Source organism: Telopea speciosissima, chromosome 1 (genome assembly GCF_018873765.1).
Source record: "Telopea speciosissima isolate NSW1024214 ecotype Mountain lineage chromosome 1, Tspe_v1, whole genome shotgun sequence".
Lineage (NCBI taxonomy): Eukaryota > Viridiplantae > Streptophyta > Magnoliopsida > Proteales > Proteaceae > Telopea > Telopea speciosissima.
The window spans coordinates 14,284,861-14,406,037 of NC_057916.1; the positions used below are offsets into that span (position 1 = coordinate 14,284,861).

The window sequence follows — 121,177 nt, forward strand, 5'->3', positions numbered from 1 at the left end:
AAGTATCTTGTTTGATTTCATGGTGTTAGAAGTGAGGGGAGGAGTCGTGAATAGGGAGCTAGAGTCAGCTCCTATTCACGATTCCTCTATTAGGGGTATTTTTGTCTTTGGCTTTTATTTGTTTACCTTATTTAATATAATGTTTTTGGGTGCAGTCAAAACTAACGACTGCAGCCCCTATTCTGCAGAATCTCTCCTTCCTCCTCCTCTCTTCTTATTTCTTCTTCTTCTTCACTTATCTTACAGATGGCAATGACACTGGAGAAGCTTCCATCTATGGGTTCTGTTGCGAAGGCAACTGTTGGGTCATTGTTGATTCTGGCTCATGTAATTTCTTTAGCATCTGTGACCTTGCATTCACAACAGGTATGAATTTGATCACCTTTTTAATTTTCATCTTAATTTGGTGTGCTTCATTTCTGCTGACTCAAAATGAATTTCTCTTTGATAACAATATTTTTTAAAACTGAACTGGGTGCTGGACCATTTTGTTCTGGTAGTTTGCAGTCCTGGTCAATTAAGAAGGGATAGAATTTTGCTACATACAAGAGTCCTTATGAACAATATTTTATAAGCAAATTATCTCTTAGATCTAATGATATTTGAGGAACCAAGTTGGTTGCAATCTTTTGCAACCAATAAATTATTATATTCTATAACTCATCAAAATTTGGGGATTTTCTTCTGAAATATATGCTATAAGAGAGAATTTCTGCGTGTGTTGAGGGGGGGGCATGGTTGCTCATATCTTGTGTCTAGGGCTGGCATTCCAAGACTTCACACTCTTGTTAGATTTTTGACATGTTTACTCATATTGATGCACGTTTGACATAGTGTGGGTGTGTCTGCAGACTGCATTTAGTTCTAGGAGATCATTGAGTTTGATATGTATCCATCTAACATTATCTGCATCCAACGCTAACACATGTAATGGTAGTTACATAGGATCAACAGTTTGTAAACCCTTAGCAAGTTATGATTAAAGCATGCGCATTCATTTATAAATGCGAGTCTGATAATCAAGTCTCTCTACTTGTGAATATACTTCCAATTTAAGCTTCTGTTTGTACATGTCAAAATTTTGACTATATTAAATTTAATTGGGTTCCTCAATCACGAATTTCTTTTGATTGAAGGATTTATACTTTGCACAGATTGTGCATGCCACACTGGATAACTGCGAACCAGATATAAATCTTGTAGATGATGTCGAAAGGGGGGAGCCAGATCACAATTGGGTTGATGAAGTAGTTAGAAGTGAAGCAAGAGGTGGGGTGGGTGTTGGCAGTGATCTTAGCTGAGCTACCTTAGGCCAAGATTAGAAAAAAAAGATTGCACTCTATTGATTCAATAATAATGAGCAACCATACATGTTTAACTCCAAAAATGCGGTCCTTCAGTATCATATTCTTGATTCATTATGCATTTTTCTGATGGAAATTTAAATCAGAAATTTAAGGCAAAAGTGTAAAGGTTGAAAGTTTAGTGTGCTTATCCTCCAAAATATTGGAACTAATGATAGGTTTTTCCTTGTCATGGACAACGTAACCTGAATGGAAATTTATGCTTTTTTTGAATGGGAAGTGGCTAGCACATGAGTGTCTCTCTGTATCTAAGAGGAGAATGTGATTAAAAGATGGTTGATCGTGGAGCTTTTGAAGGTGATTCTGATTCCAGATTCTTGGAGGCTCAGGGAGGGGCTCCGGTGGCCACGGTAGAGAAGTCTCTGAACCAGAACTCAGTTGCTGGTGTAGTTGAGGAATCACTGCAGGGGGCTAATAAACCAATCTCGTATGCGACAGCGGTGGGGGGGTCTGTTTTGCCTAACATTGAGGCACTTCCAGATCCTATTCATGCTGGGAGCATTACTAGAATCATCATTCCACAGGAGGACTATGAGAAAAATCTAGAAAAATTCAAGTTTGCTCTGATCGGACGTGTAAACTTCAGGTTTGGCTCCTTAGATGACTTAAGGAAATCGGCTTTGGAGCATTGGAATCTGAAGGGGAGGGTGTTCATGACCCCCTTGGGGAAAGGATTTGTGGTCTTCCAATTTGAATCAGAAGGTGATATGGCTTCAATTTGGTGGAGAAGTCCTGTGAGATTTGGAAAGCAGTTCATTCGTTTCCAGTGCTGGAAACCAGATTTTAACATCCATCAGAAACATCTTGGGATGAAGCTTGTTTGGGTTAGATTTCCGGATCTCCCATTCGAGTATTGGCATGAGAACGTGCTGCTCTCTATGGCGAAGGCAGTTGGCCGGCCAGTGGCCTTGGATCGTCGCACTCGTAGTGAGATGATGGGGCATTTTGCTAGAGTATTAGTGGAGGTGGAGGACTCTGCGTCCTTTGTTAGAGTTAATGAAATCCAAGTAGAGCGTCGTCAACCAGGTACTGATATTTTTTATTGCTTTAAGCAAGTGGTGGAGTTTGAAGATGAGTTAGGGAGATGTGGTTATTGCAACAAGATCGGTCACTCTTTGAGTGGTTGCCGAACCAGGAAAGATGATGAAGCTGTGAGCGTTCCTAAGGATGCTGCAGCTATTCCGGGTGCAGACTATGTGGAAGAAGTTAGAGGTTTTCAGCCAGCTAGGGCGGCTCCTCCTTCTCAGTCGAACCAAGTTAGGAGTGTAGCTTGCTCATTTCCTGATTTGGTAAGCAATCAATCAAGGGATGGCAATATTTCCCCTTGCCATATTGAATCACGATCTGAGATTCCCCCAGCAAGGCCGTTACGTTCTGGAGAGCAATCAAGGAGAGATTCTCCCTCTCTTTCCAATCAAGAGGGATCTCAATTGGTAGGTAACGTCCCACTCAATATTCATGCTGATTTTGGCAAGTCAACTTTTAATGAGAAACAGCCATCTCATTCAAATTTCTTAGTGGTGTGTACGGACTTAACAAATGGGCTGGGCGGGTCGAATTCTGGAGCTCCAATTAGTGCCAGTTCTCAGTCTGGGTTGGTTCATAGTGATGGTGCTTCTTCTGAGTCAGAGGATCAGGGCAGTGAAGGTGGTTCTAGGTCGGATGGTAGTGCTTCTTCTTCTGAAGATGATTTGAAAGAAGGGGAGGTGCAGGTTGAAACGGGGCATCAAAGTAAATTTGTGGTGCCGAAGCAAAGAGGGAGGGAGTTCAAATGTACATAATTCCCACTTTCAAGATGGGGCTATCGTTTTAAATATTCCTAATGAGATGGAATCAGTTCAAACATCGGATTCTCGTGGGTCGGGTTATGACCAATCTGATCAAGAGGAGGTGTAAGGCGGGTGGACTCAAGTGTCGGGTCAAAAAAATAGTGTTGGATGTAGGAACGCTCTTCGAGGTGGTCATGTGGGTTCCCATATGGCAACCCCAGTTATTGGCAGAACTCGAAGTCAAAGGAATGCAAATCTTGGTGTTAAGGCGGTGGACGCGGCGGTAGAAAAACATCAGGTTGAAAAGGAGTTAGGAGTGGGGTTGCAAAAAATTCTATCTCCCTTTTCGCTAGAGGAGGAGGCTCTTTTGGCCCGTGTGGCTCTTGATCGGCCTGGTTTATATGCTGAGATCCACCGACGATCGAATAGGATAAGGACCCCCTCGATGCGCCTCACAGATCCCCCGTAGCCTTATTTTATTATTTCTCTTGGGTGAGCGAGTGGCTTGTTGCCCTCGCCAATATGTTTTAGGACTGAGTCCCCTTTTTAAGCTTTAGCTTTCTTTGCCTTTAGTCTATCTTTAGGATTGTTTGCCTCATTTTTAATAATAATTAAAAAAAAATAAAATATATATATATATATATATTTACCCGAATATTACCTGGGACCCGGGCCAGCCCCTAGAATTTTATTAATTCCCAAAATGAATCAAAGAATACACGGGGGGGACATTCCGCCTTACCCCAGCCCCTGAAATTGAACTCTCACGGCTCTGCCTCCACTCAAGCCCTTACAACAGTAAGCCAAGCAAAAAGCCAAAAATCTTAGCTCCTAAGCATCGGCAGGCCTGCCTTATCTTCCCTAAGAATTACCTTGAACCTACCAAAGGGGATATCGTCCTGAAGGAAAGTGGTAAACGAACCCAAGTCACAGGCCAAGTTAGCTAACCAATCAGCCGCTCTAATGCTCTATTACTCTCCCGGTATGCAAAGTCCACTGTAGCCCGGCCTTCAGAAACCAAAGACATGATCTCCTGGAACCAATACCATCCCTGCCACAAATTACACCTTCCCTTGTTGACCATTCTAACTGTATTAGCAGAGTCTGAGTTAACCACTACATCCCTATAGCCTAGAGCCTGGCAAAGGGCTAATCCATCCCTCAGAGCTCTCAATTCCACAATCGAATTCGTACAGATACCATAGAAGTTGGAGAAGGCAGCCAACACTTCTCCCCTCGTGTCTCTAACAACACCCCCACCCCCTCCTAACCCGGGGTTTCCTCTGCAGGCGCCATCCACATTAAGCTTCACCGACACTCTAGGGGGACACCAATACACCAGCACAGGCCTGCCCCGTCTGACCGGGGGAGTCCCTAGACCCAAACATTGCAGAATCAAGCCATTCCTGACTGAACCATGGCCACCAATCTTAGCAGGGAGCTGAAGCTCCCTAATCCAGCGTTTAATGCACTCTATCACCGAGTTAGCTGTGCGCCGCTTTTCCCCATGCCTTCTAGCATTCCTCTCCTTCCAAAGCTCCCACACAATCAGTGAAGGGATTATGCCAGTAATAAAACCACAGGCACTACTGCTGCTGGCCGATCCTTGCCAAAGAAGGATCCTACTACAGATATCCTGAGCAGGGATGACAGGAACATCAAAGAGCCTTAAGAAGAATCCCTAAACCTTGGACGCAGTTCCACCCGAGACCAAGCAATGACTAGTGGTCTCACACCGAGGGCTACCACAACAAACGCATCTAGGGGAATGCCAACCGACGTTAAGGACTCATCAATGGGGATCTTCCCGTTAAGGAGCTGCCACCTGAAGAACGCCACCTTAAGGGGCACTGTCTGAGTCCAGAGCCACCTCGCATAATGTACCTCCACACTAGGACTCCTCACTTCCTGCCAAACCGATTTGGTTGAGAAGTTCCCATCAGCAGAAAGGGTCCAGACAAGCACATCATCCCTCCCAGACGGAGTAAAGTGAAGAAACACAACGCTATCTCTGGCAGCCTCTGAGTCAATCGCATCCAACACTTCCTGCCTCCACCCTCCGTCGCCATCCAAGGTGTCCCTGACCATTAGGTTCAGATCAATTTGCAGCGGGTTGTCTACATGATCAAACAGAGGACCAGCACCCGTCCAGTTATCCAGCTAGAAGAAAATATTGCCAGACCCAAACAACCATCTTGACCTGTTCAGCAAAAACTCTTTGAAGAGCAGAGTGTTTCGCCAGACTTTCGAGCCCCCGCCCTGCGTCCCGGCCAACACCGCATGTGAGTGTCTGAAATATTTTGCCTTGAAAAACCCACTCCACAGAGTGTCCTCAGAAAGCACCCTCCAAAGCCCTTTCAGCCTAAGAGAAAGCCCTACATCTTCCAACAACCGAACCCCCAAGCCCCCTTCCAAGAGGGGCCTACAAACCTTGCGCCAACACACCCAGTGCCTCCTCTTCCCCCATTTAGAACAACCCCAAAGAAAGTCAGCAAAAATCCCATACAGCCTTCTGATGACCGCCTTAGGAGGAGCCAGTGTAGCAAGCACATGAATAGGAATAGAGGAGAGGACATGCTTAAGCAAAGTAACACGACCCCCAAAAGAGAGCAGCCTTCCTTTCCAACCCGCCACTTTGTTCTTATTTTTCCAACCAGCTCGTCAAAGAAACAAATCTTGAGTCTGCCCGCATAAAGAGGAGCTCCCAAATAAGTAATTGGCAGGGCCTTTCTAGTAAAACCAGTCACCACGCCTATCATGTGAACCCTCGCCACGGAGGCCCTCCTGCTCACCACAAAGCAGCTTTTTTGCCTGTTAACCAGCTGCCTTGAGAAACCTTCATACCTGCCAATGAACCCCATAATCTGCTTAAGAGAACTCTTCAGGCCCCTGGTAAAGATAATAGTGTCGTCCGCAAAGAGGCTGTGCGATACTCCAGGGCATCCCCTAGGCAACCTATAGTAAGCAGCATGGCCCTCTACAAAAAGGTTTCTAATTCCCCTACTTAGCACCTCCTCGGCCAAAATAAACAGGGTTGGGGACAGAGGATCCCCCTGACGCACTCCCCTAGTGGACTTGAAAAAACCAGATTGGCAGCAACCCAGCACAATAGAGAACCAACAATTCTCCACCACCTTCCTGAGCAAGTCAATCCATGTCTCACTAAAACCAAACTTGGAGAGCACGAGCCAAAGAAACTGCCATTCAAGCCGGTCATAAGCCTTGGCCATATCAAGCTTCAAGATCACATTTCCCCCACGCGCTTTCCTATTAAGGTCCTGAGCAACCTCCTAGACAATGGAGATATTGTCGTGGATGCACCTGCCCTGCACAAAAGCCCCCTATTCCTCTTCCACAAGAGACGGAAGCAAGCCCGCCAACCTCAGGGTTCTCCTTCTATATATATATATATATATATATATATTGGGGGGGGTTTGGATTGGTTTACAATTTTTATAAAGGGATCCTCTTCAATCACTTGATCTGAAAGTGGAGCATTCATTTGAGCATCTGATTAGATTTGGGATGTTGCTTGGATTGTGGATTTGTGCCAACAGTTTGTGAAGTGCTTGCTTACTTGGACCAGATGCCATCAAGTTATGGATTTAGTTTTTGTCCTTAACAAAGTTTCTGAATTTTGTTTTACATCTCTCATTTGATGTGTATTTGGCATTGCTTTCCTCTTTTTTTCCCCAACAATAAACTTTATTTTAGTAATTTATGTCTCATTTTTTGAGTGTTGATTCCATCTTTCATGCTTACTTTTTTCTAATAAATGAACAATAAACAGGCTTCTTTTATGATTTTACTCTCATCTTTACTTTTACGGTTACTTCTCCATATGTTTTATGCTGGTTCTGTTCTTACCTTTGTGCATGAACAGGTAGATGGAAGTTATACTCCAAATATTGAGAAATTGGTTCCTAGAGTATGCATGCTTGCACGTGTGCCTGGGGAGGAATATAGCAAGTGCTGTTTGAGGGCATCAAGTTTGCAATGCCTTTCAGCCATGGTAGTTGGTGGGTTTTTTTTTTTTTTGGTTGTAATGTTTTCTTGTTAGCGCAACATGAGCACAATCATTTTTTAAATTTACTTCCATCTAATTCCTCAATGAGTCAAATTGATTTTTCACATTTTAGGTGTGGTTTATGGCAGTTTTTTCACATGTTCTTGATGGTTTTGATGAGGTGAGTGGTTTTCTAATGCTTTAGTATGTGTTGGCCATTGGACCAGTGTGTTTTATGACTTGTTTCCTGGCACAATATGAAGAAATTGAGCTTTGGAGCTAGTAGCTGCACAAGGAAAACAGGTTAAAGTTAGAAGCAACAATGTGGAAATGTTTTAATAGACAAATGATTAGGGGCTGTGGTAGGTACTTTCCACAACGAGAGTAGTTTCTTCTGAAATTACTGTAGGTGTAGTTCATATCTTGTGTCTAGGGCTGGCATTCCAAGATTTCACTCTTGTTAGTTATTTTACATGTTTACTCATATTGATGCACACTTGACATAGTATGGGTATGTCTGCAGACTGCATTAGTTCTAGGAGACATCTAACATTATCTGCGTCTGACGCTAACACATGTAATGGTTGTTACATAGGATACAACAGTTTGTAAACCCGTAGCAAGTTATGATTAAAGCATGCGTATTCATGTATATATGGGAGTCTGATAATCAAGTCTCTCTACTTGTGAATATACTTCCAATTTAAGCTTCTGTTTGTACATCTCAAAATTTTGGCTATATTAAGTTTAATTGGGTTCCTCAATCATGAATTTCTTTTGATTTAAGGATTTATACTTTGCGCAGATTGTGCATGCCACACTGGATAACTACGAACCAGATGTAAATCTTGTAGATGATGGTGAAAGGGGGGAGCCAGATCACAATTGGGTTGATGAAGTAGTTAGATGTGAAGCAAGGGGTGGTGTGGGTGTTGGTAGTGATCTCAGCCTGAGCTACCTTAGGCCAAGACGAGAAAAAAAAGATTGCACTCTATTGACTCGGTAATTTCTGGCTCATGTAATTTCTTTAGCATCTGTGACCATTCATTCACAGCATGTATGAATTTGATCACCTTTTTTATTTTCATCTTAATTTGGTGTGCTTCATTTCTGCTGACTCAAAAAGAATTTCTCTTTGATAACAATATTTTTTAAAACTGAACTGGGTCCTAGACCATTTTATTCTGGTAGTTTGCAGTCCTGATCAATTAAGAAGGGATAGAATTTTGCTACATACAAGAGTCCTTTTGAACAATATTTTATAAGCAAATTATCTCTTAGATCTAATGATATTTTGAGGAACCAAGTTGGTTGCATCTTTTGTAACCAATAAATTATTATATTCTATAACTCATCAAATTTTGGGGATTTTCTTTTGTAATATATGCTATAAGAGAGAATTTCTGCATGTGTTGGGGGGGGTGGCATGCTTGCATCATCCCTTATCCCTTTCTCTATTGATATCTGTGAAAATCAGAGAAGAGAAGAGAAAGTCAAGAAGAAGAGGAGAAAAGAAGAAAGAAGAGTTGCAGCCGTAAGGTTTCAGTATATTCAATAGAGAGACAAAAGAATATATATACATGGGTATAGGGGAAGGGTAAAAAGGCAAAAAAGGGCCTCATAATTGGGGCTTAAGGAATCTCGTGATTAGCGCCAGATCCTGTTTGGACCCCACAACAAGCACTCTAACACTCCCCCTCAAGCTGAAGCATATATATCAATCATGCCCAGATTGTTACAAATATACTCTATCCTCCCATTACTCAATGACTTAGTAAATACATCTGCAAGCTGTTCTCCAGTTCTGATATGGCTTGGAAGAATCACTCCACTCTGCATCTTTTCCCGAACAAATGGCAATCAATTTTAATGTGCTTCGTCCTCTCGTGGAACACAGGATTGGAAGCAATATGAATTGATGCCTGATTATCACAACATAATTGCATGGGAGTTGGAACCTTGAACCCCAACTCAGACAATAGCTGTTGTATCCACATAATTCACATGTTACTTGCGCCATAGCTCTGTATTCTAACTCAGCATTGGAACGAGCCACAACACTCTGCTTCTTGCTCTTCCATGAAACCAGATTTCCTCCAACAAATGTGCAGTACCCAGTAGTCGACCTCCTGTCAGTTGGAGATCCTGCCCAATCAACATCTAAAAGCCCCTCAACTCTACTATGTCCATGATCTTGATACACAATTCCTCTACCTGGAGCCTTTTTGAGATACCTTAAGATGCGTACAACTGCATCCCAATGAGATGTCTGAGGAGAGGAAAGAAACTGACTCACCACACTCACTGGAAAAGCAATGCCAGGTCGAGTAACTATTAAGTAATTCAACTTACCCACCAATCTTCTATATTTCTCAGTATCATCAAGGGCATCTCCCCCTTCGGCCACAAGTTTGACATTCTGGTCCATGGGTGTGTCAATAGGCTTAGATCCAAGCATACCTGTCTCAGTAAGTAAGTCCAACACATACTTTCGCTGTGATAGAAAAACTCCTTTCTGAGACTGTGCCACTTTAATTCCCAAGAAATATTTTAACTTCCCCAAGTCTTTGGTCTGAAATTTCTGTTGAAGGTATGACTTCAACTCTGCTATACCAACTGAATCATCACCAGTGATGATAATATCATCAACGTACATAATCAGAAAAATCCTCCCTGCATCTGATTGTCTATAAAAGAATGAGTGATCACTTCCACACCTGGACATGCTAAAGGCTAGAACAACTTCATTAAATCTGCCAAACCATGCACGAGGAGACTGTTTCAGCCCATATAATGATTTTTTTAATTTACACACCATTCCAAACTCCCCCTGAGCAACAAACCCTGGTGGTTGCTCCATACAAACCTCCTCCTGTGGAGTCCCATGTAAGAACGCATTCTTAACATCAAGCTGGAATAAAGGCCAGTGATATGAGAATACGAACAGAAGCAAGTTTGGCCACCGGGGAAAAGGTATCTAAGTAGTCTTTACCATACACCTGTGCATACCCCTTAGCTATAAGCCTCGCCTTCAAGCGAGCAAGAGAACCATCAGGATTAACCTTCACTACATATACCCATCGACAACCGATGGCTGTTTTCCCTTGGGGCAGCGGTACAATATCCCAAGTATCATTCACCTTTAATGCCAATAACTCTTCCTCCACAGCTGTCCTCCAGCCAGGATTAGATAATGCCTCTGTCACAGACTTAGGAAGGGGATGGGCCTCAACAGTAATAAAAAGGAACGAAATGGAGAAGACAAAGAAGAATAAGAAACAAATCTGGAAATAGGATGTTGAGTACAGTGACGGGTACTTTTCCGTTTAGCAATCGGAATGTCAAGGTCAGAGACAACAGGTTCAACCAAAGGGGTAGTAGTGGTAGGATCTGCAGCAGAAGAAGACGTGACAGAGTCAGCGAGAACAGGAGGGGCAGCAGCTACTTGTAGGCGGCCAACATAAACTTTGGTTGGCGACAATCCCTGTGCAGAAGCTGGTGGTGTTGGTGTAGGAGTTTGAATGACATATACCGGGAAGTCATCATCTAACTCAGAGACATTTACTAGATCAGCATGGTATGGCGTCGATTCAAAGAAGGAGACATCAACTGTAATAAAATACTTCTGCAAAGATGGAGAAAAACAGCGGTACCCCTTTTGGGTACAAGAATAGCCAAGAAACATACACTTAATTGCTTTAGGATCCAACTTAGACAGTCCATGTGTATGATTACGAATAAAGCATGTACAACCAAAAATACGAGTCGGCAAAACAAACAATGGTTCAGTTGGAAACAATAAGGAATGAGGGATTTCGCCTCGCAAGACGGATGAAGGCATACGATTCATAAGGTAGCACGCAGTTAATACAACATCAGCCCAAAAATGTTTGGGAACCTTCATCTCAAACAATAGGGAACGAGTTACCTCCATTAGGTGACGATTTTTCCTTTATGCCACACCGTTTTGTTGTGGTGTGTCAGAACAGGAAGACTGGTGGACCATACCATGTTGTTTCATAAATGTAGAAAAGGGAACAGAAAAGTACTTTTGGCATTATCACAAACTACGAAGAATTTTCACAGTCACACCAAACTGAGTCCGAATTTCAGAAACAAACGTCCAAAAGACAGAAAATAATTCAGATCTATTTTTCCTTAAATATAACCAAGTCATCCTTGAATAGTCATCAACAAAGGTAACAAAGTATTTTAAACCCAAATTTGATACGACAGGACACAGACCCCACACATCAGAATGGACCAAAGAAAAGGGAGAAACAGACCACTTATTGACTCTAGGGGGATAACTCACACGGTGGAGTTTCCCAAACTGACAAGACTCACACTCAAGACGAGAAAGAGAACGAAAACTAGAATCTAACTTCTTATGGCTTTCCAAGGACGGATGACCAAGTCGACAATGAATCTGATGATGTGAAGCAACACTGGAACAAGCAACAAACTGAGAACCATCAAGCAGATACAGCCCCCCTGACTCACGTCCTCTACCAACCGTCTTCTTCGTAGCAAGATCTTGAAAAACACAAGAATCGGGATAAAATGTCACTGAACAATTAAAAGTATTGGTTAATTTACTTACTGACATAAGATTGAATGGAAAATTCAGAAGGTAGAGAATTGAAGACAAGGACAACGAAGCGTTAGGACGAATAGTACCAGTGCCCTTAACCTTGGCTAAAGACCATCGGCTAATGTAACACTGGATGATGATGGAGACAAATAGGAAAAGATACCTGACATTCCTGACATGTGGTCCGATGCCCTTGAATCAATGATCCAGGGACGAGAAGCAGCGGAAAGGCATGCAGTGGCATTACCTGTCTTAACCAAAGTAGCAGTGAAAGAAGTTGGCTATGAAATCTGAAACTGGTTGTACAGTTAATACTCTTCGTCAGACATAACAATCACCTTACCCTCAGAAGGTTGAGACCGAGGGGCTGAATCACTACTAGCAGCTGAATTAGCAAATTGTTGCTGTCCAGGCTTCCAACAAAATCTCTGGATATGGCCAGGTTGACCACAATGGTGTCATGTCCGGACAGCAGCCGATCCATCAGAAGAGGCATTAGACTGCCCATAACCTTGGTTGTTACCTGGCTGAAATGAACCACGGCCTGTACCACGACCAGCCCCACGTCCACGACTTCCCCCATGGTAACTACCATCTCCACGGCTACCTCCACTGGCTGCATTTTGTGAAACCAAAGCTGAACTATCAACTGTTGGTGTGGAGTCACGAGAACTCTCACGAGATACTCGAGGAACACGAGCAAATGTATCTGTGAGTGAGGCAATGTTTTCACTTCCAAGGATTTGTGATCGGACAGATTCATACTCCGGCCCGAGTCCTCCCAAAAAGCCCATAACGGCCAATTGTTCTCTTTGGACTTGCATCTGCTTCACATCCGAAGAAATGGGAAGAAGGGCATTCAATTCTTCATACAGTCGCTTAAAATCAGCGAAATATTGGGTGATAGAACGCCCCTTTCTCTCAGTTCTGTAAAACTCCTGTGACAATTCATAAATCCTTGACAAATTATTTTGACCAGAGTAAAGAACTCCCAAGTAGTCCCATAAATCTTTCAGTGTCAATATGAGTAACCAAATCCACAACATGATTCTCCATCGAGTTTAACATCTGTCCAAGAATTCTGGCATCGACAGTCTCCCAAGTTGCATCATCCGCTGGTTTGGGTCCTGTCAAGTGTAGTTGCTGATTTCGCCCAGTCAAAACAAGCTTCACAATTTTTCTCCATTGCTGGAAATTTTTAATACCTTCAAGCTTCTTCTCTGTGATTCGATTGGAAGAAGAGGACACTACCTCAGTAACCACTGCACTACTTTTATCTTCGTCACCCATGTTGTCTTTTCACAATAAAATTTCAGAAATCAACAAATACCAAACACACCTTCAACAGATGCTACCACCAATCGAATCAACAAAAATCACCCACGGCTTCAAGAACTACTGCTCCAATAGGTACTGCCACCAATCAAGTCCACAAACATCACCCACGGCTTCAAGAACTGCTGCTCAAACACAAATCGAGCCTCCCAAAGACATCAGTCCACCAATATGGCACTCAAACAACCACAAACATCATCACGAACAAACCAGAATCTGCTTTTAATTATGAAATAGCAGATTTACATCATATGCACCCAAATAACAGTCAACCAATACCCAAAAACTAATCGCAGGGGTGAAAAATCACCCCCCTTCTGAGATCGAGAGCCTCTGGTGGTGTTAACCAGGTATCGCAGAGGAGAAAAGGAAAGAAAACGAGAGAAAAAAGAGAAGAAGGGGCTTGCGCAGATCTGTACCAGGCCTAGGAACCTGGCTCTGATACCATGATATCTGTGAAAATCAGAGAAGAGAAGAGAAAGTAAAGAAGAAGACGAGAAAAGAAGAAAGAAGAGTTGCAGCTGTAAGATTTCAGTATATTCAATAGAGAGACAAAAGAATATATATACATGGGTATAGGGTAAGGGTAAAAAGACAAAAAAGGACCTCATAATTGGGGCTTAAGGAATCTCGTGATTAGCACTAGGCGCTAATCACGAGATCCTGTTTGGACCCCACAACAAGCACTCTAACATCTATCATTGTTGAGAAGGGCATATCAAGTATCCTTTTTAGTATGTTAATTTCGCATGCTTTTTTTCATTGCATCAGCCTAACCTTCTTTTTCTTGAATGGGTGACCCAAAATAGTTGAGAAAATGGATATTCCATGGAAGAAATTTATGGTATGAAATATTTTGTAGCCATTACTTATAAAAAATACTCCATTATTGGTTTTCTTTCCACCATGTTATTAGTTATAACATATAAGGAGGTCCTATAATGGAAGGTTCTATCAAAACTGCAGCAGCATTTTACATGGTAATTTTGATGCTGGCTTGCAAACTGCGTGGTTCTGTGTCAAGTTTTTCCTTTAGCAACTATAATAAATATCTTAATGGGAATGATTATGACAGTAAAAGTCTTATGACTGGTCCTCTGACTGTTCCTAACAGTTTGCGTGATCTGATCTTTTGGGCTTGATAATCAGTTGAGTAGGCAACTGTTTTTCAAGTACTATTTCCCTTGGACCAGTACAGACCCGTCTTGGTTTGGCATCAACAGTCCAGCCCCGTAGTCTGTGAAAACATTGCATGATTCAGTAAATTAATATTTAGGTTACTGTACTTATCTACTCTTCCTAACTTTTCTTTTTTGTTTCTGTAGATCTTCCCAGAACTACTTTTCGTCCAACTTTTGAAAACAATGATGCATCCAGATGTTGAAGCTTGTATTGGAGCGCACCAGATATTTGCTATAATCCTTGTTCCATCATCTAACAATCCCCAACATGACTTGCATCTTCTGGATCTGGGAGTCTGTATGAACCAAGGAAGTTGAAGTCCAAAACTGCATCAGCGTTTCCCTCCAGTGCTGCTCTACTTGAAAAGCTTCGCAAGGAGAAGGGCAATGCAATAGTAGAAAAGCATGGGAATAATACTGAAGATGATTCTAAGGATAGAGAATCTGGTGATGAGAAACAGGGCTGGGCCCGTAAAAACTCACCTAACTTCTACAAAATAAGTTGTTCTATAATTGATAGGACAACTGGACCAGCCTGCTTAACAGAGGCAGTAAGTGCTGGAAATCATGCATTTTCTAATTATAATTTCAAGGAGTGCATAGTGATAATTGGGATGTAGCGCACTTGTTGCTTTCTGCTTTATGGATACAAGCCAATATTCCTGATATGCCTTCAAATTTTGAAGCTATAGCTCATTCTTTCAGCTTAACTCTTATTGCTTCACGCTTTAAGGTGAGAGCTCAATTGAATGTAAAAGTGCGACATGTATGCTGAAATTTGTCTTGAAGTATTTAACAAGATTAATTCATTTTTTCAGTACTCATTACTGTAATGAAAACCATTGCATTGCATTCTAATGTTTTCTAAGTATCTACAACTGAGCACTTTCCTCTATACCAGGTTTTCTTACTTAAACTTGTGGTGTTGCAGAACACCAATCAAAACATTGTTGGATTCTTTCAGCTTCCAATTTCTCTCAGAAATATATCTCTGGATCCTTTTAATGGTAATTGAAATTTTTTTTAAAACACGAAAGAATGACCTCTTGAACTTGAAAGAGTTGGATTTACATGTTCTTTAACTTCTTTCTGTGATCTAATTGACAGGAACGTTGCTACTTCATGCCAGAGGTCACTTTTTGTGTTAGCAATGACAATGCTGATGTTTGCAGCAAAGATGTATAATGTTCCGGATCCTAATGATTTGCTTATGCCGGTGGTTTCTAATCTTGTAAGTTTTCTTGTCCTGGTTGGCTTTACTATAAATGTAATTTAACAGGGAGCATGATGTAACACATTCCTTATACACCTAAAGTAAAATTTTCTCATTGGGAATAGAAGGATTTTATTAATTGAAGCCAAAAAAGTACTAGTATAGCAAAATTTAAAAGATGTGATGGGGGGCATGTTGGCCACAGTAAAACCATTCAAGTATACCCACCACTAAATCAAGGGGTGAGGACCACTATACAAGGCTGTCTATGGGTAACTTTGTTTGGCTAAATCATCCACATGAGATTTTGCCTAGGCGTTAGACTTCCTTAAAGATGTTCCATGAGACAGTTATTGAACAGTTATGAATAAACAATCTTGGATTTGTTGGAAATCTGATTTATATTGAAGGAGTTTTGTTCTGGTCAAACCTTATTTGATACCATGTCCAAGAACAATATGCACTCTCAAACTTGGGTCAAAACCAAAAGTATTATTTTGAATGTTTTCTATGTGAAGCTAATGCGTGGATTAGGTTCAAAATGTTTAAAATAGACAGCACAACAAGAATCAAGGCAAAAAAATAACTTCTGGGCCTCGAAACCAAGGTTTGAGTTGGCCTGGAGAAAGTACCTGGTTTCGACCAAGATATGGTCGAAACCGAGACAATCTCGGTTTTTGGCTGGTCGAAACCAGTGTCGGCACCGAGTTCTCGATCCTTGGTTGAATTTCTTCCTTCTTCCTCTGTTCTCTTCGTTGCTTACTTGTTTAGGTTGTTTTCTGATGTTTTTTTGTTGAATTTTTAACAGGTGCACTTCACCTTATTCAACCAATCAAAGCTCAAACCTGCAGCCCTGCACTGCAAAAAAAAATTCAGACGGAGAAGCCATCATCGTTGTTGTCAAAATGCTGAGGTTTTCTAGTTGAGATTCTCCACTTCACTTGGACCTGCATCTCTAGCCACCACCATTTTCATTTCATTCAAGATTGCTTCGCTGTAACTCGAACTCATCACTATTTTCTTATTTGTTTTTAATTTTTTTGTACGTTTTATTTCCTGTTCGACGCTTGGCACCTCATACCGCTGCTCAAATTTTCTCTTATCTTCCAGGACATAACTATGATATCTAGGTTTGGCAGCTCAAATTATTGGCATCTTCGTCCTTGTCTACACTATTTTCTCTGCTACTGATCCCAAGAGAAGTGTCAGAGACTCCCATGTCCCTGTAAGTTCACCTGTTTTACTTGAAAAATAGAGTGTTATTAGATGAGATATAGAAATCATTCTCAATTCTCTTGTTAACCCACATGGAAAACATTCTAATTGAGAACTTTTGCTTTGGATTTACAGGTATTGGCACCACTTCCAATTGGGTTTGCAGTTTTGCTCCCCCCCCTTTGGTGGGTGGGACAACCAGGTTTTTTGATCGCCTCTACAATTGAATTTCTTCCTTCTTCCTCTTTTCTCTTCTTTATTTATTAGTCATTCCCTCGCAGTGCACATTATAATTTGTGCTATTTTGAAGTGAAGATCATAACCTAATCTTTACGCATTTCGTTATATGTGTGAAACCTGATGGGGTTTTTAGAACCAATTCAAGGTTAAAGTCCTTAGTTGGCCGGGCAAGATGTATGAAAAATTGTGCGTGGTGATTATGCAGCTTACGTACATGAGTCATACTAAACGACAATTGGCTTGTATCTTTGATGGCACCTCCTCTATATAAATATTTTCCATTGACCGTTTTCGGTTTGCTCCCTTACAAATCAACTCTATTTTCTCTTCTCCCTCTCTTTCTTTGTTCATCAGAAGCAATATAGGAAGGATCAGATTTTTTAAATATCATTTTTGAAGGTGTAGAAAGGGCTGAAAAAAATGAGAGTTCTTTATAGTCATTACTCTTTTCCAAGGCAAATGTGACCAAAATAAGGCTGGAGCTGTGTCTATATAACAATGATTAACTTCTATTTAGCTAGAATAATGAAGAAGCTTAATTCTATTCATGTGGTAAGCTAGGGTGATTCTAACAGTGTTTTAGGCTGGAGGTCATGGGTAAGAGATTCTTTGACAATATGTGACATGTTAGAGAAACAAGGGGGGTAGACGGCTGCATCAAGTGCATCGTTCTTGGGTTTTGCAACTTCCACTAATGATTCGGTGGACTCCCTAGGCAAGGATGGATTTTTTATATTATTATTATTGTTATGATCCGAATTTTTTCATCATTATTCCTATCGGAAAAACTGCTGTTATCAGCCTGTTTCCTCTTCTTTAATAAACTCACTAGTACTTTAATGCAACAGCCGATCACTGGTTTACTCAGTATTCTTTTTCTTATTAAAATAATTATATGCCTTATGTTTGCCTATTATATTAGGTCTCAATAGCAGCTCTACGTGAAATTTTATTTTCCAACGCTCTCTATTAGCTCTGAAGCATGATGGAACTGTTCAATTCTTTCTTTCTAATATTAATTCTGTGTTATAGTTCTCTTTATGTATGTTTCATTTGAGGGCAAGTTAAGTGCAAATTGTTCTATGTTATCTTGACAGGTTGAAACAACTGCGTCTGAAAGGGAGCAGTTATTGCTTGTGAAAATTTTAGAGCTTGAAGTCAGGTAGATCATATCGTGAATCAAGTAACTGTTGAACCTTCTGTAGGACTTCGTGTTTGCTTGGCCAAATGGACCAAGAATCTGAATTAATACAAGACATAAAAGTGACTTTGACATCCTTTTACAAAAGAAAAAGGAATCTCTGTTTCCTCTTATATTTTTTACTTTCCTTTTCCTTTGATGTAGGATGATTAATCCAACTGATGAGGTAGCTGAGGCAAGGTTGAAATATCTGCAGGTAAGTGGCTGTTAGCTATATGGCCAGAATACCGTGGGGGTATTCTGGTCCTCTTTCTTTTGTTATTTTATTTATTTCGTACATGTGGTTTAGTCCCACATTGCTAATGTACAATTGTTTCATTCTTCATTATGATTATAAATAAAGATGTGCTTGGGATGACTAAATCATTCAAGCCTTTCCCTAATTTAAGTCTCTCTACATGGTATCAGAGCCAACTTCGAATTAGGGACCACCCCCCCCCCCCCCCTTCGATTTCTTTTCCCTTTTTTTCCTTCCATCATTTTTTTCTCTTTGTTTCTGCATTTTCCTCCTTGGTTCTCCCTCTTCCATAAGGGCAGCACTACATGAGGTGATCGTATGATCTAGTGGCTGCCCCTCCCTACCTCTTTTTCCTTTTTTTCCTCATGAATTAATACCTGCTCGACAGCTGCTGGACATCACTTGCCGTATTGAAGCCTTCAAGTTTTTTGGAGATCAACCGCTGCCATTATTGCTGGCTGTTTCTCACCTATTGGAGCTTCTTCAGCACCCTTTCCATCATCTGTCCAGCCTTTTTTCCCATTGATTGAAGACCCCCACTCCTAATCGATCTCCATCTTCAGGGTTTTTTTCAAAACCCTGATAATTGTCGACTTTGGGTGTGGGGCTGCTTGTTGCTGCCGTTTGGTTCTGTTTTTTTGAAGGGTGTTTCTTCTATCATAGAGGGTCCCTCGACCTCAGTTGCAGCCACTTCTCTGCAGATTTTTGACACCTTATTCCCTTCATCGATTTCAGCATTACAGGGTTTTTTCAAAACCCTGACAATATCGATATAGGGTTTCTATCATATAGGGTTTTGGACCTGAATTTTTGCAGAATATTTTCTACATTATACAGTGTTATTCAACTACAGTTACAGCCAATCATCTGCAAGTTCTGTCCCTCACTTGTCCCTTTATCGATTTCCACAATTCAGGTTTTTTCAAAACCCTAACACTATCGATATAGGGGTCTTCTTGTGCTGCTGGTTCTGATTTTTTATGAGGTGATTCAACCTTTACTTTGAACTTATTATTGGCCATATTTGTTGTCAGTATGGGTGATTCGACCAATTCTTCATCTACTTCAGATCAGGCACTTAATGATGGCCACAGCAAGACAGAGTACCATAGCTTCCCACCAAATCCTATTAAACTAGATGGCTCGAATTATCTTCTCTGGTCCAGATCTGCCTCTTTTGCCATTATAGGCCGTGGTCTCACCAGTCATATTAATGGCACTTGTGTTATGCCTACTGCACCAGGACCTGCTCAGGACAAATGGCTTGCCAATAATGGTGTTCTGATGTCTTATCTGATAGGCTCTATGACTTCAGATTTACAGCATGACTTTCTTCTTCTGGACACTGCCTCTCAGATTTGGGCTGCATGCAAGGAAACATATGGGCAGCTTGGCAATGATGCCCAAGTATATGAAATCCGAAAGAAGGTCCTTCACACCACTCAGGGAGAACTTTCAGTGTCCAAATATTATGCTACTTTGCGCAACCTTTGGTAGCAACTGGACCACTTTTCTGACTTTCACCCAAGTACAGCTGCTGATATTACTTCTTACGAACAACATATGGACAAGATCAGAGTCTATGATTTTTTGGCAGGTTTGAATGTCGAGTATGATCAGATTTGGGTTCAGGTGTTGGGTCATAAGCCATTTCCCACACTTGAACAGTCCTATGCCCTGGTCTCCTCTGAAGAAAACCGTAGGGCTGCCATGTTGCACCCTCCTATTACTGACAGATCGGCACTCCAAGCTGCTGCCCCTGCCACTCCTGCACCTAGTGGCACTGCTTCTCGTGGTGATTCTACTACTGGGTCTGTTGTTTGTGGGTACTATCACAAACCTTACCACACCAAGGAGAAGTGCTGGAAACTTCGTGGGAAACTGGCTGACTTTGAAGCTAAAAGGCTGCTAAGACCAAGACAAAGACTAAGACCAAGGCCCATCAGACTGAGACTGTTATTGCGGCCCCTACTATTGACCCTGGTCTATCCCAGGATGATCTACAAGCACTCCTTCGTATACTGAGGTCTTTCGCTGCTGCTGCCTCTACTACATCAGCTACTGCCAATTCTTCTGCTACTTCAGGTTCCCACTTTGCTCGGTCAGGTATTCCATTTGGGGGTCATTGTGCTTCTGTAGCTTCACATCCTTGGATCATAGATTCTGGGGCTACAGATCATATGACCGGTTCCTCTGGTTTGTTTCATAGATATTCTCCCACTTCTGGGAAAGACAAGGTCAAGGTAGCTGATGGTTCCCTTTTTTCTATATCTGGAAAAGGAATCATCAACTGCATTTCCTCTCTTCCATTAACTTCTGTTTTGCATATTCCTAATTTTACTACTAACCTTCTTTCCATTAGTAGTATTACTCGTAATCTTAACTGCAAAGTCACTTTCTTTCCTTCTCATTGTGTGTTTCAAGATCTGGACTCTGGGAGGACGATTGGATTGGGTAAAGTGCACGGTGGGCTGTACCTGCTTGATGATGGTCGCTTCTCTCCATCACCATTGCTTTCTCCACTACACCAGAACTCCATGGTCTCTTCTGAACTCTACCAGTGGCACTCTAGGTTAGGTCACCCCCCTTTAGGAATTTTAGCACATTTATTTCCTAGTTTGGTCACCCTTCATACTAAGGATGACTTTTTTTGTGAGGCGTGTGTTCTGACCAAACAAACACGTTCAAATTATCCTATTTTAAATAAAAGGAGTTCTTCTTGCTTTCAATTAGTGCACTCTGATGTTTGGGGCCCTAATCGTAAACCCTCTATTTCTGGTCATCGGTGGTTTATCTCTTTCATTGATTGTCATTCTAGGCACACATGGGTGTATCTTTTGCACACAAAAAATCAGTTTTTTTTCATGTTTTCAGCACTTTCATAAAATGGTCCAAACTCAGTTCCAAGCTACTCTCAAAATATTGAGAAGTGAAAATGGGACAGAGTATAAAGAATCACAATTTCAAAAATATTTGGCTGACCATGGGATCATTCATCAAACTAGTTGTGTTGATACCCCTGCCCAGAATGGTGTGGCAGAAAGGAAAAACCGCCACTTGTTAGAAATGGCCAGAGCTTTGATGTTTGCGAAAAATGTCCCGTCTCAATATTGGGGGGATGCGGTTCTTACGGCAGCCTATCTCATCAATAGGCTGCCCTTTAGGGTACTCAACTCCCGTCTTAATATCAGGAGACCTTTGCATTAGTGGCAAAGCTCAACACCATCAGGGTGTTATTATCTTGTGTTGTGAATCTTGGGTGGGATCTTCAGCAGTTAGATGTCAAAAATGCCTTCCTCCATGGAGAGCTTAAGGAGGAGGTATATATGGACATTCCACCAGGTTTTTCTGATGACAGGACTAAGGGCAGGGTTTGTAAATTGAAGCGTGCCCTTTATGGTTTGAACCAATCCCCTAGGGCCTGGTTTGGCAGATTTCATAAGGCTATGATTTCAGCAGGTTACAAGCAGAGCAATGTTGATCACACTTTGTTTATCAGACGACTTGGTAATGAGGTTACTCTTCTCATAGTCTATGTGGATGATATTGTGGTCACGGGTAATGATGATGCTGCAATCAGGGATTTGAAAATTCTTCTTGGCCGTGAGTTTGAGGTCAAAGATCTTGGTCCCCTAAAATATTTTCTAGGGATAGAAGTTGCTCGATCTTCAAAGGGCATCTTTCTTTCTTAAAGAAAATATGTCCTTGATCTATTGACTGAGACAGGGCTATTTGGCTGTCATCCTTCAGATACTCCTATGGAAGCTACTACAAAACTAAGGGAGAAAGAGGGTGAGCTTGTTGACAAGGGTGCTTATCAGCGGTTAGTGGGCAAACTAATCTACCTTTCTCACACACGCCCTGACATTGCAGTTGTTATAAGTTTGGTGAGTCAATTCATGCATGATCACTATTCCTCTCATATGGATGCAGTCCGTCGTATTTTGAGGTATTTGAAGTCTGCTCCGGGAAAGGGAATCCTTCTATCTCCCAATAGTCACTTGAAGATTGAAGCCTATATTGATGCCGATTGGGCTGGTTCTCTTGACAGGAAATCTATCTCTAGCTACTGTTCCTTTGTGGGTGGGAACCTTGTCACATGGCGTAGCAAAAAGCAGAATGTTGTGGCAAGGTCTAGTGCTGAAGCCGAGTTCCGCGCAATGGCACAAGGAATTTGTGAACTTCTGTGGCTTAGAGGATTATTGCAGGATATTGGTGTTGTTGTCCATCTTCCTATGATGTTTTATTGTGACAATAAAGCCACCATTAGCATTGCTCATAACCCTGTCCAGCATGATCGTACTAAATACGTGGAGGTTGACCGTCATTTCATCAAGGAGAAGCTTGAAGTCGGCCTCATTTGTGTTCCCTTTGTGAAGTCCACTGATCAACTGGCTGATGTGTTCACTAAGGGGTTGAGTAGCAAGCTGTTTCATCCTATCTTAGTCAAGTTGGGCATGCATCATATATATGCACCAACTTGAGGGGGAGTATTAGCTATATGGCCAGAATACCGTGGGGGTATTCTGATCCTCTTTCTTTTGATATTTTATTTATTTCGTACATGTGGTTTAGTCCCACATTGCTAATGTACAATTGTTTCATTCTTCATTATGATTATAAATAAAGATGTGCTTGGGATGACTAAATCATCCAAGCCTTTCCCTAATTTAAGTCTGTCTACAGTGGCTGAGGAAAGTTCCTTCTGAGCTCTTTTGAATTGAAACGTACCACATGATTTTGTGATAGAAACACTGACCTTCCCAGATAAGAGAGAGAGAGAGAGAAAGTACATATACAGATGTGTTTTCCTATCTAGTTTGTAGGGTAGTCATGTTGGATGTCTTGTAACCTTGTTTGAGATAGACACATCTATCTTCTTTTTACATGGTGTTATAAAAACAGAGTAGTCCTACTTATCTTTTTAAAATCCAGGATAATGATGTCTAGCTGTGTAATTTTGTCGAAGGGTGCTCCAAATGAACGGAAAACTGTTAAATTGTGTGAATATGCTGCCAAGAACCCCCTCCGAATTCCAAAGGTACTCCCTTCTTTCAACATAAGTTAACCTCCTTTCATTATTTGCGTATCAATGGCTTCTACCTGGAGGTTATTTTGGTCTCCTTTTCTTTGCTGTAGATTGCCAAGTATCTTAAACAAAGGTGCTCAAAAGAATTGAGGTCTGAGCATATCAAATATATCAGTCTTATCACAGAGGCATACCATAAACTGCTTTGCATATGCAAGGAGCAGATGTAAGTGTAATGGTTTTCTTTTCCCCTCTTATCTTTCTTGATTTTTTATTTTAATTTTAGTTGTGGAATACAGTTTTTTTTTTAATTAAAAAAAGAAAAAAAAAAAGTTTATTTAGGACTTAATGTTCTAATGAAACTAGTCTCATTTCCTATTTTCTTAGAACTTCCAACTACTGTTATTTCCGTTTCTGGCACAAGGCAACTCAAGAAGTGACTTCAGACTCATTAGCTTGACCCGGATTTGGTGTCATTAAAATATTCCCCTCATTTTGACTTATGGAGTAGTTTTCAATTTTTATTTCTTTCCTTTTTGTTCTTACTACTTTATTTAGGGAAAATTTTGTCCATAAATTCTTGATACTGTATCTATTTTAGTAGTCGGAAGGTGGGTCTGTTTGCATTCTTTTGCTACTAGGCCATATATGGCAGTTCTTTGGCATTATCTCAAATATATTTCTCATGTATGCATTTTGTTCTATAGGGCAAACTTCGCTCTCAGTCTACTGATTGTTGTAATTGAACTCTTGGACTTTGGGACTCCACAAAGCAAGACCATGTTCGTATTTTAGGATGCAAAACCTTGACCGGATTCATTCATTGTCAGGTGATTTTAGGATGTAATTGGCATCATTATCTAATAAGTTACTTATATATCTTGCTACTTTTTCTTTGCATCATACAAACTGGTTAATCCCTTCAAGACTTCAATATAAGTGTTGTGTTTGCTCTTAACAATCTGTTGTTGCGAAATCAGTAGATTTTTCTGCTTGGTGAAACATCCATTCAGTGCAGAAACTGATCTTAAATTACATATTTCCCCCATTGTTGGTATACTATTGACTTTTTTCTTCTTCTTATTGGTTGTGGTGGAAAACATAGATTTTCCTCATATCGAAGGGAAGTGCAAAGATCAAACAATTGGAAGAAAAAGATATAAACTTTGAACATTTAACAGCTTGATAGGCATTCTGCACTTATAGATGCACTCATTTATTTTTCTTTTTCTTCCTTTCTTTGAATTTTTGTAACTGGAAAGTTAATCAGAAATTTAAGGCAAAAGTGTAAAGGTTGAAAGGTTATTGAGCTTATCCTCCAAAATATTGGAACTAGTGATAGGTTTTTCCTTGTCATGGACAACGAACCTGAATGGAAAAGGAGGCTCTTGATCCCTATATATATATATTGGAGGGGGGGTTGGATTGGTTTACAATTGTTATAAAGGGATCCTCTTCAATCATTTGATCTGAAAGTGGAGCATTCATTTGAGCATCTGATTAGATTTGGGATGATGCTTAGATTGTGGATTTGTGCCAACAGTTTGTGAAGTGCTTGCTTACTTGGACCAGATGCCATCAAGTTATGGATTTGGTTTTTGTCCTTAACAAAGTTTCTGAATTTTGTTTTACTTCTACCTTTCATGCTTACTTTTTTCTAATCAATGAACAATGAACAGGCTTCTTTTATGATTTTACTCTCATCTTTACTTTTACGGTTACTTCTCCATATGTTTTATGCTGGTTCTGTTCTTGCCTTTGTGCATGAACAGGCAGATGGAAGTTATGCTCCCAATATTGAGAAATTGGTTCCTAGAGTATGCATGCTTGCTTGCACGTGAGCCTGGGAAGGAATATAGCAAGTGCTTTTTGACGGTATCAAGTTTGCAATGCCTTTCAGCTATGGTAGTTGGTGGGTTTTTTTTTTTTTTTTTTCCGGTTGTAATGTTTTCTTGTTAACGCAACATGAGCACAATCTTTTTTTAAATTTACCTCCATCTAATTCCTCATTGAGTCAAATTGATTTTTCACATTTCAGGTGTGGTTTATGGCAGATTTTTCACATGTTCTTGATGGTTTTGATGAGGTGACTGGTTTTCTAATGCTTTAGTATGTGTTGGCAATTGGACCCAGTGTTTAATTTTTATGACTTATTTCCTGGCACAGTGTGAATAAATTGAGCTTTGGAGCTAGTAGCTGCACAAGGAAAACAGTTTAAAGTTAGAAACAACAATGTGGAAATGTTTTAAAAGAGGAATGATTAGGGGCTGTGGTAGGTACTTTCCACAATGAGAGTAGTTTCTTCTGAAATAACTTTAGGTGTAGCTCATATATTGTGTCTAGGGCTGGCATTCCAAGACTTCACACCCTTGTTAGATTTTTGACATGTTTACTCATATTGATGCATGTTTGACATAGTCTGGATGTGTCTGCAGACTGCATTTAGTTCTAGGAGATCATTGAGTTTGATATGTATCCATCTAACATTATCTGCGTCTGACGCTAACACAGGTAATGGTAGTTACATAGGTTCAACGGTTTGTAAACCTGTAGCAAGTTATAATTAAAGCATGCGCATTCATGTATATATGCGAGTCTGATAATCAAGTCTCTCTACTTGTGAATATACTTCCAATTTAAGCTTCTGTTTGTACATCTTGAAATCTTGGCTATATTAAGTTTAATTGGGTTCTTCAATCATGAATTTCTTTTGATTTAAGGATTTATACTTTGCGCAGATTGTGCATGCCACACTGGATAACTGCGAACCAGATATAAATCTTGTAGATGATGTCGAAAGGGGGGAGCCAGATCACAATTGGGTTGATGAAGTAGTTAGAAGTGAAGCAAGGGGTGGTGTGGGTGTTGGCAGTGATCTCAGCCTGAGCTACCTTAGGCCAAGACGAGAAAAAAAAAAGATTGCACTCTATTGACTCGGTAATAATGAGCAAAAGCTTTCCAAGGAGCTCGCTTCTCTCTCCCTCCTCGAAGAAAGTTTTCTGCACCAAAAATCCAGAATCAAGTGACTTGAGTTGGGAGATTCGAACACTGCCTTCTTCCATCGCTCCTTGCGAGCCAGGCTTAGTTCCAACTCTATCACCCAACTCATCTCTTCTGATGGAACCCCTATTTCCTCAGTCTCCGGGATCAAGGCCGAAGCTGCCTCCTTCTTCTCTTCTCTTTTCAATCCCTCTTCACAACCCCGTCTCCACCCTTCCCCCTAATCTCATCAACAAATTTGTTCCCCCTTCTCTATCTGATTTCCTTCTGTCTATCCCCTCGGATGACGAAATCTCCAATGCCATTCTCTCCCATAAAGCCAACAAAGCCCCTGGTCCTGATGGCTTTAGTATAGGTTTCTTTCTCAGTTGCTGGGACTCGATCAAAGGAGAACTCTTCAAAGCCATCCGCAGTTTCTTCTTCAAACCCAGTCAACTTGCCCAGATCAATCAAACTTTCCTTTGTCTCATTCCCAAGCTGGATGGAGCCTCCTCCTTGTCTAATTTCAGACCCATCTCATTGTGTAACCTCCTTTACAAGTTCATCGCAAAGATCCTTGCCAATAGGATCCAGCGAGTCATCCCTGATCTGGTCAACCCTAATCAATCCGCGTTCATCTCAGGCCGGAGCATTGCGGACAATATCATCATCTGCTCTGAGATTGTTCGTGGTTTTGATCGCAAATCCCATTCCCCTACTGCTCTCTTGAAGATTGATCTCCATAAAGCTTTTGATTCCATCCGATGGGACTTCATCTGCAACGTGCTCACCCATATGGGCTTCCCTAGTGCTTTTGTGCGCTGGATTCATGCCTGCATCTCCTCCCCCTCCTACTCTGTTCTTGTCAATAGCTCTCCTGCCGGGTTTTTCAAGTCCTCGGTAGGCATTCGCCAAGGATGCCCCCTCTCCCCCTTCCTTTTTTCCCTCTCCCTTGAAGTCCTCTCTAGGAGCCTCCAATCCAAAACTAATCTCCATCTCATTTCCCCCATTCCCAAATGCAAGCACATCAACCTTACTCACCTGGCCTTCGTTGATGATCTGATGATTTTCTCCAAGGCCACCCCCTCCTCTATTGCTGCCATCATGGCCTCTCTCCGCCTTTTTGAGGACCTTTCTGGGCTCCGTATCAACCTCCTTAAATCCAAACTCTTCCTCGCTGGGATCCCCGAGTCTGATAGAGAAACCCTTCTCCGTCTCACTGGCTTCTCTCTCGGCTCCCTTCCTGTCAAATACCTTGGCCTGCCGCTCATACCCGCCAGGCTCTCCAGCCATCATTGCACCCCCATGCTTGATAATATCCACAAGCGCCTCCAGCTCTGGAAAGGCAGACTCTTATCCTATGCGGGTAGGCTTGAATGTAACAGATCGGTCCTCCAATCTTCCTACATTTACTGGTGTGGCATCTTCGCCATCCCTAAAGCCACCATCAAAGCTATTGAGAGCCTCTTCTGTGCTTTCCTTTGGAAAGGGAAAGAAACCTCTAAATTCTTACATCCAATCAGCTGGAAATCCGTCTGTCTTCCCAAAGCAGAAGGAGGCCTAGACATTCGCCGCATTTAGGACTCCAACATTGCCGGAATCCTCAAACTCATCTGGAAAATCTCATCCAAGCAAGATTCCATCTGGGTCCACTGGGTCTACTCCCATCTTCTTAAGAACGAGTCCATTTGGACTGCTCCTCTTCGCCTTGATGCGTTTTGGGTTTGGCGTAAGATCCTCCTTCTCCAGCCTCTTGCCCTTTCAGCCACCTCCACTGTTAATGGCTCCTCTACCTCTCTTTGGCTTGACCCTTGGCATCCCTTAGGCATCCTTTACAATGTCTTTGGCCCTAGAGCTGTCTACTCTTCTGGCATCCCCAAATCTGCCCCTGTCCCTCATCATATCGTTTGGTTCCTAGTCCCCTCCCTCTCCCCTTCCCTCTATCCTATCCCAAATTTGGCCTATCCTCCCCCCCATTAACCTCCCCTCTCCTGCCATTAGGGACAAGGCAATTTGGCTCCCCTCCCCCTCTAGTCGCTTTACCACTAGATCATCTTGGAACCTTGTCCGTAACCCTTCCGCCCCCGTCCCCTAGCACAACCTAGCCTGGTTCAAAGACTCAATCCCTCGCCATAGCTTTACAGCCTAGAGATCGCTTCACCTTTGCCTTCTTACACAAGCCTTTCTCCTGCACCGTCACATCCTTGTCCATCCCTCTTGTACCTTTTGCTGGAACGGTTTTGAGGACACTGCTCATCTCTTCTTTGCTAGCCCATTTTCTTCTACCATCTGGAAAAAAGCCCTTTCTTCCATCTGGTACCGAAGCAAGAGACACCTTCCATTTGATCGAGAATGCATCTGGTTGACCAAAGCTTTTAAAGGCAGCACCATCTGTGACAGTATTGGCAAACTTGTTTTTGGCTCTGTTGTCCGTCACATTTGGATGGAGAGGAATCTTAGGAGATGGACTTCTAAATCTAGATCTTTCGACTTGATTTGGAAAGACATCTCCTTTGAAGTTTCCTCTAAGATCAGCACTATCCCTCACTGTTCCTTCTTGGATACCCCAAGGAACAGGCACATTGTTGTTACCTGGGGTCTGGATAGCAGTTTGTTGCGGTCCCCTTCTAGTTTAAAGAGGACTTGACTCTTTTCTCTCCCCCCCCCCCCCTTTTCTCCTTGTACATTCCCCCCCCCCTTCTCTTTTCCTCCAGCCCCCTTATGGGGTTTGGTAATATATACTTACTCACCCAAAAAAAATAATGAGCAACCATACATGTTTAACTCCAAAAATGAGGTCCTTCATTATCATATTCTTGATTCATTATGTATTTTTCTGATGGAACTTTTTTCTTTCCATTCCTCTAAAGGTAAAAAAAAAATAATGTAGTGGACTGTGGTTAATACATTAGTTTACTTGCACAACAGAGAAGAGATTGAAAATCTAAAAATATGGGCTCAAATTTGTGTCCAGAAAATAGAAGAATTGGCCAAGGAGAGTACGACAATGCACCAGGTTTGAGATCCAATGTTTGCTTACTTTTTTTTTTTGGGTGAATAAATATATATTACCAAACCCCAGGAGGGGGCAGGAAAAGAGGAAGGGATATACAAGGGAAAGAGGGTGGGGAGAAACAACAAGCCAACCTACGTAGAGGTAGAAGGGAATAAACTAGACAGATCAAGGTTGTTCCTAGGGGAGTCCCAGACCGCACGAAGACAGGTATGGCTGAGTTTGGAAGAGACTTCAAAGGAGATGGCTTTCCAAATCAGATCATAAGATCGAGAGTTGGAAGTCCATCTCCTAAGGTTCTGCTTCATCCAAATGTGGTAAATAGTAGCTCCAAAAATCAGCTTTCTAATGGCGTCGTATATCGAGGACCCAGAGAAGGACTTAACCATCCAAAGCCATTCTCTCTCAAAGTGAAGCTGTCTCCTGTTGCGGGGCCAGATCGAGGAAAGGGCTTTTTTCCAGATGGTAGAGGTAAAAGGGAAGCAAAGAAGAGGTGGGGGATGTCCTTAAGACCATTCCAACAAAGGGAGCAGGCAGAGGAAACATGGATGTGACGGTGTATCAGGAAGGCTTGGGTTGGAAGGCAAAGGCAAAGGGATCTCCAGGCTGTGATACTATGGCGAGGGATATAGCCTTTGAACCAAACTAGGTTGTTGTGCCAGGGGATGGTGGGGGCAGTGTCTCGAACAAAGTTCCAAGCCGAACTGGTGCTAAAGACTCCATTGGGGGAGGGCAGCCAAAGGGTTATGTTCGCATGTGGGGGGGGGGGGAAGGGGGAGGGGAGGGATTGTAGGCCAAATTCGAGAGACAATGGAGGGATTGAGGTGAGGGGGGGAACCAGGATCCAGAGGAAATGAGACAGGAGAGGGAGGCATTTTTAGGGAGACCAAAAGAGTAGATCACCCTGGGGCCAAGGACACAGTAGAGGACTCTAAGGGGGTACCAAGGGTCAAGCCAGAGGGAAGTAGAGGAGCCATTTACGATAGAGGAAGAGATGCCTCGAAGGGCAATGGGGCGAAGGGCAAGGATCTTGCGCCAGATCCAGGAGGAGTCAGAGGGGGTGGGAATAGTCCAGATGGAGTCAGACTTGAGAAGATGAGAGTAGACCCAATTGACCTAGATGGAATCATGACGGGAGGAGACTTTCCAGATCAGTTTAAGAATGCCTATAGTGTTGGAGTCCCGGATACGTCGTATCCCAAGACCACCCTCGGATTTGGGAAGGCAAATAGACTTCCAGCTAACAGGATGGAGGAATCTTGAAGCGTCAATCCCTTTCCAAAGGAAAGCACATAATAGGCATTCCATGGCCTGGATGGTGCTTTGGGTAAGTCGAAAATCCCACTCCAGTAAATGTAGGAAGCTTGGAGGACAGAGCGGATACAAATAAGGCGGCCAGCGTAGGAAAGGAGCTTACTTTTCCAAAGCTGGAGGCGCTTGCGGTTGTTATCTAACATAGGAGCACAGTGGTGATTGGAAAGCTTGGCCGGGATGAGAGGAAGACCAAGGTATTTAACCGGGAGGGAACCGATGGAGAATCCAGTCAGATGTAGAAGGGAGTCTCTATCAGAATCGGAAATACCAGAAAGGAAGATTTTGGATTTATTGAGATTAATGCGAAGGCCCAAGAGGGTCTCAAAAAGGTGGAGGGAATCCATGATAGCAAAGATGGAAGAGTGAGAGGCCTTGGAGAAGATCATCAGATCATCTACAAAAACCAGATGGGTAAGGTTGATGTGCTTACATTTAGGAATGGGAGAGATGAGATGGAGATCAGTCTTGGATTGAAGACTCCGAGAGAGGACTTCCAGAGCGAGGGAGAACAGGAAGGGGGAAAGGTGGCAGCCTTGGCGAATGCCCACTTTAGAGTGGAAGAACCTGGCCGGAGAGCCATTGACTAGAGCGGAGAAGGAGGGGGAGGAAATGCAAGCATAAATGAACGAAGGCTGGGGGGAAGCCCATTTGAGAGAGCACTCCACAAATGAAGTCCCAACGAAGGGAGTCAAAAGCTTTGTGAAGATCAATTTTCAGAATGGCTGTCGGAGAGTGGGATTTGCAATCAAATCCACGCACAATTTCAGAACAAAGGATAATGCTGTCCGCAATGCTTCTCCCAGAAATGAAGGCGGACTGGTTGGGGCTGACCAGGGAGGGGATCACAGCCTTAATTCTGTTGGCAAGGATTTTGGCAATGAACTTGTAGATGAGATTGCAGAGGGAGATAGGCCTAAAGTCGGAGAGAGAAGTGGCTCCATCTTTTTTAGGGATGAGGCAGATGAAGGTCTAGTTGACCTGAGCCAGCTGGCTGGGTTTGAAAAAGAAGCCGTGAATGGCTTTGAAGAGATCTCCTTTAATGGAATCCCACCTGCTCAGGGAGAATCCCATACCGAACCCATCAGGGTCGGGAGCTTTGTTGGATTTGTGGGAGTGAATGGCCTTGGAGATCTCATCATGAGAGGGAATGGCAATGAGGGAATCCGCAATCTGGGGAGCGATAAACTTGTTGATGAGGTCAGAAGGGAGAGGAGGGGAAAGGGGGGGGATTGAAAAGTTCGGAGAAGAAAGAGATGGAGGCAGATTTGATATCATGGACCGAGGTAAGGGGGGAGCCATCAGGGGAATGCAAGAGGGTGATGGAATTAGAGTTGAGTCTAGCTTTTAGGGACCTGTGAAAGTAAGCTGAGTTTGAGTCTCCCAGCTCTAACCACTTGATGTGAGACTTTTGGCGCAAGAAGCTTTCCTCCAGGGAGGAGAGAGAATGCAACTCCTCCGAGAGGAGTTTCTCCTCAGAGGCAAGGTCAAAGTTGAGAGGATCAGAACGGAGTCTGGACTGAATAAAGGAAAGGTTGGATTTGGAGGAGGAAAGCATGGAATTGATGTTACCAAAGGTGGAGAGATTCCAGCTTTTGAGGGCAGCATTGGTGTTGCGGAGCTTTCTGGCCAGGGCAATGAGGGGGAGGGAGGGGGAGGAGACCAGAGTGCGCCAAGCCTTCAGAGCAGTGGGGAGGAAGAGATGGTGGGAGGTCCACATGTCAAAGAATTTGAAAGGCTTGGGACAGAAGGAGAATAGGGTTAGATAAGGATGTGACAAGGACAATGATCAGAGAGGCCCTGAAGGAGGAAGTTGGCAAGGGAGTGCAGGAAGGAGGTGAGCCAAGCTTCATTAGAGAGGAAGTGGTCAAGCTTACAAGCGATGCGATCAAGTTCAACTCGACGGTTGTTCCAAGTAAGGAAAGAGCCAGTCCAGCGAAGGTCCTCGATGCCTAGATCTTCTAAGCACTCGTTGAAAGCAAGGACGGAGGAAGAGTCGATTGGTCTGCCTCCCAGTTTCTGATTTTGAGATCGCACCACATTGAAGTCACCACCTAATCCCCTAGGAATGGAGTCCATGGAGGCCTTGAGGAGGGAAAAATCAGACCATAGAGAAAGACGGCCAGCAACTTGGTTGCAAGCATAGACAACCGTCAGGTGGAAAGTGGAATGGGAATTAGGAATGGAAAGGCTGAGATTGAGGAACTGGGAAGAGGAGTGGGAAAGGGAGATGTTGATTTTGGAGGGGTCCTAGAGGAACCAAATCCGACTGTTAGGGAAATGGTTGTAATTGGAGAGAAGGGACCAAGATGGGGCAATAGAGGCAGCAATGCGGGAGGCATTTTCTTGCAAAACACAGGTTTCCAAAAGGGTACAAAAAGAAGAATGGGTGGATTTTATGAGGGATCTAATGTCCTGATGCTTAGCTAGGGAGTTAAGACCCCTGACATTCCAAATGAAACCTGCAGACATGACAACTAGAGGGGGGCAATGACCGCACCAGAGGGGTGCTTCTGTAGCGAAGACGGTAGAAGACAATAGCAGGGCTGCGGACAAGAGGCCTGTGGGGGGGGGAGGGGGATCAAGGGGGGGTGAGGGGGGTCTAACGGTAAAGTCATGCGAGTCAAAGCGGAAGAGGGGGGTAGGTCAGACTGAGGAGGGGAGACAAAGGGGAATGGCCGAGAGGGAGGGGGAAGAGATGGATTGGGTCAGGGAATGGGATGAGGGGTTGGGGAAATGCTCGTGGTAGAGATGGGCTGGGGGTTGAAAGATGAGATTGTAAATAAAGAAGGACTGGGCTTGGGCTGGGAGGGAGTGGGTTAAGAGGGGGAGAATGGGTTGGGTCGTAATGCTGGGCCGGGGATTAAGAGAGGGCAGAGCCGAGATGTCATAGGCCTGGGGGGAAGGACCAGTAAGGTTGAAAGGGGAAAAGGGCTTAGATCTAAAGGGAGGGCACGTGGAGGCAAAGTCAAAGGCCAAGGGTAGGTAGCAGGGGGTAAAATAGGTAAAGTAGGGGGAAAAAGGGGGGTGATCAAAATTAGAAAAGTTTAAAGATGGCCTTACCAACAGAGAAAGGGGCGAAGCGAGAGAAAGGCAAGGGTTGTCCTTCATCAGGGCCTCGACAGAAGCAACCGCAGGAGAGTCTTGCTGGCCAGGAGATCTACTGAGCGTCACATCGAAGGTAGGTAAGGTAAAGGTGTTTCTTCCAAACTCAAAGGGTATGACAGTGAGCAGATGCAGAGATGTCATCGGATCTGTGCCAGAGGGAGCTCCAATGGCATGGTTCGCTTCAACTGGTTAATCGAGGGAGGAGACATACCTAGGTATCAAGGAGGGGGGTGAAGGGGGTCCAACAGACAAGGTCATGCGAGTCAAAGCGAAAGAGGGGGCAGGTCAGACTGAGGAGGGGGGATAAGGGGGGGAAATGGCCGAGAGGGAGGGGGAAGAGATGGATCGGGTCAGGGAATGGCCTTACCGACGGAGAAAGGGGCGAAGCGAGAGAAAGGTAAGGGTTGTCCTTCGTCAGGGTCTCGACAAAAGCAACCGCAAGAGGATTTTACTAGCCAGGAGATCTGCTGAGCGTTACATCGGAGGTAGGTAAGGTAAAGGTGTTTCTTTCAAACTCAGAGGGAATGGCAATGAGCAGATGCAGAGATGTCATCGGATCCGTGCCAGAGGGAGCTCCAATGGCGTGGTTCGCTTCAACTGGTTCATCGAGGGAGGAGACATGCTCAGGTATCGAGGAGGCAGTCACGAAAGGAGTCTTTGTAGCAGGAGCCTAAGGGGCCTCGGTATCAGGAGTTGTCAGCTCCGTCGTGCAAGGAGGAGCACCAGCGATAACATGAAGTTATTCAGTGCTGATGGCGTCTTGGTGGCGACAACGGCGACGACTGCGATTTTGTCTCTTGGGCTCTCGTTCACGACTATCAGGTCTGGAAAATCCAAAAGAAGTCGAGGCAGAGAAGAGGGATAGTTCTCCAAGGGGAAAAGCAGGAGCAGGCATCTCCAAGGAAGTCGGTGCAGAGTTGTGGAAGATAGCTTCAAGGTGAGCTGCTTGGGATGGCGACTGCATGGTTGCTGTAGAAGGCGGTGAATCGTTGAGAGGATTCAGGTCAAAAGAAAGGGCTGTCGTGGCAAGGGACACCGAGGCAGAGCAATGGGTGATAGAATGGCCAAAGATTTTACACTGCTGACAGTGAGGGGGGATCCATTCATATTTCACCGGCTGTTCGAACCAGAATCCGTCTTCTTCCTTGATAGAGATGGACGATGGAGGAGGAGAATCAGCAGAGACGTCCATGCATAACCTGGCGAAGGAGAGGCGGTTCATTTTGAGGGTGCGAAGGTCAGTGCGTAGCGGTAGTCCAATTACAAAGCCTATACGGCCTAAGCATTCTTGGGTCCAGTAGTGCAGAGGCAGACCAGGAAGATTGATCCACAAGGGAATGGTATTGAGGTCGACCTTGTGGAGAAGGAGATGGGGCTGCCATTGACGGAGGAAGATAGGTTTGGTTCCTACCATCCAAGGGGCTCCATCAAGGGCGCGAGACTTGGCTTCGTCAGAGAAGAACTTGAAGATGAACACTCCAGAGTCGAGAAGGTAAACGTCAAGCAAGCCAGCGACTTTCCATTGCTTAGTTAGAGAGGCTTTGAGTAGGTGGGTATCTGTAAATTGTAGGAAGGAAAGTTCCGTTTCATTGTTTCTGTTCTTGATGAGCCACAATTGTAGGAAGGAAAGGCGCTGCTGCGTCTTAGCCTTTCCCTTTTCCGGCCTATGGGATCCTCATTAGATGGTCATCGGAGTTTGCCAAGCACTCACTGGTGCTGGTATTGGACGGCGTCAGACCTTGAGGCCTCCACTGCAGATCCCATAACCTCCCTGTGGCAGTTAAGGTCTCCAAGAGAGGGGATTTGGAGCTGTTTTAATTGAAGGGAAAAATTGACATTTAAATTTTATTCTTAATACCGTCCCCTTAGAGGTGCCGAGTGTATATTTTGAAAACACAGGGGGTCAAACTGTATTTAGGGCAAACCTCAGGGGTTGCCGCGTAATGTACCGTTTTTATTATTATTATTATTTTGTTATGATCCGAGTTTTCAACGTTATTCCTATCAGAAAAATTGTTGTTATCAGCCTGTTTCTCTTCTTCTTTAATAAACTCACTAGTACTTTAAAGCAACAGCTGATCCCTGGTTTACTCAGTATTCTTTTTCTTATTAAAAGAATTGTATGCCATATGTTTGCCTATTCTATTAGGTCTCAATAGCATCTCTATGTGAAATGTTATTTTCCAATGCTCTCTATGAGCTCTGAAGCATGATGGAACTGTTCAATTATTTCTTTTTGATATTAATTCTATGTTATAGTTCTCTTTATGTATGTCTCATTTGACGACAAGTTAAGTGCAAATTGTTTTATATTTTCTCAATTGACGGGTTGAAACAGCTGCGTCTGAAAGGGAGCAGTTATTGCTTGTGAAAATCTCAGAGCTTGAAGCCAAGTAGATCATATTGTGAATCAAATAACTAGGTTGAACCTTCATATGTGCACGTTATCTCTTTCTGTTGGACTTCGTGTTTGCTTGGCCAAATGGACCAAGAATCTGAATTACAAACAAGACATAAAAATGATTCTGACCTCCTTTCACAAAAGAAAAAGGAATCTCTCTTTCCTGTTATATATGTACTTTCCTTTTCCTTTGATGTAGGATGATTAATCTAACTGATGAGGTAACTGAGGCAAGGTTGAAACATCTGCAGGTAATTGGCTGAGGAAGGTTCCTTCTGAGCTCTTCTAAATTGCAAGGTACTGCATGATTTTGTGGTAGAAACACTGACTTTCCCAGATAAAGTGTATTTTAAGTTGAAATAATTTGATTGAATACCCATTTTGCTATACTGATTCAGTCATAAACTTATAACTTGAGAAGGAGGGAGGGAGAAAAACTGACTTCCTCAGATAAAGTGCATTGCTGAACTTAATACCCATTTTTCTGTATTGGTTCATCAGTCATAAACAACATGAGAGAGAGAGTGAGAGATGGATGATGGTGTTTTCAATTGGAATTTGAACTGGGCAGGTGCAGAAGCTGAAGGTGAACTTTTATGGATTTAAGACTAGTACTGCTTTTCGGAGCTCAATGTTAGGAGATGAAAAAAAAACTTAAGGGAGAAAGCGGACGTGGAAGAAGAAGAAGCCGTTGAGGAGGGGGAGGAGGAAGAAGCCTCGTCTTCAAATTTTGTACTGCTAAAACCCTGGCTGGAAAAAAATCCTTAGAGTCATGAGATGAACTCTGTTAAGATTATACTCGCCGCAATCTGCTCTCCTCTCCGAATTGTAGAAGACCAAACCCTTTTTCTACTTCCATCATCAATGTCACTTTAACCTCTTCTTCGAAGCTGAGGAGGCGGTTCTTCTCATCCATCAACGCAAGCCCTCCTCCTGCTCCCGACACCAGGTTAACCCAACCACAGAAGAAGAAAGAAGTTCCACTCAATTTCGAAAACATCAGAACCAGGTAGAAGAAATTGATTCAGGAAAATAGGCCTGTCCTATGCATCTTCTTCTACTGCCAATCCCTCCCTTACTATAGCAGCCATCACAGTGGCTTCTTCTATGTTTAATTGCTTGCAATTTTATAATCTCTGTTCTTTTCTATGATGCAGAGTTCAAAGTTCTTGTTTCAGTCCTGAGGGAAATTACCTTGTCGCTACTTCTTGGGACAACTGGGTTTTTTTTATCGCGGCCGCAATTGAATTTCTTCCTTCTTCCTCTTTTCTTTCCCTTATTTTTTAGTCATTCTAATTTGTGCTATTTTGAAGTGCAGATCATAATCTACTCTGTTCGCATTTCCTTCTTCCTCTTTTCTCTCCTTTATCTTCATTGTGCTCCAAAAGCAAGCATATGAAGGACCGGTTCCGGACTCGTCTATGCCATCGTTGAAATCATCTATGCTCTGCAGTTTCAGAAGCCCACTCCAGAGCTGCCAATAACAATCCACCTCTGCGGAGCCTTTTGTTCTCACAACACCTTTTTATTACCTAAAAACTCCTCCCATATGGGAGGCGCCTATACTACCATTGCCACCGCCAAGAACAATCCACCTCTGGTTTTGTTTCATGATCTTCATCCTCGTTTACTGCACCACCGGTATCTCTGGTGGGTAATCCATTTTTTCCTTCTTTCTCTGTTTTCTGTTGTTTACAATTTGATTATAAACAATTGTGTGTGTGTGTGTACAGGATGGCATATTGACCCAGCAGTGACGTTTGGGCTTTTCTTAGCCCGTAAAGTATCACTAATCTGTGCTGTGATGTGCATGGTTGCACAATGCTTGGGTGTAATGTGTGGTGTAGGGCTAGTAAAGGCCTTTCAAAAGTCTTACTTTGTGCAGTATAGTGGTGGGGCGAACGAGATCGTCGATGGCAACAGCAAAGGTGTGGGTTTGGCAGCTGAAATTATTGGTAGCTTCGTCCTTGTCTACAATGTTTTCTCTGCTACTGATCCCAAAAAAAGTGCCAGAGCTAAGGATGGGTTTTTTTATTAGGGTAAATTACACGGTGACCCCCTGAGGTTTGCCCTAAATACAGTACGATCCCCTGTGTTGCTAAAATATGCACTGTGGCCCACTGAGATTAGGTTATTTGTTATACTCAGCCCTACTCCGTTAGAGCATTCCCGTTAGTTGCTGACGTGTTGGTCATTGATGCTTTAAAATGACAAATATACCCCTAATAGGGTGTGAGCTTACCATTTTGCCCATAGGGCAGCCTAAACTTTACACGATCGTCTCTGCTTCTTTTTCTTCTTCTCTTCTTCCTTCTTCTTCTTCATCTTCTTCTTCTTCCTCCTCCTGCAAACTCACCTGCCCCCACCCTTTGCAACCCCATCTTCTTCCTTTGCTTCACTTTTTTTACCTGGATTGCTACCGGATGAAGAGTGGGCGCAGGAGGAGGAGGAAAAACTGGTGGACAAAAAGGAGTTGCAGCGACGAAGCAGGGCTTTGGCACTTTCAACGTCAAGAGCTTCAGCACTAAAGGTGATGGATGAAACGACGATAGCAAAATAATTATGCTTAATTCCCATTCTTTTTTCCTCTATAAATAATTTATTCTTCTCCTTTTTTATCTTGACAAGTTTCTAAGATCTTTAACCCTAAATTTTGTTCTAACTTACGCAGGCCGTCATGGCAGCATGGAAAGCAGCATGTGGATCTTCAGGTTCTGTGAAGCTTTTCATACCAAAAGGGACTTTCTTACTCGGTCCCGTTAAATTTGTTGATCCCTGCAAGACCATTGATTCCATTACCGTTCAGATGCAGGTTATCATCTAGTTTCTTCACTTCTTTACTTTCCTTTCCTTTCTTCCCATACAGATTGAATTTGCCCATTAATGTGTCTATTAATTCTTCTGCAGGGTTTTTTAAAGACAACCACAGACCTGAACAGGTATGGTTCTTTGGATGATTGGATCAAGTTTGGATGGGTGGAAGGATTGACATTGACCAAGCTCAAAGGGCCAATCACAATTATATAATTGTTCTCATGGGAATGAAGAATCTCCATTCATCTATGAATCATTGGGGAAATTGATTCAGGAACTAGAAGGAAGAAAGCTTAAATCTTTCAGCTCTCAGTGAGAAATAAGGGAGAAATCAGAGAAGACCCATTACCTGGTGGCTGGTTGAATCCAAGAACATCATATTGACACCGGTTCCGATCGCCTTTATCGCATTTGATATCAACAGAAACATCTTTAGGCACCACAAGATTAAGGCACTACTGAGGATTTTTTCCATCCTTGTCTCTCTCGCTTAAAAAAAATAAAATCTTTTTCCTTTTCAAATTTGTTCAATTACTCTCTAAAACAACTTTCCTTTTCCTTCTCAAAGTCTTTCCCATCTTTTATCTCTCTTTCTTACGACCACGGTTTTGAATTATTATTAAAGTTGTGAATTCTTCGATTAAGCATTGAAGAATTTTTCTTAATTTGTAATCTCCGATTAAATTTCATTTTGGCTTCCGCTTGCTTTATTATTTTATTTTGAAATGACAAACTGATTCCAAAATAAGACTAAGAATGGAAATCATCCTTGGGGGATAAATTTTCTGCTTGTTATTTCCAAAATAATGTAGGACATAATCGTTAGTCTTTGTATGATTTGTAGGAGCATAATGTCATGATAGAAAATTTTGATTTTAAGTTTTTAGAGAGGGCAGACCACTTGGAAAGTTTTGGCTGATAAAGAAATATATGATTGAAACTCATTTATTTTGAACTTTTTAGTCTTCGTTCCTAATAAATGCTCTCACGTGCATCTCCAAGTGCACTTAAAAATAAAAGTTTGAGAACTACCTGACCTGATGTACGTCTGAAACCCAACCCAAGAGAATTATCATATTATTCAAAAGGACTAGGGTTTCCTCCAATGCTCATGTGCTTTTGCATCAATGAGTGTGAAGGATTTCAAACCGTCAAATAGTGGATTGTTTGTAAGGAGACATGTAAAGGAATCCGCACAAAGGCATCATATTATTCATTTTTTCTATTCAAAAATAGGTTTAAATTTACTAAATTATTCATCAATTGTTCGAAAATAAGAATTTTTTTATTGACACCTTTTTAGGTGTCAAATAATTTGTAACCATACTTCTTTGTTCTTTAAATATATCGTAAATTTTTTAAATGAAAATAAATACTATCATTTCACATGTCTATTCGAAAAATGTGCATGACAATGATACTTCACTTTCAAATTTTTTATATGAGAAAATTATATAAACAATAAGATATCATAATTATTTTTTATTTTTTGGTAAAAAGGATATTACATTTATCACAGCACAGTTTAACTTACCTATCTGTGCCTTTCGAGTAAAGTATGTGCTAATACACCCATTAACCTATCTACCTTATAAATATTTGCAGATCTAAAGTAGTTCATTACTTGAATCCCTTTAGATAACAAAACAGAAAGGTCAGATGGCCAGTCCTGCTTATGTCCCTGAGTAAACCAGTAAAGAGTCGAACCGTCTCTCCGTGTCTGATCCTAGTTCGCCAGAAATATTCGTCTCTAACGATGCTCGCTTCGTCGACTCCGACCCCGGTCACTCGTTCCAAGCGATTCGAGAGCAGATTTTCGGGTCGGAGAACTTCTCTGCCAACCCGGCTCCCATGAATGGCTTTGCTCAACAAGCAGCGAGCATGGGCGAAGACATGCCGAGAACGGTTATGAGTGGTTTCAAGCCAGAGGTTGTGCCGGTTACCACTGCTTTGGCGAACGAGTTTGCCGTGTTCGATCGGTGGTTCGCTTCTGTGCCTACTTCGACTCAGCCGAATCGGTTTTACGTCCACTCGGCCACTTCTCATGGATGCCAGAGCAATGTAAGGAAGGACCTCATCCATGGTTTCCCTCAAAAGACCATTTTCGACTCCTTGGAAGAGAATGGGCTTTGTTTTGGGATTTATTACCAGAATATCCCTGCAACTCTGTTCTTGAAGAGCTTGAGGAAGCTTAAGCACATAATTAAGTTCCACGATTACAGTTTGAAGTTTAAATTACATGCCATGTTGGGTGAGCTTCCCAATTATGTGGTGTTGGAACAGAGGTACTTTGATGTGAATTTGTTCCCTGCGAACGATGACCATCCATCCCATGATGTTGCGCTGGGGCAGAAGTTCGTGAAAGAGGTTTATGAGACGCTGAGGAAAAGCCCCCAATGGAACGAAACGGCGCTGTTGATCACGTATGACGAGCATGGTGGGTTCTATGATCATGTGCCTACGCCGGTTACTAGTGTCCCCAATCCTGATGGGATCCTTGGGCCTGACCCATTTTACTTCAGGTTCGATAGGTTGGGTGTTCGTGTACCGACGATACTAATCTCACCTTGGATAGATAAGGGGATAGGTCAGTTTCTGCTTCTCGTTCTGTTTACTTAGTTTTGGGGTTATGTCTCTTTGTTAATTGATGGTATTGCTCTTTTAATCACCTTTAAATTTTTGTCTTTGATGCGTGATTCATTCTGACATCAATAGATTTTCCATTTGTCTATTAATTTGCTAAATAACAAGCTTTCCCATTTTTTTTTTGGTTAAAATGAGCTTATATTAATAGGAAATAATTAGATCTTACAACCTGTAATATGTCATTCCATTAGCGTCATTCCTTATTATAGAGGAAAGAGCTTCTGGAAGACAATCAAGACTAAAATCAACTTCATGAGTTAAATGCACAAAACTAGCCAAATAGTCAACACAGCCATTGATCTCCCTGACATGATGTATAAAGCTACAACTGCGAAAGCTATCGCGCAAGCAACGAATTTCCTCAAACAACCATAATGCGTCCCATTGGGGATGAAAGGATCCCACAATCATTTGCACTGCCACCACAGAATCTGAGCGAACCTGCACCTGCTCCTGCTGGCTCTCCTTAATGAAGACTTGGACATGAATTAGTTTAGAAGTCACTAAAATAGGCTGCAGAGAGACCAAGTCTGGGTTCCACAGTACCCAAATCCGACCAGAGTCAACAATATCACTATTGGTACAACAATTCCAACGTCCACTGCGTTTACCGGGGTCATTTAAACCCCGAGTATTCCATGCTCTAAGATTCATTAAAGCGAGGTAGGAGAAGTGGAGCAATGCAAGGGGCTGCCCCGACCCGGACTGCATTAACCTCAACTCTATCTTCACCAATCACAGCAGGCTCAACATCCTGCAATGGCACAAACCTATTCCCATCAATTGATTGATCAACAATAATTCCTGAAGGCTTGGTCCTCATACCCGCGGCACTTTGGTCCACCAAACCAGAATTAGAAGCCAATGACAAACAGTCATTATGTGGTTTAGCCTCCACCGAACCAGAAGGTTTAGAAACCTGTTGTTTGATGCCACGATTAGTGTCCTTTGCATCAAGGTGGTTGTTAAGGTTTAACAACCACCTTAACCTTACCACGATCACCCATTACAATCTCCTTGGACGATGGATTAGACACCTTATCCTTTGAATTACAATTTGACACATCATGTAGCACTAAAGGGCCAGCCCTCACACCTGTAATATTAGTTCGACCCTTCTCATTTGAAGTGCCAGATGGCGCCTCAATATCCATACCTGCGGTTACACCCCCATTACTGGTAACCGTTGTTGACACCTTCGCCGGAACCATAACTGCCACTGCCACTGTGGTCTCCGATGGTGCAGGACGCTTACCACGAGCCTGCCAGGCCGCCAAGGCTCTTCAATAACCATTCCTTCAACCTGCAACTCCTCAGTAGGTTTGGTTCGATGCACCGCAGCAACTGGGCAATCCTTGTCCATATGATCAAAGATCCTACAAGCACTGCATATCGGGGGAACCCAGTCATAGTGAACAGATTGCTCCACCAAAGACCCATCCTCCATTGCAATATGGATTGTTGTAGGCAAACCATCAGCAGCATTAACAGACACGCAGAATCTCGCAAATGATAGTCTCTCCCGTTGCATGGTCCTCCCATCAGTGCAAATAGAACGACCCAAAACACTGGCAATTCGTCCCAGAGAACGGCTACCCCAATACTGAAGATTGAGACCATAAAGACGAACCCATAACGGCAACTCAGACTCCTCTCTCTTAGAGAGCGAAACCTCAGGGGACCATAGCTTTAATATCAGTGGTCTGGTGCCAAAAGTCCGGGGATCCTCATCAAGGATCTGATGACTCAAATCAGATCCCTGGAAATCAAAGACAAAAACCCCACTTTCAAGACCGAAAACTTCCACCGCTCCAACATGGCTCCATTTCTCTTGAACAAACCTTTTCATGGAAGAGAAAGTTGGTATGGGACCAAACACATACCCCACTAACGCTGCTTCCCATCGATCAGACTCCTCTGCCAAATCCGCTTTGCAACACACTGCCACCTTCTTCCCAGCGACAACTGCTGGTTCGACAAATGGGATTTCACAAGCACCATCCCTTACTTTACCACCTGGGAATAAACTCACCCATGAACGCTTGGGACCAACACCTTGCCCAACACCATTTACATTAATGGGGCTGGAACCAGGATTGTTGGACACAGGAATGGTTGTTTCAGTGACCATAAAACAATCACAGAAACCAGCGCAAGAATTTGACTTCAAACCAGAAATGCTTCTTCACTCTTCTTCTCTTCCATCAAGAGAAGAAAATTTCCATATAAAACTATTTGGAGCCTTCTTCACAAGCTTTCCCATTTTGTATTAGTTGACATGTAAACTATGAATAAATAATGTTGACAGTTTTGAATTGAAGGGCAACTGGATGACCAACTCTGTTTTGGGGTGATGAGTGTGCTTATTTTCTTTCCTTGTTCTTTCTTAGATATTTGTTGTTTCTATCTTGTTTTGGGGTTAGCTGGTGCTCTGGCAAGATTCCATGATTTTGATTAGTATAAAGAAATATATTGGTTGTGCTAGGTTACTCAGTTACCAAATTTGAATTCTAGCCTATTATGTTATTCATTGAAATAATGAGAAAGTAAAAGAAAAAGATGCAAGTTGAGAAAAAAATTTATGGCATGTTATGTTGGTCATTATCTGCTGCAGTTGCATTGGACTGGTTGGATCAATATGATCCTGTATGGAGGCCTAGGCGCAAGAGATGCTGGTGGCAGTCCAATGGTAGGCGTCGCTTAGGCGATCAAGGCGACACCAGAAATCAAGGGGAGAGAAAGGCGCCTGGACGCCTTGACATCTATGAACACGCCTAATTTTTTAGGCCATATATGGGGGGTTTAATTCTGCATACGGGACTAGTAGTAGTTAGAGTCTTGTGCCCCAAGTTAAAAAAGTTTGAGTGACGTTAGGATACTTAATAGCTTTTAAGAGTTTTTTTTTTAGTCTCTCGAGTCAAATCAGTATACGAGAGTGGTTATGAGTCCTTTATGGGTCAATTTATGAAATTTAAAGGCTATATATTTGTGTACAACCCCCATCACTTGGACATGTTTTGAGTAAAGAAGATTGAGCTTTTTTCACCAGTTTTGGAGTTGTTGAGTTTGCATACAGGATTTGTATTCCAGATCTGATCACCCTCCCTCCTAGTTTTGTTCATCTTTCTTCTCAGGGGTGATCTTTCCTCCCTCTTCTCTTCTAGTATTCTTCTTGCTATTTCTTATAATTATTACTTCTCAGCAGCACCGCTGTTTTCTTCTAATATTCACTTTGCATTATTCTCATATATCTCTCTAGTTAATGATCTGTATCATCTCAAATTTAGTACATCAGTGTCTGGTATATTTTCCTATGGAATTCTCATTTCAAATTCTGATTCCTGCATGTAGAATTCTTGTTCTAGAACTGCAGCCCTGTTTTCCTAGTGCCACTAGGAATTGTCTGTGCAAGTCATACCAGTTCTCTGTTTTCAAAGATAATACTGGACCAGGTTTCGAGCTTGTTCTGATATCTCAGTCCAGAGTTATAAATTCCCTTTTTTGTTGTCATACTCTCTGTTTCTGCTATCCTATCTATCAATGCTAATATCTTACTGGGTTTTTCCGATTTGGAATTAGCTGACATAATTTTCCTAGTTTTTAATATGGTTCTGGTGGGTTTCTCTGTACTGTATGGAATTACTTTGGATGCTTTTTTCCTTGAATGAATTTCTGTGGAACCGTTTGTTTTTCTATGGAATTAGTCTCCTGCTGTTTTGGAATCTTGGTTTGCCTAGTGTAGTAGCTCAAATATGCTTTCAACAGCGAAAGAAATGGATAAGGCTTTCTAGATTCTTATCAATGACCAAACCAATAAATAAGAGAAAGAAAACTACTACTCTGCATGATTGCATTAGCAAATTCTAATCCCCCTTGAGCATGTCTAGGAATGGGAAACTACTCTTATCCAGATATGGTTGTCATTGTGGATACAGAGGAATGTTATCTGTCATGCTCAATGGTGAAAAAGACAAAGTCCTCCTCTCCTCCCTCTGGCTCTCTCCCCACACGATGTGTTGAAAAGGGGTGGGTTGGGATTGGCATGTGTACTTCTGCTGGAAAATAGTGGCTCTTGGCTCTTGGTTTTAGTTGTGGCTTTTTGAATCTGCATTTGTGTTGGTATTGTTTCTAATGGAAACCAAACCAATTCCTGCCAATATTGGAAGAGCATAATTTGATAGTAGAAAAATCAGTAGTACACATATCAACTTTAAGAGTAAGCCCTCTCCAGCACTACTAAATAGAATAGGGTAAATTACACGGACCTCCCCTGACGTATGGCTAAAGTACACTTCCCTCCCTGTGTTTCTAAAAAGCGCAGAGACTTAAAGGTCGGGGTGTCTATGTGTGCACTCTATCCTCTCGAGAAGACATAAACTCACTAACATCGGCACCTATCTGACTGGCAAACTCAGGGCTGGGCATTCCACCAGGCCCCGTACAAGGTATCCTCCTCATCTGACTCCTCTTGGAAGATGTTGCTGAGTTCAGTTGGGTCTTTTTGTTCTTGTCCATCTCAATGCTTATGTGCTACATCTTCAATCTCATGTTGTAGTGCACATACACCAACTACTCAAGATGTTTATAACCCAATTGGTTCCGCCTCTTGGAGTGGATGAGTGAAAATGTACTCCAGTTGCGCTCGCATCGAACGATAGAACATGTTTGGGAGAGAACCTTAATTTCTATCTTCCTCAAGTTAGGTCCATCTCTTCATATAAGGCAACATAGTTGTCAAGGCGCCGCCTTGGCGTCCAAGCGCCTTGTTCTGGCCTTGATTTTTGGTGTTGCCTAGGCGCCGCTTTGTCGCCTTGATTTTAAACCTCCTTGACCGCCTTGATTCGCCTAGGCGCCTTAACAACTATGTAAGGCAATGCATCAACTCTCTTGGACTAACCCAAACCCATTTGGGTATCCATGTGAAGAAGATGAACTGGGTCCAATTGGGTTTTTAGGTTCGGTAGGATATTTGGGAAATATATGTAATCTTTTATTTCGGTAGCAGTTAGGAAAATTATTAATTTGAGTTTTATTTAGTCTAGGTTTTAGGAAGTAATTAGGAAGTAGATTTTCTGTTTTAGACTTCATTTAGGACACCTAAGTTCTTTTTATATAAATATGCTTGTAACGTTGGGCAGATTTGAATGAATGAAAGTTTTTTGGGTTTTGTTACAAGATTGGTATGCACAAGGTTGTGTGACTATATCCCCCCTCTCTCAATATCTTCGTCTCTCTTCCTCTATCTCCTCCCTTCTTTTTTCTTTCTAGTTTCTCTTCTTTCCTTCTGTGACTGTTCTGCCCTGACGGTACCAGCAGTGTCCCTTATTGGCTATCAATCTCTATTCCCTCTCTCCCTTTTTCTCTCAATTTTCGGTCGGAGATTACCCTGCCCTGGGCGACCAAACCCTTACAGCCTCTCAGCAAAAATCCCCTCCTGCTGTGAGAATTGAAGTCTACAACTCAGTTTGGCTCAAGCTACCGCCAGAAATAGTCTCAGAAAGAACTAGTTACTTGGTTGATTGTTAGGACTGACTTGAAGTGCCTTCAATAGAGCTTTTGTTGCGATTCTGTGCCTGAAATTTCAGGCCAAATAGAGGCCTGTCGTGGAAGTTCTCTCAATCTAAGTTCTTCTTCCTCCCACTGGATTTGTTTGTGACTTAAGGTTGAAGACAAACTTCCAACGTAAATGATTTAATTCCCTTTACGTCTTGTTTCCAGTATTGCCCCTGTTTCTTTCCATTATTCTCCTTGGCCCTATTTTTACATTTAGTGCCAAGTTTATCCTCACTCTTTGCTTTTATTCATCCTTATATCCTCCCTCCATCTAAGTACACTTTTGTCTTCTAAAATTTTCTCTAATTACAATACTACCATCCCTTTAAAACATTCCTTTTTTTACAATTTTGCCATTGTCCTTATAAACCCTCAAATTATTTACTGTTTTGCCACTTGATCTTATGATTTGAGTTACCTAACACTTGAGTGGGCCCGTAAGTGATCTGACTCGGGTTTGGAACCCCAGAACTGCATTAAATAGTAAGGAACCAGATGTGCATTTCGCTTCTGAACCTGGTCACAAGTAGGAATGCCTGGGAATACTCAAATGAAACCACACAGCTGCTGCCCAATTAACCTTAGGACTTGAACACCTGAGAAGGTCCCATGCCGACCTTGGAGTAAAAAGGCCCGAGTTATTTACTTTCCAAACAACTTGATCTGGTTCTGTAGTATTCAGCCTTCAAATTTTTCCAAGTTGACCTCCCCACACTTCCACGAGATCTCTTGGTCTAAATGGTCCTGGCTCCCAACCTCCATCAACCAAAATTGATTGCACAAGGGAAAGCCTATTGGATCCTGCATCATAACGAATTTGATCTCCAAATCTGTTATAAGAACTCACTCTGGATGCCACGGATCAAGCCATAACCTGATTCCTTCTACATTTCCAATGTTGTGTTGGATTATATGCTCAACCTTAAATCTATATTTCAAGATTTTCCGCCATACCCAGGAGCAATTCTTGAAAACTCTCACTTTTCACAAAGAGTCAGCTTTCAGGTACCTACTCTGCACCCATTTGACCCACATATTGTCCTTTGAAGCAGTCCACCAGGCTTGTTTAACAATACGTTCAATATTCATGTCTTTGATTCTTTTAATTGCCAAACCACCCTCCAATTTAGGTTTGCAAACCCAAGAAATGAAGTGCATCTTCCTTTCCAAACCCGGACCTGACCACAAGAAGTGGGAAAATATCAATTCCTGCTTCCCCATCACCTTTCCTGGCAAAGGGCTCCCTCTTCAACCTCCCGACCCCAAACACAACCAATGGCAAAGAGCTCTTCCTGATTGACTCAGCTTCTCAATCAATGCTCCAATCGCAGGTAAGTATAAGGGCAGGTTCGAAATTCATTCCTCTATCAAAAACCCCCACCAAGAACAAGCCCAAGGATCAAGAATCAAAACAGAAAATTTCTGCAAGTTAGGTTTAGTGTAACCATAGGAACCAGCAGCAATCTCTGATTTTGTTCTTAGTACAGAGGGAGGTTTTAAGTATGATTTCCTATGGTTCAGCGTGAAGCAAACTTGAAGGAACTGTGGAGTTGTAGCACTCTGTTTTCCAATCAGCAGTACCACCTGCGACTGGAAACAAGGGTAACTAGGAGAAGCACAGAAGAAATATGGAAAAGGAAGGAGCAGGATAGGTTACTCGAACGAAGGAAGCTTTAACCTGGTTGGAAGAAAGAGAGAAGGGAGAGAAGGTAACAGCACAAACACACTCCATGTGGAACCAATCTCAACTTTCACTTTACCGTTCAATTCTATCTTCAATCGTTGGAAGGCCTTGCATATGTATTGCTGTTAAATCATAAAAGGATTCCCATACAAACTCCAAATCAATGGTAGGGTTTGAAACAACCTCCTTTTTTTACTATCGTCTATCGACTTGCTAAACAAAGATAAAAATTTAATAATGACAAAAATAAACCCAAATAAATAAATTAACCCTACCGACCCCCTTTGACCAAAAGTCCATTTTGGGACCGGTTCGTCTCAATCTGGGTTTCCAGATTGAGTCGTGCCAGTTCATCTGGGTTTGGTTGATAAATCATGTGACGAATTTTTTTTCCTTCCATTTTCTTGTATTATTTGGTACTAAGCTCTTCTCCTTTTCTTGTTGATGAACTGATTCTTGGGTTTCTTATACAGTTATCCATGAGCCTAGTGGGCCAACCCAATATTCGCAATTTGAACATTCTTCTATTCCTGCAACTGTAAAGAAGCTCTTCAATCTGAAATCAAATTTCCTGACAAAGAGAGATGCATGGGCTGGGACCTTTGAGAACTACTTCTACCTCCGTGACAGTCCGCGAGGTGATTGTCCAGGTTTGTGCCAATCCCTTGGTATGCTAAGATAATAAATTGCATATCCTTAATTGTTTATGGAATTGATTTTTTTTAATTTATTGCATTCATTCATGGTAGTGAAGAAATAAGCATGGGATGGTATTATATCAGGAACTATCAGTCCTTGCCTCTCTAAACACCCGACTGTGACTGTACTGGATGATAATAGCTTGGAATTATTCATTTTTGAGCTGCTACCCAATATTTGAAACATTTTTTTTCTCCTGGTTGGCTAGGGGTTGAACTAATTTGAAACATGAAATCATTCACCTTCTTTTGGGAGGTCAATGGGCTGTGGTCTGTAAAATATCCTCTTTAAACATATGGCCAGAGTCATCCAGCTGATGCAAATCTTGGGTGCATACCAGCTGTTGGAGTGTTAGACTGGTTTTTATTATCTTGATTTTTGCAGGAATTGTTTAGAAAACCCCTGATGTGTATATTATTCTGTAGAAAAGTTGCCGGAGGTTAAGATTTCGTTGAGGCCAGGGGGACCGAAGGAAGACAAGAGCCTTTCAGAGTTCCAGTTGGAGTTGATTCAGCTTGCAGCACAGCTCAATGGCGACCATGTTCTGAATACTTATCCAGACATTGGCAATAGCATGACAGTGGCTGATGCCAACCGGTATGCTGAGGACGCAGTGGCCAGGTTTTTGGAAGCTGGAAGAGCTGCCTTAAGGGCTGGAGCTAATGAGTCTGCCATTGTTACCATGAGACCTTCCCTCACAAGTCGAGCTACTGGAGGAGTCTATGGGTCACAGATTCGAAGTCATTGATGATCCCACGATTATTCTCATTAATCTGATGTCAATATGATATATAAATCAACATATAGTTCTGTATTATATTGAAAGTTGTTCTACTTTTGCGATGGTTATTGAATGAACAAACTGCTGCTCTCTCATCCCTACTAATGCCCATGCTAGAAGTTTTCGCCCAAGAATTAAACTCAAATCTTTGCAATTGATCCTATTATCCTTTCCACCTTTTAGCTTTCTTTGTTTTGGTGTAAATGTTTGTTTCCATGAGGTAAAATTTTCTAATGTTTTATTTTGCATATTAAAATTATTTAAAATAATTACGTAAGATGCTATTATAATAGATTTGAATTACACATGTCATGTTGTATAATTGTAAGAATCATGTGTTGCATAGGACCCACAAATGCATAGAGGTCTTTTGAGATCCAAGATTATAATCATCATTTGTTCTTGATGCTTGTAAAACACAGTTGATCTCGTGAACCCAGAGGAGTCTTTCAGTGGCATGGTGTGGCCCATTAGATAGGGGAGCTTTAGTATGAATGAAGGAAACCTCATTTTGTAATCCACATTGACCACGACTCAGTATTTAGTATGCCTTTTTTAATTGTAATTATAATTTTTTAAACAAAAATAAAGTAATAAACATAAAATTAGGAAACACAAAAGTGAGCACGTTGTTAGTTACATAACACATAGTATTAGCGGAGATCTGGAGATGGTTTTTGTTTTTTTTTTGGTTGGGGGGGGGGGGGGGATCATAGGGCCAAGGTGGTTTGAACTCATGACCTCTTATTTGAAGAGTTGATCTTTTACCAAGTGAGCTAAACCTTTGGGGTTGGAGGAGATGGTTTTATTTTTACAACCTAGCTTAGAGATTGCAGAAATTAGCACATCATTCGGTTCATTCCCATCCATAATTATGTATTTCATATTTAACAGTGTCTGCCAAAAGAGGGAAGGAAGTAATTTTTGACATTGTAGGGGACATGGTTGTATTTAGGGTGTGGTACGAAGGAGGCTTGAGTAATTTACTCTTTGTTTTATTTTCCTTGCAACGGAAACAAAACATTCAAGAACTAATTAAAAAAAAAACTTTTACGATCTGATGTTCAAAAAAAAATCCATGCATACTCAAAAAATATGTCTAACAATCTCATAAAAATAAAAAAATCTAACAAGGAAACATAATGATGGGTCATTCTCTATTTATTTTTTAAAATTCTTTTATATCTATATTTTAGGAATAAAACAAAGGACAATTTAAAGATATAAAATATCAAATTCTAAAGGGTGATGTACTATAGAAACATGTCATTCAAATGCTCCCTTACATTAAGTTATCGAATTTTTTTTTGGTGAAGAGATAAAACTGTGGAACCAACCACATAAATAAGGTGAAACAATAACTAGGCCGCTCTAGAACGCCTTGCAAACAAGCCCCTAAGTATTGCTCCCCAAGACATTTTTATTGGAGAATGTTCTCTGTGTCGCAGTGTAGGCTGCGCCCAGGCACATGGGCCTGCCATTTAAGGAGGCAGGGTGATCATTGCGTCCACCCACATGTGCTTGGGCACAGCCTGCGCTACGACACAGAGAACAGTGCCCTCACTGACATAAGCACGCAAAATGGACACAGCATCCCTGATCGTTTTCGGAATTAGGGGGGGTGCGGTGGTCATTTCGACCTCCTGTCTCAGAATACCGGATGGCGTTCCTTTTCCCAAATTTTATTTTGCAGTACAGGTCCTTCGGAAGTGGGGAGTGTCAGAATCTGCAGGTTCCCGGTTCGGGATAATTTGCCAATTTGGTGCATATTCTGCTACATCCTTTCCAAGAAACTTTATTGTTTGGGGTTTATTTGTCCCTCCGTAATTGCGTTTATTTATTTATTAATTTTGTTGGCATTTCGCGTAAACTGTGGGTCGTCGCGTTGGTTGGCGTTTCTTTACTTTCTGTGAAACACTGTTTAATTCGAAGAATTGATAATCGAAGCTGAGAAGGAGAGAGAGAGAGAGAGATCGAGCTTCCGGCTTCTCGCCCAATTAAACAAAAGACGAAAGCCCTAATTCTATAAAGATTGAGTGCTGGTAAGCATTCGAATGAAGGCCTGACAATGGCGAGGAACGTTAAAAACAACGAGGCCAGCAGTAGTGCCGGTGGTACCCGAAGCAGCAATATAGGTGAAAGCGTCGTTGTTGATGTTGGCAAGTGTAGGAGCTCTTGCGGTTATTGCAAATCTGGTGGACGAACCAGTGTTTCTCACGGTACCCCCTCATACAATTCCTCTTTGATTGCCGGATTGGTTGGAACCTGATTTCGTTGATTTGACTGGGAATTTGAACTGGGTTTCACTTGTTTATTAATACCATTGAAGTTTCTTAGTTGTGTGCTATTGCTATAGGGTTTCGACTTGGTGTTTCGTCTATTGAGAAGATGGGATTAAAATAAAAATAAAGGAGATTATTTTTGGATCATTTCTTTCTGAAATTCGCAAGGCTGTTACCTCAATTCAATGCCTAGTTGGGAACTGATATTTGCACTTTCCGTCAAGAAATTATGTTTGGATCTGTAATAAGATAAATGTGTTTGCAATTCAATCGAAACATAAAATTTATCCCTAAACTTTGTAAACCAAAGTATGAAATTTGATCCTGGCCTCTAATTGGGTTCTGGTACTAAAAACTCAATTAATGAATATCTCTACAATTTTTAAGTACATGGATTGTTGAAGTTGACGATTGCTATTCTTCCAATTACTAAACCCAGCTTGCTTGTACAGAGGTGTTAGTTGAGTACGTAGTGCGGAGCTTATGTTTTATTTTACAGGGATGTCTCATCTTTTTTATTTTTTAAAATTTACTGCACTGCAATCAGATTTTTTCTTACATTTTCTCTTCTGATAAGAGCACATAATACAATACTTGTCAAAGGCCTTCTCTGGGTACCTCTGAGTACAAATAATTAGTAGCTTTGTTGGTGTCGCATCATTAGATCCTCATCCCAAAGATGAGCTGATGGATTCCCAACGTGTATAATTGTATCAAGATGGTTCTCTGACTTTATGTGTGCCTTTCTATCATCTCAAATTCTCAATGTTGCTTAAAATACTCAAGTCGGTTTTGTGCTAATTCAATGCTGAAAGATAAAAATAAAGTTCCTGAGAAACTATTGAGAATTGTGACAGCTGAGATTGGCCTTAGTTGATTGGAATAATCTTACCGTCTGATCTTCCAATTCTTTTGTGATTTTGTGTATCGAAGGGCTTTTGATTTCTGCTAAATTTTTTAAGTTTATAAAATTTGGCCGGTGTGTGCATCCAGATAGACCCCTGTCAATTGCTAAACATTTTCTGTCTAATTTTGGTGGTTTCCAACTCTCAGATCTGTGGTCAAGGTTTGGTTCCATTTGGAATTGGTCTGATGAGATTTTAGTCCTAGCCTATCAGTAGGTCTGTTAATAATTAATCGCTGGTTGGAGAATTTTTTGCTTTTGGAATTTGGATCTTGAAATAGACATGTGTACTGATAGTTTTTTTCCCGATTGACATTTTAAATATTTATGTTTTCTGAGTTGAAGTAGAGTTTCATGGAAGAAGACTGGTTCCATCAACCTAATGACTCTTCTTTGGGTGATTTTGTTCACAATTTTCTTATCTACCTCCCATTTAATTAGCTTTACATTATTTTTCATGCTTAATTTTCTTTACCCTTCTGATAATCATGCACTAATTCTTGTTCAGCTGTCAACACAAATGTATTAGATGCTGAGGTTGTTGTGGATCCATTTACAGTTAGCATATAGTGGATAATCTCTCTCTCTCTCTCTCTCTCTCTCTCTCTCTCTCTATTATTTATTAATAAATAAAATAATAAATAGTTGAGAATCAAAGGTTTAGGGAATGACTGGACTTGTCATTAATGACAGAGGTCCTCTTTATTTGTAATGAGATTACAACTCTAAAAGGGTAAAAAAGGTAAACAGGGAAAAATAACTGCAACCCTAAAAGTAAGGTATTGATAGCTTATCCACTCGGATCTCAATACTCCCCCTCAAGTTGGTGCAAATATATCATAAATGCCCAACTTGAAAACCAGAGGATGAAACACCTTACAATTTAAATATTTTGTAAACACATCAGCTAGCTGATTGACAGAACTAACAAAAGAAATATAAATGATCTCTTGTTCAAGCTTCTCTTGGATGAAGTGATTGTCGATCTCAATATGCTTTGTTTTGTCATGCTGGACCGGATTGGGAGTAATACTAATGGCAGCCTTGTTATCACAGTAGAAGTGCATAGGGTCTTTAGAAACAACTCCCAAATCACTCAATAGTCCCTTAAGCCATATGAGCTCACAAATCCCTTGTGTAATGGAACGATATTCGACTTCAGCACTGGAATGTGATACAACCAATTATTTCTTGCTTCGCAATGTGAAAAGGTTACCCCCAAGGAAGGAACAATACCTAGAAGTAGATCTCCGATCATCAATGGACCTAGCCCAATCGGCATCAGTAAATGCTTCCAGTCTTAAATTCCAATTGTTAGAGAAGAGAATACCTTTCCCAGGGGCAAACTGTAAATATCTCAATATCTGGTGCACGGCTTCAAGATGAGATGTCCTTGGATCATGGAGGAACCAACTAACAGTGCCCACAGCATAGGCAATATCGGGTCTAGTATGGGACAAATAGATCAACTGACCAACAAGTCTTTGGTGTTCCCTGTCGACAAGATCACTCATGGCACTATACAATTGGTGATTAACTTCAATGGGAGAATCTTTGGACTTACATCCAAGCATGCCTTCACTAAGAAGATCCAAGACATACTTTCATTGGGAAATGAAAATACCTTGTTCGACCTTGCAACTTCGATCCCAAGTAAGTACCGGAGAGGTCCTAGATCTTTTGTTTCAAACTCCTTTGCCAGATGGGAGATCTCATCATCATTGTTCCCAGTAATCACTATATCATCTATATACACGATGAGGGCTGTAATTTAATTATCCCTCCTTTTTACGAACAAGGTGTGATCAGCTTGACTTTGTCGATACCCAAACTTCTGCATAGATTTTAGGAAGCGATCAAACCATCCCCTACGAGATTGTTTGAGACCACACAAAGACTTTGGTAGCTTGCAAACACGGCCGGTAGTAGTTGTGGATGCAAAACCTGGAGGTATGTCCATGTAGACTTCTTCTTCAAGTTCTCCATTTAAAAATGCATTCTTGACATCCAACTGTTGAAGGTTCCACCCAAGATTGGCTGCACATGACAGTAATGCCATAACAGAGTTCATATTTGCTACAGGTGGAAAGATCTCTTGATAATCTTACTGTCATGTGCGGCCAATCTTGGATGGAACCTTCAACAGTTGGATGTCAAGAATGCATTTTTAAATGGAGAACTTGAAGAAGAAGTCTACATGGACATAACAGAGTTCATCTTTGCTACAGGTGGAAAGGTCTCTTGATAATCAATCTCATAGGTTTTGGTGAAACCCTTGGCATCCAAACGTGCCTTGTATCTCTCAATAGACCATCTGCCCTTTGCTTGATTGTAAACACCTATTTACATCCAACTAACTTCTTCCCTTCAGGGCAAGGGACAAGTTCCCATGTACCATATTTGTCTAAGGCTTCTTCTAGCATGACAACCTTCCACTTCGGATCTTTGATGGCTTCTTTCCAATCTTGTGGAATAGACACAGAGGACAATAAGAAAACAAAGGCCCGATAGGAGGGTGATAAAGATTCGTAAGAGACAAAATGGGTAATGAGATGTTGTGTACAGGAGAGGAATCCTTTTCTAATAGCAATGGGACGGTCGTCATGCATAGGGTTAGCAAAATCAAGCACACTAGCAAATGTAGGAGAGATGTTACCTGATGGTGAGGGCGAATCTGGTGGAGGCGCAGATATGGTTGGTCATCCTTGGTGTCCTTTTTCTTGGATCTATTCCGAGTGTAGATTATCATATCTTGAACAAGCTGGACCAATGTCTCCCCCTTACCATCATCAATTGTATGCTCCCCCTGAATTGGGAGAGTATCAATAACCAAAGGAACTAACAGAAGCTCTTCCTCAAGACTCTCCCTCTGAAGAGGTGACGTGAAATATGGTTCAGACTCATGGAAGGTGACATCCATAGTTATATAGAGTTGACAAGAAGGAGGGTGATAGGACTTGTAACCCTTTTGAGAGACCGAGTAACCAAGGAAAATGCACCGAATAGCAAGGGGATCTAGTTTAGACCGGGAAGGAGAGGAGTTATGGGTAAAGTAGACACCCAAATATTTTAGGAGGAAGAGAGGAAGCAATGGTAGGGTCCGGGAGAAAAGAAAGAGGTGTCTTAGAGTGTAAGACACGTTAGGGCACCCTATTAATAAGGTATGCAGCAGTAAGAACAACATCTCCCCAATAGGTTTTAGGGATACCAATAGTGAACAACAAAGCACGGGTCACGTCAAGGAGATGACGATTTTCTGTTCAGGAATGCCATTTTGTTTTGGTGTCTTAACACAAGATGTTTGGGAGAGTATACCATGGGAATCAAGGTACTGGTGAAACTTACCATCAATGTATTCCATGCCATTATCACTTTCGAAGGACCCGAATAGTGGCATTAAACTGTGTGCGAAGCATGGCATGGAAGGACTAAAAACAAGAAAAGGCGTCAGATTTATTGTGGAGAAGGTAAACCCATGTGAGGCATGTGCAATTGTCAATAAATGTAATGAACCAACAAAAACCATTGCGATCAACAGTCCTAGGAGGACCCCATAGATCAAAGTGAATAGTTGAAAAGGTAAATCACTTTTAACATCACTAATAGGATAAGAATTTCTAGTATGTTTAGCAAATTCACACACATCACAATGAAGTTGTTCCAAACCACAAATTTTAACTAAATCAGGAAACATAGAACGTAAAATATGAATAGATGGATGTCCCAGACGACGGTGTCAGTGATGGAGTTTTGTCAAAGCGCTACTAGAACGAAGGGTGTGAGCTGAAGTACAGGAGGTCACCGTTGGTGTAGATTCCAAGTAATAGAGACCATCACGGAGCTGACCATACCCAATCGTTGCGCTCGTCACCAAATCTTGAAACAAGCAATGAGTAGAGAAAAAGTGAACATAACAGTTCAATTCAATTGTCATACGATAAATGAACAATAAACTGGCACATAATTTAGGGACATGTAAAATAGAGGAAAGAGAGATTGTGGGAGAACAAGAGAGTGAGGGACTGAACCTTTACCCGAGATAGAGGGCATAGACCCATCGGCAACATGTACCGTATTCCAGCCAGAGCAAGGAGAATAAATATGGAAAACCTCTGAGTTACTAGTCATATGGTCTGTAGCACCCGAGTCAAATAACCATAAGGGACATGTAGTAGAGGACACATGGAAATTACCTGACTGAGTAAGGTTGGAGACCGGGGAAGAAGAAGAACCAGTGTGTAGTTGTGTCACCATCTGTTGTATAGCAGCCAATTGATCCGGAGAGAAAGGTGTCGTAGTAGGAGTAGTGGTATTTTTAGAAACCTCAGAGAGATGAGCATGGGAATGAGTGTTGCCCTGTTTGCTATTATGACCTCCTTTGGGACGTCCATGGAGTTTCCAACAAGTCTCTCATGTGTGCTAAGGGCGACTACAGTATTCACATTTAACAGATTCCTGTGTAGAAGAGGGAACGTAGAAGAATCCACAACTGGTGGGGTAGGAGGTGTAGCGAGTAGGGCAGATCTCACGGGAACAGACAGTGGCATCATAACAGTCCGACGGCGTTCCTCTAACTGAACCATGTTGTATGCTTGAAGGAGAGTAGGGAATGTATCACACCCTTATAGCTGTACACGAACTTGATCATACTAAGGGTTTGATCCAGTTAGAAAATCATACACATACTCCATCTCTTTCTCCTTCAGAAATGTACTAGCATCATTAGGGTGGACCATGGGAATTGGATGATAAAAGTCCAGTTACTGCCACAGAGTGGTCAAAGCAGAATAATAAGCGGTGAGGGACATCTCCTATGGGGTTGTGCCACGAACCTGACAACGTATCTCATAAAGTTGGGCATAATTTCCTGCCTGTGAGTAAGTCTGTCTAATTGCATCCCATAGGTCCTTAGCAGAGTTGAGGACGGCAATTTGGGACTGATAGAAGGCTCCATAGAATTGAGCAAAAAAGACATGACCAATGCATCATTGGCTAACCAAGTATTAGCAACAACAGGATCTGTAGGCTTGGAAGTATCTCTTGTGATAAGACCAGAGAAGTTGTTCCTACGGATTGTGAGAAGACAAGCGCGTGACCAAGTGGATCGCGTTGGAGAGAGGCAGTGGCAGTGAGGTACGGTGACCAGAGTCATGGTGGAGAGAGCAGAGGCGGTACAGGCGACATGGGTCATTGCAGTAAGGCGCAACGGACAGAGAAAGGCGCGGTGGAGGATATAGAGGCATCCGAAAGTCGCAACAAAGCACAACGGCAGAGACGGGGCAATAAGAGATTGCAGTGGTGAGGCGCGACAGCCAAAGGTGATCGCAGCAAGAGAGAGAGAGGTCACAGAGAAGCGCGGTGAGGAGGTGCTATTGGTTAGTGGGTCAGTGAGGCATGGTTCATGGTTAGTCTACCATGCTAGACAAGGAGGCGAGGGCCCCCATGGGCTGCAGTGAAAGAAAACAATGCAAGAAAAGAGGAAAAGAAAACCGTCTAGGGTTTTGTGTTCTGATACCAAGAGTTGAGAATCAGAGGTTAGGGAATGACTTGACTTGTCATTAATGACAGAGGTCCTCTTTATTTATAATGAGATTACAACCCTAAAAGGTAAAAAGGTAAAAATAACTAAACCCCTAAAAGTAAGGTGTTGATTGCTTATCCACACGGATCTCAACATAAATCTTGTCACTCACGTGGCATTTGACTCAAATTCATTAAATATTGAACTTTCCAATTTTGATGGATTTGTCTTTTTGTGCAGCAGCCAAATAAATGAGTAAATGGTCAGACAAACAACTCTAATAAGCCTGATCCTAACCACTCAGGGTTAGCTAGATGAATTGTGTTTCGCCATTCCACCAGGTTTCAACCTACCACCAGTTTTCTGAAGTTAATATTAGATTTTTTTTGATAAGTTTATTAGATGATCTTGCATCAATCTCCACCATACGCCCTATGTCCTGCAAAGATATTCTCCTTCCTATCTTTGGCCGTTCCAAATTCTTTGTCCATCTCATGAATTAATGAGTTTCTATCACAATTACTATTTTGCTTCAGTGCATTGATTAGCACATTTATTTATGGGAAAAGGAACGGTAACCGGTGCTGTGTGTGGGCGTGTGCCTGCGCCCAGACACAGCTCAGCGCGAAAAGAACGCCACACCCCTGGACCTTTCCACCTTTTCAGAGGGGTGCAGGGTTTTTTTATGCCGGACTGTGTCTGGGCACAGGTACACGCCCACACACGGCACCGGTTAACGTTCTTTCTCCCTTTATTTAGTATCCAACTTGAAAAAATTTAAATAAGTAACGGATGACCAATATTGAGAAATGAGGGCGGTTTTGTGTTTGACTGAAAGGATACAGCACTAGATGAATTGTGTTTCGCCATTCCACCAGGTTTCAACCTACCACCAGTTTTCTGAAGTTAATATTAGAATTTTTTTGATAAGTTTATTAGATGATCTTGCATCAATCTCCACCATACGCCCTCTGTCCTGCAAAGATATTCTCCTTCCTATCTTTGGCCGTTCCAAATTCTTTGTCCATCTCATGAATTAATGAGTTTCTATCACAATTACTATTTTTCCTCAGTGCATTGATTAGCACATTTATTTATGGGAAAAGGAACGGTAACCAGTGCTGTGTGTGGGCATGTACCTGCACCCAGACACAGCTCAGCGCGAAAAGAACGCCACACCCCTGGAACTTTCCACCTTTTCAGAGGGGTACAGGGTCCTTTTGTGCCGGACTGTGTCTGGGCGCAGGTACACGCCCACACACAGCACCGGCTAACGTTCTTTCTCCCTTTATTTAGTATCCAACTTGAAAAAATTTAAATAAGTAATGGATGACCAATATTGAGAAATGAGGGCGGTTTTGTATTTGACTGAAAGGATACAGCATGCTTACACAAACAAGTGCAAAATTTCACATTTTATTGTGCACTAGGATGCTAGAGGATGAGCATCTGATTTCTGATAGTTCCTTCCCTGTCTGTATTTTGTTCTATTTATATATTGCAATTAGACTTTAATCAGCTTGAATTAGGATCAGATATGTACTTATTTTGTTTGGTTCTTTTCTTGTATTTCCACTTATTTGTCTCTTACCTGAAAATTTTGCAGGTTTATGGGCCCATAGCATTACTGTTGATGACTACCAAGGTTGGTATTTTAACTTCAAGTTACTACATATGCTTTGTATCTATAGGAAATGAGTTAGCTTATTGCTACTATTACTATTACTACATTTAAATATAAATAAGAAAGAAAAATATAACAGATACATAAAGAAACCCCACTAAACCCTACATCACTGAGTCAACTACTAAATTTTTAGTATTAGACATTAAAAATTGTCTCATTTGTTTCTTAAACCAGCTTTCTATTTCTGGTGTAGGATGTATGTATTCCAGAAAAAAAATACTTGTCTCTTTTTTATTTTATTTGTGGTTCTTATTTCTTTAAATTTGTTACTATACTCTCTTTTAATAGGTTATTGTACTTTATAATTTTTCTGATTATGAACTTCGCACTTTTCTAATTTGAACTGATTTACTGAAGGGTGGGATAACTTTTTTGGCAAATCTGTTAACTTGTGAATTCAAAACTTCTGCGGTCTTGGGAATGCATGGATTGGGACACTTTCATTGAAACATTTTTAACTGGCTTGATTTTGATTCAGCAAGAAAAGTTTTTTCGGTTGTGTATGATGTGATTGGGGAGGGTTGTTACCAAGTTGACAGGGTTACCAGTTTCTTACTGGGACTCCCTTTTAAATGGTACATCCAGGATTCTTCAGTTTTTTTCCCCTTCTGCTAATCTTAAATTTTGGTACATAAGACTGTCTACTGGATGATGAATTAAGACTGATAGGACTGGCGGACCTTGACGGTACTGCATCAACTACTAGGACTAACTTCATAAACTAAATAGGAGTAACTCCTTAACCATCAACTATTACTAGCATCTTCATCAACTAAATAGGATTAACTCACTAACAGCCATCATCCGTCTTCATACCAGTTTCCCTTCTAGTGTGACAGTGTCACACAAGTGATCCCCCGCCAACTTCTCAGTTTCAGATTATTTATCCATATTGGTACTAATCATACTTTCCTTAGGTTTGTTTTCTGATTCTAAAATTTAAAGGCTTGACACTCATCCATCTCAAAATCCAGATCTCAGCTGCACTCGTTTATGTATATGTTATTTTTTTATGGCGGACAGGTGATTCCATAAAGCATTGCTAATCTTATATCTTATATCCATCTTATAAAATTTATCCTTCTGTTTCGGTGGAATATGTTGGTGGCAGAACACTCCAGGAGCTCCTTTTTACTTCATTCAATTGCCACCTCTTGCCAACTATATTTTCGAACAATGATTCTTGAAACTTTTGACCAAATTTACTTGGAAAGAATTTGTTCATAAAAGCAAGTGGATGCATCCATGAATGTATAGCAAAATAGAATAAATGAGAGATGTTATTGATGCTGGTTACAATTGTACAAATTGATTTTTTTCGCAATCATTAATACAATCTGTCTTACAGTTTCTTTAAAAAAAAAAGACCGATGTTATTAATGCTAAAACACTGGATTGGGACTTGAGGACAAGACAGATTTTCTTGAGAAACATTCACCAAAAGAGTAAAAACAATACTGCTGTCTGCTAAAGGTTTTGCTTCTAGGAGGACTTGGATCTTCATTATGTTGCCTCTCCAAGGTGCTCTGTTGAAAAGTCAGGGGCGGGGGGGGGGGGGGGGATCACATGCCAAGGAAGTATGCTATCTTGAGAATTTGAGGTGGTTAAACCAATTGGAAACTAATTGGAATATATTCTTATATTGTATGATTCACACAATTATTGCTTGATCGGTTCACTGACTTCCTGTAGTGCCTCTCTGGGTTGCATTAGTGATTTTTTCCCACTGTTTGCCACTTGCTGGCTCAAAGCTAGCCTTCAACTGTATCTGGACTTTGGACTAGCAATGAAAAGGCTATTCTCCTTCATTTGGGCCTCAGTTACCAATAAAAAAAGGCCTAAAAGCTCAGCAAAGAACAAATACAAGAAAGAATAGTTAGTTATATGCTTAGCTTGGTAGTATGACATCCCTTAGCATTTCCCGTAACTTATTTTCAATGCTTTTATACGATTTTTGGCAGATCTTCTTGATCGAGGCTGGAGGAGATCTGGTTGTTTTGTTTACAAACCTGAGATGGAAAGGACATGCTGCCCCTCCTATACTATTCGTCTGAAGGCAGGTGCCTTTGTTCCTTCTAAAGAGCAAGCCCGGGTATCTAGACGAATGCTGAGGTACCTTGATTTAGACTCTTTCTTTGACCTCTGTGATGCAACCGCCTTTGCATATTAAATTCCTATTCCCCCCCCCCCCCCCCTATTATTTTTAATGCTTAAGATAATCAAATGAAAATTCCATGCTCCTTTATTTTAGATTTTTTTCTTTTCGTTTAGTTTATTAGGGAGCTCTTGATAATCTACCAAGCTTGCACATTTTAAGCCTTGTGGGACCTAGGAGATCTGCTGTATCGAAATTGGCCAATGTTGTGACCATATCCCTCAGTGGACCTTTTTCCTAAAGATTTTGTTACTTGTTAAGAATTATTCTAGAGACTGCTTGCACTAGCATGTAATGCAGATCATAGACAAAGGAAATGGTCTGGTTCAAAATTTTGACCCAAGCCAGGCCGGGCGAATGGGGTTACTTTGTAACTTTTAATCACTTGGTTTTGTATCGGAGTTTTAGATAGAGTTAGATACATAGGAGAGTCTTTATTTAGTTTCCTGTTTGAGCTAAGTTTTTAGTTTCCTAAGTAGAGTTGGTTTCTACTATTTGTTTGGAGTTTTGCTTTATATATGCATGACTGCCGATGGAATTATAGAATGAGAATATTGAATTGAGAGTTTAGAGTTCCAGGGTGTTACTGTACTGTGGTGCGATAGTTGATTGCTGGCTTCTCCGTCTCCTCCATTCTTCTTCCCTTCATCTCAGGTGTGTACTTTCTCAATCCTCCTTTCCTGCTTTATTCCTCTTCTGGTCCTTTCTTCTCCCTATTATTCCTTTCTATTTCAGTTCTTTAGAATTGTTTTTCCCATGCTGTATTTGTGGCGATCTAACAGCCTTTCACTGTTGAGGTTCAATCTCACCTGTGCTGATTCTTTCGGCCTTAAACTTGGGGGTTTAGAACTTTAGATCAATGCCTTTGGGCAACCTTACCTGTACAGTCCCATTGAGAAACACTGTTGTCACCGAGAGTTATGAACAAAATCTACCTGGTTTCCACTTTCTTCCACCAAACTCGTTTGCAAAATGAAGTATTACTTTAATTCAAGTTCTTTTGAACCGTTATGGCTTGCTAGTTAGAGGCATAATCCTTGAATTTTGCTTGGATTGGGATCATATGGAGTGAGTTCTCTTTCTTTAACTGGGGCTAGGTTTTTCATTTTATCAAGGGTATCATGAGGAAGAAGACAAAATCTTCTTATTCCTATTTAAGATCATATTCTTCCAAATTTCCTATATTATTCAAAATCCCTTGATTCCTGAGTTTTATTTCTGCTTTATCCCATCTCTACGTTAAATTCCAGAATTGTCCCTTTTCCTTAAAATAAATCCCTGATTTGTCCCCTATTTTAGTACCTTTACTGTTGAGGGGTAACTTGTCTAAAAAATTACAGAACTGCCACTCACTACCCTTGTGAACTTTGGAATATTTACAGCTTTGCAATTATTTTGGATTTTCGAGCCCATAGATGATCGACCCAGGATTTTCGAACCCCGGATTGCAACCTGACCATGGTAACCTACATTTTCAAGACCAAAGTTCGCTTGCCCAATGGAAAGCTTGCTATTTTATTCATTGATGAAGGGCAAAGAGACAATTGCGTCTCATGGTCCGTGGTGATGTTATTAAAGACCAACGAGATCATCATTGAGTTGAGGATGATGTCTTCGTCGAATTCTGCATTTTCCAATATTGGGATGGTACTTATTGTGAGGTGTTTGATTCTTCCAAATGGATCATTAAAGTTGGTCGGCAATGGTTGGAAGTGTGAAAGGGTGTTGTTGATCGTGATAGCAACATGTACATCTTAAAGCCTTTCTTATCTATGACAAATATTTATTTTTAAGGGATTGGTTGATGATGTATTGATGCAGGTGCCCTATCTTGTACCGATCCAAACCCGTTTGGGAAACCAGACGGAGATGAACCGGGTCCAATTTGGGTCTTTGGTTTAGTAGGATATTAGTAGTTTATTTATTTCCTTATTTATGTTTACCTTAGGCTAGAGTTTCGTTCCGTTTTGCATTCTAGAGTTTGATTCCATATAGGTTGGGTTAAATAAATTGGAGATTTTTATTTCTGTTTCAGTTTTAGACTTCAATTAGGAAACTTTAATTTTGTTTTTATAAATAAGCTTGTAACCCAATTCACTGGGAAGATTTGAGGATGACTTGAGTTTGTGTTTGTGAAGAGCCTGTGTGGCTTTGGTGTTTGTGCGATCCTTCTTCCCCCTCCCCCCCTGCAACTCTGAGTTTCATCTCAGATTTCCCTTTCTTCCCTAACCGGCCATCTACCATGTATGCTCAGAGCCAAACGAGACGGCACTAACAATGCAACCACAGGAAGAGCCAAAAGGATCAACACAAGAGGAAGACCGTTCTGATGTGGGACAACCAGTAACGGTCAAGGGAGATGAGACAGTTTGTGTAGGTGACGCAACAGCAGAGGATGTTCATGTTGAGTTTGTTATTGCCCATGTATTTCAAGACATAGATGCAACGTCAAAACTTGATATTTTATATTTTTCCAGGTAGCAAACAAGGAGCAGCAAGCCTCCCATTAGAGAGTTTTTATTTCTTCCCTTCTACAAAACTCAAGGGTGAGTTTTTCTCAACACCGGGGGGTGATGCAATATCACTTCTGTGGACCAGGCCAAACCCGATTGGTGGCCCAGACCTAGAACCGGGTCCATATTTGGGTTTTGGGTCTAGTAGGATATGTAGGATTTATTTCTATTTTGGGATAGTTATGGAATCTTTCATTTGGGGTCAATTAAGTAGGAGATTTGTTTGAGTTGATTTCAGTTTCTTATTTGAGAGTTACTATTTTTTAGGAGATCTATTTTCCTAGTAATATGCATGCAACCCTACATTGGAGATTAGATTGAATATAATAGGATTGAGAAATTGAGTTTTACATGGTGTGTGTGTGTGTGTGTGTGTGTGTGTTTTGGCAGCCAGTGGTTGTGGGTCCTCTTTATTTCTTCCTCAATTTCTTCTTTCTTCCCGACTGGTAAGACCTTCTCTACATCTTTACGTCTTCTTTCATTCTTATTCCCCTCTCCTCTCCCTTAATCTTCTTCTCATCTTTTTTATTCTGTTTCCCTGTTGCGTTCCCAACCCTATACCTTGGTTTCCTGTCCAGTGGTACTATAGTCTTTCGTTATCAGATTTTGATCTCCTTATTCCCTCTCTCTTTCGCTCTCAGACATTTGCTGAAGATTCCTTTCCCCTGAGCGACTCATCCCCCCAAATCCAAGGTACAAGGTACTTCCCATTTGTGACTTGTGAGAACCAGACACTCGACCAGATCTGGTCTTCTGTTGGCCGCTAGGCTTGATTGCAGACTCCGTAAACTTATTCTGCACTTTCCGTTTTAAAGGATTAATAGATGTAGTCAAGAGGGCTCTGAGTGAAGACTAAACCCCTAAAATTTCAGAGCAAACAGTGTTGAATCGAAGGAGTTCCTTCACCTGGATTGAAACCAGTTCTCCGCTGGTTTTCCTGGTATGCATCTGATGGTAGGAGATGACATTCACCTTCGCCCACGGTATGTTGTTTCATTATTTTATTCTCTCAATTTCCGTTAATACCCTTCCCCTTTCCCTTTATCCTCACTTGTTGCCTTAATTTATTTCCATTTTATTTCCATTCTTAATTTCTCCCTTGCCTTTAATATGTAATCCCTATCTTATCCCTTCCCTTTATCTACCCAAGAGCCCCTGGAAAAGTCTGGTTAGTTACCAGATTTCCACTCCCGGTACATATATCTGATTTAGGCACTTGTGTGGGCCCTTAGACATCCCAAACAGGGTTTGTGAACCTGGGATTGCAGATTGCAGTATGAAGTATTACTTTAATTCAAGTTCTTTGGAACTGTTTTGGCTAGATCTATTCAAAGTGTTTGGAGTTAGAGACCTAATCCTAGAATTTCGCTTGGATTGGGATCGAATGGAGTGAGTTCTCTTTCTTTAACTGGGGTTGGGTTATTCATTTTATCAAAGATTATGCGAGGAAAAAGACAGTCTTTTCTTATTCCTATTTAAGACCATATTCTTCCAATATTATTCAAAAGCCCTTGATTCCTGAGTTCTATTTCTGCTTTATCCCATCTCTACATTAAATTCCAGAATTGTCCCTTTTCCTTGAAATTAAATCACTGATTTGCCCCCTGTTACGTTCATCATAGTTGTCACGGTGTCTAGGCGACCCAAGTCGTCCGCCTAGGCAAAGCCTTGATAACTATGAGGTGCATACATGTCTCTCCCCTATGAATAGTTATTGTGACTAGAAGTATTGGCTTTAGTTGAGACACTCTCATCACAAGAGATGTAGGTGAATAGTAGTTATTAAACTAATTTGTACTCTTTAAATAGCTTTCGTATTATGAAATGAGAGAAAAATGGAAAACTCCTTACTTATTTCTCTAGATCTTATCTTGAGAAGAGATGGGCTACCTCCTAATAAGCCAAGACACCATGGCTTCGTCTACAAGGCCAATCTATCTCCCTATTTTCTCTCTATCTCAATTTTTATCTCCTTCCTTATCTCTTCCCTACCCTTTTTTTCCCTATTTTCTCTCCACTTCCCACATTTTTACATATTACCCCTATTTTGTGACCTTTACTGTTGACGGGTGACTTGTCTAAAAAATTACAGAAGCACAACTTCCCTTGTAAACTTTAGAATCTTTACAGCTTTGCCATTATTTTGGTTATTGTACACTTGGGTGGGCCCATAGGCTGTTCGAGCCAGGGTTTTCGATCCCTGGATTGCTTGCATGATTATGCCAATACTGTTGGATTGAATTTTTAATGTAAGAGATTTCCTAGGCAGGAAGTGAATAATGGATTCCTCAATGATTCATTTGATGTTGTTAAATTATGCTAATTATACCTAGAAGTATTGAAGACTACCTCTTTATTTACTTTTGATTACTGATATGGTAATAAATCTAATTTCTAGGTTTCTGGACGGCACATTAGATGTGAAAAGACCTGAGTTGACAGAAGAGAAAAATACTTCTAAGGCTTCATGCAGCTTGGGCAGTAATGAAGCTTCAAGATCTATGACAAAGGCATCCTCTGCTCGTAATTTCAAGGAGAACGACGAAGAAGAACAGTACATGCAATTTTTGTCAGACCAAATTGATAATGTGGTGCGTGCATGTGCTCTGGGTGGGGAATTTCCTTCTGATATTCAACTGCCAAAGGCTTCTGTCAAAAAAGTCACACAAACCAAAAAGAAGTTAATTGAAGGATCTGAAGATTTGTTGTACACTAGCAACATTTCGTTCCAGATAGCAGCAACCTTAAGGCGGTCTATGCCAGTGGAGAAAGATAATGAGTTAGGACCATTGAGAAATAGCAAAGACCAAAATGGATGTACTGTTGACCTTTCACCAAAAACTGTTGCAGAAAAGCTGGTATGCTCTTTAAATCAACTTGGAGAATTTTGCGGTTCGTCAATCAGAGCTTGCAATGGACACCTTAACTTCTATTCTGGTACAAGACAAGCTTCTTTCGGTGAGGGGTCTGCGTTGGATAATGCCATTGGCCAATCACCTAAAGTTGGTGGAAGTAAACGTAGCTGTACAGAGAAAAGCAGGGAATGCCCCCAGCCTAGACAGAAGATTGAGATCAAAATGAAAAAATCTAGTTTCGATCCAGAAGAATATGATTTGTACAGAAGATATCAAATTAAAGTTCATAAAGATTCACCTGATCAAGTCACGGAAAGTTCATACAGAAGGTTTCTGGTTGATACTCCCTTGATATTTGTTCCTCCGTCTGGTGATGGTACAGTTCCCCCTTGTGGATTTGGCTCTTTCCATCAGCAATATGTAATTGATGGGCGCCTTGTTGCAGTTGGTGTAGTGGATATCCTTCCAAGGTGTCTGTCAAGTAAATATTTATTCTGGGACCCTGACCTTGCTTTTTTATCACTAGGTAAATACTCAGCCTTGCAAGAAATAGGTTGGGTAAAAGAGAATCAGGTCCATTGTCCTAGCCTTCAATACTATTATCTTGGCTATTATATTCACTCATGCAGCAAGATGAGATACAAGGCAGGATATCGTCCAGCAGAGCTTCTTTGCCCTCTGCGTTACCAGTAAGTTCCTTCTACAAAAAAAAAAAAAAAAAACTTACCAGCAGTCACTGGCACTTAAAAATAGGTGACTAATGCCCCAATAATATAGAGACACTTTGAAATGACATGCAAGATTAGATTTTTTTTTAAAAATCTTTATTATGATCTGCAAGATTTTATTCATAACTATTGAGGGTGTAGCCAAGAGATGGAATATTATGCATGTCTCTGTCATGATTAATAGTAAATGTTGGATTCTGTACATGCTGCCCAAAATAGTAGGTATATGTTGGTCTTTTCTGTGACTCCGAGGAATAGGAAATCTACAATTAATGTAGGTTGGTGATTTTCAATAGATATTTCAGCAAACAAAATTATTGATTATGTGAAAGAACTGTACGAAGGGATAAGATCCCCTTCTAGAAGCTTTGATAAAAAATCTTTCTTGTTAGACAACTATATAGTTCTTGAGCCATATTATAATTTGTACAGATGTGTTTGTGACAGAAACTTGAATATGTTGTGCAGGTGGGTCCCATTTGATATTGCAAGTCCTTTACTTGATAAAAAGTCATACGTTGTCTTGTCAGATTTTGGTACTACACAAAATCATGAGTTTCAACATCAGCTTCCAGAAAATTCTGTTGAACTACATCCTAATCTTGATGAAGAAGACCGGAGTGACATTGGCAGTGATGAAGATGTAGAAATGGCTGAACCTGCATTTTATGGTTCTGAAAATGACTCGGTCCCAGAAACAAATGATCTAACATCAAATGATGAACTAAAAGATGCTGAGGTCAGCAATGTATTGATAGGGCTGAAGGCTTCACGTCTGAGATTCAAGGTATAGATATCAATTATATGTCCTAGTTGATGTCTGCCGGACATGTATAACTCGGAAACATCAGTCACTGTTTCTGTAACCTTACTGTTCTAGTAGGGGTTTCTCTTAGAGCATTAGGACGACCCCAGGGTCAGCTATCTCAGTGCACTTGGCACCATATTGTATCCCCCTATTTCATTGCGAGTTCAATCCAGAATGGAGGTCTTTTAGAGATGGCTGATCCTGGTGTCCTTGTGATATTCCTTCTCTCTTATTGTAGGATAGATTTCTTGTTCATTACTTGCTTTTGGTTTTTTCTAGTCTCTCACCCAAACCACCCTATCACCAAAATTCTAATTCATCACATGACATGTTCCATAAGTATATGAGATGCAAAAGAAATTACTGTTTGCTGAAAAGAATCAGGCTTCTTGTTGTGTGGAAGCTTTTAGTGCATTAAAACTGAGATCATGAAGTGTGTGGGTGGTTATCCCAACTCTGACATTCGTTTCATTTCTTGCGTGAAGGATCTGCAACGAGCATTGGGTCCTGCTGAAAGGAGATGCTTAGAGCTTGAGTTGCATAGATATGTCAGATTGGTGGGTACCTCACTCTCAGAACGGATGGTTTATTCACTTGGGTAACGTGGCCCTCATTTATAGAGTTTATCAATTTGCATGTTGAGGCAGAGACAAAGTGGTTACTGAGAGTACTTGTTAATGCGGGCATAGCCTGAGACCTATTTGAATGCTAAATGAGAAAACATAGTAAAGATGTTATTTATACTTAACTGTTGTTGGGGATTCGTTGTTTGATTCACATTCAAAATGAGGTATAGATTCTCATCTGTATTATTGTCTGTTTTGATTAATAAAAGGTATGATTCTTTGCTTGGTTCTGGCCGATTCATATCTGAATTGATTAAAGGTAGAAAAGATGAATGACAGGAGTTATGTCCCACCGAGGAGGTGGCTCATGCAATGATGGTCCATATAGGTTATTGGTCATGTTTAGTCCAACTGTGCATCAGGTAGCATTCAACTATGTTTTTGAGTAGGGATTGGTTTTCGTCAAGCCACGGTGGAGGATATTTTTGACCTTCAACTAGGTGTGTGTGTGTGTGTGTGTGTGTTGGAGGAGGGGGAGGGGGAGGGGGAGGGGGGGAGGAAGTAATAATAATGGCCTTAGATTCGTCGGTGAATCCTTCCCTGTGGGAAACATGTACTGTTGACCAAGGTTATAGGCATCGGCACTGGAGATTTGATTGGTGATCGAGCTTGATTTGATATAGATAATAATGTACACAACTTTACCCCCACTTTGCAGAGAAGCTAATTTTCGACTCGAACCTGCAACCACAAGGTTGCAATGGAGCAATCTTCCAGCTGAGGTCCACCCTCTGTTGGCAACTTAAGTTAATTTTCCTTAATTTCCTTTTCGGATAGGTGGCAGCTGAATGCGGCGCTCAGCCAGGGCAGAGTCTACACCAAGAAGTAAATAGCCAGTTGAAGAGTGGGGTTGGAACTGAGATAAACTAGCTCGAATCGATGGATTAATAATAATAATTTTATTATTATTATTACAACTTGTCAATTTAAATTAGAACATGGCCCTTCCGGTCATAAGAATATAAGATAATCCCTTTCCATATAAGATGATGTTAAAGGGCTGATATCATTCTAAAACTACATTCGACCAACTTGATGAAATTATCACAAACGGAAAGGCGGCTTTTAAGTAACAGTTTTCAAGGATTGAAGCACACACAATCTTTCTTCTGCTCCTAAAGTCAACTGGCACAAGTTAAACATCATATGTGCCCCTAGCATGAAATGATTTCAACACTGGCACACACACACACACATCTCCAATGCATCACTAGCTCAAATGAAACTTATAATATCACTTATGTATGAGGATTGTAATAGAATCTGTTTAATCAGACAGCTGGGATAGCTGAAACATTAAAAGTTACCAAATTGAAGATCCATTTAAGTTGAGAACTATAAGATCAAGAATATACACAAGGAACAGGTGAAGCATTGCCTGAATAATCAATCATAGGCAATCAAGCATCATCAGCATCACTTCCACCAACCTGAGCTTCATGACTAACCCAGTAATTGCTTCCATCAGGGCCTGATACCTTAAACCTACACAACAACAAAATACCATCTCAAATGCTTGGGGACTTCCAAATGTCAGACCATCCAGCAGAATCTATGAAACTTGTTCACTACCTACCTTTCAAGGATGGATTTTCCTTCCTTGTACTTCTGGGCCTTCTCATATGCAGCCTCCTGAAAAGCGTCACCCCAGTAAGTAACCAGTACAATATGATAATATTCACAAACCACAAAGTCCTAAATTCTTCCTTTTGATCTTACATATTTCCATCCGACAATTGACCCGCATCCTACACAGAAAATGTCAGCAACAGTGTGCAGTCCCGTCGTCATCATCCGCTCTTCTTTCTCCCCAACTGAGACATTCACACTGTTGAGCATTTTCAGATGAAGAATACATCAGTGCAAGCTTCCAAACACATAAAGAGTAGGTGCTCTATTAAAGATATGAACTGTGCCAACACTTGTGGAGGAGCAGAAAAGAATATGCCCATGGACATTTCTTTGCCTCATACAATTCAAAAATTCAACATCATCTTTTATCTCCAGCTCTCCTCAAACCAGAGTATGAGACTAGAATGCAAATCTTTCATTGGATTGGACAACATCACAATACTAACAACAATAATAACCAATAAAAATGTTTGAAATTCTAAATGTCACCGAGTAGTAAATGAAAATTTATTGTTGAAACCGAATCTGTAAATCTTTTTGTTAACAGTGAAGAACAGTTCAAGGGCTAAAAAGCAAGTTGGTGGCATCCTGGCAAGTGGCAACTGATAGAATTTATCCTCAAATAATGGTGTAGATAGTGAGTACAAGCATCACTAGTTGAATTAGTTCATATATATATTTCTGGAACTTTAAATTGTTATCGAGAGGATAACCTAATTACGTCTTGTGCCTCTGGAAATCCACTGCAGTGCTGCAGTGTAGCTTTATCCACAGATCAAAGTGGGAAATAGCCACTAGCTAAGATCCAAATTGCATGTTAATAGCTGCATCAAATTACAGAAAATAAAGAAAACTTACACCTTATTGAAGAGATAAGCCTTCCCATGCTTGCAGTGGAAAGACTGAATAAAAAAAACATAGGCAAAATATTGAGTCAGAATGTTTGCCCAACTAACAGTCCTAACTAAAATAAAATTGACAGTGAAAACTCAGAAAATTTACACTTCAACATGTTAGAACCCTCATATCCTTGAAGTATTGGTACATGTACAATTCACACCAACATTCAAATTGAGTTAAATATAAATTTTGTTTCAATATATCCTGTCAGATTTTTCTAGTTAAAAAACTACAGAAAGGATTTAGATTTAGAAGTTAACTTTTTAACAAGGCATTTGATTGGGAATAAAGTGAAATTTTTTTTTTTTGGATAATTCTAGTTCAATTTCACTTGCTTCACTTCTCACCAAATGGATAAAAAAAACTTTCCAGTAGAAAATAAACTTGACAATACTTATCATGAGTTTCTAACAACTAGAACAAAACTATTGGGTCCATTGTTACATTATCAAAAGCAACAATGAGCACTTGATTATCAACTAGATTGATCAAATCAAACTAAACAAAAACATCAAAGATACTACTAACTGTTGCAGCAGAAGATAAAATGAACACACAGAGATCATCTTAGACAACATTAAGTAGATTTCTTTGCTCAAAAAGGAACACCATTCTTTGGATCCTTGAGATCCACACCAAATCCAGAATTAAGGTCTACTTAATCAAATCCACTAAACCCTCACAATTGAAACAAAGAGAAACTAATAGCGAAAACATGACCATCAGTGAAGCATCATGGGATAGTCAAGACAACCCAACCAGCCCAATCTAGAGGTCCCACATGATCCTACATAGTTGTACAAGTCCACTGATAGTAAAAGTAGAAACATATATATTTTTTTTAATCTTGGATACCTTATTGACACAATTTGTCACCAAGCATTAATAACAATCGTTACACAAGATTCCAACATTAGAATCCTCCCCATATCCAATTAATGCAACAAAGAGAAAGGGGGAGGTTCAATAACAAGCAGAACATTATCTATTCCAACGAATCCAGAGATATAGTATAATCAAGAAACCAATACTTCAGACAAAAAACCAAATAAAACACATTCAAAGAGCCGATCGTGAATTAAATTATGGAAAAAAAAAAAAAGAGAATCCGAGAAGGGGATAAAACCTTAGAATAGATGTCTTCAAATAAAGCGAGATGGGTTTGGCAGTGCTTGCAGCTATAGATGTTGCCTTCCAAACTGACGACGAAAAGCCTACCCATGTCTCTTTTGTTACAATAGAACCTTTCTTTCTCCTCCTCCCCTTCTTCGTCTTTTCTTTTTTCCCCTTTCTGTATCTCTGCGTGTTATACCAAGCTATCCATACCGACCTTCCTTCATTCCCTTGAAGATCACGGAAATAATTTCTTCCCAGATGAAAACAACAGGAACCAAAAAGGAAAAATACGAAATCAGAAAAGCAATCAAGTCGAGCAAATCAAAGATTACCGAAACTAGAAAAAAAAAAAAAAAAACAAAATGTTTATGGATGCCAGAGCAGAAAATTGGGAAAAGGAAAAGATGCCTTAAGACTTCGTAGCAGAGAAGAGAAGATCGGTGATCTGAATTCTTACCTGCTCTGTATTTACAAGAAACGAGAAGCACAAAGGTATATTTCAGTCCTCATATATGTGACAGCGAGTTCTGAAGAAAAGTAGTGAGAGTTCGATGGAAATATGGAATCGTTGTTCGTTGATCGTTGACAAAGCAGGGCAGTGACAGGAGCGCTCTTTCCATGAAGGGGCAGAAAATATGTTCGAAATCCCATGAATGGGCTCTAGCAGCTTGAATGTTTTCAAATTACATATGATCATTATGGGGGTATAATTGTCCTTTCAATGAAGGGGTGGCGTAATTTATCAACGTCTAGTGGCCTATGGGATCAATTTGGGACTTAGAACCGAAAATTCGGGACCATCCCATTGATAAATGGGACAGTATTGGGATCTGATGTTGGAATCGAATAATAAATTGTACATACATGAGAGTACCAATTAGGTACCTGGATGAAATCAGATAATTTTTGTTATTGTGTTCAAGATTTACCCTGGAGGATTTGTAAATCTATTTCTATAAATTTGTTTAGTAATGAAACTAAAATCATGTATGGGCTTTGTTTATTTTGTATCCATTAATTCTAAGTCGTTATTTTAGAAAGTTTAAATATGAAATTAACTAGTTTGAAGAAATAAAATCATGAAATTCATCTTGGTTTAGTATTCTAAGTTGCTTTTTAAAATAAAAAACATCTTAGATCTCATAATAGTGAAAAGATTCACAACATTAATAAATCTCATTATGAACCATTAGAGTTCTCCTTTTTTGTTTTTTAACCGTACCTAGAACTATTTAGGAATCAGTACTGTCCCGTCTCGTCCATTGAAACTGGAACCTAGGTTTAGTCCCGTTAATTAATTAGGATGGTTCTGAGATTGACACTTTTGGTACTGGTACTAGTATAGACCCATCCTGAATATCGGGAACCATCCCAATGGACATCCTTAGTAAAAAAGCCCATTCTACTAGGAGGTCTTGGGTTCAAGCCTACTGATTCTCATCTATGGTTTGAGTTGTCAGTATCGTATCCCCGTATCGGGTGATACATAAGTGACCGATCCTGATACTATGTCGATACTATATCGGTGACACGGTACGTATAAGGGGTAAAATGGTCAAAAAAACCCCATTTTTAAAAGAGAATCAAAGGAAAATTTGTTCGATACGGTTGATCCGTGCTGATATCAATCTAATACCATTTCAGTTTCCAAGTTGACTTGATACAGTGATACCCCTCCGATACCATGCATTAAAACCATGTTTTCATCTCCTTGATTCTCCTCTTAGTATAACTAGCATTAGGGGTGTAAGTTTGGCCCTGTCGTCCCGAGCCCGCCCTGAGCCCGAACAGGGCTTGGGTTGGATTTTTCAACCCTGAGGACAGGTTAGAGTTGAAATTTTCAGGCCTAGGGTCAGGGTTGGGTTGAGCCAAGGTTGAAGCCTCGGGCTAAACCCAGTTCAACCCAGCCCTGTATTAGGTTATGCTTTACAATTTATTGATTACATTTTGCAATTTTTGTTTAGTATCTAATTATCTATTGGTTTACTCCAAAAAAAAGCTAATTATCTATTGAACAAAAGTATTTAAAATTTAAGATGAGATTAAGTTTTTTAACCCAAAGAAATGTCTTAATAGTCAATTGAGGATAAAACAAAGTAATACCCAACCACATGAGACTGTTCAATTAGAGCCAACTAGGCCCTACCAAAAATCAAGGTCAGTCAGGCCCAACCTGGCCTGATTAGGGTTAATCAGGACTGGGCTGGGTTGAACCCAACAGGGTTGAGCCTCGGCTGAGATACCTAGGACCGGATTGAGCTTGGATTGAGTTAAAAGGACTCAGGGTTGAACTAGAGTTTTAAAAAACCTGGCATTGTTTCACCCCTAACTAGTATAGAATAGGTATCCACCAAAAACAACATATGAGGACGCCCCAAGTCCTATCAGTTTAGGTACCTGGGAATTTGGTTACATTAATTGATGGATCATATGATGGGATATTGATTGGCTCACACATGGTTGGGTAGTCAATTTTTTTTATTTTTTTGGAAGGATAGCAACCCAAACATCTTTTTTTAGTAAACAAAGATTTATTGAAATTATTAAGGACAGGTTCATTGCATTATTTCTAGATGATTATGGTATTTGTATGGTTGTTGGCTTGTAGGTAGTGGTGTATTATTGGAGTTTATATTCCACCTAAACAATTTTTTTTAAAATCCGTATAGGATTTGGAGTTGATGAGAAGTCAATAAGGGAGATGGATTCTACCCGAAAAAAAAATAAAAAACAATAGGAGGAAATGGAACCCGGAGGAAAGGGAATCCTTCAGGAAGGGATGTCCCTTCTTTAAATAAGACGATCAGACCATCTTGCCCTCCTCAAATGTGAATTCTCTCGTTTCAAGGTAAATATCTAATTTTCTGGATTGGAATTTTTCGATAAATTTTTTTGGAATTTTGAAAAGTAAAAATATTTTAGATGTGAAGAGACGGAAAAGTACAAAATACTATAGTTCGATTGCAAGGGAAATAGAAAGGAAGTGAGAAATTTTCAAACCTATAAATGAAAATTTTGTAATAATTACTCAACATAATTTTATAAAGTATCTAAACCTCTTACCATATTTAGTAATGATACTTTCTAGATCCACTGGATTTATATGTAGAAAAAAAAAATTATAAGCAAATTAAAATAAAATTTAATAATCGAATATAGGATGATTTGAAGTAAGTGACATAATTATGTAGAATAATGATTACAAAAATTTCTTTATTAGATATGAAAATTTCCCTTCCCTTCAATTTCCCTTGCAACCAAATGGAGCTGCGCCCCTTTCCTTCCCTTCCATATGATTGATTGGCTTGGCTTGATTTTCCTTTTTTCTTCTTTTTTTCAATCAATGTAAAGAATGCTGTGGTCCTATGGGTGTTGCTCTTCTGCCAAAGAAAGTTTTGATTAAGGAGAACCAGTCGTGTTATGTTCTCATTGAGATCGCTTGTACCTGATCATCGGAAGGGCTGTTGAGGGTGAGGAAGGCGTACCACTCCTTTTTTTTTTATCTAATTAGAACTTGTAAAGCATTGGATACTTACTACATGTGTTTAATTTAGGGAGGGGAGCTTCCTCCAGCCAAAAAACCAGCTTTGATTTCTTAGACTCAAATTTTGTTTATTTTTAGCATTTCCACATGGATTTCAGATCTAATCATCTAACCTCCACCTTCTTCTAATCTCTCCACACCTGAATTAACTATTTCACCCCAGTCAATGCACACTGTGCGTAACTACGATCCCATTAATCATCCTATTGTTATCTGCGCTAGCAGCCATAATCTTGCATCTAAGGAAGCTGATTGGGCTTCTGTTATCCTTCATTAGTACAAACCAATTACTGCTTGTGTAGACTTTGGGGTTGTAGGATGTTCGCAAGAAGTCCAGACAAGAGGAATCCAACAACGAATCAAGAGGGCATAGTTGCTGGAAAGCAAGTTCATAGTTGTCAACCGAACAGAAGAGCAAGAAAGGAGCTGGCCATGGGAGTTATTTGCATATCTTTTCCGATACATATTTGATGTTAAAATGTTTTAAGAATGTTCTGTCTATGAAAAAGGTTAGATCTGATGCGTCATTAGCATATGAATTGACTAACTATGCTAGGTTAAGTAAGTTTAGAGTCGAAGTTTCTGGTCGAATGTTGGCGTTCTTTCTCTCTAATCATAATCATCCAGGTACAGTTCCAAATTGTTAAGGACTTGGGTCTCATCCTCAAAAGCTCGCCGGCGTTAAGGAGAGGGTGCCCAAGTACCTAGTAATCCACCCACATCCCCTTTCATATCCGATGTGAGACTATTCTTTTTGTCTTATGCGTGGATCCCAACAATCTCCCCCTTCATGCGGATAGCAAACACGTAGAGTCTAAGATCCCGATCTCCCCCTCCACGCAGAAGCTAACATGGAGCCTGAGATCAAACCCTGAGAATCCTCGGCCAAATGGAAATTTTTGCGCCCCGACTCTGATACCACTTGTTAGGGATTTGAGTCTCATCCTCAAAAGTTAGTCGTTAAGGAGAGGATGTCCAAGTACCTATTAACCCGCCCACATCCCCTTTCATATCCGATGTGAGACTATTCTTTTTGCCTTATGCATGGATATCATGAAAAGACCGATGCACCCCTGATCCTTTTCGCCTTTCCAAGGGATATACCGATCTTTTTGCACTGGACTGTTTCTGGGTGCAATACACTCCGCGCCCAGCAACCGGTTAACATTCCTTTTCCCTTATGATTATGGTACAAACATAAAATAACATTGTTTTAATTCCAAGAAGCTTTACATTTTCTTTTTAATTACTTTTTACTTGTTTGGTGTTAAAATGAGTCTAGGATCTGAATACAAATCCAAATCGTCCAGCATACACCCAATTGGTCAAAACAATCACATCAGTTGTCCATTAATTTTATGGTTAAAAAGTGCAAGGAAAGACTACTAATTGAGGCAAGTCACGTTGATAATTAGATTATCCCAAGGGTGTACTCTTATCCAATGTTTAAATTTGCCACGACAACCCTCCATATACAAGTGCTCACGTATGGAACCTACCTTTATTTTTTGGAAAGAGTTAGTAAGTATATTAGAAGGTAGTGGTTCTCTGTCCGGGAGTTCGGCCTATGTTTGTGCTCACTGTATTTATCTTTCTCCTCCCCTAAACAAGAGGTAGAGATGTCTTTTTTACATGGGGAGAAGAGAGAGATACACAAGAGCGATGACATGAGCCACACTCCCGGACAGAGTTCTTTTTCCCTATATTCGATTAGAAGGAAGGATATACAGTAAAGAGGAGAGGGTCCATTGTGAATCAAGTAATGAAACTGTGGAACTGTTGTACATTCGAGGGAACCAGGCGAGAGAAGCCCATTTAACCCTAACGTGCATAGATCGGATCAACTCCCAAACACAGCAGATGAGAGGGGGAAAACACCACTTTGATGGGCTTCCAAGACCACTTATGTCAGAAAATTGAGGCTTATAAGTTGCAATTTCAGAGTATGAGGCTTATAAAAACACCACTTTCCATCCCCGTTATCTTCAGAGTCAATAAGATTCCCAACAGCCGCTCTCTAATCAGACAATCTGGGAAGAGTGCTAGAGACATTAACCGCCGGCAGAGATTCTAAAATAAATTAGCCCACACCAACTACCCCCCCCCCCCCAAAAAAACCACCACCCAAAAAAAAAAAAAAACCTAAAACCAAAAACCAAAAAAAAAAAAAAAAAAAAAAAAAAAAAAAAAAAAAAAAAAAAAAAAAAAAAAAAAAAAAAAAAAAAAAAAAAAAAAAAAAAAAACACAAACCAAAAAAAAAAAAAAAAAAAACAAAAAAAAAAAAAACACCCAAAAAAAAAACCCCCCCCAAAAAAACAAAAAAAAAACAAAAAAAAAAAAACAAAAAAAAAAAAAAAAAAAAAAAAAAAAAAAAAAAAAAAAAAAAAAAAAAAAAAAAAAAAAAAAAAAAAAAAAAAAAAAAAAAACATAAAAAAAAAAAAAAAAAATAAAAAAAAAAAAAAAAAAAAAAAAAAAAAAAAAAAAAAAAAAAAAAAAAAAAAAAAAAAAAAAAAAAAAAAAAAAAAAAAAAAAAAAAAAAAAAAAAAAAAAAAAAAAAAAAAAAAAAAAAAAAAAAAAAAAAAAAAAAAAAAAAAAAAAAAAAAAAAAACAATAAACAAAAAAAAAAAAAAAAAAACCACCCTTTTTTTTAAAATAAAACTCAAAAAAATAAAATCCCCTTATATAAACAAAAACAAAAACAACAACCCCCAACACCCCCCCCCCCCCCCCCCCACCCCCCCACCCACCCCACCCCCCCCCCCACCCCCCCCCCCCCCAACCCCCAAACAACCACCCCCCCCCCCACAAACCCCCCCACAAAAAAACACCAAACAACAAAAAACAAACAAAAAAAAACAACACACAAAAAAAAACAACCAAAAAAAACAACACACCACCCCCAAAAAACCAAAAACAAAAAACCCAAAAAAAAAAAAAAAAAAACCAACCACCCCCAAAAAAACAAAAAAAAAAACACTAGGATGAAAGTCTCCCTTGAGGAATTCTTCTCTTTACTTCACCAACTCTTTGAGGAGGCCAGATTATATGGGTCACCCTCCCTTGTACTAGACTCAAAGGAATCTGCGAAGATTTAAAGCAATACTCTGTAAGGAATTAATTAGTAGACTTACAGAAGAAGTATACTTTTCTTTCCACAAATAAAAAGGCTATGCTGTGCATGAATACCAAAAAAATCCCAATTAGAAGAAACTGCATCACTCCAAAGCATATGAAGGATACTTCAGTAATTACATTAGCATAATAAATACATCCTTCAGTGATTTACCGAAAAACCCGATGTCCGGAGAGTAAAAGCGATAAGGAACAACCATGAGAGGAATATATTAAGAAGGCCACATAAAATCTGTACTCCAACAAATATATTAAGAAAGGTGAAGTTTTACTGCAAAACAAGTATTTGGTCATGCATTGAATCTGAAAAATGACAGTAGAAGCAAAGCCAAATCATTCATAAATTAGAACACTGTTGCAACTTTTGTAATGACATTGATGATCAATGTTATAACAAATATTTGTAAACAGAAGAAAATTTTCATAATTACAACTAAAGAAGTGAAGATTATAAAATTAATTAAAAGTTATAATGCCGTTGTAGTTGTAACCATCAATTGCCAAAACCACCAACTCCATTAATTTTATGCTACGAGTGAATAACTTGATTACTGCACATCGAGTTGGAGCAACTGACATGTTGGATTTTTTGCATCCATGAATGAAGCAGAAATTTATAACCAATCCTACTACCATTGTTCCACAAACACTCACCATTTGTGAACTAATTACAATATGCTATTCCATGGACTATTCTTCAGTGTTCCGCATTTATAGTCTGAAGCAATAACCACCTTGGCTAATTGCCTAATTCATCTCAAGTATAGAGAATTAATCAGTCAGTCCCGACATTATCAGGAAAAGAAATAGAGGATATCATATTCAATTAAAAGGACAAGGCAGATGAGAAATACTTGGAAAACAAAAGGTTTGAGGCTGGATAAATAATTTTTTAACATCCTTCCTTTCTTCTATTATTTTTGTTCTGCTACTGTCCTCTGTTTTGGAAGATAGTTACAGCCCATAAGTAGTTGGTTGATCTACTTCATACTCAGAGTGAGTTCCTCTCCATCCCAAGTTACCCCAACCTTCATTTCCCATGCCCTAAATCCAACTCTGATGTGATATCTCTCCTTGAAACCAAATACGAATCTGTAACTATTGCACAACCTGATTTCAGGGATTTCTTATTAAAATATTACCTAGCCTTTGGGACCATTGGGCCTTGAATTCTAGAGAGTAGGCCAGTAGGGAATCGTGATCGTTACCCAAAATTCCCAAGTGATTTTGAGTTCTATGTGAAGGGTTGTTGCCATCAGAAGCTGGTTCCTTTTTCACCTGTACTGCTCATATCGTAAGGAAGAAGAAGACTTCTTTCTTAATTGTTATTAAAGTAATGCGGGACAGAATAGGAGGGGGGATTGTCCTGCATCATAAAGACTGTTATTTCCAGAAAAACCTCATGTCTTTGGTGTTCTTAGCTTCTTATATTTTATTCGCACTTCCAATTGCCAAAAAACCCTCATTTTCAATATTCCATTTACAGATTGGTCCATCCCATTGAAATTAATTACCACCCTGCCACTGGTTAGGTTTACTCCTTCCTAAAGGAATCTAAATTTCCATTTATTTACAGAATTGCCACTCAACAATTAATTTGAGATATTACTATTTTTCTGGGCCATAGCGATCCCAAAGCAGGGTTTTGTGACCCAAGATTGCATTACATGTCGAGGGATATGATATGCCCATTCCAACCACTGAATAAATAGGGAATCCACACTTTGTCACCTACATCAGCGATAAGGCTTACCAGGTGTTGGACTTCTCCCCCTATATTATCAGCCATAGATCATTTTTGCCAAATGATGATTTTCTGACCAGTTCTTCAAAGATTCATTCTGCCATGTGGTGATCTCTCTAATGGCTCAAACATTACGAAATATGTAATGGGTGATGTGGGCTACATATTGGTGTTTTATCAGTTGCCACATGGCAGATTTTGGAGCCATGTAACAAAAGCATGGCTACATAGACTTGATCCACATATTTATATATGAATAGATATTCTGCATGTTATCAACTTAACTTAAAATCTAGTAGTTGTGTGAGACGAAATCCTCCCAACATTGTATTATTGTAGAATTATACCATGTCCTTTTTCAACTCAAATAGAAGTACAGTAACATACCGGGCCAAAAGATCTTGAATCCAAGCTGGAAGCTGAGTTGTCCCCCTCCACCCAGCAATGCCCTTCTGGAATTTTCAGTGCATCATATGACTGAGGGATTCTGATCCTGTCACCAGGCAATGCAATTATTCTCTTTATGTGTTTCTCCTTGTGATTAGTTGGGGACCTGCAAAATTTTTGAATATAAGGCACAATGTGATGTTGTGATTTTTTTGCGGAGCGTGTGACATCATAGTTTCAATAACTCATGGAATGAAAGAAAGAACAAAGCTTTTGATAACTGCTCCCAGCAAGCATATTGATTTGTAACAAGCATTCATGAGCTCATATTTTCAGGTCTACAGCTAGGGAAAGACCATAAATATGCAGCCCAATGGTCCTTAGACAGGAATTCCAAGATGTTAATGAGGATTACTTTACTTTTTCAGTTTAAAGTGGTTTTCCACCATTTCCAACTCATATTTTCTTTTCTTTCCTTGGCCTTTACATACTAAAGAATGCCTATTTTTTTCTCCCACCCCTTTTTTCTCCAGTCATCAACACAATGTCTCTACACATAAAAACACAGGCAGACAGAAAGGAAGAGGAGTAAGGAGCTAATCATGTGCGCTACTATAATCTTAACAAGTGGATATGTAAAGAAAATCCATTAGGAAAAACAGTACACCACATAGGAGTCACACATGGTTATCAATCAAAACCATTCAAGTACTTGGTTGATCCTAGGAATGCCTAGTCCAAAACTAATCTCAGCTAATGAGTCCAAATTGTTATAATAAGAGGAGGGATCTGGACAAGCAGAATAATCTCGGCAGAGTCTAGAGTCAGTGGGAATAAATGCATAATAAAGATGGTTATAAATTGTCCAGACACTGAATATTGGAATGTGGCCAATTCAGAATGTGAACAAACATTTGATCAGTCTGACTGATTTGTAAACAGAGAAGTAGCTTTCAGGCAGGTAATCCATATCCCTTCCCCAGATCACCCAGTAGGGATGATGTAATTAAGACAGACCATCCACCAGATAAGTGACCCTTGATGGCCAGAGGTTCAGTACTCTCATCCACACCAGCTGTGTACTCCATCAACACAGGTCCCTTAAACTGTAATGCCCGCAATCAAAGTTTCAGACGAATTAATTAAAAGACGCCTAGTAGGTGAGTCATGTGGGACAAACAAGCCCCTTCCACGGTACCGCCTCAACTTCCACATTTAAGTATGGAGCCCCCTCCAAGAACCAAGACCCTGCAGTAGTGGGAGCCTCGTGCACTGGGATGCTTTTTTTATGCTGGTATATCTGCATAGTATTTACTGTCAGTAGAGTGTTATTCCCTTCAATCAGATATTGATTTCTGGTTCTTGAAGCTTCCTATTGTGAGTAGGATTATTCCCTTTTTATGTTGATTTCTGGTTCTAAGTTTTGATATAATATTCTCCCAGCTAAATAAAACCTTCAATCAGATTTCTGTCCATATGTGAGTTGTTGATTTATCGATATCTGATTTCTCTTGAATTTTGGAAAGTGTTTAAGTCTGTGATCCTGTGAACTGTTGGTTTTCTGAAACCCAACTTTAGGTAGATTCAAACCCCATTTTTTGGTATCAAAACTGAAAATCCAATGGCGATTGATTTTCATTTGTTTAAATATCAAATTCTTGCGCTTCAATTTCACATGGAGAGAAGCAAGAAGAGATTTATGGATTGACTTTGTGATCTCCAAATAGGGTATCGTGAGATTGCCGATGACTTTCGAGAGGTTGCCAATAATACTAACCATCTCTGTGAGAAAGTGTTGGGCATGACAGGAGATTCAGCAAACAAATTAGAAGTGGAAGAAGATCTAACGGCAAAAGAACTCAATGATCATCAAGAAATGATTCCAATTGAGGAAGCACAATTCAAAGAGATCGAGACCATGGATTTCCTTCTTCCTCAAATCTTGGATGTAAAGAAGTCAATCATTGCTGATTTTGGTCGTGAGATGCACTGGATCATCTTACCATCAAAGCCGACGATTGTAGATGCCGATCGAGTGGTGTTGATTCTCCCCTTCTATAAAACTTGACGAGTTTTTTCCAACCCCGGGGGAACTGATGCAGTTAAGGGTGTTCAATCGGGCCAATTAGGTTTTGGAATACTTTATTTTGGCCCATGGTTGAGTTTAATGGGCCTTGGGCTTGTTATTTTTTGGTTTAATTAATGTACTTAGCCTCTTTTATAATCCCAAAAGATGGAATCCAAGGATACATGGGATTAAGTAGATGGATAAGATCATGTAGGGTCCACTAGTAGATTATTAGTAGTAGGGAGTGTTTGAGTTCTTTTAGAAGTCTTATTCTATGGTTTTTACTAGTTAGGAAGTCTATCTTGACTAGATTTCTATTTCCTTTTTTATTTAAAGCTTGTAAACCCTCTAATGCAAGAGTGGACCTCGAACCAGGGAAACCAGTGGGAGATCGATTGCAGCCAGGATCAACACGATAAGGAACAAATTAAATAACTAAAACTCTTTTTTTTTTTTATTGTTGTTTTCTATTACATATGAATGGAGAACATAAAGGATAAGAAGATAAAGAAAGAAGGGGGGTAGGGGAATAGCTCTCTCAGCCTGGCTCTCTCACCCACAGCTATCCCAGCTGTTGAAACATGGAATTTCTCCCATAACTGATGGCAACAAAGCCTGAAAATTCTTTTCTCCAAATCTGATCCTTCCTTACAATAGCGGGCCTATTAATAGCTTACGCAAGCTTACAAAATAGAAGGTAGAAAATAGAAACTTCCTAAAATAGAAACTAACTGAAAATAGAAAGTAGGAAATAGAAACTACTAAACCTAGCAACTAGTGACAATGGCAACTTATTGAAAATAGAAACTAACTAGAATTAGAAACTACTAAGGCTTTATATATCAGCTTTCTATAACAAAAGGAAGGACATTAAAATAGAAACTAAATAAATAAGAAACTATTAGGCAGCAATAAAATCTATTTTGTCTTGCTATCTTCAGTGGGGCACAAAGAATCTCAACTATTTCTTTGTACTTCCTTTTCCATTCAAGGCTTATGGACCCATAACACTGTTCACGTGAACAGTAACTTTTTTTGGGAACTAGTTCGGGCTGCTTTAGGTGACGCTCCATCGAACCAACAAAAACTTGCCACATCATCAGACCAGGTTGCCTCTCACAGCAGTCGAATCCACAACCTTGCTGGGCTGGTTTTGGGGCTTGTTCCTGGGGGTACATATGGACTTGTGATCTACATCACCCTCTCCCCTCCCCCAATGATTTGATTGAATGGATTAAGAATTGTTTGAGTTGAAAATTAGAGTTGGACTCTCTCATCTCTCTCCTCTTTGTCTTCCCCAGTCCCCACGAACTGTTTCTCTCCTTTCTCTCTCCTGCGACCTCCCTTTCTCTCTCATATTTCTCTTCTTTTATTCTTCTTTATTTCCTGTTTTCTCCATTAAACTACAGGTCAGTACCATCACTGCACATACCTTAATCTCTCACCCTATTAATTCTGTTTACATTGTACTATTCTGTTATTCACCTCTACAATTTCATTCTGCGTTGTTGTTGCTCTCTTATGCTGTTATTCTGATTTAATATCAGATCTTCCCATCGATTTCTGACGGGAAACAGCCTCTCCGAGAAGCAGAGGTAAGGCTGTGTACATTATGACCCTCCCGAGACCCCGCAGTGGCGGGAGCCTCATGCATTGGGTACACCCTTCCCATTGATTTTTCTGAATCCTTGAGCAGGATTCTAAGAAATCTCAGTTTGGCTACTGCTTTACGAGATTTGATTTCAGAATCACGTGGGTATGTCTACAGAGTATTTACTGTCAGTTGTGTTATTCCCTTCGTAATCAATTACTGTTTTCATCTTTGACAAATCAGATATTGATTTCTGGTTCTTGAAGCGTCCTATTGTGAGTAGGATTCTTCGATAGCTAGTGATCCCACCCTTGGATTGGCCCTAAGTTTTGATAAAATATTCTCCCAGCTAAATAACACCTTCAATCAGATTTCTGTCCATATGTGAGTCGCTGATTAATTGATATCAAAGTTCTCTTGAATTCTGGAAAGTGTTTAAGTCTGATACTGTGAACTGTTGGTTTTCTAGAACCTAACTTTGGGTCAAACCCCATTAGAGAGAGAGAGAGAGAGTTTCAGATGTTTTAATTAAAAGGACTCCAGAAGGAGGCGACAGGGTGAATACCAAAAAGACACTGTCAGGTCATTGACCATTGGATCTGCATTCTGCAGGCTATCCTTAATCGAATATTTTTTTATACAATAGTAGAAAAAAGATCTCTAAGGAGGGATACATTAAATGTCGAAACTAGCTATGCTGCATGGGTGCAACATATCAAGATACGCACTCATCTTGGTGCTTGCTGACTGTCTAACATTTCAAGACTACAGAGTTCTTGCATGTACGGCACACTCTAACAATTTACTGAAGGTGGCAATTATGCATTAGGAATGCTAAATGTTGGGAATATATATGATAATTTATTAAGTTATTCTATTTTTAAATTATTGGAAAAATATTTTAATAAAGATACTTATTTGTGTTTATTAGAGCTTCAAGCAATGATCATGAATCAGAGATTAAATTTTACCAGACATTTAGAGATTAAATGTTACACCCTTCTAAAGTGATGGTGATTCATTGTAAAAGAGGTTGTTAAGTATCAGATTAGGAAGAAGCAGAGCATGTAATGTATTGTGCATTTATGTTTATCACTAAGCCATAGCTCCAAAAAGTGGTGGTTCTTAATGAAATCATCAATTAACAGGGGGGAAAAATAAAACACAGATAAAAAGGCCAAATGACACATAAAGAAGTAGACTTACCGAAAGAGTATCACATCTCCATGAGAAAATTTATACTTTTCAAGGCAAAACTTCTCCACCAAAACATGGTCACCTGTAGCAATAACAGTGATTAGTGACTAGTGACTCAATAGTAAAAGACTAAGGTTCAGCCCTTTGTTCAAGCTTTCTCCAACTAGTATTGCCAAACCAAGCATATGGATAAAGAGGATTACAAGTCAATGATCCTAGAAAGGTGGTTGTGCCTGGGTTGAATGTGGGATGCATGGAGAGACCTTGCACAGAAGCAACACTTGCATATCTGTCTGAAATGGTAAGACCTATCAATCCGCCCGTCATAGACTTCTTAGTGAAATTCCACAGAAAACTGGGAATGACCATATTCCAGATTTCTTGAAGAAATTTATGTCATGTAAAAAAGGAGGCCATCTGCATAATCATAAGCCATGAAAGAAAGAAATTTAATACTAAATTTCAGTAGTATTACGAGATATCTATTTCTTATGATGGACAAGAAATATGAATTTGCAACGCATTTTTCTAATCAGTTTATAAATGCAGGTACCAATACAACCTTTAAGAACAAATTAAAGCAAGTCAAAATGTGTGGGCCAAAGTTTGTTAGTCATTTTTGGACAGAGGTTGTGAACAGGACCCTTGGAAACTTACTTGGGTGTCCTTGAAGAACTTTGCAAATTGGGATCTAGTTCTGCTGAAAATTGAATTTGAGTTTAACTGTTCTGTTAGCCGCACCACAGAGTACTCTACTTTTCAGATTATGCTAGGAGAGAACCCCTAAGGTCCTCTTGACCTCATTCCACTAACTCAAGCCGTAAGCAAGAAAACTACCAAAAAATGGAAGATATGCTTAGGGACTTGCAGAAAATAAACTCCAAGACTAGAGAAAACATCACCAACAATATAGCCAAGTGGCCCAAGTACAAAGCAAAGGCTGACCAGGAGAGAAGAGAAATGACCTTCGAGGTTGGAGATAACGTTTGGGTATATGTCAGTGAGTATCATCTCCGTTAGATTTCCTACTAGACTCTACAACAAATTTTAAGATAGATAATTCCCTTCAAAGATTTTGGCAAAGATAGGAGAAAATGCATATCAAGTGTCACTACTAAAGGGCTGGGCCATACATGATGTGTTCAATGTCAGCCACTTGCATCCTTTTTATGAAGAAAATGAAGAGAACCTAAGGGCAAGTTCAGATCAAGAAGGGGAGATTGATGCAACAGATACACATGCATAATACAAGAGAAGTTACACAAAGAGTGGGACCACCCCAAGGCCATAAGGAGATCCCCTCGGCTTCACAAGAATTCTAGAAAATAAAAGTGTGATAGACTAGAAAGTTTTTAAGTTTTTTTACATTTATTTGCATGTTTCTGAGAGGCTTCTACGTGTGGCATCATCCAATTAAATCCGAGACAGCATTTTTAGGGGTCTGAGGAGTTAGTTATAGGGGGCAGTATTAGTTTTCACTTGTAAGGGGCACACAAACATAAGCCCATAATTTTATTCTTTAGAGGGAGCTTGTTAATTTCATTGGAATTTCCCTTTGAGGGCCTTAGCCCTTAGGGTTTCCGTGTTCTGGTTTTGGAATGATAATGAAGAAAAAGACCCATATGGCTTGTACTTGTGTTTCTTCTTTCCATTTTGAGGTTATAAAGATTGTAAACTTTTCCCTTTGGTCCTTTTTTGTTCCTCTTCTATCATTTGACCATTCTATTGCAAGTAGAATCAATTTCTCAACTCCTCTTCCAAAATTGCTGAATCTATTGTAAGTGAACTTATTGGTTGTCAACTCTGATTTTCTGAACATTCACACCTCCTACCACTCAATTGGTTTGAGTTTATTCCATTTGAAGATTCCCAAGCTTCATCTGAAAAGTGAATTCAGCCAGCTCAAAATCGATGCACTCCGGGATTGGGAATGACCTGTATTGTATTATTATTCATTTCAATCTGAACCTGCATCAGTTGAGGATTCCCAAGTTCTATTTACCTTTTTTATGTTTCTAGTTTGTCTTGGTGCCATCTTCTCCCTCTACTGTTTTTGTTTTCTATCTTTCATATTACTTTCTCTAACAAAACATCTTTGGGGTAAAACTAAAATAATCCTAAAAGCATGGCCCTCCGTGTATCCCATGCCATATAGCTCCTTGCTTAGTTGTCTGATCTACTAGAGAGTTGACAGTCCTTGGTGTCCGACAGAGTGATGGACTGCAGCATTCAACGAGCATGTTAAAGAACAGGTTTTTATGATGTGTTGAGATAATCTTTAAAGCCCCTTGCTGCCTGCTAGTTACAAACAATTGCAGAAGAATCCCTTCTATTTCTAGCCACTGGAGATATTAATAAAACATTTCCAAGCACATAAAGAAGAGTAAACAACCATGGTTATCTATCCTGAGATCCCTTAAACTTGAGGACCCAGGCTCCCCAATGATCAGCCATCACAATTCAATTTAATGACATTCTCTAAAAGGACCAAATTCGATGAGATTGTGTCAATGAAATCTAGCATAAAACTTCAAGAATGGTAACCCATCCCAATACTAATCAATCTATCATGTTCAAATGAGAGAGAGAGAGAGAGAGAGACAGAGTGAGAGAGTTCTACAAGGGAAGCGAAGCCGGAAGATCAAACACATTACCTCAGATGGACTCGACCTTTACGAACGTCTAAGAACAGGCGGAATTAGGTTTTAGCTGCTCTCTGTGAAGATAAAATGAAGATTATCCTTTCATAGTTCATGGACTTTCCTGATTCTAGTTTCGATTCCTCACTCGCATTGACATGAGAATTTTTAAGCCTTTTTTGCAGCGTAGCTGTAGATCCCAAAATTTAGAGTTAGAGCTAGAAATAATCCACGGAGGATGATTTGGTATGATTTCTATTTAATTTCGGATTGATTTCATGAAATAATTAATAAATAAAATTTTAATAAAAAAATTGAAATTATTTTGATTGTATCAATATGAAATATTTTAAAAAATAAAAAAATTATTTTGATGCAATGTGTTTGGGCAGGAGTAGAGTGGTCATTTCTACCTCCCTCTATTAGAGGGACTTGGGAAAATGGAGCTGCCCAAGAAATAGAGTAGATAAAAGTCCGTCATAAGTCTGCAAAATGGACAAAGGATGTGATCATAAGTGAAAATGACATTTTTGTAATTATTGGGGGTAATATTAGGGTTAGGCTCCATTGTGACCAAGTGGTCACAAGTTCAAGTATGGAAACAGCCTTCTTGTGAAAACAAGGGTAAAGTTGTGTACATTATGATCCTCCCAAGATCCTGCAATGATTGGAGCCTCGCATACGCTTCCTAATGCAAATAATAATAATAAACCCAATAATTGATGTCAATTGATTTTGAGCTGAATTTTTAGTATTTTACCAATTCGATGGGTGTCGCTAATTTGTCACATAGAGCTAAGGGTGTCAAAATCAAATTGAATTGTTTACATCGAAATCGTGAAGCCGTTTAATGAATGTTTTAGTTTTGATTAGAATTGAGTGTGTTTAGTTATATGATTAAATCAAATCAAATCGAATCATTTAAATCGATTGTAAAATGTTTAGAAAAGCGTTCAAACCGAAACAAATATTAGTAATATACTAATATGTAATGACAGTAAATCAATAGTTAACCATTAGTAGTAAAAATAAATAATTAGTAAATATGTGATGAAACAAATAAACAATTATTAAAAAAAATATATAAGAATTCAATTCATACATATATTTTTTAATAAAAAAGTAAAAGTCATGTAATGAAAAGTAACCGTTTGAATTTTACAAAAAAAAAATAACCCTTATATAAAACCACTTATTAAAGGTTTGGTTTTGGTTTTACCTGAAAAAACTTTCATTGAATTGAATCGAATCAAACCTAACCATTTGAACACCATACATAGAACCAACCATCCACTACGTACATGACATGGTTAATAATAAACTTATAGGCATGTGTATCGGCCGTATTGGTCGTTGTCGAATCTACATCCAAATACTTTTGTATATATAGGCAATGATATTACCTGAGCTTAATGTCAAATATGATATATAATATATTTTTTACAAGATGGGAACATAAATAACTTGACTAGGGTAAAATGTCGCTGGGCAAGAAAGGAGAGTACTACAAGAGAGTAAGATCAAGATTCAGAAATTTAAGAAGCGAAGGTGTCAAAGATGGTTGTGTGAAGTGGGTCGCTCAAATGGGTGGCCCAGTTGTTGAGTGGACCTTTTCCAGTGGCAGCTGCTTGGACGGCGAAGCCAAGGAAGGCAACCATGGCGAGACGAGCATGCTTGATCTCAGCCAACTGAAGAGTAGCTTTCTTCTCTGGATCAGAGGCCAAACCTAGAGGGTCAAAGAAACTGCCTCCAGGGTACAACCTCTTCTCCGGGTCAAGCTCTGCATTTCTTTGAAACTCAATGTATCCAATCACAAGAACCTCAATCACTATCAATGTGGTCATCGAGAATGGTAGAGGTTGGCCCAAGTATGACGATCCCTCTATCAACTCTACCTGCACATAATACATAACCATCACCAACTGGATTAAGCTCGTTTTCATATGTTAGGTTCAATCTAGTGTATGAGTGTTAGATTGGATCAGTCTAATATGAGATAGATCAACAACTCTGGAACTTTTAGGTATCAAATCAATTCTTACATACCTTTCCTGCGTCTTGCCAGGTGACACCGGTGAGTGACTCAACGGCGAGTGCCCCGAGTGTAGCCAACATAGCCCACCTTCCATGAATGAGTTCACACTCTCTGAACCTCTGCAACCCAAATACCTCATCGTAAGGCTGCAATGGAGTGGACTTCACGTCTATGCTCTCGGCACGGGTACCGATCACGTCACCGGCCAAATTCTTCGCCAGGTTCTGGTCCAACGAGTCGTAATCGAACTGCAAGTACTCGGCCGGCTTGCCCAAACCGAAGGGGTCGAACCCATAGTCGCCCACCAAACTCCCGTCAAGATATTCCGGCGCCTTCGCACCTGGGAACCACAGAGGCCGGTTCGAGGACGGTTTTGACGCGGTCTTTTTGGGGGCCTTCTTGCCGAAACCGAACCGGGCTTGGAACTTCCCTGAGTTAGAGTGAACATCTTGAAGCCGAGTTCCGAGGAACGATGATGTAGCAGCGGCTGTGGTGGTGGCCATGGTTCCGCCCTAACGTGTGCTTCCGGAGAAGTGTTGATGGGTAAGAAGATCGAGTTAATAAGTTGCTGTTGTCTGCTTTCGATCGGTGACGGTACCATAATTATAAAAAGGTTGAGTGGTCTATCCACAACGGTGATTTAAGGTCGTTGGATGGAAGAGAATATCCATCTGACGGACATAACTCCCTTTTCCTTATCTTTACCTTATCTACTTTGCAACTTGTGTGGTTGAGATCAGATAAACGGTGTAGAAGATCTTTCAGTACTGAATAAACGAGGTCCACAAATTTTCTCACTGGCTTTCTTTTTCGCGTTGTTGTCTCACAGCTGCGCATTCTTGGATTTAGATCCTCTGCTGCCAGATGCCCGTGTGGTCAGCTTACAGTCTCAGTAGAGACGAAATGACCACCATACCCACTGTTCAAACACCTTATGCAGGTGTAGTTCTATGGGGTCCACACCCTGCCTATGTGAGGAAATGATTCTATCATACATGAGCCCTCTGTTTGACGACTCTTGATGAAAACTGAAGGCTGTATTTGATGGGAGTGTCAGAGGAGCAAATAAGTGACCCACATGGGGACGGATGGAGAGAAATCTAAACCCTCCATGGGGGTGTGGATAGCAGATCTGAACTCCAAATAGGTCACTTGTGTTCGCGTAGAGACTATTAGTCAGAAGGCAAGTCTAATATGTATTGTTAATTAATGCTCTCATTCTAGGGTTTGTCTAGTTGTAACCGACCTAGGTTATAAATGACCTATAACCTATTGGTTGAAGTGAACACAAACATGTACTTTCACTAATTTGCATTAAAAATGGATCTTTCAACACCCTCTAGGGGTAGAATAATGGGGTAATGTATTGTTGATTGAAGGGTATAATAGAATAATGGACCATCTTCTTCTTCCTCCCTAACCCCTACTCTAATATTTACGTAGATTGGAATAAACGAAATGGGAGAGAAGATGCTTGAGGGAGAATTGAAAAAAGAAATTAAAGCAAGAGTTTGGTTCAATTGAAGGAACCATATCACAACTCTAAAGAGAATTCCAAGAATTTGTTTTAGGGTCAAACAAAATCAAAAGTCGTCGGATTCTCTTAATATCTTCCTATAAATAAGATGTTACAACTCCTCTACATACACCACTAGTTTAATAACCAATAACTCCTACATAAATCCTTGATACATCGTAAAACCAGCACCCAATAGAGAGAAGACATGTGTGTCCTCTCGGGGAGAGGACGAAGAGAACAAGGTATGAGCACTCGATCAAATCGTTCTATGAAGAATGAGATGGAAAAAAGATCGATCTAGTGTAACTGGCGATCCGATCCTAACAGAGGCCTGACCATGCCACGATGACAAATCCGGATAAAGTGGAGAAATCACACCTCGAAAATGAAGCAGAGTGGCCCTAACGGCCCTAAATTAACGCGCCAATCCAGCCTAATGAGATGTGATGGGTTGGGGGGACTTATCCCTAACCATAAAAGGACTCCTAGTCACCTAAACTCACGCCAAGGGAACTCCCTTTCCTATTAAGTCACGTCATCGCCTACAGGACTCTCCCAATTACCTATAAATAACTAGGTAACCTCCTTCTATGATCATCTGAATTCAATCACAATTATCTGTTGCTAAAGAGTTCTAACTTAGGCATTGGAGTGACTGAATCGGCTTGGCCCGATCCTTTATCGTTGTTTTCTTCTTTGCAGGAACGGCACGCTCCACCCTAGTTCTTGACGCAACAATCCTAAACAACGACATTCATAACCTGCATTTTGTTTTCTTATCTAGAAGATCCCATTGAACCTAAGGGGTCAGTTTGACCCAGCCAGCCCTAGCCTGTCCTGAGCCCGGAAAGGGCCTGTGCTGAGCTTTTCTACCTACAAGATGGTCCTGGGTTGGGATTTTCAGGCCCAAGACTAGGCTGGGCATGGTTTGAGATCTCGAGTTGAGCCCGGTCTGGCCCAACCTGACCTATGTATAATGTATATAAATAAATTGTAAATATGTACATACACTACCCAAACTAATTTTTTTTAATCAATCCACATCATTCACACTTTTTAATCCACCAACTCCATCATCCATCCACCTCTCTAAATGACTCATTCCTTTTCCATTTTTTTTTTTCAAAATTCTTTCAAAGAAAGAAGAGCCCAGATCATCTTAAAACCTTAAAAACCAGTGTCAATCAAAGCCAGCCCGGTCCTATAATGGCAAAAATTAGGGGCTGACAAGGTCAATCATGATCAACCCGATCCACTAACACCCATGATTGAACCATTGATTGAGAGTGGATTGTTGACCGGCTGAGCCGGAGTAGTTTACAAAACGGGTTGAAGGCTAGGCCGAGACGAGTTTGATTTTCTTACAGACCCATCTAGTTATCTATCCACAACTAACAAGTGGCCACGGGCATGCCAACAACCATTCAACGCACATTCGAATCCTATTACTCTCTGGCTATCCAGCCACCTAAGCTTCTTTCTTGCTTAACCACCTCTCCCTGTGTCTCCTCTTTCTTCTTTCCTCCTTCCTCTCTCTCTCACAGACAACCATGGCGGTGTCATGGGAAGACAGCGTCACAGATTCGATCAACACCGTTTATCTCCTCTTCTCAGCTTACCTCGTCTTCGTAATGCAGCTTGGTTTCGCCATGCTCTGTGCTGGTTCAGTTCGAGCTAAGAACACCATGAACATAATGCTCACCAACGTTGTTGATGCCGTCGTCGGTAGCATCTCCTATTACCTCTTTGGTTTCGCTTTCGCTTTCGGCACTGGTTCCAATTCCAACCCTTTTATAGGCTCTCACTACTTCGCCCTCAAAGATATCCCCAACGATTCCTACGATTACAGCTTCTTCCTCTACCAATGGGCTTTCGCCATTGCCGTTGCCGGAATCACTAGCGGCTCCATAGCTGAACGTACACAGTTCACTGCTTATCTGATTTTCTCCTTCTTCCTTACTGGGTTTGTTTACCCGGTCGTAGCTCACTGGGTTTGGTCATCCAGCGGTTGGCTAAGCCCGAGTTCAAGCGGGTTATTGTTCGGTTCGGGAGCAATTGACTTTGCCGGAAGCGGTGTGGTTCACTTGGTTGGTGGAATTGCCGGTTTGTGGGGAGCATTTATTGAAGGGCCCCGAGTTGGCCGATTTGATGCGGTTGGTAATCCTGTTCCAATGCGTGGCCACAATGCAACTCTTGTGGTACTTGGGACATTCTTGTTGTGGTTTGGTTGGTTCGGTTTCAACCCCGGTTCATTCGATAAGATACTCGTTTCTTACCCAAACACAACCAATCAGGGAAATTGGACCAGCATCGGGAGAACTGCAGTTACAACTACACTAGCCGGTTCGATGGCCGGCATTGTCACTTTATTTGCTCGGCGGTTAATAGTCGGTCATTGGGATGCATTGGATGTATGCAATGGGCTGTTAGGTGGGTTCGTCGCGATCACATCGGGTTGCTCCGTGGTTGAACCATGGGCCGCAATCGTGTGCGGGTTTTTTGCTGCCATGGTCTTGATTGGGCTCAACATGGTAGCCCTTAAATTGAAGTTTGATGACCCATTAGAGGCAACCCAGTTGCATGGAGGGTGTGGGGCTTGGGGACTTATATTTACGGGTCTGTTTGCCAAAGAGGAATTTGTAATTCAAGCTTATGACTCTGGGGAGAGTGGTGTGGTTCGACCATATGGTTTGTTAATGGGAGGTGGGTGGGGTTTGCTTGGTTCACAATTGATTGAAGTTTTGGTGATTGTTGGTTGGGTTAGTGTAACCATGGGTCCACTCTTTTATTGTCTCCATAAGCTAAAGCTTCTGAGGACATCTACTGATGAAGAAATTGCAGGGCTTGACATCTCTAGCCATGGAGGATATGCATATGTAGTGGCCAATCCAGAAGAAAACCAACCTCGTTTTTATGCGGATTACATGCGGATGCAAGAATAATCAGGATTATAGAGCCTTAATTATTTACATCTTCTAGTTCATATTCTTCATTTGCTGTTCTAATTCGATTCATCAAATTGAAATTAATAAATATTAGCTAGAAGCTCTGGTCTTGGGGTGTGGTGTGAAATGTGAACCTATTGTTGTACTTTCAACACTTGCTCTATGGTTTTTCTTGACTTGACATTCTTGAAGCAATCACAGATATGAGATGTAACAAGGCATCTTTACTTCTATTGTCAATTGTAGTAGTTGATTCTGTTTTTTTTAGTCCCTTTCAAAATGGGTGAAGTAAGGCAATATGTTTGAAAATTAAAAGTAAATTGGATATAGGGTTTGAATTCCCCAGGTATATCCAATGTGCATTTAAAGAAAGCTAGATACCAACAAGAAGAAATAGAGACCTAAATAGGGCTGCAACAGGGTCGGGTTGGGCTGGGGTTTGAAAGTCCCCTTAACTGGGCCTAGGCCTGGCTCGACCCTGACCCAAGGCTTGAAAAATCCACCCTAACCCCCCTTCAAGGTTGAACCGGGCTGACCCTGATTGGACTTGATCATGGGGAGGGGAAAGGAGATGCATGGGCTAGACTAAGCCGAGGAAAAAATTATTAATTTTACATAAAATAACACTATAATAAAATATAGGGTAATTTACACATACCACCCCTGAGGTTTGTCGAAAGGATAATTTTATCTCCCAGTTTTGAAAAATTTTGCGTAACCCTTGAGGTTTGCAAACAGTAACAAATAAGCCCATTCCGTCAATTCATGACTAACAGTATTAAAAATAAGAGGTGAACCGACAAAAATACACTTGTAAAAAAAAGGAAAAAAAAAAAAAAAAACACCCTGCAACTCGTCTTCCCCAAATCGATTGGGGAAGATGAGTTGCAGGTTTCAAACCTCTTTATTTTCTTCAATTGTTCTTCATCTTCATCTTCTGGGTTTCATCTCTCCCACGTTTTGAGAGTCTCTTTTAGAGTTTTCATGGTGGTGTCCGGCCATTGCATCAATTTGAAAACATGGATTTAATCATGATGTTATCTCCTCTCCGCACATGGAGTTTTCTGCTGATATATTCTGTGTGTATGAGGTTTTCTTGTTGGATTGTTGAAGATCAACACCTAATGGCACCCCAGTTTTGGTTGTCATATTGCCCCTTGCGGTACCCTGATTTGAAAATATACTATCAGCACTCCTATTTTGGGGGAATTTTCTTGTCTTAGGTGGTACTTCTGAAACTGATTTGAGTTTGTTGGAGTTCTTTTATGCCAAAGCCTCTGCGACAACGAATAAATCCCCATTTGTGCATAGGAATTTAAATTTCTTTCCAACGAGACGAATTGCGACACCAATAATTCCGGCGGTGAGGATTGCGGCAATAGCATTCATCTTAAGAACCAACGCTTCTGAGCCGTCTCGGCAGTCTCCGGATATTTTTGTATCGCCACAATTCGTTGTAGCCATGGATTCGGAGACAAACTGTGAAAGAGTTTCTTCGATCAAGACGAAGAAGAAGAAACACTAATTTTAAAAAAAAAATCAATTTCATAATCCAAAAAGATATTAATCGATTCTAATTCCATCAACACATACCTGACAAAACATGAAATCTACCGCCAACATTTTTGAAGTAAAACAGAGGTTTGATATCCTGTGAGATTATAATTCAATTAGAATTTGACAAAATCAAAAGGGAGAAGAAGAAGTATTCTGAAACCTAACCTCAAAGAAAAGAGAAGACGTGTGTAGTTTGATAGTAATTCAGGGGTCCGAAGCTGCGGCTTCTGGTAGAGGATGATGAGAAGTGATCAGAAGAACAGAGAGGGTTTGGGTTAGGAGAGCTCTCTTCCTCCCTAAACCCTAATCTCCTCCACCGAACTGATCCACGATTTCTCCTACTTTTGAACTCTAAACTCTCTTACTCCCAAAACCAAATTGAACCCTAACTAATGGATGTTGTCTTCTTCGCTGAGGTCGTGACTCTGTTCGTCGTCCTAACCCCAAAAATGCATGCCCTCCCAAATGATAGGGTTTCAAATTGTTTCAAAACCCGGGATCATGGTGGTTGAACAGGTTGAACAAAAATTTGGTGAAGGGGTTTCTGGAGAATGCCCAGGTTCTATTATCATTTGGGATTTTTTCTTAATTTGAAATCCTAAATTCTTTAAGAGTTGAAAGGGTTTTGAAACTTGCAACTCATCTTCCCCAATAGAAGATGAGTTGCAGGTTTTTTTTATTTTTGTTGGCCAGGGTAATTTTGTCAGTTCACCTTTTATTTTTAACACTTTTAGTCATGAATTGACGGAATGGACTTATTTGTTATTGTTTGCAAACCTAAGGAGGGTATGCAGAATTTTTCAAAACTGAGAGGTAAAATTATCCTTTCGTCAAACCTCAGGGATGGTATGTGTAAATTACCCTAAAATATATTATATCACATGTTATGAATATATTATATACAAAATGTGTGTAACGTTTAAAGTTTATAATATATATTATATTGATATGTATTTTATAGTATAACTTAAAATAAGGTTAGGCTGGGCCGGGCTGGGCTCAGCCCGAAGCCTCAACCCTGACTCCGAGTCAGAAATTTTTCCTAAACGATTTGGGGAAGATGAGGGCAATTTTGTTAGTGCACCCCATGTTTTTAACGTTGTTAGTCATAAATTAACAGAATGGAGGTATGTGTTAATTTTTATGAACCTCAGGGGGTACGTAGAATTTTTCAAAACTGGGGGGTGTTTATACTTACGTGATACCTCAGGGATGGTATGTGAAAATTTTCTTTTCTTATTTTATCCTTCCTAGTTTTTCCACACATCCATCTTAACATCCTCATCTTTGATACACATAGCTTCTCAGTATGATACTTCTTAATTGTCCAACATTCTGTCTCATACATTATAGTCGGTTGTACAACAGTCCTATAGAATTTTCCTGTAAGCTTTAAAAGGATACGACAATCACACAGCACTCCGGATGCACCTCTCCACTTTAGCCATCCCACTTTAATTCTCTGTGAAACATCATCCTCTATTTTATCTTCCTTATTTATGATTGACCTCAATTATCTAATGATAAACTACAGGGGGTGTTCAAGTAATTGTTTCTAACGTTGGTATATAAATTACCATCTTCAAACCCAATTTTAGTGTGACATCTTAAATAGTTCATATCATAATTGACACAGCGTCTAGATGACCCAAAGTGTTTGAGGGGGCCTAAACGTAGAGCGACACTAGCAAAGCATCCAAGGAGTCTAAAAGGGCCTGCTCCTAAGCGATGCCTTGACAACTATGGCGGTAAGGCAAATGCCAAAAACAAAGAGGATATGGACTTTAGTCTCGTTATTTCTATCATTTATTGGTGAAAATCCCCATCAACAATTACTTAGCATCACCTAATATTATTGTATCCAAAATTCTATCAAAAGTATACAAAAGTTCAACATTGATATGATTCCTTCAAAGTAGTGCCAATCTATTTGGTGGAAGTTAGCAATTGGTTCCACATTGAAGAGACGTACAATCCATGTGTAGCTGATAACATACATTTTCTATTCGCGTCCTCTTGCCCCCGATTTTTCAGTTCATCAAAATGGGGGAATCGAGAAAGGACCTGAATAGTAAACGGTCTCTCAATCCCTTGACAATTCCAACTTAAAAATCTCATTGCTACCCCCGGGGGACTGCGCACAATCAGTCACCACGGGTTTAGAGCCAAGGTTATCCTTTGATGAGTCATCAACCATACTGTATTAGGGCTCAAGTGAATTAGTGTGTGAACAGACATTTATTTGTGTCCTGAATCCTGATGAGACCCACATGTACATCCTACTATAGAATCCAATTTGACTGCAGCATTTTCAAAAGTATCCATTAATTGGAATATATAGAGTAACCAAGGTACTCGTAGGTTGTAGCGAAGTAATTAGATTCTTATTAGAATGCTGACCTAGGTGAGGAGGAGCATTATTGATAGAGAGAGTGGAGAGGTAGGTAGGAAAGACGGAAAGACGACCACAGTTGGCATGCTTCTTCAAGTTGCCATTGATTAGGAATGGATCCTCGATCGTAAAGAAGGCCGAAAACGCGAAGAACACTCGAGCCTTCAGCCGTCGTCGCTCCTTGGCAACCTGCAAATCGTTGAAGAGGGTATGGCTTTTTCTCTGTGTCTCTATTCTCTCTCGATATCTGATCTCTCTCCCTCTCTCTCTCTATGATTTAGGGGTTTTTTTTTTCAGATTTCAATTTTTGGATTTCAGGGCTGCCCTAATTCGAAAACGTGAAAAACACTGGAGCCTTCAACCGCCGTCGCTCCTTGGAAACCTGCAAATCGTTGAATAAGGTATGACTTCTTCTCTGTCCCTCTATCTCTCTCGTTATCTGGTCTCTCTCTCTCTATGATTTAGGATTTTTTAATTAGGTTTTCAATTTTTGGATTTCAGGGTTTTTTTGGAGCTGAGATTTCTGGGTTTAGGGCTTTGTCGATCAGGTCACAGGTATGGCTCTATATCTCTCTCTCTAGTTATCTGGTCTCTCTCCCTCTCTCAGGCGTATAAGATTTGTTGTGTGAACTGTAGGCTCTTGAAGACGTAGGAAGAGAGAGAGAGAGAGAAGAGAGAGAGAGAGAGAGATGGAAGACATACGTGAGGCGGCCCTTGCTTTTTATGAAGGTGGACCAGTTGAGCTAAAGCAGAAGGCTGTAAACGTGTTTAAGAGCGTGGATGCGGATGGAAATGGGTGGATAAGTATCAAAGAATTTGAAGATTTTCTGAAAAAGAACGGGTACCGTTATAATTCCAACTTATTCTCCGAAATTGATACGGATCGAAACGGGTTTCTGGATTTGGATGAAGTTAAAGTCTTCTTCTACATCACTCAAGCAAGGAGTACATGGTGTGATGGGTGTAAATCCTTTATTAAGGGTACATATTTCACTTGCCGTGATTGCTTCTTCAAAGGTAACAACAGCTACGATCTTTGCTGCCCTTGTTACAGCAGCAAGAGATTCGGATCTGGCCACGGACCCTTCTTCGATAATTATTCATATCTAAACTTAGTACTGAAAGAGCAGATGCGGCAGCAGCAACCACCGGTAGTACAACAAACCCAAATTACGAGCAAGGTTAGCTTCATAAAATTATACCTTTTATCAATTCTAATACTTTACATTACTACATTACTACACTCAGTCCCTACCCACCCTTCCTCGATTGGCTTGAGCTCCTCAACAGGAAGCCTAGGGAGTGCCCGGGGGTATCTAGGTGTTGGACCGTACCACACACATCCCGATGGTTAATTGAGCATGCGTCAAGATATGTGCGGCACAACCCAGTCCTTGGATGCCCTGAGGAGAGGAGCTGGTATCAAAGGAATGTTTTTTATTCTTTATTAAATCTTATCAGTTTTTTTTTTATTTTTTAACTTTTTTTTTTCTTTATTTATTTATTTTAATTTTTAATTTTAACATCCCAAGGATCTCTATAGTCTATTATTTTTTGAAGATGACTGTTTTCATAGCAAGTTTGGCCCTGTCGGCCCGAACCCGCCCTGAGCCCGAACAGGGCCTGGGCTAAGATTTCTGGCCCTGAGGGCGGGTTAGGGTAAAAAATTCCTGACCCTGAGTAAGGGCCGGGTCGGGTCAGGGTTGAGGCCTAGGGTCGGCCCGACCCGGATTTTGGCCCTGATTTTGACCCTGATTTTGACCCTGATCTTGACCTTGAATTTGGCCCTGATTTTGACCTTGATCTTGGCACTGATCTTGACCTTGATCTTTGCCCTGATTTTGACCTTGGTCTTGGCCCTGATGATGACCCCTGATCTAGACCCTGATTTTGACCCTGATTATGTATAATGATAATATGATATTCTATTATATAAGAAATTATTAATGTAACAAATAACAACTAATAAGGGTTCATAAATTAGACTTTTAAGTACATTATATATATTATATAAATAATATAATATATATATTATATGGAGACAATTATTCCAACATGCAAATGCAAAGCAACATCAGTACATCGCAATGCAAAAGAAAAACCAAATTAATTAATTCTTAAATGGAGACAATTATTCCGATGCAAAATATTTTGTCCAAAAACCTTCCCGCAAGGCTGCAATTAGGGCTATCCAGCCTTTGTATTTTGTTGCCCTTTTTTGTTTCAAGATTTTTTTTTTCAATTAAAGAATGGAAAGTGGAATAGTGGATGATCCCATGAATCTCACACACAAAAATCTGTACGGCTACACTTCATCAAATGGACATAAACCTTTTAAAAAAATAGTAATTATTTAAACTTTAAATTTAAAGCATAGCTGGAAAATCGGGTTTTGACTTGGGGTGAGTCACCCAAGTCGAGTTAAATAAGACTCGGTATTTTACCTGAGTCATAAACTTGACAAACGACCAATAGCAACGAGGGTCATAAATTGTTCAAGTCATATAATGCCATAAATATAATCATATATAATCATGTTTATAACATTAAAAAATAAAAAAATGTGACTCATCTTGACCGAGTTTTACAAGGTCGACTCACTAGGGTTTTTTTTTTCCCCTTGAAAGACGAGTCATGTCAATAAGACATGATTTTCCTACTATATTTGTAAAAAAAAAAAAAAAAAAAAAAAAAAAAAGAAGAAGAAGAAGAAAGAAAAAATGAAAACACATAAGAAATGTGAGAAGTCGAGAACCTTGATCTACAAGGCGACGCCTAGACAACAATGTCGTCGGTGAAGAATCAGAACTTATCCACAGTAAAATACTAAATTAAACCATGTCAATAGAGAATTGAATTAATAAAATTGCGACTTAGGTCGATTCAGAACCATATTTGGTTTAGCTCTAGACCTTTAGTGCTTTACTATAGTACTATACGTCTATACTCTATACTCTATAGTCTATACCCATCAAGGCATCAACCTCCATAGCATCAGGGGAAATCGAGGAAAGTAAGACATAGATGTTACTACTTAGTACTTACTGATGTTAGTATGTCACAGAAGCAAAGAGCAAGAGTAAGAGAGAACTAATCATAAATGACTTAACTCAATAATTTTATTTATTTTTTGGATTAGAACAAAATCACCTATTCAAGGGAAATTTAAACTGACCAACACCGGGTCTAGTCATTTTCTAAGATTGACAATTGACGAATGTCCATGAGTCTATGACACTTGATCAGATTTTATAATTTTTTAATCAACTTAGGTGACTCGTCTTGATCGAGTCAAAACCAGGTTCAATTGTCCATGTAGGATTTAAATGTCAAATTTTAAAATGACCAGACCGATCAAAAACTCTTTTTTTTAGAAACCAGTCCAAAACTCAAAGTTAATAATAGTTTATTTAAAAAACCCCAAAGCAAGTGAATTTTTTTTTTTTTTTGCGCTTAAGCAACTAAGCAAGTGAAAAATCTTAAAAGTTAAAATTCTAACAAAAAAAAAAGAAGTCTTAAAAGTTAAAAGTTAAAACGAATCTCATTCTCTTAACCTATTCTTTTCCCATTTTATTCGAACCCTAGCAGAGTAGCAGCCACAGCCTCCCCCAAACCCCAATCATCTTCTTATTCTTCTCCATCTCCGATCTACGATCGCCGGCGAACCTTCTTATAAGACTCAAAGCCTCAACTCCTCAACGGTGACGGCGACGGCGACGGTGACGACTCGGTTCCTCCTCTTCTTCTCCATCTCCGTTCGGTTGTAGCGGCAACGACTCGGTTCCTCTTCTTCTTCTCCATTTTCGATCAATTGCAGCGGCAGTTTCCTTAAGGATCCCTCCCTCGCCGACTCTCTCTTGCAGCAATTACATTCCTGTAAGAATCTCTTTCATTTCATTCAAATTGTGCATTTAATTTATATCTGGTTCTCTAAGATGGGGAATGTGGTCTGTGAATTAGAATTTTTTATTCGTTTTTCTCCCTCTTCTTGACTTTCATATAAAAATCTCTTTATTATTTTTTTTTTTTTGCAGTGTAGATCTGCTGCTAGCCTGCTACTACTCTAACAGCCTAACAGGCTTGGTTCTCTCGGTTGGAAGGAATAGCCGAAACCCCCTTGTATATCTTCTCTTTTCAGCTCTTGTGTTGCTTGTGAGTTGTGACAGCTTAGATGGAGAATGTAGTCTGTGAATCAGAATTTTTTATTTGTTTTTTCTCCCTCTTCTTGACTATCATATAAAAATCTCTTTATTATTATTTTTTATATGATAATAAAGAGGTCAGGGTCAAGGTCAGGGTCAGGTCGGTCACGGTCAGGGCCAGGGCCAGGGCCAGGGCCAATCAGGGCTAACTCGGCCCGACCCTGCCCAATCAGGGCCAATCAAGGCGAGTTTGGGTTGGGCTTGGCCCTGTTAGGGTCAGGGTTTTAAGGCCCTGAGTCAGGGTCAGGGCGGGTTTGGGCCTAGATAAGGGGACTCAGGGTTGGGCTGGGGTTTCAAAAAGCCCGACCCAACCTGACCCTGTTGCAGCCCTAGATGGCCTTGTATGAAATCGTTGGTCTTTTTTGAAAGAGAGAGAGCTTTGAGGTTCAATGGACCAATCTTCACTTTAGTTCAGGGATCAATCAATTTTGGAGTTTAGGGTCCTGGCTTGAGGATGGTAATGACTGAAGTGTAGAAGAGTGTCAAACCCGTGCTAGCTCGATAAAAACAAGCCCGTTTAAGGCCCGGTCATTGAGGATCCGGCTCCTCTCCAATGCACTTGTACGCCACACGGTGTGCAGCGCACATCATGCTGCTAGGGAACTCCGATCCACACGGCCTCACATATTCCGATGCACTGGCATGTGGATCGAGGCCTCCCCAGCCGCACGATGTGCGTTGCACACCGTGCCACGTGGGAGAGGAGCTCAATTTGGTCACTGACCGACCAAATGTTATTGTCTACATGCCAGGCTTTAGGAAAGCCTAACGGTTTACACCCAAAGGTTGGAGAGTTTGAACTAGTCCCAATAAGCATCGACTCATACCTCCCGATCAAGGTTCGTAATCTTGGAATTGGCTGGATCGGATAGGTATTAGGTTCTTGGCTGACATCAATTCGATTTGGCCAAAATCAGGCGATCCGAGATTACGATCTTTGCTCCCGATCCTAGCTAATGTTTGACTGATACTATTAGGCATAAACAAATAGTAGACCATAACCATCCATATCTCATAGTCATTGTATTCCATTAGATGAATTAAGGGAAAATTGCCTAGATCTACGAGATAAAAAATGTAATTACAAAATAAATTATGTTTTTTTTTGGTTTTTTGTTTTTTTTTTAAATTTCTTTTTCACTTTTCTATTCTATTGTAAGATTCTCTCTCTCTTTCTCTCTCGTAATAAGGTTCATAATCTTGGTATCGATGGCTCTACCTACCGTATTGTTTTTTGTTTTTTGTTTTTTTTTTTTTATAAATATGGTGACCGAGACGTGGAGTTGGATCAACTTGTACAATTGTTCAACAATGGATTCACCTTGGATACAAACCTAGCCAGCAGCGGTGGTAGCATTATGTGATGTAATCGCCAGCGCCAAGATTGGGTTTTAAGAGGCATTTTTCGATGTAGAAATAAATGATTCCGTATGTCTTGCAATTTTAGAAATAATTAATTAGAAAGAGTAGTAATACTTGGGATCTTTATCCTCTCAATTACACTGCCGTACTTGATGTTAAGTACATCTACCAGAGGAGGCAGAAATGACTATCCTACTCCCTGCCCAAACACACTGCTTGAGGTGGGATCCATGTGGGGTCCACCTCCCTCTATTAGATGTATTTGACATCAAGTACGGACAGTGTAATTGAGAGGATAAAAATTCGTAGTACTTGAGATAAAAGTACGTCTTATGTTTATGTGTAGAGTTGTATAAAAGTGCAGAGAGCATGTAATTGTAATTGTTTAAGAGTTGTTTGTAAGTGGCCGGCCGGGTAACATATATGGCAGTAGTACAGGATGGTTTCTGGATCTTATTGCAACATTGAATGTTTGTCTCCTGCTATTTTGGGGTTGGCTTGTGATTCTATTACTTGGTGTTTCGTTCCTGTGTTTCTCTTGTTCTCAATTTAGGTTAATTTCCTCTAGTAATGTTGTATTGAGGAGGAGAGATGTAGACACATGGGAGTGCTGGCGTAGGTCATACTCTACACTCTTGGATAGAAAACTGCTTCCCATATGGAATAAGAGGTGATAGAATCCCCTGCCCTGAATCAGCAGCGGAAGTGAGCTTGCTCACACGCTGCCGCCTCCGATGTTGCGTTTATGTAAGCGTGACAGAGGCTCATCGACGAGCAATCAAGAAGTGATCCTAGAAAAGCATTGGAGCAATTCAAGTAGAATATGTTGTTGCTGCCTGTAACGTTGAAGGGGAGGCTACTATTGAGCTGAGTTCCATGGCTATTGAAATCCATGGTGATTCAGGTATTTTTTACGAAGCTTGCTAGCCGTATCATGAACCGCTTTGCTGCAAGTGATAGTCGCCTTCCTCTGAGTAATTGCAGGACTCCAACTGTTTGAAGAGCAAAGAAGATGAAAATGAGAGGCTTTTATATATAAGTAAGGGGGTTAAAATGGACATTTCAACTTTAATCTAACGGTGCTTAACGTGGGGAGAAGGTTGATAAATTGAAAGTTTTTGGGATGTGTGTGCCATTCGACCAACCTGCAAGGAGAATCCATGAAAATTTCCCTTTTTTCTTTTAATAGTTTTTAACTTGGAATCGGCCGGATTGGTTAATCCTTGCTAGTAAATGATATCCATTGATCGATTGGGTATTGTTACTACACGATCTGAGCTTTACTTCTCTGGAGTTGCGAATCATCCTGCGAAACAACAAGCTCGGACTAATGAAGTGCCGGTCTGAGCCGGCGGAGTGAGCTCCGATGCTTAAGTCAGATCATTCACATAGATAACTCTAGAATTTAGAAAACAGAGTTTAAAAGTCCCTTTTACCTGTGACATACCTGGCTATTTATAGTTTCTGTGCCAAGGACCGTCATAGGCTTTTGTCGATGGTAGACTGTTGCTCCGATCTAGAAAATGCGGAGGTGAAGCCTTGTTTGGGCTGACACCTGTCTCGGAGGATCACCCCAGACGCGTGACCCTAGCTAATGCGGTTTGTGTGACTTGGGTGAAGTGGTCCCGTCATCACCGAATGTGTTGAACCTCGGTCATAATGAGCTCGGTTCGGTTTGCGCTCTGCCGATCTTCTCATCGAACCTACTGAATGTAAGCCGTCTCGAGACCGGGTCATTCCCGGCTCCTCTTGAAATGGCTTTCCACTTGTGTACTTGGATTATCCTTAGGTTATGGCCGACCTGACGTTCGTGGTGGACGCCTGTTGCCTCTCTTTTGGTTGAGTAAGAATGGGTGTATCAGGTATCAACATCAATCACGAGCGATTATGATTCCAATTCCAATTCCTAAACCTATGTGATGACTGAATGACCGATCTATTTCACTTGCACATGAAAAGGAGGATCTACACCTCATATATACTAGGACGATAATCTATCTATTTTCAATGGGAAGAAGGAATTACACGTCATACAAGAGAGAGAGACACAGAGAGAGAGAGAGAGAGAGAGAGAGAGAGAGAGAGTTATGTGGTGTTCACAGCACCACAAGTCCACAACTTCACCCAAAAATCTTTTGCTGCTACCCAGGTTGGAGGAACTATTCTGTTACTTGGGTTCGGAGCCAAAGAAATAGAATAATTCACCTTTCTTTTGGGTTCTTAAATATCCTCTTAGGTTTTAGTTTTTTTCAAAATGCCGTTTGAGATTACATTTACAAGAAAAACAGTATTGGCGAGTGGACTTGGATGAGGTCCCCTGGCTCCGAAAACAACTTGTGAGAATGAGGACTTATTTGCGTGGATGGTAGACTTATTCAGAAAAATTTTTCTTGCTACCCACAATCGCATGCATTGAAAAGGAATAATCCCCTTCCCCTATGGGTTGGCAAATACCCCCTAAGTTTTCATATATTTTTAAAATATCCTTTTAATCAGAAGGAATGACACATTTTGGCAAGATTCTATTTCTGTGCGTGTGAAATGGGCAACAAGAAAAAATTTTCCTGCTTATTTCATCAGGAAAGAACTTGAAAATCTACTCTTTTTTTTTTTCTGATAATCACACAAACCATACGCAAATCCTAAAAGGTTAACTGACTTTTGGGTATAAATGTTAAAAGATCAAATACAGATAGGATTGTTAGAAAAACAATGCCTTGAAATGGGGATTTTATAGAAGAAAACGAAGATAAAGAGAGAACAAACACACTATCACACAAGACAAGAATTTTAAGTGGTTCACCCCCAAGTAGGAAGGCTACATTCACGATCAAGCGACAGAAATGGTTTCACTAATTCTCTAAAGCAAAGAATTACAAAACCCCCAGATCTCACCCACTCTCAAAGAGATAAGGACACACTTATAAGATAACCCTAACCCAGAAAAGTATAGAACTACCCTTGCAGACTAAAAAACCCATCCGGTCTAGTTCGGACCAGAACCCAACATATGTTGAAGTACATATCGATTTGAAGGTCTCGACGAGCTCTATAGGTGTCAATCCCAACGGCATTGATGTATGTAATTTTAGGCCATTCTGGCACGTTTCAAAAGTGAAACGACCCGCCAAAGAATTGCCACAACACTTTCTGGACTAAGATCAGGCTTCACTAATAACAAGAATGTGATCGATAGGTGCAATTTCTTTTGATAATCACACAAACTACAAGCCAATCCCAAAAGACTTGGAAGTCTTCTTAAAGTGGTTTTGGCGACACTCTCTTGTCTAAGAAAGCACTGCCATGTTTCGCTCGATCTACTTATGTAGGAGTGGGTCTACTCTGCGTGGTTCTTGAATCTTGACCTATCTTCTGTCTTACGATGACTTTTCTCCAAATTAAATTTCCCCCATCATTTCCGGCATTTTGTTTTTATTGATTGACTGCAAATTTTCTTGTGGACCTCGATCTGCAAATATAAAAAAGTCCTAGAGAGACCTTCATACCACAACACACACATACACAGACAAGTGAGAGAGTAAGAGAGAGAGATGGAAGAGATACGTGAGGCTGCCTTAGCTTTTTATGAAGCTGGTCCAGTTGAGCTTAAGAAGTGTGCTGAAAGCTTTGTTTAGGAGCATGGATGTGGATGGAGATGGGTGGATAATTAAGTATCATAGAATTTGATTATTTCCTAAAAAAGAATGGGTACATGTATGATCCCAACTTATTCTTCGAAATTGATAGGGACCGAAACGGGTTTCTTGATTTTGAGGAAGTTAAAGTCTTCTTCTACATTACTCAAACAAGGCAGGTATGGTGTGATGGGTGTAGATCCTTTATTAAGGGCGTATATTTCACTTGTGGTGATTGCATCTTAAAAGCTAACAGTGCCTACGATCTTTGCTGCGCCTGTTATCGCAGCAAGAGATTCGGATCTGGGCACGGACCCTTTTTGGATAATTATTCAATTCTACTATCAATACGAAAGCAGCAGCAGCAGCAACAACAACAACAGCGACGACAAGTAAGACAACAAAGGCAAACTCATTCTATTCCACCACCACTTTCCTTCCCCCACCACTCCAACCACCTTCTAGAGATATATAGAGAATCAATTCTCAAAAATTGAATTTTTTGCAAAATGGATTTCTTATTCAATATTTCAGATTAATGCAATCAAAACAATTTCAATTTTTTGAACAAAAAATGTAATTGTTAATTATTTTATGAAATCAATTTGAAATTAAAATCAAAATCATATCAAATCAACCCACCTACAAAATCTGTTTCCTCCTCGGAAAAAAAACAAACTTTACAATGACTAATAAGAGAACCCTTATGGAACTCTAATACTACATTACTACACTCAACTCCTACCACCCTTTCACAATGTACTCCTTTTTTTTTCTTTTTTTTTTCTTTGGGGGGGGGGGGGGGGGGGGGTTGTAAACCACAATTTACTGGTAAGGGTGTCAAAATGGAATCGAAACCGACTGTTTATGATTGAACCGAATCGTACCCCAGAAAAATTATCCGATTTTGGTTTTATAGGTTCTCTTTTCAGTTCGATTTTGATTTGTACCGTAAAACTGTAGTTCTAAACCGAATAGAAATCTAAAAAATCAAACAGAAACCACTACCCTTTACTCGAATACTAGTCCATGCATCAATTAGATTAATTAATAACATAATAATTAATTTAATAAATGATAATTATTGCAATGGGTGAACCTTAATTTATTTTCTCCTATTTTTATGTACAAAGCTGCACGGTCCCTATATTAGCACGGGCCCAATGAGAATGCGAGTAAGAGAATTCAATACAGATGGGGTTTTTTTATTTCATAACGGGATGGACAGTCATTTCGCCTTTGCTGTGTCTAAGCCTAGGCACCCACCACGTAGACATGTGGCCTTATTTTCCCTTTTATGTATTATTATTCATTTGTCTTCTTGCCTTTCTTATTTAATTTCATTTTCGTTAATTATTTTTTTCATTTATGTCTTTCTCCATTGATTAAAAATAAATAAATAAATCAAGAAAGGGTAGAATTGGGCTGGAGAGTCTGGATCGTACCACCTGATCTTGGTTAATGTTTGACCGGTATGGTAACAGTGTATACCGAAACCATGCAAATCTAACTGTTTTGTAATTTTTTTTTTCTGATCTCGTAGATTTAAAAAAAAAATTTCTCATAAATAAATTTCGGTTAAAATTTCTCTCTTCCATCGTCAATTCGTCATGAAATAAAGTTCCATTCTAAGTCAAATTTTGGTTGTTTGTGATACACTGATTTGACTTGATTTTTCTTTTTTACTTATTTTCCTTGGCCTCTCTCTGTTTTTGATATATATATTTTTTTAATAGGATGGCCGAGACATGTCGCTCAAAAAATTTCTAGATTTGTTTGCAACTGTGTTGGTTGTAGGATCATTCGGTACAAGCTTAGTCCCCCTAATCGGCAGTAGCATTATGTGATGGCATCCTGATCTTGATGGACACATTAAGGTTGTGTTTGATATGCATTCTTGGAATGTATTCTAGGTCGATTCCACATTCTTTAGTAATAAAAACAGTTATATGTAAATGGTTTCTCATGCTATGTGTTGGATGGATCTCGCCACAATTTTTGAAAGGATTAGAAGAGTACTCGGAGATAAAAGACACCCAAAAGCAGGTGGGAACTTCATTACTTGATAGGCTATATTGAAAGAGGATTTTAAAGAAGATGATCAAGAGGAATTTGTCAAGGGTATCTTATGGCAACAAGGAGTTTTCTCTCCAATTATGTTATTTGGTGTTTCGTTCCTATTTTTCTATGGTTCTCCGATTCTTACTTGCTGTTTTACTTATGATATGTTTCAATTTCTTGGGATATATAATATCCCTTGTAATGTTGTTATAGAGTTGCTATGGCTGTTATGCTTTATCCTCGTGTTGTACCAATTTGTTCTCATGAATAAAATTTAATTTCTATGTCTTATATGTTAACTAAAGTGGAGAAACACGAGAAATGCAACTTGGGGGTCCAACCTAAAACCCTAAGGCATTGGGTGGACTTATTATGTAGTAGGGATGCAAGTTTGACCCTGTCGGCGCGAACCCATCCTGACTCACCCTAAGCCCGAACAGAGCCTAGGCTGAGATATTTGGCCCTGAGTGCAGGTCAGAGCTAGAAATTTCTGGCCCTGAGTTAGGGTCGGGTCGGACCAGGGTTGAAGCCTTGGGTTAAGCCTGGCCCGCCCCGCTCCGACCCTGTTTTAAGTTATACTAAAAAAATATGTTGATAAACGTCAACCGCATTTTGTTATATAATATATTATATATGAATATAATAACTGATATAATGCATTTTATTATAGTGTTGTTTTATGTAAAATTGATAATTTTCTCCTCGGCCCATTCCAGCCCATGCATTTCCTTCCCTTTCCCCATGTTCAGGGCCAGTCAAGGTCAGCCTGGCCCGACCCTGAGGGCGGGTTAGAGTTGGATTTTCAGGCCTTGAGTTAGGGTTGGGTCTGGCCCGGGCCTAACTAAGGGGACTCATGGTCGGGCTAGGGTTTCATAAAACTCGACCCTGTTGCAGTCCTATTCTATAGTGCCCTAATTTTACAGTGCACTACAATGCGGTCCTGAGAACTTGACACGTGGAAGTTGTGATATTCAATGGTGCCAAGCTCAAGAAGAAAGAAAAAAATCTGCCTTGCATTCAGCTTGTATCGTTGAATGAAGCTTCTTCCACATGTCGAGTTCTCAGGCATGGAACAAAAACTTGATCGAAACCAGTCGAAACTATCGAGTTAACTCTGTTTCCCAGGTTTCCGAGACGAGTTGAAGGGGGATTTTATAAAATCCCTGGATTCGACTGGGTTTCGATTGTTTCGACCAATTTCGACCATATTTCTGTGGTTTCAACACATATGCCTATCGAAACTAGGAGAAACTTGGCTCGAAACTTGGACAGACAGGTATTAATGCTAGAAACTGTCAGAAACCAGGACAGACACTTAGTTATGCTTAATATCATTTAAGTTCATTTACTTAAGATATTATTCATAAATAAGCAAATACCCCCTATTTGATTCTAATAAAAATAGTTAAAAATCAAATTTCAAAAGAAAAAAAAGTCAACCCTCAGTTCAAGAACAAAAACTAGTTTTTCAACAGTAAGTGCAATTTTCAACTTTCTAATGCTGGGGTTTTTCTCAAATCTAAAAATTTCATAAATGTCAATATGGCAAAACATTGCTAAAAACAAAAAATGAGGTAACATATTCATTTGTTTTGATGTTCAAAAAAATATTTTCATTTAGAGTGATTTTGACAGCATTCGCGCACACCAAATTAAGTTTGACCGGTACATAATTCCTTCAATATAAATCAGATTTAAGCAATCTTGGACTTATTGGAAAGCTATCAAAATAAAGCTTTATAACAAATCCAAGATTGCTTAAATCTCATTTATATTGAAGGAGTTATGTTCCGGTCAAACCTTATTTGATACCATGTCCAAGAACAATATACAGTATCAAACTTGGATCAAAACCACAAGTAGTATTTATAGTGTTCTCTATGTGAAACTAATGCATGGATTGAGTTTAAAATGTCAAAAATAGATAGCACAATAAGAATCAGGACAAAAAACCAACTTCTGGGCTTCAAAATCAAGGTTCGAATCAGTCTGGAGAAAATCCAAAGTTTTGACCGAGATATGGTCGAAACCAAGACGAACTCGTTTTTTGACTGATCGAAACCTAGTCGAAACCGAGTTTTAGAACCTTGGTCTACTGTGACAGGGTAGGGTTGACGTAGAATAACATGAGTGAGGGTGTAACATTGATACACGAAGGTCGAAGGATGGTCAACTACTGATCGTCTGATGAAACTTCCGATCATTGTCCGTCAACTTCATAATCTTTGGCAAGCGGAGGAGAATGAATAAAAGACCATCGCGTTCGAGGGCTCAGTCAACTTAATTGTTTAAATAATAAATACTTTGGAAAAGCATTGGAGGGGTATTTCTGTAAATAGAAGAGGCTGCCACTGTCCGTTAGATCAAAATCCAACTGTTGACAACATGGTCACATCGTGCTCAAGCAATGCTGCGATTCTCTGCCATTAATAAATAATTTAAATAAAATTTATTGCAGATTCCTTTAATTAGGAAAGCCTTGTCTGGCCAATTCCATTCTGCCAGTAATTAACTTTCACGTTTGAAAAAATAAATTTTTTTTCTATCAAAATAAATAAATAATAACGAACCTTAGTGGTTGATACTTGATACCATTTGATTTTAATTAGTTTTTTTTTTTTTTTTGTTGAAGGGAGAAGGTTCTTTGAGCAACTATGGTATTCTCTCCATTCTTTTCATATTAATGTTTTAATTATTATTATTTTTTAAATAAACAATAAAATAAGTCAAGCAAGGAATTCTTACGGATTTTCATCCTTTCAAGTGTGTTGTACCATACTTAAAATTCAATTGTAAAAACATGGACAGTGTCATCTTTTTATCCTCTCAAGTGTTGGGTGGACGATTGGATTATAGTGTGGTGCATTGGATAGTACACTGCACTTGAGAGGATAAATTTTCATTCTCTACCCTCTCATATTTTGATTCAATATTATCTTTACCTACTCATCCTAAAAAAAGTGGACAATCTCTTAAATCTATTTAGATTTAGCAGAGTTCATACCAAAAAGGTTAGATTTCTCTAACCTTGTGCTGTAGCATGTTTCCTTTTCTTAATAAAGTTCTTCTTCATACAAAAAAAAAAAAATCAATACAATAACAAAAAATATAGGTTTACAAGACAAGTATGTGTAAAACAAAATCAACTTTACTTGTCTTTAGCTACTCAACCTACTAAAAGTGGACAATTTTCTTATATCTACTTAGATTTAAGAGTAAATTACTCCCCCCTCCCCTCGATTATGGTCTAATGACAAACCCCTCTCCTGGGTTTTGAGAAATGACTCTCCCCTCCCCTGCATTCCCAAGATTCTATCAACCGTACCCTTGCCGTTAAAAAGGGCTGTTAAGTGATGACATCACCCTAATTATATTCGTTTAAACCCCAAACTGCCCTTATATTTATAATATTCCAATAATACCCCCTCCTAATAACAAGAGAAAACAAATAGAGAGAAAAGAGAGAGAAAACGTATCTCTTCTTCTTTTTGTTCGAACACATCCGTTATCTTCTTTCTCCGGCGGAAGCAGAGAACATCATCGTACAAGTTAGCGGTTAGCTCCGGCCATATTCTTTTAAATGCTATCCGGCTAAACTAAAGGTAAGCCCAATCGATAAACCCTAATTTTTATCTCTAATCCCATCGATAAACAAATTGACAAACCCTAATATTTGGGGACAACCCATTTTGCAGAAATTCAGAAGGGGTGGTGCTACATCAAATGTGATAAAAGCTCATTCAAAAGATTGATCCTACACACGGTTAGGTAAGATTTGCACCTATAGTAGTGCAATTGATCTCTGTCTCAATAGACTCTTTCAGAGCTTGTATCTCCATTTCAGCCTCATCCACGGGGTAGATTCTTTTGAGTAAGGCTTTGGCTTCATCTTCCCTTCCCTGTATAACATTATAAATACACAAGAAGCAAAAAATTGGTTTTCTTAATCATCTGCAGATAATTGGAGCTCAAGTTTCAACTTATCTAGATATATAACAGTATAAAAATTGTTTGAAAAGGTCTCATTTGAAGAACTCGAAAATAACTGGGAATAAAAATAAGTGTGAACCTTTCTATAAAGCCAGCGTGGTGACTCTGGAAGAAACCACATTAGTGCAAATTGAAACATAGCTGGTAACCCTGCAACTCCAAGCATCCACCTCCATGTCCCAGGAGCCTGAAACATCAAATCTGATGGGTTAGTTAAAGTTGTCTTGTCTATTAACACTAAACCAAAAGAAACAAGACCAGATCATTACTACTACTTTACAGTATTATGGCTTAATTACCTTGGTGAATGCTAAGTTGATCAGGTAAGACAGAAACTGGCCTCCTGTTATAAGGAAACCATTGGTACTAACCAAGGCACCTCGGACTTTAGCAGGAGAAGCTTCTGAGATGTATAATGGAGATGTCATCGATGCCATACCAACACCGAGACCCACAAAAATACGACCAACGATGTTAAATCCGTGCCCAAAACCCGGTTTAAAACTCGGTCTGACCACCGGTCTGGTTTGAACCTTTTATGTAGAACCGGGAGCGGAGTACGCTCGTGAACTGTGGACCATGATACTCAAGCCATCCCACAAGATTGTTGACCGTGACTCTAGAGAAGTCGTCGAGGATAGGTACATCGACCATAGAGGTGTGGTTTGTGGGTTGTTAAATAACATTGATTAAAGCCCCTTTCAAAACCCCAATACCCAAACCCATGAGTTTTCTTTCCATATGTATTTTAATGGAGAAAAACCTAATCGATCATGGGGTTTACAAACCCATGTTGGGTGTGTGCTATGGCACCTTGGTTGGAGTTGTTCTCATGGCCAAAGAGACCCCTAAAAACCCCTAAGAATACCCCATTTTAGCCCAAGACTTTGGGGCTGCAAAACCATTCTCGGAATGGCATGAACAGCAAGACTGGCACGTGGACAGGCACATGCAAGTGCCAGTCCCTGAGAAACTAGATCTGCCGGTGGGAAGTCCGAGAGGGACAGGCACATGGACAGGCACATGCAAGTGCCAGTCCTGAGAAAGATCTGCCGGTGGGAGGTCCGAGAGGGACAGGCACATGGACAGGCACATGCAAGTGCCAGTCCACGAGAAAGACTCTGCCGGTGGGAGGTCCGAGAGGGATAGGCACATGGACAGGCACATGCAAGTGCCGTCCGAAAGATCTCGCGGTGAGGTCCGAGAGGGACCATGGACGGCACATGCAAGTGCCCCGAGAAAGATGCCGGTGGGAGGTCCGAAAGGGACAGGCACATGGACAGGCACATGGAAGTGTCGATGTAGCAACCTGCAAGGAGGTAGGCCACAACTCAAGGAAATGCGAAAGAGCTCCAATTAAAGGGAAGGAAGTAAAGGTATAATCATAAGATTTTATCCTAAGTACTCATACTTATTTTATGTTATCGTGATGATTACAAGGATTCTAATATTGAATTCATGCTTGTATAGGGAAAGAAGGGAAGTGGGAGCAAATGTGATGTCAATACCTCTCAAAGATTGACCAGATCTCAAGCTTCTTCTACCATCACTTATGACAATATGCAGGCCAAGATTGAAGCACAAAGGAAAGCCAAGGAAGATAAAAGGAAAGCAAGAGAAATGAAGAAGAAATAAGTTCAAAGAGGGGAGGAGAGGCAGTGAAGAAATTAGAATCATAGGCTGTAATTTGATGATTTTTATGTTTATTTGGATATGATATTAAGTTGGATGTGGATGATTGTAAACTTTTTTTTTTTTTTTTTTGGATATGTTGGATTTTGTGGTAGACTTTTATTTTGGACATGATGTTAAGTTGGATGTGGATGATCCAAACAAATTTTTTTTTTAGATATGTTGGATGTTGAAGTATGGTAGACAAATACTTTTGGAAGCATAGACTTTTTTTTTGGATAATTTAGGAATGCTGTCCAAATTTCCAGGTTTAAGATAGCCTATTTAAAGGGGAAATGCTGTCCAAATTTTCAGATTTTTAAAAGCCTATTTACAAGGGAATTGCTGTCCAAATATCCAGATGTTGTGGTACAGTAGACTAATACAAGGGAATGCTGTCCAAAGCTTGCATAAATGGTTTTGTAAGGGGCGGTGAGGTGGTGGAGTTGAGTTGTGAATACACCGTGTGATGGTTTCAGCAATTCATCTAAAATTGTATGTGATAGTGGTTCTGCTGCTTGGCTCTGTTTAATGATGAGAAAGAAGTTCAATATAAAGTCCTATAATGATCACTTGAGGAAAAAGCCAATTAGAAGATCTTGTTGATTAAATATGATTGTAGAATCATTTGCTAATGATGTTGTACAATTTTTCATTACTAATGCTGGGATTTAAGTACATCAGTTTCACTTTCACCAAAAAAAAAAAAAAAAAAAGTACATCAGTTTCACATTTATTTGCCAATCATAACTGATACAATTACACCAACAAAGAAAATTAGAACAAAATAAACTCCAAGCTTCATTGATGCAACAAACTTCTCCGTTTCATCTATTCTAATTGTTCCACTTCGCACCGCCTGTTGTAACCCCCGTAACACCTCTCGCAAAACCCGTATCTCCTCTCGTAGCACCCGCACCTCCTCCTACAACTCTTGTAAATCAGGGGTGGGATTCGGCACAAGCTCGGTTGTTGGTGCAACAATGGGATCACACCAAACAAAAAAATTACAACCATTAATCGTGGGCAATCTGTAAAAAGCCTATTTGGATTATTATCGTCTCGATATTCTAATCACAGACTTTCCGATTACATTTGCACCTCAAGGATTTGTACTTGAGTGTATTAGGATTCTGCAATTAACACTTGAGCTAGACATTTGATACATTTACCTGTAAAAGATGCACAACAAAAACAACAAAAAAAACAAATCAATGTTGTAGAGTGATCTAAAGAATACAAAACCGTAACCTATATAATAGAAATCAGAGAGATATGGGAGTGAGAAAATAACTCCAATCTAAACAATAAAAATTAGAGAGAGATGGGAGTTGGTTGCCGATCCAAGCCGTGAGATGGGAGTTGGTTGCCTATTTTCTCTAGTTTAATCACATAGGTATTGAATATAGGTTATATACACTCCCATAATGAAACGGAATAGCATATAATCATCTAATCAAGCCAAAAGAAACGTTTTTATAATACAACAGTAGAATTGGGGAAAAAGAAAAAAAAAAGAACCAGCAGAAATCAATTGCACTACTATAGGTGCAAATCTTACCTAACCGTGTGTAGGATCAATCTTTTGAATGAACTTTTATCACATTTGATGTAGCACCACCCCTTCTGAATTTCTGCAAAATGGGTTGTCCCCAAATATTAGGGTTTATCAATTTGTTTATCGATGGGATTAGAGATAAAAATTAGGGTTTATCGATTGGGCTTACCTTCAGTTTAGCCGGATAGCATTTAAAAGAATATGGCCGCAGCTAACCGCTAACTTGTACGATGATGTTCTCTGATTTCGCCGGAGACAGATGTGTTCGAACAAGAAGAAGAAGAGATACATTTTCTCTTTCTCTTTTCTCGCTATTTGTTTTCTCTTCTTATTAGGCGGGGGTATTATTGGAATATTACAAATATAAGGGCAGTTTGGGGTTTAAACGAATATAATTAGGGTGATGTCATCACTTAACAGCCCTTTTTAACGGCAAGGGTACGGTTGATAGAATCTTGGGAATGCAGGGGAGGGGAGAGTCATTTCTCAAAACCCAGGGGAGGGGTTTGTCATTAGACCATAATCGAGGGGAGGGGGGAGTAATTTACTCTAGATTTAAACATTAACAAAAAAAAGTAAGTTTACAAGACAAGTATATGTAAAAGAGAGTCAATCTTACCTGTTTTATAATTTATTTTCTTATTTAGTAGATCGATCTAGACAATATTACCTAAAAGAGGGTATATGCCAAAAATGATCCAAATTATGATGATTCTATTAAAGCGCTTCCAATGTGCTTGTCTTCCTCCCATTTTCAACTGCTACTCCAACTCTGACCAAGCGTGGAGGCGAATTCTCTGAATAGAACTATTGAGGTAAAAGTTTCCACTAGTTAGAGAGGCCTTTCCATCCTCATTCTTTTTCTTCTTCTTCTTCTTGTGGATGCTCCTCTCTATTTACACCATTTCACTTTTAGTCCAATCCAACTTTAGAAGACTTTCTTTTCGGTTCTCCTTGGGTTGCTACATACTTAATGGTGTTAAACGGTTCGGTTTCAGTTAAATAGTTCGATTTGATCATGTTTACATACTTAGGGGTAGAAATCAAAATCAAAAGCGAAACCTAAATCGTTTATTGAACAACAGTTTCAGTATGAACGATTTAAATGGTTTGTTTTCCCTCTTTTTGAATTTTTTAGTCAAATGACTTCTTTCTCTTTTAAACTATTTTTTATTAAAATAGATGTAAACTTAACATTGAATTGAATTATTTATTATTATAATTTCCTTTTAATAAGGCTATAATTTTTTTTTTTGATGAAAAAAAAAAACTACTTATATTAATATCAACAAAAATTCACAATTGTTTTAACCCCAGTGGGGGGGGGGGGGGGGGTTAGGACACCTTGAGATTGTAGCATAGAAGACCTAATTAACCTAGCTAGCCCACAAAAAATAGAGCTATTCCTGGGCATATACACAAAATTACAGAGTTGATCAGAGTCCAAAATATTTAAAATTAGGGGGACCAAAATGAGCTAGCGGCCATGGTTGTGAGGTAGGCTGAGGGACAAAAGAGAGAATATCTCAAGACGAGCACCAGATCTCTTCGAAGCGGAGATGATGAGCAGCAACTTTCTGAATACCGATCCATATTGCCATCAGTTCTGGCTCTAGCATGTGATGTGCTTCCATTCTTCCAGTTTCAGACAAAATAACTCCTCCATGGTGAATAAAAAAAAAAGCCCACGCAGAACAACCTACTCTTGGGAAGAATGATCCAACACAACATAAAATAGTAGATGTTGAGTATTCAATGGGAGAAGAGACAGTGCATCTAGGAGTGGGTGAAGGTTGAACTAAAGTTTGAGTAATTGAGGGAGTAATGTTGAGGTCTTTAAGCCATCT

The 121,177-nt window shown here is 40.2% G+C and overlaps 7 protein-coding genes, 1 long non-coding RNA gene and 1 pseudogene across 11 annotated transcripts; 5 read left to right on the forward strand and 4 right to left on the reverse strand.

Moving 5' to 3' along the window:
* Positions 1–246: 246 nt before the first annotated feature.
* On the forward strand, positions 247–19,399 carry LOC122661920 (annotated as a pseudogene).
* Positions 19,400–25,250: 5,851 nt separating this feature from the next.
* Positions 25,251–29,416, forward strand: LOC122656296. Its single transcript, XR_006332077.1, has 4 exons — positions 25,251–25,290; positions 25,424–25,471; positions 26,124–26,322; positions 29,293–29,416. It is a non-coding gene; the product is annotated as an uncharacterized LOC122656296 (long non-coding RNA).
* Positions 29,417–34,548: 5,132 nt separating this feature from the next.
* On the forward strand, positions 34,549–50,399 carry LOC122662006 (non-specific phospholipase C1-like). Its single transcript, XM_043857580.1, has 12 exons — positions 34,549–34,733; positions 36,397–36,448; positions 36,769–36,830; positions 37,355–37,418; positions 37,516–37,588; positions 37,931–38,152; positions 38,627–38,727; positions 38,869–39,009; positions 39,105–39,136; positions 40,706–41,598; positions 49,368–49,544; positions 50,019–50,399. Exons 1-12 carry the CDS (start codon positions 34,549–34,551, stop codon positions 50,339–50,341), a joined length of 2,325 nt encoding a protein of 774 aa, XP_043713515.1. The 3' UTR covers positions 50,342–50,399.
* Positions 50,400–52,252: 1,853 nt separating this feature from the next.
* On the forward strand, positions 52,253–70,676 carry LOC122660847 (arginyl-tRNA--protein transferase 2-like). The gene is made up of 6 exons (XM_043856100.1): positions 52,253–52,593; positions 60,688–60,726; positions 62,730–62,880; positions 67,835–68,980; positions 69,488–69,806; positions 70,313–70,676. The coding sequence occupies exons 1-6, from the start codon at positions 52,443–52,445 to the stop codon at positions 70,427–70,429; spliced, it is 1,923 nt and encodes a 640-aa protein (XP_043712035.1). The 5' UTR covers positions 52,253–52,442; the 3' UTR covers positions 70,430–70,676.
* A 1,062-nt stretch (positions 70,677–71,738) lies between these two features.
* Positions 71,739–74,347, reverse strand: LOC122660877 (protein yippee-like). Of its 2 annotated transcripts, XM_043856140.1 has the most exons (6): positions 74,284–74,347; positions 74,112–74,243; positions 72,944–72,987; positions 72,173–72,281; positions 72,030–72,085; positions 71,739–71,938 (listed from the first exon to the last, which is right to left on the reverse strand). In XM_043856140.1, the coding sequence occupies exons 2-6, from the start codon at positions 74,205–74,207 to the stop codon at positions 71,854–71,856; spliced, it is 390 nt and encodes a 129-aa protein (XP_043712075.1). In that variant the 5' UTR covers positions 74,208–74,243; positions 74,284–74,347; the 3' UTR covers positions 71,739–71,853. The 2 variants fall into 2 exon arrangements, with proteins under 2 accessions (XP_043712075.1, XP_043712067.1); XM_043856132.1 differs by lacking the exon at positions 74,284–74,347 and having other exon boundaries at positions 74,112–74,257.
* Positions 74,348–80,602: 6,255 nt separating this feature from the next.
* Positions 80,603–90,471, reverse strand: LOC122660895 (mitochondrial inner membrane protease subunit 2-like). Of its 3 annotated transcripts, none has more exons than XM_043856157.1 (5): positions 90,419–90,471; positions 87,972–88,181; positions 87,774–87,850; positions 82,909–83,074; positions 80,603–80,726 (listed from the first exon to the last, which is right to left on the reverse strand). In XM_043856157.1, the coding sequence occupies exons 2-5, from the start codon at positions 88,131–88,133 to the stop codon at positions 80,622–80,624; spliced, it is 510 nt and encodes a 169-aa protein (XP_043712092.1). In that variant the 5' UTR covers positions 88,134–88,181; positions 90,419–90,471; the 3' UTR covers positions 80,603–80,621. The 3 variants fall into 3 exon arrangements, with proteins under 3 accessions (XP_043712092.1, XP_043712085.1, XP_043712101.1); XM_043856150.1 differs by having other exon boundaries at positions 87,774–87,846; positions 87,968–88,181; XM_043856166.1 differs by having other exon boundaries at positions 80,656–80,749; positions 87,774–87,846; positions 87,968–88,181.
* A 1,327-nt stretch (positions 90,472–91,798) lies between these two features.
* Positions 91,799–93,016, reverse strand: LOC122660867 (chlorophyll a-b binding protein CP29.2, chloroplastic-like). The gene is made up of 2 exons (XM_043856121.1): positions 92,450–93,016; positions 91,799–92,298 (listed from the first exon to the last, which is right to left on the reverse strand). Exons 1-2 carry the CDS (start codon positions 92,939–92,941, stop codon positions 91,939–91,941), a joined length of 852 nt encoding a protein of 283 aa, XP_043712056.1. The 5' UTR covers positions 92,942–93,016; the 3' UTR covers positions 91,799–91,938.
* A 2,436-nt stretch (positions 93,017–95,452) lies between these two features.
* On the forward strand, positions 95,453–96,977 carry LOC122660857 (ammonium transporter 1 member 3-like). The gene has a single exon (XM_043856112.1). It carries the CDS (start codon positions 95,508–95,510, stop codon positions 96,897–96,899), a length of 1,392 nt encoding a protein of 463 aa, XP_043712047.1. The 5' UTR covers positions 95,453–95,507; the 3' UTR covers positions 96,900–96,977.
* Positions 96,978–115,875: 18,898 nt separating this feature from the next.
* LOC122662093 (probable inositol transporter 2) lies at positions 115,876–116,568 on the reverse strand. The gene is made up of 3 exons (XM_043857688.1): positions 116,401–116,568; positions 116,181–116,288; positions 115,876–116,010 (listed from the first exon to the last, which is right to left on the reverse strand). The coding sequence occupies exons 1-3, from the start codon at positions 116,536–116,538 to the stop codon at positions 115,876–115,878; spliced, it is 381 nt and encodes a 126-aa protein (XP_043713623.1). The 5' UTR covers positions 116,539–116,568.
* Positions 116,569–121,177: the final 4,609 nt, after the last annotated feature.

Coding starts and splice junctions, on each gene's coding strand:
- LOC122662006 (XM_043857580.1), top strand. CDS start 34,549: ATGGCGTCTTGGTGGCGACAACGGCGACGACTGCGATTTTGTCTCTTG. Junction 34,734..36,396: donor TTGTGGAAGATAGCTTCAAG/GTGAGCTGCTTG, acceptor CCTTTGATGTAG/GATGATTAATCTAACTGATG. Junction 37,589..37,930: donor TCATTGTGCTCCAAAAGCAA/GCATATGAAGGA, acceptor GTGTGTGTACAG/GATGGCATATTGACCCAGCA.
- LOC122660847 (XM_043856100.1), top strand. CDS start 52,443: ATGGCGAGGAACGTTAAAAACAACGAGGCCAGCAGTAGTGCCGGTGGT. Junction 60,727..62,729: donor TACTGTTGATGACTACCAAG/GTTGGTATTTTA, acceptor GATTTTTGGCAG/ATCTTCTTGATCGAGGCTGG. Junction 69,807..70,312: donor CTTCACGTCTGAGATTCAAG/GTATAGATATCA, acceptor TCTTGCGTGAAG/GATCTGCAACGAGCATTGGG.
- LOC122660877 (XM_043856140.1), bottom strand. CDS start 74,207: ATGGGTAGGCTTTTCGTCGTCAGTTTGGAAGGCAACATCTATAGCTGC. Junction 72,988..74,111: donor TTGAAGACATCTATTCTAAG/GTTTTATCCCCT, acceptor TTTTTTATTCAG/TCTTTCCACTGCAAGCATGG. Junction 71,939..72,029: donor GGAAAATCCATCCTTGAAAG/GTAGGTAGTGAA, acceptor GTTGTTGTGTAG/GTTTAAGGTATCAGGCCCTG.
- LOC122660895 (XM_043856157.1), bottom strand. CDS start 88,133: ATGGTCATTCCCAGTTTTCTGTGGAATTTCACTAAGAAGTCTATGACG. Junction 83,075..87,773: donor GGAGATGTGATACTCTTTCG/GTAAGTCTACTT, acceptor AAAATTTTGCAG/GTCCCCAACTAATCACAAGG. Junction 80,727..82,908: donor ATTCAAGATCTTTTGGCCCG/GTATGTTACTGT, acceptor AAATCTTCGCAG/ATTCCTTTGAGTCTAGTACA.
- LOC122660867 (XM_043856121.1), bottom strand. CDS start 92,941: ATGGCCACCACCACAGCCGCTGCTACATCATCGTTCCTCGGAACTCGG. Junction 92,299..92,449: donor CCTGGCAAGACGCAGGAAAG/GTATGTAAGAAT, acceptor TATTATGTGCAG/GTAGAGTTGATAGAGGGATC.
- LOC122660857 (XM_043856112.1), top strand. CDS start 95,508: ATGGCGGTGTCATGGGAAGACAGCGTCACAGATTCGATCAACACCGTT.
- LOC122662093 (XM_043857688.1), bottom strand. CDS start 116,538: ATGGCATCGATGACATCTCCATTATACATCTCAGAAGCTTCTCCTGCT. Junction 116,289..116,400: donor TCAACTTAGCATTCACCAAG/GTAATTAAGCCA, acceptor TTGATGTTTCAG/GCTCCTGGGACATGGAGGTG. Junction 116,011..116,180: donor CACGCTGGCTTTATAGAAAG/GTTCACACTTAT, acceptor AATGTTATACAG/GGAAGGGAAGATGAAGCCAA.